General features: G+C 39.2%; 3 protein-coding genes across 7 annotated transcripts in view; 1 reads left to right on the top strand and 2 right to left on the bottom strand.

Annotated features, from left to right (window-relative positions):
- The window catches only part of fam78ab (family with sequence similarity 78 member Ab), a 20,795-nt gene extending 14,008 nt beyond the window's left edge, over window positions 1-6,787 (top strand). For both annotated transcript variants that reach the window (XM_061927077.1, XM_061927076.1), the window contains exon 3: window positions 5,612-6,787. In XM_061927077.1, the coding sequence (XP_061783061.1) occupies window positions 5,612-6,137 (526 nt within the window). In that variant the 3' untranslated portion in view covers window positions 6,138-6,787. The remainder of the gene's footprint in view (window positions 1-5,611) is intronic.
- Window positions 6,788-40,728: 33,941 nt separating this feature from the next.
- nup214 (nucleoporin 214) lies at window positions 40,729-85,729 on the bottom strand. 3 transcript variants are annotated; one of them, XM_061927463.2, is made up of 36 exons: window positions 85,526-85,729; window positions 80,966-81,158; window positions 76,949-77,103; window positions 76,652-76,850; window positions 75,690-75,760; window positions 75,550-75,613; window positions 75,330-75,433; window positions 73,999-74,105; window positions 73,864-73,930; window positions 73,653-73,776; window positions 68,363-68,521; window positions 67,674-68,055; window positions 67,458-67,591; window positions 67,285-67,373; window positions 65,265-65,348; window positions 65,037-65,186; window positions 61,720-61,878; window positions 61,542-61,645; window positions 61,299-61,478; window positions 61,131-61,222; window positions 59,677-59,760; window positions 59,297-59,605; window positions 59,045-59,212; window positions 56,821-56,929; window positions 56,050-56,119; window positions 51,394-51,463; window positions 51,209-51,293; window positions 51,033-51,085; window positions 49,521-50,963; window positions 49,385-49,449; window positions 49,127-49,298; window positions 48,833-48,985; window positions 46,644-46,812; window positions 44,541-44,686; window positions 44,422-44,455; window positions 40,729-41,375 (listed from the first exon to the last, which is right to left on the bottom strand). In XM_061927463.2, exons 1-36 carry the CDS (start codon window positions 85,565-85,567, stop codon window positions 41,339-41,341), a joined length of 5,826 nt encoding a protein of 1,941 aa, XP_061783447.1. In that variant the 5' UTR covers window positions 85,568-85,729; the 3' UTR covers window positions 40,729-41,338. The 3 variants fall into 3 exon arrangements, with proteins under 3 accessions (XP_061783447.1, XP_061783449.1, XP_061783450.1); XM_061927465.2 differs by having other exon boundaries at window positions 61,131-61,219; XM_061927466.2 differs by lacking the exon at window positions 40,729-41,375 and adding an exon at window positions 41,415-42,911.
- Window positions 85,730-95,540: 9,811 nt separating this feature from the next.
- LOC133574939 (nucleus accumbens-associated protein 2) overlaps window positions 95,541-144,179 on the bottom strand; it is a 124,723-nt gene continuing 76,084 nt past the window's right edge. The window contains exons 1-7 of one of the 2 annotated variants that reach the window (XM_061927303.2): window positions 126,267-126,629; window positions 120,196-120,360; window positions 118,073-118,819; window positions 112,037-112,213; window positions 105,539-105,644; window positions 105,232-105,329; window positions 95,541-100,420 (exon numbers count right to left, since the gene is read on the bottom strand). In XM_061927303.2, the coding sequence (XP_061783287.1) occupies window positions 99,906-100,420; window positions 105,232-105,329; window positions 105,539-105,644; window positions 112,037-112,213; window positions 118,073-118,819; window positions 120,196-120,307 (1,755 nt within the window). In that variant the 5' untranslated portion in view covers window positions 120,308-120,360; window positions 126,267-126,629 and the 3' untranslated portion in view covers window positions 95,541-99,905. Of the gene's footprint in view, window positions 100,421-105,231; window positions 105,330-105,538; window positions 105,645-112,036; window positions 112,214-118,072; window positions 118,820-120,195; window positions 120,361-126,266; window positions 126,630-144,179 lie in introns of those variants that run through there. The other variant, XM_061927301.2, reaches the window with a different exon arrangement.

Raw genomic sequence — 144,179 nt, 5'->3', positions numbered from 1 at the left:
GGCGTCCACAATGTCCATCCGAACATGACATGACAATCGACAATGTCCCCACGTAGAAGGATAAAAACAAAGTAGATGCGGGAAATATCGCTCAAAGGAAGACATGAAACTGTTACAGGAAAATACCAAAAAAAGAGAAAAAGCCACCAAAATGGGAGTGCAAGACAAGAACTAAAACACTACACACAGGAAAACAGCAAAAAGAACTCCAAATAAGTCACAGCGTGATGTGACAGGTGGTGACAGTACACCTACTTTGAGACAAGAGCTATAGTGATGCATGCTTGGTTATGGTTTAAAGTCATATCCAACAATTGCGACAACGACTTTTTACTGTCAACTGAGTTTAGTTTTTTAATGATTTCTGCTAGTGGTGTGCCTCCGCATTTTTTCAACGCAAAAAATGAGCCTTGGCTCAAAAGGGTTGAAAACTGACAGTAGCACTCTGTATGTTAAAGTTAAAGTCCCAATGATTGTCACACACACACTAGGTGTGGTGAAATTTGTCCTCTGCATTTGACCCATCCCCTTGATCACCCCCTGGGAGGTGAGGGGAGCAGTGGGCAGCAGCGGTGCTGCGCCCGGGAATCATTTTTGGTGATTTAACCCCCAATTCCAATGTGTAAATACATTGAAATGTGAAAGAATAATTACTAGAACATGAAATAATTTAAAACAAGTAGAGATTGGAGAGCAATAAAACATTGTTGTGTAAAAATCCAACAGAAATGTAGAATCAACCTATAAAAAAATGTATCAATCAATGATTGCTTATAATATTGTTATAATTGGCATTACAAATGATTAACATGTGGGTGCCCAAAAATAATCAATTCACATTGGAAACACGTTATTTTATTTAAAAAAAAAAAAACGTCTTTTTAAAAAGTGACTATTAATTTTTTTTTTTAAAATAATTAAGTGTTTCAAAAAAAAATATTTAGGCCATATTTGCACTTAAGAAACATAATATTTGAAGAATTGGAATTTATTAAAATCACAATTTGGATGTGAATTGTTTTAGCACCCCATTTTAAAAGGTTATTCTAAAACAACAAAAAAACAATTGCACAAGTTTTTATTTTTATAGTGTAGTGTAGTTATCCCCACACTTAACTGACTGTGTATATATACAGTACAGGCCAAAAGTTTGGACACACCTTATCATTCAATGCGTTTTCTTTATTTTCATGACTATTTACATTGTAGATTGCCATTGAAGGCATCAAAACTATGAATGAACACATGTGGAGTTATGTACTTAACAAAAAAAAGGTGAAATAACTGAAAACATGTTTTATATTCTAGTTTCTTCAAAATAGCCACCCTTTGCTTTGATTACTGCTTTGCACACTCTCGATGAGCTTCAAGCACACCTGTGAAGTGAAAACCATTTCAGGTGACTACCTCTTGAAGCTCATCGAGAGAATGCCAAGAGTGTGCGAAAAAGTAATCAAAGCAAAGGGTGGCTATTTTGAGGAAAATAGAATATACAACATGTTTTCAGTTATTCCACCTTTTTTTGTTAAGTACATAACTCCACATGTGCTCATTCATAGTATTGATGCCTTCAGTGACAATCTACAATGTAAATAGTCATGAAAATAAAGAAAACACATTGACTGAGAAGGTGTGTTCAAACTTTTGGCCTGTACTGTACGTCATATGTCAGCAGACAAGAGTAATTTTTGTAACCTGGATTCTGTTTTGAAAAACTTTGATGTCATTCGTTGCAAGAATCGGTTTAAATCGGATTTTCCATTCTGAATTGAGACCTTAATTGTTGTTTAAATAATTGTTAGGTGAAGCAGCTATTGCTAACATTGAACAAAAAACCAACGACAATAACATGTCATGACTTTGTTCCCTCAGATAGCATCATTCTCTTGTGTTTTGTGTCTTTCATTTTCCTTGTAGCCAAGATGTTATCTTTTTAATATTTGTCCAGTTCCTTGATGTCTTTGAAAAGTTCAAGAACTTTGATGATTCTACAGTTGGAAATCCAAGTTCCCTGAATTTTCCCTGCTTCCTTTAGTCGCATACTTGCTTGGCATGTCAGTTTAGTGTTTTGTCAGCGGAGTCAAAGATCCTCCATAACAGTCTTTCTTTACCATTGTTAGGCCGCCAGCGCCCCCTAGAGGGCTGCCAAAAATGAGCTGTTTTTTCAGCTGTCGTCCATATGGGCTGCAGCGGTACTCAGTTGTAATACACCTTTCCACCACTTGTAGCAGTAATGACAATGTCAAACAAACAGAAGTTTCTTAAGCGCAAAAATTATGATTAAAGTGTATTTTCATTTGCACTTCAATGTTATTGACTGTTAAGTTAAGAAACATATATATTATTATTACTTATTATTTTTGTTAGAATACCGCATAACTGTATGTAAATGTGTTTTTCATCAGTTTTTTAGTCCCTTCTTTTGCAGTATATTAGATACTTATTTTTGTAATATTTAATGTTATTGTGTAATCTTAATACAAAACCAGTGAAGTTGGCACGTTGTGTAAATCATAAATAAAAACAGAATACTATGATTTGCAAATCCTTTTCAACCTATAGTCAATTGAATAGACTGCAAAGACAAGATACTTAACGTTCGAACTGAAAAACTGTTAATTTTTGCAAATACTAGCTCGTTTGGAATTTGATGCCTGCAACGTGTTTAAAAAAAAGCTGGCACAAGTGGCAAAAAAGACTGAGAAAGTTGAGGAATGCTCATTAAACACTTATTTGGAACATCCCACATGTGAACAGGCTAATTGGGAACAGGTGGGTGCCATGGTTGGGTATAAAAGCAGCTTCCATGAAACGCTCAGTCATTCACAAACAAGGATGGGGCGAGGGTCGCCGTTTTGTGAACAAATGCGTGAGCAAATTGTCGAACAGTTTAAGAACAACATTTCTCAACCAGCTATTGCAAGGAATTTAGGGATTTCACCATTAACTGTCCGTAATATCATCAAAAAGTTCAGAAAAAATTGGTCTCCTCAAAGTGTTGTTAAAAGGAAAGGCCATGTAACACAGTGGTAAAAATGCCCCTGTGCCAATTTGTTTGCAAAGTGTTGCTGCCATTAAATTCTAAGTTAATGATTATTTGTAGGGATGTCCGATAATGGCTCTTTTGCCGATATCCGATACTCCGATATTGTCCAACTCTTAATTACCGATTCCGATATCAACCGATACCGATATATACAGTCGTGGAATTAACACATTATTATGCCTAATTTTGTTGTGATGCCCTGCTGGATGCATTAAACAATGTAACAAGGTTTTCCAAAATAAATCAACTAAAAAAAAATGCCAACATGGCACTGCCATATTTATTATTGAAGTCACAAAGTGCATTATTTTTTTTAACATGCCTCAAAACAGCAGCTTGGAATTTGGGACATGCTCTCCCTGAGAGAGCATGAGGAGGTTGAGGTGGGGGGGTGGGGGGAGTAGCAGGGGGGTATATTGTAGCGTCCCGGAAGAGTTAGTGCTGCAAGGGGTTCTGGGTATTTGTTCTGTTTTGTTTATGTTGTGTTACGGTGCTGATGTTCTCCCGAAATGTGTTTGTCATTCTTGTCTGGTGTGGGTTCACAGTGTGGCGCATATTTGTAACAGTGTTAAAGTTGTTTGTACGGCCACCCTCAGTGTGACCTGTATGGCTGTTGACCAAGTATGCTTTGCATTGACTTGTGTGTGTGAAAAGCTGTAGATATTATGTGATTGGGCCGGCACGCAAAGGCAGTGCCTTTAAGGTTTATTGGCGCTCTGTACTTCTCCCTACGTCTGTGTACACAGCTGCGTTTTAAAAAGTCATAAATTTTATTTTTTGAAACCGATACCGATAATTTCCGATATCACATTTTAAAGCATTTATCAGCCGATTATATCGGACATCTGTAATTATTTGCCAAAAAAAAAATTAAGTTTCTCTGATCGAACATTAAATATCTTGTCTTTGCAGTCTATTCAATTGAATATAGGTTGAAAAGGATTAGCAAATCATTGTATTGGGTTTTTATTTACGATTTACACAACGTGCCAACTTCACTGGTTTTGGGTTTTGTATTTGAGGGGGCCCCGGTCCCCTCTGGAGTGGAAAAGTTGGGCCCTGAGGTCAAAAAGGTTAAAGGGGAACATTATCACCAGACCTATGTAAGCGTCAATATATACCTTGATGTTGCAGAAAAAAGACCATATATTTTTTTAACCAATTTCCGAACTCTAAATGGGTGAATTTTGGCGAATTAAACGCCTTTCTGATATTCGCTCTCGGAGCGATGACGTCACAATGTGATGTCGCATCGGGAAGCAATCCGCCATTTTCTCAAACACTGAGTCAAATCAGCTCTGTTATTTTCTGTTTTTTCGACTGTTTTCCGTACCTTGGAGACATCATGCCTCGTCGGTGTGTTGTCGGAGGGTGTAACAACACGAACAGGGACGGATTCAAGTTGCACCAGTGGCCCAAAGATGCGAAAGTGGCAAGAAATTGGACGTTTGTTCCGCACACTTTACCGACGAAAGCTATGCTACGACAGAGATGGCAAGAATGTGTGGATATCCTGCGACACTCAAAGCAGATGCATTTCCAACGATAAAGTCAAAGAAATCTGCCGCCAGACCCCCATTGAATCTGCCGGAGTGTGTGAGCAATTCAGGGACAAAGGGCCTCGCTAGCACGGCAAGCAATGGTGGCAGTTTGTTCCCGCAGACGAGCGAGCTAAACCCCCTGGATGTCTTGGCTCACACCGTCCCGAAGATGATCAAGAGAAGAATATCGACCCTAGCTTCCCTGGCCTGCTGACATGAGGTTATGTCTCCAGAATATATTAATTGATGAAAATTGGGCTGTCTGCACTCTCAAAGTGTATGTTGTTGCCAAATGTATTTCATATGCTGTAAACCTAGTTCATAGTTGTTAGTTTCCTTTAATGCCAAACAAACACATACCAATCGTTGGTTAGAAGGCGATCGCCGAATTCGTCCTCGCTTTCTCCCGTGTCGCTGGCTGTCGTGTCGTTTTCGTCGGTTTCGCTTGCATACGGTCAAACCGATATGGCTCAATAGCTTCAGTTTCTTCTTCAATTTTGTTTTCGCTACCTGCCTCCACACTACAACCATCCGTTTCAATACATGCGTAATCTGTTGAATCGCTTAAGCCGCTGAAATCCGAGTCTGAATCCGAGCTAATGTCGCTATAGCTTGCTGTTCTTTCAGCCATGTTTGTTTGTGTTGGCATCACTATGTGACGTCACAGGAAAATGGACGGGTGGTTAAAATCAGGCACTTTGAAGCTTTTTTTTTAGGGATATTGCGTGATGGGTAACATTTTGAAAAAAACTTCGAAAAATATAATAAGCCACTGGGAACTGATTTTTAATGGTTTTAACAATTCTGAAATTGTGATTATGTTCCCCTTTAAGAACTTTTGCTCTATATGATGAAAACGCTCCAAAGTTTTGAACTGAACTCTCGGGGTGTAGTGATGAATAAACTTGTTCTAATGCATCAACGTCTCAGACGTTACATTTGGAATAAAGTAGCTCAGGTAAATAATCAAGGAAGGAATTGGAGTTACATTTTTGGTGTAAATCCACATCTTTGTCTTTTTCAGGTCCAGTTGGGAGCTCCCTGATCTCCGCGATGGAAAGATCCAGGCCATCAGCGACTCAGACGGTGTCAACTACCCCTGGTACGGGAACACCACGGAGACCTGCACCATCGTAGGTCCCACCAAGAAGGACAGCAAGTTCACCGTGAGCATGAATGACAATTTCTACCCGAGCGTCACCTGGGGCGTGCCGGTCAGCGACAGCAACGCGCCTCAGCTCAGCGGCATCCGCCGAGACCAGAGCTTCACCACCTGGCTGGTGGCCATCAACCAGGCCACCTCGGAAACCGTCGTGCTGCAGACCATCCGCTGGAGGATGCGGCTTCACATCCAGGTGGACCCGGAGAAGCCTCTGGGTGAAAGGGCGACTCTGACCCAGCCGGTCGCCCAAGAACAGCCGCAGATTTTAGGCAAAAACGAGCCCATCCCGTCCAACGCCATGGTCAAGCCCAACGCCAACGATGCGCAGTTGCTCATGTGGCGGCCCGACGTCGGGGACCCTGTGTTGGTCATCCCACCTAAATACTGACCGCACACTTTCCATGCTGGGACGTCATTTTTTTTTTTATGTTAAAAACCGACACCAGCTGTGATGACTTTAGGGACGAAACAAAAAAACACAACCATTCTACCTTGAATCGGGGTCGGGTCTCACTGTGCGAAATGAAGTCACTGACTTCAATTTGGGTTTGTGTGGATTTCTATTATTTCAGTCACCACGACTGAGCGTTGATTTTTTTTTGTTTTTATTCATAAGCTGCGAGTGTCCACTTTTGTATTTGCGTGTCAGTGTGCGGATCCTTTTTGTTTATTTTTTAAGCCTATCACAAGATGTTCAAATCCATGCTGCCTTACATTTACACCGCTCTCTCTACTCCGAAACCCTTGAGCCTTAAACTAAGTGCAATGCAGTGTTTTTGTTTGCCCCCCTACCCCGTCCGTGTCTTCCTTGCATTTTTTTTTGGTGCCGCATTTGTGGGTCCGGAACAGAAACTTGTGTAAAAGGGAAGAAAGTTGAAGCTTCTACAACTTAAAAAAAGAAAGTTAGTGTTTAACACGCTGAACTGTCATGTAAAAAAAGAACGAGGACATTCCATGGGCCAAACGGCTTTGTGGCGCCCCCTATTGGTTGTGGTCAATTAGTTGTGCTTGATCGCGCTTTTTAAATTTTACACACACCTTGTTTGTCAAATTCCATTGTGATTGGCCTTAACACCTTTAATAAGGACAACGGATTCGATTTCTAAAGCTGAAAACCCATTATTCGTTCACGGTGGTAACACAGCAAGAACAAGACGTTGAAACAACGTTGAGAACTTGTTGATTTACGTCCTGACGTTGAGCACTGAAACCTAACGTTGGAACAACATGCTTTTTGACGACGTTTAATCAATATTGGGTTCTGACGTTGATTTGACCATTGAATTTTGGTCATTTACCAACCAATATTCTACAACACAAACACAACGTTGAAACAACATGCTTTTTGACGTTTATTCGATGTCGGGTTGTGACGTTGATTTGACCGTTGAAATTTGTGGGTCCAACGTTTGACAACGTTTTTCTCAATTTACAAAAACTTTGTGGGTCCAACGTTTGACGTTTTTCTCAATTTACAAATACAACTATTTTGCAATGTTTTAATTAATTAAAACAAATTATTTAATTAGCGCCTACCTCCGACCACCACCAAACTTTCATACACCGTGACGAGGATGGCGGAAGACGGAATCGAACCAGGAACCCTTAAGTTTCCGCCCCTTTAAATGAATAGGCGTGGCGCAGTGGAAGAATGGCCGTGCGCGACGTGCGCGACCCGAGGGTCCCTGGTTCAATCCCCACCTAGTACCAACCTCGTCATGTCCGTTGTGTCCTGAGCAAGACACTTCACCCTTGCTCCTGATGGGTGCTGGTTAGCGCCTTGCATGGCAGCTCCCTCCATCAGTGTGTGAATGTGTGTGTGAATGGGTAAATGTGGAAGTAGTGTCAAAGCGCTTTGAGTACCTTGAAGGTAGAAAAGCGCTATACAAGTACAACCCATTTATCATTTATTTATCATTTATTTTTCTTTGTTAAAGTTTCACCCTGTAGTGATTGGTCATGTTTGCCAAACAATCTTGCTAACCATTTTGTAAACATTAGGGGTGTGGGAAAAAATCGATTCGAATTCAAATCGCGATTCTCACATTGTGCGATTCAGAATCGATTCTCATTTTTAAAAAATCAAAAAAAAAATTTTTTTTTTTTTTTAATTAATCAATCCAACAAAACAATACACATCAATACCATAACAATGCAATCCAATTCCAAAACCAAACCCGACCCAGCAACACTCAGAACTGCAATAAACAGAGCAATTGAGGGGAGACACAAACACGACACAGAACAGACCAAAAGTAGTGAAACAAAAATGAATATTATCAACAACAGTATCAATATTAGTTACAATTTCAACATAGCAGTGATTAAAAATCCCTCATTGACATTATCATTAGACATTTATAAAAAAATTTAACAAAAATGAACAATAGTGTCACAGTGGCTTACACTTGCATCGCATCTCATAAGCTTGACAACACACTGTGTCCAATATTTTCACAAAGATAAAATAAGTCATATTTTGGTTCATTTAATAGTTAAAACAAATTTACATTATTGCAATCAGTTGATAAAACATTGTCCTTTACAATTATAAAAGCTTTTTACAAAAATCTACTACTCCGCTTGCATGTCAGCAGACTGGGGTAGATCCTGCTGGAATCCTATGTATTGAATGAATAGAGAATCCTTTTGAATCGGGAAAATATCGTTTTTGAATCGAGAATCGTGTTGAATTGGAAAAAAAACAAACGATTTTGAATCGAATCGTGACCCCAAGAATCGATATTGGATCGAATCGTGGGACACGCAAAGATTCATAGCCCTAGTAAACATCCATCCATCCAATCCATTTTCTACCGCTTGTCCCTTTTGGGGTCGCGGGGGGTGCTGAAGCCTATCTCAGCTGCATGTGTTCGTCAAATTTCGTGGTGATTCGCCTTAAAGGGGAACTGCAATTTTGCCTATCGTTCACAATCATTATGAAAGACATGACGACGAATGGATTTTTTTTTTTTTAATGCATTCAAACTTGTAAATACATAGAATAGAATAGAATAGAAAGTACTTTATTGATCCCTGGGGGAAATTCAGCACCACAGTTCGCTCACAATAGACAATAATAATAATAAATAATATAATATATATTATATATTATAATATATAATATATGAATAATATAAATATATTTACATATATTCTACATTTAAGTGCAGTCACTATAGTCAATAAAGTCCACTTACAGCGGAACCGACGGGAGGTCCTCTAGTTCCCCCATAAAAACCAATAAATAAACATTCAAAAAGCGCCAGCAACACCCCATTTACATTCCGTGACTTGAATATGAACCAAGTATTAGTGATATTGTTATTATAAGCGCTAACACAGACAAACTATTTATAGCGGTGACGTGATCACTACTGTGTGTCCCTATGTTTACATCATCGAGTGGTTTGCTGTTTCCTCGCTTCCCTGCTCCCTGGAAGTTTATTGTAGATCATAAATCATGCCTCTCACATGGACAGAAGAAGTCTGAGTAGGTATTACGACAAGTTGGTACACTTTGACAGCCCGAAAAGGACCCGAAAATGGCGACAAAAAGACCCCCCATCCACCTCGTTTTTTGGTGAGGATTATCAATCAATCAATTAAAGTTTATTTATATAACCCTTGATCACAAGTGTCTCAAAGGGCTGCACTAGTCACAACGACATCCTCGGCTCAGATCCCCTTATGTATCATTCTTTATCTAAATGGGAATATATGAACATCCTAACAGTCTGCATTCTAATGACAGCAGACATTGCACAGTAAGTGATGTTTTATTATGTTTGTTCTCTCTCAAAAAGTCTGCAGTGAGCAGAAATCAGTGATGAAGAATTAAAAAAAAAAAGCAAAAGTGATGCGCTTTTGAAATTAATGTGCCGCATATTCTTAAAATGATCAAAATACGTAAATATTAAATGTTATTATGAATGTGCCTGTTACTACATTACATATATACTTATATCATGTATATAAAACCTTAATGGAGGTGTTTAGATGTTTTTTTAAGGGCTTTATAGGCAGAATAGCACTGCTCCCATAGGCTCCATTGTAAGCAGAATTTCTATCACATTTATTTAATATTTAGAATGCAAAAAAACAACAACAACAACAACAACATCAGTCTTGTCTTTCATAATGATTGTGAAATATAGGCAAAATTTAAAAAAAAAGTGCAGTTCCCCTTTAACACCTTCAGTTAGTTAGAAAATGTAAAACCAGTGGGAAATTTGGGGTCTTAATACCAGCACAAGCACATCACCATGGGGGGGATTTTTATTCCTAAAAATGTCACCTGAAGTGTGCAGCGGTTCAAGACGAGAAGCGTTAGCTTCCACAACAAATCCATCTTGCGAAGATGAAAAATTAAGATTAAGGGTCCAACCCTTGATTTCAGCATCAAGATAATGACATTGTGGGCGACCAGAAACTTGAGGGTTCCTGGTTTGAATTCAGCTTCCGCCATCTGTGTCGTCGGGCCACCCACACCGGTGTAAATGTAGCTTAATGTATTTAATGTCGTCTCAATGTAAGGCGCTTTGAGTCAGTAGAGAAAAAGCGCTATGTAAATAAAATCTACTTCACATAGTAAGAATAAAAGGGGCTCGTCTCCATTACAAGCACAAAATAACCCTTTGGCAACTTGAACGACTTAAAAAGAGGACTCAAGTCTTCTTTTGTGTGACAAAAGTGGACAGAAAAAGTTGTAATTTAATTGTTCGTGTTTAACCCCTCAAAGTAACAAAACAAGCCATTCTCATCTCGTTTTTAAATTGCTGCTGAGCATTTCAACACTCCTCTCTTTGGAGAAGGACTATGCAAATGTAGTGGAGCAAAAAAGACAAGAAAAGCAGGCAAAGAGTACACTCAAATACAGCCGGGATGGTCGCCATACCATCCCACACACTTACAAGTAAGGTGGAGCAGATGGCGTCCATAAAGTATGTGGAATTTGCAAGGAAGGAATCATCAGTAGTGACCAGGGAATAGTGAATAATGTCCCGACAAACCACTGGTGTTGCAAGCTCAACTTAAATAGTGCTAGGCAGAACAATAAAACAATCCCACACTGCAAAAAGTCAGTGTTCAAAAACAAGAAAAAAAACCACAAAAATTAGGGGTATTTTACTTGAACTGAGCAAAATTATCTGCCAATAGAACAAGAAAATTTAAAGTTAAAGTTTAAAGCTAACCTCAATGAACCCCAAAATACCTTAAAATAAGTATATTCTCACTAATAACAAGTGCACTTTTCTTGGTAGAAAAAAAAACGAGACCTTTTTGCTCAATATGTTGAAAAATATTCTTAAATTACCGGATTATAAGTCGCACCTGCCGAAAATGCATAATAAAGAAGAAAAAAAACATATATAAGTCGCAATGGAGCCCGGCCAAACTATGAAAAAAACTGCGACTTATAGTCCGAAAAATACGGTAAGTAAATGCTAGTGCCATTATCTTGACATAATGATATGCACTCGGTCGGCATCATGATTTTTTTTTTTCATGCTCGAAGTAAGAAATTATTACTTTAAAAAAGTAGTTTTATACTTGTGAGTGTTGATGACACAGCTTTGCAACAGTTGATATTCTAGTTTCAAGCATGTTTTACTCAATATAAGTCATCAAATCTCAGCAACAAGCCGTAATATCTTACTGAGATCATTTAGGACCCAAACCCTTAAAACAAGTACCGTATTTTTCGGAGTATAAGTCGCACCGGCCGAAAATGCATAATAAAGAAGGAAAAAAACATATATAAGTCGCACTGGAGTATAAATCGCATTTTTGGGGGAAATTTATTTGATAAAACCCAACACCAAAAATAGACATTTGAAAGGCAATTTAAAATAAATAAAGAATAGTGAACAACAGGCTGAATAAGTGTACGTTATATGAGGCATAAATAACCAACTGAGAACATGCCTGGTATGTTAACGTAACATTATGGTAAGAGTCATTCAAATAACTATAACATATAGAACATGCTATACGTTTACCAAACAATCAGTCACTCCTAATCGCTAAATCCCATGAAATCTTATACGTCTAGTCTCTTACGTGAATGAGCTAAATATTATTATTTGATATTTTACGGTAATGTGTTAATAATTTCACTCATAAGTCGCTCCTGAGTATAAGTCGCACCCCCGGCCAAACTATGAAAAAAAACTGCGACTTATAGTCCGAAAAATACGGTAAAACACTCTAACATAAAATCTGCTTAGTGAGAAGAATTATCTTATCAGACAGAAAATAAGCAAATATCACCCTTATTTGAGATATTTAATCTTACTTAGATTTCAGTTTTTGCAGTGCAATAAGTGATAGGTGAGTATGTTGAGTTAAAACAAATAAAACAGTCAAAATAGAGAAAGAGACTCAGGCTGCGGATGAGAGTTTAAGAAAAGAAGGGCTGGCGGGGAGACTCCTGACATAATTAGATCACTTGGACGCCCCTCAAGGACTGAACCGTGCCAAGCCAAGCTTGTGTGTGAAAGGTCTCAGCCGAAGGGGTCGCCCGGCCGGGTTAGTTAGGCTTGCAAAGGTTAGTTGAGGCTGCGCGGGATTGTCGCATTTCTAAAGGCCGGCATTGTTCTGTCTAAACAGGACTGATACAGAAGGAAGGGGACCAAGTTTCCTGGTCCTATGGAGTTGGAGCGCCCATAGAGGTGGGATGACACATGTGAGGAATCAGGTGTCAAACACATCGGGGCCACGGAAGCACTCACATGGGTCAAGTCACGATATTTTTGCGGCAGAGGCAATTTATGCAAATTCAGCAAATTATGCTTGGCCTTGCACATTTTTAGCCAATGGAATCTGCCCGAGCAGCGCTCGAATGCAACGCGGTGGTCCTCACACTTTTTTTCTTCCACGAAGGACCACCTCAGAAAAAACCTGGCTTTCCAAGTATCAGCATTAAAATATAGTAGTAGCGCAGTAGGCCTAAGTGTGCATTAAAAACACGGCAGAGGTTTTATCGCCTAAGTACACATTAAACACAGTTTGAACAGTAACACTGTGTTTGCATATAGGAAAATAAAAAAACTGTAGTGATTCTTTGGCGTACCGCTAGATGAAGCCCGCATACCATCCCACGGTTTGACAGTTACTGGTCTAACCCAGTGTTTTTCAACCACTGTGCCGCGCGTGAGATACAGTCTGGTGTGCCGTGGGAGATTATCTAATTTCACCTATTTTGGTTAAAAATATTTTTGCAAACCAGTAATTATAGTTTGCAAATGATGTGTTGTTGTTGAGTGTCTGTGCTGTGTAGAGCTCGGCAGAGTACCCGTGTAATACTCTTCCATATCAGTAGATGGCAGCCGATAGCTAATTGCTTTGTAGATGTCGGAAACAGCGGGAGGCAGGGTGCAGGTAAAAAGGTGTCTAATGCTTAAACCAAAAATAAACAAAAAGTGAGTGCCCCTAAAAAAAAAGGCATTGAAGTTTAGGGAAGGCTATGCGGAACGAAACTAAAGCTGAACTGGCTACAAAGTAAACAGAATGCTGGACGACAGCAAAGACTTACTGTGGAGCAAAGACGGCATCCACAATGTACATCCGAACATGACATGACAATCAACAATGTCCCCACAAAGAAGGATAAAAACAACTGAAATATTCTTGATTGCTAAAACAAAGTAGATGCGGGAAATATCGCTCAAAAGAAGACATGAAACTGCAACAGTAAAATACCAAAAAAAAGAGAAAAAGCCACCAAAATAGGAGCGCAAGACAAGAACTAAAACACTACAAACAGAAAAACAGCAAAAAACTCCAAATAAGTCACGGCGTGATGTGACAGGTCGTGACAGTACACCTACTTTGAGACAAGAGCTATAGTGATGCATGCTTGGTTATGGTTTAAAGTCATATCCAACAATTGTGACAACGAATTTTTACTGTCAACTGAGTTTCGTTTTTTAATGATTTCTGCTGGTGGTGTGCCTCTGGATTTTTTCAATGACAAAAATGCGCCTTGGCTCAAAAAAGGTTGAAAAACACTGCTGTAACCAATCAAACGTCTCCCTGTCTGCATCTCGGGAGAGTGGGGCGACAACTTTTTTTTTAAATGTTGCAGCAAAATCCGACATTTGATGCGGGGGTTTGAAGTAGAAAACATGCAAAAACTTAAAATAGCTTCACAAAACACAACTGCGGGGAAAACAACGTCCTTACGGAGAAAACACACCTCGTTAAATCGGTAACTCTATAAGAAAGTTATTTTTTCTGGGCATCCTTATGCATTTCTATATCCCTCTCACACCTGGTACCACTTGTAGACCTTACTTCCTGGTAGCATGCTCACTATGGAGGCCCAAATGGGACATAATTAAATCAATGTTCGGAATAATTACTTACATGTGTCATTAACCTCTTAAGGCCCAAGCTGTTTGTTTACATGTTTTTTATTTTATTTCTCTCTCCTATTTGGGCTTATTGGACCCTATTTAGAATAAAAACTAAAAATTATCTTTTTATATGATGTACTTAGTCCATAAGTACACAAACGTGTACTTAATGTGTAGTGTCATGCAAATTTTTATTTTTACTTTTTTTTTCTTCCAAATTCCACTGTATGTTATACTTTTCTGTCACTTCACCAGATGGCAGTATAAGTGTCCATATGTCGGCATAAGACCCCAATTCAGTAGTGTACGCAATTTTGGAAATAAGAGCTAAAAGGTGCTGTCCACGCATGTGGCCACTAAGGCCTTTGGAGGTTACGTAATCAAATCATGAAAACAATTTAATCGATATTTAAGTAAATCGTAAAATAAATAAATCACAAAATAATACAATTAATAATTAAATCAGGGGTGTCAAAGTCAAGGAATGAATTATCTATGGCCCACGGGATGATATTTGATTAATATTAGAACCGGCCCGCAAGCCACAGACACCTGCTGCTGTTTTGCACGCACCAATACTCCATTAGTGTTGTCGCTAGGAATTTTCTAAATGGGGTCCCAGGCACCCCATTAAGTCATAAAAATGGGGTCCCACAGTACATTTTTTGGGTCTCACTTTTTTTGTAAGCGTTTTGAAAACAAATGATAAATGTATGCATTATCCTGTTATATCTCACATTCTATGTTGTGTTTTGGAAAAAGGTTGACATAAACGTTAATTCATTTAAAAAAATAATTTAAAAAATGTATGCATATTTAAATGTATTCAGTTATGAACCATTAATTCACTTTCCTCTTTCCTTCATGGATCTAAACTTTACCACTGCCGGTATTTTTTTTCTCTATTTTTAATGTAATATTTTCAGAATGTGTTTGTTCTATTTTTGGCCAAAGTAAGTCAAAGAAAACAATATGAAGTTGTCTTTATTATTTTAGTTTTAATGCCATGATTTTAATAGTCCGGCCCGCGTGTGCACAGATTTGTGGCCCCTGAGCTAAAATGAGTTTGACACCCCTGAATTAAATGATTACATTTAATTTGAATAATGAATTAATATGATAATAAATTAATGACATATAATAACAAACGTATGCATTTCAATCTAATAAAAAATCATTTAGACTTAGACTTCCTTTTATTGTCATTCAAATTTGAACTGTACAGTACAGATAAGAACGAAATTTCATTGCATTAGCTCGTGGTAGTGCAGGATAAAAGAGCAATAAGGTGCAGATATAAATAAATAGATTAATGTACAGATAAATATATTGCACTTTTGCATATGCATCCACATTTATGGATGTATGTTATATTGTCTTTATATTCCAGCCAGTTAATCCGTTTTTGGGGGGGAATTGAGGAGATTATTATGATGCGTTCAAGAGTAGGGCTGCAGCTAACGATTATTTTTCTATCGATTAATCTATAGATTATTTTTTCGATTAATCGGTTAATCTATAGATTATTTTTTTCGATTAATCTATAGATTATTTTTCCTTTTACCGATTATTTTTTTTATTTAAAATGAAGAGGAAAAAATAAATGTAGGCCAGTTTTTTCAAAAGGCATGGCTTTTATTTACAAAAAAAAAAGTATGGCCACTATGTCAACATTGACAACAACATGACAAAATATTCTGTAACAATGTAAACATTTAAAACTTTTAACATTTAACAAAATTAAAAGTAGCTTATTTGCTTTTTAATGTGCAAATATAAAAGTAAACATCCAGTGCAAATCTTAATATTCTGGAATAGTATAAGCATTTAAAAAGTAAAAGTATTGCTTATTTTGCTTTAAAATGTGCAAAAATAAAGATAAACATCCAATACAAAAAAGTGCAAAACGGAAATATTCTGTAACAAGTGTAAACATTTCAACAAAAGTAAAAGTATTGCTTATTTGCTAAAATGTGCAAAAATAAAGCTAAACATCCAATACAAAAAAGTGTACAGTGTAAACATTTCAACAAAAGTAAAAGTATTGCTTATTTTGCTTAATAACACAACAATGATAGTATGATTAAAGTGAAAGTTAATTGTTGGTTTGTACATAGTATATGTAACTGTTAATGTTGTAAAAGGTATTTGCATAACTAATTAACGTTAGCGTTTGTGACACGTCTTGTGCCGTGGGGTTCTTTCAGGACCGACAGACTGAACGCCAGACGGCTTTGCCAGGTTTACAATCTTTTAATTTTACACAAAGTATTTTCTCTTCCAACTCTTTTCTCTTTCTTTCCTCGCTTTTCAGCTCCTCTTCCTCGCTCGCTCGTCGTCCCCTGTCTCTTGCGGCGTCGCTCCCGGCGCGCCCCGCCTCGCCGCTCGCTCGCCGCCGCCGCCTCTCCACAGCGTTAAAGAGGAGCGCGTCTTTGTAAACACTGAACAGGCACGCCAAACGCGCCTCTCAGAGCAAACGGTGCTTTAGTTTATGAATTTACAACGCAGATACAAATGACACATTCATGTTTTTGTGTAATAATGACAACGTATACGCACGCGGACGAATGACTTGTTGATGGTGATGGCAAGAACGCTGTCGGGGGTTTTCTTTTCAAATGTTCGTTCATAGCCGTTGTGCTGCTATGATAGGCCATTTCCGCTCGACACAGTGTGCATACAACAACATTATTAGGCCGTTTATTGAAATACTCCCACACTTTTGACGACTTTTGGCGTGCTTTTTTCCCCTCGCTCGCATCGTCTGCTTTGCGCTCCGCCATGACAGTAGTGTGATGTAAATATGCGACGCGCCGACGCACAAAAACGGCGTCGACGTATTTACGTAACCGATGACGTCGACTACGTCGACGCGTCGTTTCAGCCTTATTCAAGAGTCTTATGGCCTGAGGGAAGAAGCTGTTACAGAGCCTGGAGGTTCTGCTACGGAGCCTGCGGAACCTCTTTCTAGAGTCCAGCAGTGAAAACAGTCCTTGAATGACACATTTAAGTAATTATTTGAAGATATATTTATTTATTTAATTTTGTCCCACTTGGCATTCCGAAAAGTAACTTTCGGTTTCATCGTACATTCTTCGTTTTCCACGTATTGCATGTGTTTTGGCTTTTTTTTTTTGGTGTTCCCGACGTTGCACCGCGTTCGTCCCTGTGGGCCACCGCAAATGTTATGGCGTTCAATTCCCCCCCCAAAAAAGAGCCTGCATTACAGTTGTTATCGGTCAACATTGAGATACATGAATCTAGACCAGACCAGGGCAAATTAAGGTCCGGGGGCCACATGCGGCCCGTTAAGCTTTTCAATATGGCCCGCCGGACATTCCCAAATAATTTTTTTAGATCTTTAAGATCAGGGGTCTCGGACACGCGGCCCGCGGGCCAATTGCGGCCCGCGAGACGTTATCTTGCGGCCTGCACCTTAATATGAAAATGTAATGTTAGTGCGGCCCGCGAGTTTTATATGAATGGCGCTTGACAACCCTCCCGATTTTTCCGGGAGCCTCCCGAATTTCAGGGCAACCATTCTCTCGAATGTCTGCCGATTTTCACCCTAACAACAATATTAAGGGCGTGCCGTGGTAGCACTGCCTTTAGCGCCCTCTACAACCTGTACAAACAGCGTTCCGGCCCAGTCACATGTATTTGGCTTCTGTAAACACACGTAAGTGACTGCAAGACATACTTGGTCAACAGCCATACAGGTCACACTGAGGGTGGCCGTATAAACAACTTTATCACTGTTACAAATATGCGCCACACTGTGAACCCACACCAGGGGTCGGCAACCCAAAATATTGAAGGAGCCATATTGGACCAACAATACAAAAACAAATCTGTCTGGAGCCGCAAAATACTAAAAACCATATTACATACAGATAGTGTGTCATGAGATATAAAGTATATTAAGATGACTTAAAGGAAACTAAATGACCTCAAATATACCTACACATGAGGCATAATGATGCAATATGTACATATGGCTAGCCTAAATAGCATGTTAGCATCGATTAGCTTGCAGTCATGCATTGACCAAATATGTCTGATTAGCACTCCACACAAGTCAATAACGTCAACAAAACTCACCTTTGTGCATTCATACACAACGTTAAAGGTTCGGTGGACAAAATGAGACAGAAAAAGAAGTGGCACAAAACACGTCCTAGAAAGTCGGAGAAAGTTATACAAGTAAACAAACTACGGTGAGTTCAAGGACCGCCAAAATTAGTAGGACAAAACGGCGCTCGCCAAATACTCGAATCAGTGAAGCATGTTTAATATAAACAGTGTGCTTTATAATAATTAGGGAGGCTCGTGTCATGTTTGTCGTCCTACAGAAACCATGTTAACACAAAAAATACATATTTTTTTCCCCTCATCTTTTTCCATCTTTCATACATTTTTGAAAAAGATCCAGAGAGCCACTAGGGGGGCGCTAAAGAAGAGCCACGGGTTGCCGACCCCCGACCCACACCAAACAAGAATGACAAACACATTTCGGGAGAACATCTGCACCGTAACACAACATAAACACAACAGAACAAATACCCAGAATCCCATGCAGCCCTAACTCTTCCGGGCTACAATATACATCCCCGCTACCACCAAACCCAGCCCCCTCCCCAACCCTGTCCCCCATACATCAACCCACCCTGCGTGTGTTGGTTGAGGTGGGTTTGGTGGTAGCGGGGGTGTATATTGTAGCCCGGAAGAGTTAGGGCTGCAAGGTGTTCTGGGTATTTGTTCTGTTGTGTTTATGTTGTGTTACGGTGCGGATGTTCTCCCGAAATGTGTTTGTCATTCTTGTTTGGTGTGGGTTCACATTGTGGCGCATATTTGTGACAGTGTTAAACTTGTTTATACGGCCACCCTCAGTGTGACCTGTATGGCTTTTGACCAAGTATGTCTTGCAGTCACTTACGTGTGTCTGCAGAAGCCTCATACAACATGTGACTGGGCCGGCACGCTGTTTGTTTGGTGAAAAAGCTGACGCGACGACAGGTTGTAGAGGACGCTAAAGGCAGTGCTATCACGGCACACCCTTAATATTGTTGTCCGGGTGAAAATTGGGACAAATTCGGAAGAATGGTTGCCCTGAAATTCGTGGGTCTCCCGGAAATATCGTGAGGGTTTTGGCAAGTATGTTGCTAGGGCGGGAAAGCCATTCAAAGAAGGTGAATTCATTAAAAAGTGCATGTTAGATTTTTTTAAAGAAATCTTTTCTTGCGACCCAGCCTCACCCAGTTTCTGCATCCAGTGGCCCCCAGGTAAATTGAGTTTGAGACCCCTGTTTAAGATGGAAACTAGCTGCCATTATCATGTGCAGTGATGTTTTCTAATGACCGCAAGTCTTCAACTACGCAAAGTATTTCAATGGTTGGAATCTGCGCTTATGGATGATATACCGGTTACTATGGTAATCGAATTAGTTACTATGGTCATCTAATTAGGTACTATGGTAATCTACAGGTATGTCACAGCAGCTCAGACGAGGCACGACGCAGTGTGGGCGGGAAGCGTTTCCACAGATGCGGAAGGAGATTTTCACAACAAAGTTCTAAAGCTTAGTGATATATCAGATATATCAGATTGTAGGTGGGTTTATTTTGTACCTTTCGCGTTCATATTTCACTGTTTGTTGCATTTTTGTTGCGTTTCACTTGATTGACCGAAAGGGGGTGTGACGTTCATATGTTGTCAATATTCAGTGTTTTATCGTTCATAGAACAATTTAAAATTACATTCCGTTTTTTCAGGCGGTCTGTCACAACGTTTTTAGCATTCAATCAGACATTATTGTGAGGTTTTGTATAAGTGTTCCTAAAAATAGATATACCGGCCCCCAGACACATTTTTTTCTCTAAATGTGGCCCCCCGAGTCAAAATAATTGCCCAGGCCTGATCTAGACAGATGAAGTATTTCATTGACATGTGTCCCCCAAGACTTGAGTTTGACACCAATCTCCTCTCCGACTCTGTTGTGTTGAAAGCGATTGTCGTTGTCAGACGAGGGCTAACCGGGGGAGGGTGGGGGTTAGCGAGTGTCACGTTTTGAGTGGCACTAAATAAAGATTAGTGAGATGGGAGCTCGTTTTCCGAACAAAAGTGACGCGTGCGCCGCAATGGGGGCTGGGACTACACTCCTGTGAGTGTGCAGCAATCAAAGAGACTCCATGCAATATAATCAAACCTTAACATATGTGTGTGTGTGTGTGTGTGTGTGTGTGTGTGTGTGTGTGTGTGTGTGTGTGTGTGTGTGCGTGCGTGCGTGAGAGTTAATACCCCATTGAAGGGATTTAGGCCGGGATGAGGAGTTTGACTGACAGGCTTCTACTCTTGTCCAGTCATCATGCTTTCTCGGCCACACACACACACACACACACACACACACACACACACACACACACATTCTGGTTATTATTTGGAATGGGGACCAAGTTTTTGATTTCCACAGGTTGTGGAGGCATAAAAAAAAAAAGGTAAAAATGGCCACTGCCCAGTTAGCTGATACATGTCTTTAAATCTCTGGATTGATGAAGTAATGTGCTGGTCATTCTTACTGGGGACCTTGGGGAAAAACAGTTAAAGGGGAACATTATCACAATTTCAAAAGGGTTAAAACCATTAAAAATCAGTTCCCAGTGGCTTATTTTATTTTTCGAAGTTTTTTTCAAAATTTTACCCATCACGCAATATCCCTAAAAAAAGCTTCAAAGTGCCTAATTTTAACCATCGTTATATACACCCGTCCATTTTCCTGTGACGTCACATAGTGATGCCAATACAAACAAACATGGCGCATAGAACAGCAAGCTATAGCGACATTAGATCGGATTCAGACTCGGATTTCAGCGGCTTAAGCGATTCAACAGATTACGAATGTATTGAAACGGATGGTTGTAGTGTGGAGGCAGGTAGCGAAAACAAAATTGAAGAATAAACTGAAGCTATTGAGCCATATCAGTTTGAACCGTTTGCAAGCGAAACCGACGAAAGCCAAGACATCCAGGGGGTTTAGCTCGCTCGTCTGCGGGAACAAACTGCCGCCATTGCTTGCCGTGCTACCGAGGTCCTTTGTCCCTGAATTGCTCACACACTCCGGCAGATTCAATGGGGGTCTGGCGGCAGATTTCTTTGACTTTATCGTTGGAAATGCATCTGCTTTGAGTGTCGCAGGATATCCACACATTCTTGCCATCTCTGTCGTAGCATAGCTTTCGTCGGTAAAGTGTGCGGAACAAACGTCCAATTTTTTGCCACTTTCGCATCTTTGGTCCACTGGTGCAACTTGAATCCGTCCCTGTTCGTGTTGTTACACCCTCCGACAACACACCGACGAGGCATGATGTCTCCAAGGTACGGAAAACAGTCGAAAAAACGGAAAATAACAGAGCTGATTTGACTCGGTGTTTGAGAAAATGGCGGATTGCTTCCCGATGTGACGTCACACCGAGAGCAAATATTAGAAAGGCGTTTAATTCGCCAAAATTCACCCATTTAGAGTTCGGAAATCGGTTAAAAAAATATATGGTCTTTTTTCTGCAACATCAAGGTATATATTGACGCTTACATAGGTCTGGTGATAATGTTCCCCTTTAATATGGTTCATGGGGACCAAATTTAAATAATTTTGCATAATTCACACAAATTTGTACTACTACTGAGGACCATTTAAAAAATAAAAATAAAAAGTCCAAATTAAATATGACATGAACCTCAGAATACATCACTACAGCTGTCCTCTTTTAGGAAGTTTCACCACTTAAATGTTCAAGCAAATCCTGCATCTTCTGTGACATTACTGAAAACTGCTATTTAGCAGTCATGAAGTTGTCTGCAACTCCAACTACCATATATAGAAGGATGGAACATTCTGAATGTGAATCATACTTTAAGGCAGTGGTTCTTAACCTTGTTGGAGGTACCGAACCCCACCAGTTTCATATGCGCATTCACAAAACCCTTCTTTAGTGAAAAATAAAATGTTGCTTTTTTTTCAAATTCAAGACAAAGTTATATGTTTTTGGTAACACTTTAGTATGGGGAACATATTCTAAGTAACAAAGACTTAATGTAGAGTTATTTGGTTAGGATTAGGGTTAGAGCAGTGGTTCTTAACCTTGTTGGAGGTACCGAACCCCACCAGTTTCATATGCGCATTCACCGAACCCTTCTTTAGTGAAAAATAAAATGTTTTTTTTTTCAAATTCAAGAAAAAGTTATGTTTTTTTACTGGTGCACAAAATGAACCGTGCATGAACATCACCTTGTTCAAAGAACAAAACCAACACAGTGTGAATAAACTCACAACAAATTACACACATTACCATGAATTGATTAACGTGGACCCCGACTTAAAGGGGAACATTATCACAATTTCAGAAGGGTTAAAACCATTAAAAATCAGTTCCCAGTGGCTTATTTTATTTTTCGAAGTTTTTTTCAAAATTTTACCCATCACGCAATATCCCTAAAAAAAGCTTCAAAGTGCCTGATTTTAACCATCGTTATATACACCCGTCCATTTTCCTGTGACGTCACATAGTGATGCCAGTACAAACAAACATGGCGGATAGAACAGCAAGCTATAGCGACATTAGCTCGGATTTCAGCGGCTTAAGCGAAATTGAAGAAGAAACTAAAGCTATTGAGCCATATCGGTTTGAACCGTATGCAAGCGAAACCGACGAAAACGACACGACAGCCAGCGACACGGGAGAAAGCGAGGACAAATTCGGCGATCGGCTTCTAACCAACGATTGGTATGTGTTTGTTTTTAAGTGTTGTAATGTTTTTAAGCTAAATTATTGGTAAACACAGTTTATGTATAATAATTTACGTAAAACCGTGAGTAATGAATAAAGTTTTCATCAATTAATATATTCTGTAGACATACCCTCATCCGCTCTCTTTTCCTGAAAGCTGATCTGTCCAGTTTTGGAGTTGATGTCAGCAGGCCAGGGAAGCTAGGGTCGATATTCTTCTCTTGATCATCTTCGGTGGCATAAGGGACGGTGTGAGCCAAGACATCCAGGGGGTTTAGCTCGCTCGTCTGCGGGAACAAACTGCCGCCATTGCTTGCCGTGCTACCGAGGTCCTTTGTCCCTGAATTGCTCACACACTCCGGCAGATTCAATGGGGGTCTGGCGGCAGATTTCTTTGACTTTAATCGTTGGAAATGCATCTGCTTTGAGTGTCGCAGGATATCCACACATTCTTGCCATCTCTGTTGTAGCATAGCTTTCGTCGGTAAAGTGTGCGGAACAAACGTCCAATTTTTTGCCACTTTCGCATCTTTGGGCCACTGGTGCAACTTGAATCCGTCCCTGTTCGTGTTGTTACACCCTCCGACAACACACCGACGAGGCATGATGTCTCCAAGGTACGGAAAACAGTCGAAAAAACGGAAAATAACAGAGCTGATTTGACTTTTTTTTACTGATGCATAAAATGAACCGTGCATAAACATCACCTTGTTCAAAGAACAAAACCAACACAGTGCATAAACTCACAACAAATTACACACCTGCAAATCAGTGTGACTTCTGCTGTTGCCGTATCCGTAATACGCCGATAGGGAGAAGTTTTTATTTACACGATGAGTCGGGTGTGTTTTGACCTGCGCCGAACCCCTGAGCCCGACTCACCGAACCCCTAGGGCAGCTAGGGCAGTGGTTCGATAGAACCCTAGGGGTTCGGTGAGTCGGCCTCAGGGGTTCGGTATGTCCCCATACCGTCAGAGGTCCCCTAAAGGTGACTGTGTAAACAGAGCGATGTCCCCATTAAGTCAGCATTGCCAGAACACACACACACACACACACACACACACACACACACACACACACACACAGACACACACACACACATTCCCATATTGGCGGCGGGAAGGTTACGTCCTTGTCATAAAACGGGGACACACACATCGACGGCCTAAAGGGCCGTTGTGTGTGTGTGTGTGTGTGTGTGTGTGTGCGTGTGTGTGTGTGTGTGTGTGTGTGTGTGTGTGTGTGTGTGTGTGTGTTATCTGATGGTGTTGTCACCCTGCCAAGCCATTCATCAAGTCAGGGCCGCACGTGAGCGATCCGGACGACCTAAAAACACGCACTCACATGCCAGCGGCGGCGGGGTTTAAACGTGGCGTTATCTGAGAGGACCGTCAGAGACGCTACCGGTGCTTTTGTCAATGAGCTGCGGAAAAACTACTGGTTGCCAAATGGATCGCGGCCAAAAGCGTTTTGTGGGTTTGGAAGGCAAACAACCCAACAAAGGCCTATTTTTATTTTGACATGATCACAAGTTGTAACTGAATATACATGACACTTATTTGTATTTCATCTCGCTTAGGGCTCCGTGAAAAAAATGTTTTTCCACACAAGTGACCATCCTCTCCTTAAGTGTTGTCATATTTTATACCAGTGGGCTTTAAAGTGACCCTCCCTACAGTTATGGGGTCTCCCTGACTCCACCAAACACTGACTTTCTGCTCACCAATCAATTTTGCCTGAGCTGAAATTAGCATAGCAGGTTTGAAAAAAAAAAAGTTTTTCTTTATTTTTCTCAAGCTGCCCCACATCTTACTTTGGTAACCCTTTATAATAAGTACACACTATAAAGCATTAATCATCATTTGCAAATCATGTTTCTGACATGAATACACAGTTATATGTTAACAATTTGTTAGCCAATTGTAAATTATGTATATATATATATATATATATATATATATATATATATATATATATATATATATATATATATATATATATATATATATATCCATCCATTTTCTACCGCTTATTCCCTTTTGGGGTCGCGGGGGGCGCTGGAGCCTATCTCAGCTACAATCGGGCGGAAGGCAGGGTACACCCTGGACAAGTCGCCACCTCATCGCAGGGCCAACACAGATAGACAGACAACATTCACACTCACATTCACACACTAGGGCCAATTTAGTGTTGCCAATCAACCTATATATGTGTGTGTAAAGTAGAAATAATGTATATAGAAAGTCTAAATCAGTGTTTCTTAACACTTTGTTGGGCCACAAATATCTTGTTTCTCAGCTGTGCTACGTTGTAATACACTTTTCCACCACTTGGGGCAGTAATGGCACATAGCAAACAAATAGAATTTTGGAGCTAAAGTCAGAGAAGTTTCTTAAGTGCAAAAATTATGATTAAAGTGGTGAATCTGTATTTTCATTTGCATTTAAATTTTACATATTTATTTTATTTCAACACTGTGTAATTGTATGTTTATATTTTTCCACCAGTCCCATCTTTTTGCAGTATATTTGATTTGTATTTGATTGGCGCAACATCATTTGACAAGGTTGTAAACTGTGAGTAGGTTATATAAAATTATTAATACGATTAAAATCAAGAGTACGATTACGAAGCTCCTCTGTAGTGGAAAAGTTGGGCCCCCCGAGGTCAAAAAGGTTAAGAACCCCTGGTCTAAATAGTCTAACAAACTGTTGACAATACCTAAATGAATGGTGTGTCAATGATATAATACTTGCTGAATCAACCATTTAAGTACTAAAATGCAAGCGTTAAGCATTGTATAAATGAGCTTAATAATGAGTAAAAAATGTATAACTGTGCTTATAAACAGCATGTCAATGAGTATTCATGTTGAAAATATGATTTATAAATAATGACATTTACTAAAGGCTCTATTAATGCGAAGTGAATTTTATATACACTATATTGCCAAAAGTATTTGGCCACCTGCCTTGACTCACATATGAACTTGAAGTGCCATCCCATTCCTAACCCGTAGGGTTAAATATGATATCAGTCCACCTTTTGCAGCTAATACAGCTTCAACTCTTCTGGGAAGGCTGTCCACAAGGTTGCAGAGTGTGTTTATAGGAATTTTCCACCATTCTTCCAAAAGCGCATTGGTGAGGTCACACACTGATGTTGGTCGAGAAGGCCTGTCCGTTCTAATTCATCCCAAAGGTGTTCTATCGGGTTCAGGTCAGGACTCTGTGCAGGCCAGTCAAGTTCATCCACACCAGACTCTGTCATCCATGTCTTTATGAACCTTGCTTTGTGCACTGGTGCACAGTCAAGTTGGAAGAGGAAGGGGGCTCGTTGCAAACTGTTCCCACAAGGTTGGGAGCATGGGATTGTCCAAAATGTTTTGGAACGTTCCTTTCACTGGAACTAAGGGCCCTGAAAAACAACCCCTCCACCAAATTTCACACTCAGCACAATGCAGTCCGAAACGTACCGTTCTCCTGGCAACCTCCAAACCCAGGCTCGTCCGTCTGAAATTTCACGACTGGATTTGGTTGCACAGGTGGCATCCTATGACAGTTCCATGCTGGAAATCACTGAGAGGGGCCCATTCTTTCATAAATGTTTGTATAAACAGTCTCCATGCCTAAGTGCTTGATTTTATACACCTGTGGCCGGGCAAAGTGATTAGGACACCTGATTCTGATCATTTGGATGGGTGGCCAAATACTTTTGGCAATATAGTGTATATTGCTTTCTTTCTAGAAACCCACTATCATTTCGAGCAGTGTGGGTGGCAGTGGGAGCAAGGTGGGTTGAATGTCTTACCCTAGGACACAATGGCAGCGATTAGAATGGCGGAAGCTAGATTCGAACTAGGAACCCTCCAGTTTTTGGCCCTACCAATGAGCCATGCCGTCCCAAATAATGCTTATAGTGTGTACTTCTAAAGAGTTACTTTCACTTGTTGTAGTCAATAAAAAAGAAAGAAAGGTCCCTTGATTATTTCTATCTTTTATAGAGCGTATTTCTTATTTTGTTGGCTTTGGTTTGGAAAAAAAATGCAGCTTTACGTTTTCAACCCATACTTGAAAAGGTTGTGATGATTATTATGCAAAACTGTGAAAATGCACAAGTGTCCTCCGGAGGGCGACTCAATGTACAAATAACACATTTTTCATGAATGAATAAATGCTACAAATATGAGGATGTCTTTGATGGTGTTTGACAAAACTACTCCTAATGGAAAACCCTCCAAAGCCCGAGGGCCCCTACCACAGCGCACGCCACGCAGGGGCCGACTTCTATAGTGTTGGGATGATAAGATGTCGGCGCTCTATTTATATCTCCTCTTTGTTGCACGCCAGAAAGGGTGGAAGAAAAAAAAGCGAGCCGTTAAAAGGGAGGACAAATAGAGCGAAATAATTCTCGGACCATTGCAAACCCCGAGCAATATGCTAAAGTGATTTTAGCATATTAAGGCGGGCAGAACCAATTATTATTGGCAGGATTTTGGATCTACCTCTTGCATTGCACCACTTTTGATTGATTGTGTAATGATGCATTGTGGGAAAATGAATCCAAAATGTACAAACCCCGTTTCCATATGAGTTGGGAAATTGTGTTAGATGTAAATATAAACGGAATACAATGATTTGCAACCCATTTTCAGTTGAATATGCTACAAAGACAACATATTTGATGTTCAAACTGATAAACATATTTTTTTTTGCAAATAATCATTAACTTTAGAATTTGATGCCAGCAACACGTGACAAAGAAGTTGGGAAAGGTGGCAATAAATACTGATAAAGTTGAGGAATGCTCATCAAACACTTATTTGGAACATCCCACAGGTGAACAGGCAAATTGGGAACAGGTGGGTGCCATGATTGGGTATAAAAGTAGATTCCATGAAATGCTCAGTCATTTAACAAACAAGGATGGGGCGAGGGTCACCACTTTGTCAACAAATGCGTGAGCAAATTGTTGAACAGTTTAAGAAAAACCTTTCTCAACCAGCTATTGCAAGGAATTTAGGGATTTCACCACCTACGGTCCGTAATATCATCAAAGGGTTCAGAGAATCTGGAGAAATCACTGCACGTAAGCAGCTAAGCCCGTGACCTTCGATCCCTCAGGCGGTACTGCATCAACAAGCGACATCAGTGTGTAAAGGATATCACCACATGGGCTCAGGAACACTTCAGACACCCACTGTCAGTAACTACAGTTGGTCGCTACATCTGTAAGTGCAAGTTAAAACTCTCCTATGCAGGGCAAAAACCGTTTATCAACAACACCCAGAAACGCCGTCGGCTTCGCTGGGCCTGAGCTCATCTAAGATGGACTGATGCAAAGTGGAAAAGTGTTCTGTGGTCTGACGAGTCCACATTTCAAATTGTTTTTGGAAACTGTGGACGTCGTGTCCTCCGGACCAAAGAGGAAAAGAACCATCTGGATTGTTATAGACGCAAAGTTGAAAAGCCAGCATCTGTGATGGTATGGGGGTGTATTAGTGCCCAAGACATGGGTAACTTACACATCTGTGAAGGCACCATTAATGCTCAAAGGTACACACAGGTTTTGGAGCAACATATGTTGCCATCCAAGCAACGTTACCATGGACGCCCCTGCTTATTTCAGCAAGACAATGCCAAGCCACGTGTTACATCAACGTGGCTTCATAGTAAAAGAGTGCGGGTACTAGACTGGCCTGCCTGTAGTCCAGACCTGTCTCCCATTGAAAATGTGTGGTGCATTATGAAGCCTAAAATACCACAACGGAGACCCCCGGACTGTTGAACAACTTAAGCTGTACATCAAGCAAGAATGGGAAAGAATTCCACCTTAGAAGCTTAAAAAATGTGTCTCCTTAGTTCCCAAACATTTACTGAGTGTTGTTAAAAGGAAAGGCCATGTAACACAGTGGTGAACATGCCCTTTCCCAACTACTTTGGCACGTGTTGCAGCCATGAAATTCTAAGCTAATTATTATTTGCAAAAAAAAAATTAAATTTATGAGTTTGAACATCAAATATCTTGTCTTTGTAGTGCATTCAATTGAATATGGGTTGAAAAGGATTTGCAAATCATTGTATTCCGTTTATATTTACATCTAACACAATTTCCCAACTCATATGGAAACGGGGTTTGTATATAATACTTGCAAATGACACTCAGAAGTGTAAGAAAGCAAGATAACTGGACATCACAGTTATAAACTGGGTGTTAAATATTAAACCTAAAAAAATATTTTATTATTAAAAATGTATTAACATAGGAATGCTCACAAAGTACTGGTACCAAAGGGAGGGTATAATACATACCAAATTAGTTAGCAATGGTATCGCGGCCGATCTTATTAAAAAAATGCACATAAAACGAAAGCAAAAGATGCTAATGAGATCGTGACGGGTGCAAAGTTAGTTGTTCTACTCATGTTGTGTCCGTGACTTCATAAACAAAACCATAACGGCGCCACAGCAGGTCCAAGTACTGAAACAATCATTGAGATGTAACCTTCGAGATGCTAAAACATTTGAGTGCCTGGCTCAGCTCTGCAGCCTGGACTCTGGATGCTATCCTGGGCACATTCCTGAGCGGAGCATTCTCACTTATATTAGTCGTGCTCAGACTTGGCCCCCACTGCGCACCTGTCACTGATATTGATGCAAAATAATCACCGGTCCACTATCTCTGGCACCAGACTCCACTATTAATACCACAATGGTGCCAATGTCACCGCAGCTCTGTAATGATACTATTTGTCACCTAAGCACATGTTTGTTCTTTTTCTATTGTAATGGACACGTCCTACTGCCTACTTTTTTTTGTTTTTCAGCCTTGCTTTGAGTATGTTTTTTTACATCAATCAATCGGACAGTAGTAAGCTTGGGATTATTGCTCTAGTTGCCTGCTAACTATTAGCAGTAATATATTGTTTTACCTGAACATCTTAGTATTGCACAAGGTACACTATATTGCCAAAAGTATTTGGCCACCTGCCTTGACTCACATATGAATTTGAAGTGCCATCCCATTCCTAACCCATAGGGTTCAATATGATGTCCGTCCAACTTTTGCAGCTATTACAGCTTCAACTCTTCTGGGAAGGCTGTCCACAAGGTTGCCGAGTGTGTTTATAGGTATTTCCCACTATTCTTCCAAAAGCGCATTGGTGAGGTCACCAAGAAGGCCTGGCTCTCAGTCTCCGTTCTAATTCATCCCAAAGGTGTTCTATCGGGTTCAGGTCAGGACTCAGTGCAGGCCAGTCAAGTTCATCCACACCAGACTCTGTCATCCATGTCTTTATGGACCTTGCTTTTGTCATGTTGGAAGAGGAAGGGGCCCGCTCCAAACTGTTCCCACAAGGTTGGGAGCATGAAAATGCCCAAAATGTTTTGGTAATAATAATAGATTTTATTTGTAAAAAGCACTTTACATTGAGCAAACAACCTGAAAGTGCTACAGTGTATTAAAAAAATAAAAAGATAATAAATAAAATTTAAAAAAACTAGAACAGCCTAATAGCCAGAACTGGCACGCATAAATCTAAAAAAAGGCTTCTTTTTTTTTTTTTTAAAGAAAGGTTTTTAAGCCTTTTTTAAAATCATCCACAGTCTGTGGTGCCCTCAGGTGGTCAGGGAGAGTGTTCCACAGACTGAGAGCGGCGGAGCAGAAAGCCTGGTCTCCCATTGTTCGTAGTTTTGTCCTCGGAGGTTGGAGGAGGTTAGCCTGTCCTGGAGCATTCAAAGTTCCTTTCACTGGAACTAAGGGGCCAAGCCCAACTCCTGGAAAACAACCCCACACCATAATTCCTCAGTTTACATGGCCTACCACTTCATGGCTGAGTTGCTGCTGTTCCATACCTGCCAACTTTTGAAATCAGAAAAACCTAGTAGCCAGGGTCCAGGGGCCGCAGGCCCCGGTAGGTCCAGGACAAAGTCCTGGTGGGGGGTTCCTTCGCCCCCTGACGCAAAATGATTATTAGCATTCAGACAGGTTAAAATGTTGCTAAAACCATCACTTTTCTATCAGTCACAGTGACTTTTCAAAACAAAAATATTACAGCAAAAATCATATGGGTTGATTGACATGTTTATTCTGTAAGCTAACTTCAATAGTTTGAAATTATTTTGACAGTACCAGTTATACTGTCAACCTTTCACAAGACTTCAATTTGTTAATTGAAAGTATAAACAGTATAAACACTTTTTACAGTAAATAAATGGTAAAACAGTACTAAACAATTCCATTAAAAAAAAATTGGTGTCATTATTAACTAATTCCTCCGTGTCCGATCGAAAAATCTTGTCTGCACAAGGTGCAATTCGCGTAGTTTTCACCCTTTTTTGGAACGGATAATTATTCCCGGATAGGCTTTTGAATATTCTTCACGGAATGACTGCAGTTTTCTTTTCGGTTTAAGACTCGCATGCGATTTTTCTCCGGCTGATTCCATGATCGTTTGCTGGTTTGGAAACAATGGCCTCGTGCTTGGCAGCGGTGCTATAAATAGCCTCGCCCATGGCATTCGGAATGGCTCGATAGGAAGTTACGGGAAGCAGTGTCGATTGTCATTGTTGTTACGCGATTTCATGAATAAAACTTAAAAAAAATAAAATAAATTTAATTAATGAAAAACCGTATTTTTTATCACTGCAACTGTAACCCGGAATAGGTTGATGAAAACCGTACTAATTACGGGAAAACCGGAGTAGTTGGCAGGTATGCTGTTCCCAAACTCTTCCATTTTCTTATAATAAAGTCGACAGTTGACTTTGGAATATTTAGGAGCGAGGAAATTTCACAACTGATGGCATCCTATGACAGTTCCACGCTGGAAATCACTGAGAGCGGCCCATTCTTTCACAAATGTTTGTATAAACAGTCTCCATGCCTAAGCGCTTGATTTTATACACCTGTGGCCGGGCCAAGTGATTAGGACACCTGATTCTGATCATTTGGATGGGTGGCCAAATACTTTTGGCAATAAAGTGTACCTTTGGGACCACGTTTAAAATAAAAACGCAAATAAACATTTATATAATTACAATTGTGGATGATGAATGTTAGCATTTAAGATAGCTAGCGATTAGCGCGCTAGTTGCCAGCCAGCCATATATTGTATTATTAGTAGAGATGTCCGATAAAATCGGCCGATAAATGCGTTAAAATGTAATATCGGAAATTATCGGTATCGTTTTTTTTTTGTTTTTTTTTAATTAAATCAACATAAAAAACACAAGATACACTTACAATTAGTGCACCAACCCAAAAAACCTCCCTCCCCCATTTACACCCATTCACACAAAAGGGTTGTTTCTTTCTGTTATTAATATTCTGGTTCCTACATTATATATCAATATATATCAATACAGTCTGCAAGGGATACAGTCCGTAAGCACACATGATTGTGCGTGCTGCTGGTCCACTAATAGTACTAACCTTTAACAGTTAATTTTACTCATTTTCATTAATTACTAGTTTCTATGTAACTGTTTTTATATTGTTTTACTTTCTTTTTTATTCAAAAAAATGTTTTTAATTTATCTTATTTTATTTTATAACAATTTTTTAAGAGTACCTTATCTTCACCATACCTGGTTGTCCAAATTAGGCATAATAATGTGTTAATTCCACGACTGTATATATCGGTTGATATCGGTATCGGTAATTAAAGAGTTGGACAATATCGGAATATTGGCAAAAAGCCATTATTGGACATCCCTAATTATTAGTATTGCACAATAACAAGGGACCTTTCGGACCAGGTTTGAAATAAAAACATGAGTTAATCTTTATATTATGTTCATGTTAGCATTTAAGAGAATTAGGGATTAATGCTTTAGTTCCCAGCCAGCAATTAACATGCTAGTGGCCAACTATTAGCGGCGATATATTAGTATTGCACAATAACAAGGCACCTATAAAAAAAACAAAAAACATGAGTATATACATCAGGCAACACCAATCTGGCGCCCTAGGCAAGATTTTAGGTGGCGCGCCCCCCCCCCTCACAAGAAACCGAATAGCTTTATCTTTGACCTTTTTTTTTTTTTTTTTTACTTACAACTATACCTAATATATAAAGGGGTGGACAAGTGATTATTACCTGCAGGGCAAACATTAGCTAACCAGAAGGCAATAACAATGTAAACAAAAAACACCTGCTTAAAAGATCTAATACCTGAGGAATGTAAGGTGGGAGTACAGTAATTACCTAACGTTACATTATTATTTTCCATAACAATTTAGCCCTCCTCCACAATATTAACCCGACGTTAAAACAGAACTAGCTCTGATTGATTAGCAATTGCCGAATCATGTAACATTAGCTTAATGCTAACAAGCCAGGTTACTATCACATTCTGTAACAGACAAATAATTTCATGTAGGCTAACGTTACCTACCTGCTACCTCTGTCTTTTCTCGTTTCTACTCCTCTTCTTTTCTCTTTTTTCTTCCTTGGGCACCTAACAGTTTTGGCCGTTTTGACATCTTGTGTTGATTTTTTGATGTGGTGACGTCCAAAAAGAGTCATGATACGGTAAGGGAGAGGGGGGGGCGTAATGTTGTAACAAATAATATTTCTATTAAATAGGCTTTACTTTGCATTTTAATTAACGTGGGATTATTTTTTTGTATTTAGAAATAATAGTACCAACTTTCTTTCTTTTTTTTTTTTTTTCTCCAACATTTGTGGCACTGGCGTGGCGCCCCCTGATGGACGGCGCCCTTAGCATTTGCCTATACGGCCTATGCCACGGGCCGGCCCTGATATACATACTTGCCAACCTTGAGACCTCCGAATTCGGGAGATTGGGGGGGTTAAGGGGGAAGAGTACATATAGAATTCACTGAAATTAAAGTATTTCTTATATATATAGTACAGTAAACAGTAATGAAAACAGTTGTTCTACTAACTGTACTGTACTTGCTGCTTACTTAAAAAAAACTAACACTTACCTTTCACTATTTGAGTACTGGCGAGCGATGTCTGAATCCGGGAACATATCCTTCACGGATTTGTTGAAAACATCCGCAAATGAGAACGGAATGTTGCTTGCAAGGTGGCCCATAATACTGGGCTATGACCAGCCTTGTGCTTCTCTGACCGACTATATCCATTGGGCCACCGTGTTATGGGTTATAGATAAACTTATGGATAACGGAGACATATATAATAGTCTCCTTTTCAGGTGAGAGACGACGCTAAAGGCACGTGTGCCTTTAAGGCACGCCCCCAATATTGTTTGTCCGGCTGGAAATTTTGGATATTACAACTTGCCGTAGTTTTGAGGTGTTGTGTGTGTCAGTGTATGAACATGCCGGCTGGAATAAACACACGCTGAGAAATAGTTCCGTGCCTGCCTACTTTATGGGTTATAGATATGTGTAATATTCTTAGGTATTTCGATATCCGAGCGGTCCCTGAAGTATACACGAATATGATTGGTCCAAGGAACGAGGAACTTCCTGTTTTAGTGTTGCCTGAAATATGATGTGTTATTCCCAGGAGTCGTGAATAAAAGTACAGTTAGCAGCACGACGTGTGTTGGCTCAACTTATTTCCACAATACGGAACAAGACACTATGGATAACGGAGACATATATAATAATCTCCTTTTCAGGTGAGAAAGTACGTTAAAGGCAGTGCCTTTAAGGCACGCCCCCAATATTGGTCTCCGTCTGGAAATCGGGAGAAATTCGGGAGAATGGTTGTACCGGGAGATTTTCGGGAGATGCACTGAAATTCGGGCGCCTCCCGGAAAATTCGGGAGGGTTGGCAAGTATGATCATTTAAAGGAGCTGTTTGCAACATTTACACTGATGCCAAGGCCATACTTGCCAACCCTCCCGATTTTCCCGGGAGACTCACGAATTTCAGTGCCCCTCCCGAAAATCTCCCGGGGCAACCATTCTCCTGAATTTCTCCAGATTTCCACCCGGACAATAATATTGGGGGCGTGCCTTAAAGGCACTGCCTTTAGAGTCCTCTCTCACCTGAAACCTTCACCCCTTAATAGCCGCATGCTGTCCAGGCATCCGTTTTTCCTCCATATAAACAGCGTGCCGGCCCAGTCACATAATAATGTAGCGTTGGACAGGTTTAACAATGGTCTTTACTCGAAGATGTCAAGAAATGCTGACACGTTGGATGATCTTTTAACTGGTTTAATGATAACTTTAATTTCAAACACACACACACAAGTGAATGCAAGACATACTTGGTCAACAGCCATACAGGTCACACGGAGGGTGGCCGTATAAACAACTTTAACACTGTTACAAATATGCGCCACACTGTGAACCCACACCAAACAAGAATGACAAACACATTTCGGGAGAACATCCGCACCATAACACAACATAAACACAACAGAACAAATACCCAGAACCCCTTGCAGCTTTAACTCTTCCGGGACGCTACAATAACATCTACGGCTTTTGGAGCTCAGTGCACAACTGCACACACAACAAGAAGGAGACGAAGCAGAAGAATGAAGAAGAGACATGGCGACGACGCTTGCAAGTTCCAAAATGATTGGAAAAAATAATTTAATTTCATCCAGGACAGCTCGAAGGGGAAGGGGTATGCTGCCTGCACCTCAACCCCACCCCATCTCCCGAATTCGGAGGTCTCAAGGTTGGCAAGTATGGCCAAGAGGGTTCAGGTCAGGACTGTGCAGGCCAGTCACGGCCAACGTTCCAATGTATTCTACACAGTCTATCCCGCCCTCTCACGGCTTCTCGTACGTAATTAGGTATGTACGTAACACCTGCACACGCATTAGCTTTAGGTGTTGTTAGCTAATAATAGCTATTTGGATAGCTAGCGTTAGCAGTCATTGAATGTATATTTTATCATAACCACAACATGACTGCAAATTGTTCGTTGCTTCTCTCAGACTGCCGCCGTAAACACCAATCATTTAAAAATCGGGCCGATAAATTATTTTTATTACAAAATAATATAGTGAATTGTCAAACAAATGTGTTCTGTTAAACCACTAACGGTAACATAAGATAGCCAGAGGTGTTCTTGTTCTATTTTTTGCTTTGAAAAATGTTACTGTGAGGGAAGTAACATGAAGGTGTTCTGTTTCTTTGATGTATTGTAATCCACAGAAAATAATTTGTCTTGACCCGAGAGCTACAAAGCGGAGAGGAAGCAGGACCTGACTCCCCTCCAGGGGACCTTTTCTTTGAACTGTTTTACGACCTTTTCTTTGAACGGTTTGTAATCAAAGGCGATGGCTGTTTACGACCCCAATCCCTTAGAAACAGCTGTTGCCATGTAATCAGGGAAAAGTCCAAATAAAAGAGGAGGCGTACAATCTTTCGTCAGAGCGTAGTGACACGGTACAAGGGTACAGATGTACGAGTTTCTTATTCTGTCTCTGTTTGATTCCTTGCTTCTTGTCTTGTTTAATAGATGTCATCAGTGTTCGAACCTGACAGGGACACAACGCGCAATTGTCGGTGGTCAAATTGCTAAACTGCCTAGCGACTAATTTTCGTTTACCTGAAGTTCTAATGTTGACTAAAGGAGTCAACTGCAGCCCTTTATGAGTGTCAGCGCTGTAAAAACAAAGAATGCGCACCTGAGTGAGAAATTTAGTGGAGATGCTGAAAAAAATCAGGTGTTCCGAAGCAGAAATCTGCAAGAAAAAGCAGTTTCCTAACCCAAAGAGACTCATGGACGCTAACGTGTTTTGCTCCAACTAAGATATTTTTAACTCACGTTTGTCTTCTGCTGTAAAGCTTTTGCAAAATGTATGAATGAATGTTTGTCTATTCATCCTTTAGATGAAGAAATAAAAATAAAAGAGTCCAATCTGGTTATTACATGATCGATGACAAGACTAGAAGCTTTTTTTCTCAGTCACTCATTGGTATGCAAAGCAAGCGTCACTCTGCTGCAGACAGTTGATGTCAAGTCGCATGCAAAATGTGCTGAATAGTGTGTGGAGATTAAAAGTGGGTCGCATTAAAATGAAAATTGAAAGCTCATTTTTGAAGCATCTGGATAAGGCGGCGCGGCGGTAAACCCTGCGAGTCTGTGAGCGAGAGCAGAGGAACCTCGGAGAGGAGGCGACGAGATAATTAGCTGCCAGATTTGGATGGCCTTGGTTGGAACTCCAATGCAGTTCACCTTGTTAACACCTTCTTTTTCTCTTTTATAAACTTGAGCATTTCTTTGTAGTATCACCTGATTGTGACTTTTTGTATTATTTGGGAGTGAAACATTTGAAGAGATATTCATAGCGGATACTAAAACTGAACTGAATAGAGATGAAGAACAAAGCAGAAGTAAAAAATGTGTTAGCACCAACAATGAGAAGAGTTGCTAGGCCAGAGGTCCTCAACCTTTTTGACTCAGATGCCACACTGGGTTAAAATACTTTGGCGGGGGCCGGCTATCTGTATGCATGTGTGTATATATATAAAATGTTGCATACATACACACAATATACACTATACTGCCAAAAGTATTTGGCCACCTGCTTTGACTCACATATGAACTTGAAGTGCCATCCCATTCCTAACCCATAGGGTTCAATATGATGTCGGTCCACCTTTTGCAGCTAATACAGCTTCAACTCTTCGGGGAAGGCTGTCCACAAGGTTGCGGAGTGTGTTTATAGGATATTTTCGACCATTCTTCCAAAAGCGCATTGGTGAGGTCACACACTGATGTTGTGTCGAGAAGGCCTGGCTCTCAAGTCTCCGTTCTAATTCATCCCAAAGGTGTTCTATCGGGTTCAGGTTAGGACTCTGTGCAGGCCAGTCAAGTTCATCCACACCAGACTCTGTCTTTATGGACCTTGCTTTGTGCACTGGTGCACAGTCATGTTGGAAGAGGAAGGGGCCCGCTCCAAACTGTTCCCACAAGGTTGGGAGCATGGGATTGTCCAAAATGTTTGGGAACGTTCCTTTCACTGGAACTAAGGGGCCAAGCCAAACTCCTGAAAAACAACCCCACATCATAATTCCTCCTCCACCAAATTTCCACACTCGGCACAATGCAGTCCAAAATGTAGCGTTCTCCTGGCAACCTCCAAACCCAGACTCGTCCATCAGATTGCCAGATGGAAAAGCGTGATTCATCACTCCAGGGAACGCATCTCCACTGCTCTAGAGTCCAGTGGCGACATGCTTTACACCACTGCATCCCACGCTTTGCATTGGACTTGGTGATGTATGGCTTAGATGCAGCTGCTCGGCCATGGAAACCCATTCCATGACCCTCTCTGCGTACTGTACGTGGGCTAATCGGAAGGTCACTTTAAGTGTGGAGCTCTGTAACAACTGACTGTGCAGAAAGTGGGCGACTTCTTGGCACTATGTGCTTCAGCATCCGCTGACCCATCTCGGTCAGTTTACGTGGCCTACCACTTGGTGGCTGAGTTGCTGTTGTTCCTAAGTTTCCTTTTTTTTTTAATAATAAAGCCGACAGTTGACTTCGGAATATTTAGGGGAGAGGAAATTTCACGACTGGATTTGTAGCACAGGTGGCATCCTATGACAGTTCCACGCTGGAAATCACTGAGAGCGGCCCATTCTTTCACAAATGTTTGTAGAAACAGTCTCTATGCCTAAATGCTTGATTGTATACACCTGTGGCCGGGCCAAGTGATTAGGACACCTGATTCTGATCATATAGATGGGTGGCCAAATACCTTTGGCAATACAGTGTATATTATATATGCATATATATTTTTATGTTTATCTTTGTAAAACTTTTGATGTGTCTAAGATTACTTTTAGAAATTTTTTTTTGGTTTGCTGTATTTCTGTTGGTTTGAATTTAGGGATTACATTTCGATTGTTAAAACTGCAAAGCACCTTGCGACTCGCTCTGTAAAAGGCACTATACACAAAGTTGTTTTGTTAATAATCTTTTAATGTTCTTACAACTTGACCAAGTAAAGTAAACCAAAATGAAACTAATTTGCAAAGATCTGTTTAAAGTTGATTATATTTGTTTGTATTTTGTTATTAAGGGACAGTGGGATATAGCACATTGGCTAAAATCGATGAAGCTAGTGACATTGAACAGATGGTAATGTTTATGTCATGACCAACTTTGGCGTGGAAGTGTTCATCCCATGATTTGGGAGCACGCAAAGAAAGAATGAAGAGGCGCTAATCGTCGCTCGCCGGCGGAACTGGTGTGGGCTATGAGGAGTGTAATGGGGGGGGTTTTGGCTGGTGTGGACAGACCTATTTTTATCTGCAGTCATTATTATGACAGCTGTCATCCTCACAAGTGTCTGTGAGACTTTCCTGCATTTTCCATCACGACAAAGTTGCGGATTAAGGCGGAGATTACTTTGCTTTCGTTTGAGGCATTATGCAAATAGAATTTGTCATACATGCAAAGTGGGTGCAGAAAATCTCCTAAACTCATCCACTTTACAGACTGCAGTGCAAGTACTGTACAAGAGACAAAACGTGTCCGGTGTTAATGATGGACACGCCAATATAAACTGATTCATGGTCATTCATTTCATTGTATGCTTGGTTGGCTCCAGTCTATTTGTGTCAGGTTTTGAAGTGTCGGGGTATTTAAACTTTTTGGGCAGGTGGCAAATTCCGGTCACATAATAACCCCGACGACATTCCTGAGTCAAGACCTCGGCTATGCATTTTGGTGGGATGGTGGGGGTGGGTGTGGATGCAAGACGTCCCAGACAGAGTGACAGTGACAGACAAAAGTAGCACAACTACCGTATTTTTCGGACTATAAGTCGCAGTTTTTTTTCATAGTTTGGCCGATGGTGCGACTTATACTCAGGAGCGACTTATGTGTGAAATCATTAACACATTACCGTAAAATATCAAATATTATTTAGCTCATTCACGTAAGAGACTAGACGTATAAGATTTCATGGGATTTAGCGATTAGGAGTGACAGATTGTTTGGTAAACATATAGCATGTTCTATATGTTATAGTTATTTGAATGACTCTTACCATAATGTTACGTTAACATACCAGGCACGTTCTCAGTTGGTTATTTATGCCTCATATAACATACACTTATTCAGCCTGTTCACTATTCTTTATTTATTTTAAATTGCCTTTCAAATGTCTATTCTTGGTGTTGGGTTTTATCAAATACATTTCCCCCAAAAATGCGACTTATATGTTTTTTCCCTTCTTTATTATGCATTTTCGGCCGGTGCGACTTATACTCTGAAAAATACTGTAGTTTTGTAAAATGAAGAAGAAAAAGTGTGGGGGAAAAAAATATCAGGACTCTCAGACTCCTAATTAAAGCTAGGCAAGCAAGTAGTATAATAAAGGATAACATTAAATTAATAACTAAGCACTAATAAATAACTATTAACCTTCTGTGGACGTTTGATTACAATTATCCTCAAAGCCAAAAAGGCTTAAGTTTTTGTAGGGCGTAGTCATTTTGGATTTTTTTATTTTTTTTTAATAAATCAAGATTTCTCAAAAAACTTTTGTTTTAAACAAAAATATCAAACGTATTAAAAGAAATGTTTGAAACTATTTGATCAGATAATGTCACAGGTTTGAATTAGTAAAATTTCTCGTTGTGAAACGTTAACTTAAATGTATTGAAAACTGTGACAATTTAATCAAAAGGCCTTCAAATGGTTAAAAAAAACAACATATGGTGTTTTGGTTTATAGCAGAAATTCTGAGAAATTTGAGCAGCAAAGTAAAAAAATTAAAAAAAAGAACCCAAAAGGTTTTTTTCCCTTTCAAAAATTAAGGATGCATATGTCCTGTTTGGCTTTGGGGTATTATGGAATAATTGCCAATGTATTGTATACACCTGTGGAAGAATTGGTCATCAAAAACGCCACAAAAAACAAAAATATAGACTTCATTAAATGTATTATATTAAGATGTATTGGATAGTTTGAACACATTTATTTCCATGTAAAAATATACAGTATAACAAAGTCATTTTTACAAGAAAATTTAAATATATTTTGGTTGTTTTTTTATCCAAAATCTTCTGAACCAATGCTCAAAGACACGTTTGACAGCTTTAATTCCAAATGTTTATGCCTAAACTTTGCCAATATTCTTACTTGCTTTCCTAACATGTTTTTATTCTCATAACTAAAATGAAAAATACCATCAAATTTGTTTGTCATCTATTAGGCAAAGTATTTGGACTATACATAAGTGGATGGTGCTTGCCTTAAATTAATGGCAACAATGTCCAAAATATTTAAATGTGCAAACAGAGGTAAAAATACATAAAAAATAATAAATGAAAACTTGTTTTCTGCACATTACTTTTTTTGGCTCGTTTGAAAGTATTGCCTTGATCAATGAACAATACATGTAAAACTTGTTTTGGATGTCCCTTTTGTCTCCATTATTTATTCTACCCTCTATTAGAAGCATTTAAAAAAAAAAGCTTGAGAACAGAAAGTCAAGCAGCATGTTGCTTGAGATGCGTCAGTAAAATTAGCTTCTCCAACTGGCAAATGTTTGGGAACTTGATCTGAAAGAAATGAAACAGCAGACAAAGGTTTTGTCAAATCAAGATGTCAAACAGGAGTATTATGTCAAATAGGTGTAATGTCATGTTTTGTCTCCATAATATTGATGTATGTAGACTAACCCCAAGTTAAAAGTATTTTCTTGTCATTTTAACAAATAAGTAGTTGATGTAGTTATGTGTAACTGTGACAAACAAGTTCTATCAAGAGAAATGTTCCCAGTTTTCTGGAAAAATAAGCAGAATTGTCTTACAGCACATAACATCTTGCATGTATTGATTGTATAGTTTATGAAAGGGCAATAATGACGCTTAATTTGCAGAATCACTTCATTCGTAACTGATACAAGCCTACAATAAACATTCCTTTTGTATTGTTTTGTTTTACATTGAGGTGATGGTGGCCTGCAAATGAGCACAAAACTAAAAATAGCTGTCGAGAGGGCGAGAATTATTATTATTTGTGTCAGTTGTGCACACTTCAGAGTGCATTCCAGCAGAACACACCCCGGGGATCATGGCGACCATGTGACAGCAAACATAAGAGGCAGACCAGATAAAGCAAAATCTTGTGTATGATAAGGCTTTTAAAACATTTTTTTATAATACAGTAATCCCTCGTTTATCGTTCCAGACATAACCGCAATAAATTAATTTCCACATAGTAGGAATCATTACTTATAACCCTAATATTTACATAGCTACAAAATAAAAACAAATGGTTTGCTACATGTTTTAATGTTATGAGAGACTTCTGGACGTTTAGTCAACTTTACAATCTTTTCATCCAAAATAATTATGCTGCCTGAGGCAGAGCCAATCAGTGGTCACAATACTAAACAGCGTGATCTGATTGGTTGTTCTCATTTAGTGGCCAATACTACCATAGAATTGATATTCATAGTTCATTAAGCCATGTTTATGCTTGACAATGCTTAATTTAAGGCAAAATTGTTGTAGAATATCTTCCAAAAATACAACCCCTAGCAAAATTATGGAATCCCCAGACCTGAAGGATGTTCAGTCAGTTGTTAAATTTTTGAAGAAAAAGGCAAGTAACAGACATGACACAAAAGTACGGCCATTTCAAATGGCAACTTTCTGGCTTGAAGAAACACTAAAAGAAATCAAGATTATGAATTGTGGGAGTCAGTAACAACATGGGAAGTTTGTAAAAGGTAAGCATACTGGTAGGCCTGGGAAAACATCAAAGTGTCAAGAAGGAAAACCTAAAGCAGTTTGTCTTGAAAACAAAAAATGCCCAGCAAAACAAATGAAGAACACATGGGTGGAAATTGGTGTCGTCTGTGACTAAACTTTTAAGGAGAAGGGATTTAAATACAGTAAAGCTAAACGAAAACAGTCATTAACACTTAGACATAAAAAACAAGGTTCCAATGGACCAAGGAAAAGCAATCATGGTCTACAGATGGCTGGATGAAAGTCATATTCAGTGATGAATCGCAAGTCTGCATTGGACAAGGTGATGCTGGAATTTTTGTTTGGTGCCGTTCCAGTGAAATTTATGAAGACGACTGCCTGAAGAAAACACGCACATTTTCACCGTCATTGATTATATGGGGCTGCATGTCAGGTAATGGCATTGGAAAGATGGACGTCATTACATCTTTAATAAATACACAAGTTTACAGAAACATTTTGGACACTTCTTATTCCATCAATCGAAAGGGTGAGGATGATGACGTAATTTTTCAAGATGATGATGCATCTTGCAAAAGAGCAAAAAAAAAACTTTCCTTGAAGAAACACACAAAGTCAATGCATGACCTGTAAATAGTCCGAATCTCAATTCAATTGAAAATCCGTGGTGGAAACTATAGAAAATGGTCCATGGCAAGACTCAAAGCTGATCTGACAACAGCAATCACAGAAACTTGGAGCAAGTTTGATGAAGAGTACTGTTTGTGTCAATCGTCAATGCCTCAGAGACTGCAAGCTGTTATAAAAAACAGAGGTGGTGCAACAAAGTACTAGTAGTGTGTTGCAGTGTTTGTTGTCAGTTTTTTCATGATTCCATATTTCTTTTGTAAGAGTCGAGTGATTTCATAATTTTTTTACTCTGCTTGATCTATAAATGAAATGGCTACTTACTACAACCATTTAAATTCTTGATTTCTTTGTGTTTCTCAAAGCTAGACCGTTGCTATTTCAAAGAACTACGGTTTTGTGTATTTTTTTGGTCTTTTTAATACAAAATTAAACATCTGAATGAACATCATCCAAGACTGGTGATTCCATAATTTCCAGGGTTTAAACATTAAAAAATGCGACATGGCTAAGCCGCAATATTTGAAGTACGATGTGGCAAAGGGAAGACTGTAGTTTCATTACAATTCCCATATTATAATATTTTAGCAATTTTAAATAAGTCAGAGAGATCACAAAATAGTGTATTGGAAGTATGTTATGCTGGAATTTAGGGATCTTAAAAGTGCTGTTCGTGAACACAAAGGACAACACGTTGTTTTGTGTATCTGTAGCTTTAATGCTAATGAGCTATTTTTGTCCACACCTGTCTCCAACAGAATATGTCGCTCCAAGAAGCACTATTGTGCACCTCATCCAGTTTTTACAGAAATACTGTAACAACTTTGTCCAATGTAATAGATGCTGTATAGGACATAAGGAGTGGGACAGGAGGACACAAATGCTAGCAACACTAGCGTAGCTACAGGTATGTGAGCAACAATCCAAACATTAAACACCCATTTTAACAGCAACATTGTGCTACATTAGCCTATTTTCTGAAGAAATCCAAATGATCAAAGCTTTACTTTGAGTCAAAGCTTTATTTTGAGATGTGTGGTGAAGCCTGGTATTTATTCATTTATTTTTATCAAGCTGTACTCCAGATGGCATACACACTGGGTGGGCTCATCTAGTTAGGGAGGCGGTATCATGTGCATGATGATAGATTTTCTTACGTCTGATATTCATAAAAAGACTCCAGAGACACATATTACGGTTTCAAAATCCTTAAAATTTAAATTTTGCATAATAGGGGATTTTAAAACACAATAGAACTTACTGGTTTGTGGAGCCAAAGGTGTTTCCTGAAAACCCTAGAAACACAAAGACAGTGTTATATGATGGTGGCAATGAGTAGGGAAAACAATGGGAAGATGATGCAAAGAGTATCTGAAGTACCTCCAGTTTGAGGCTGCTGTCCAAAGCCAGAGAAGCTGCTGGGCTGACCTCCAAAACCAGGGCCCTGCTGGGTCAGGCTCCCAAATGATGGCGTGCTCTGGTTCGCTAGAGCTCCAAAGGATGGTCCTGAAGGTGGCGATGCGAAACTAAGGCATTTAAGAGAGAAGAGAAAAGGGTAAAACAGTGATTCTGAATACAGAAAATGTTGTAATCCCCGATTAAAAGTTTTTACCCTTTAACTACCACTGCTACAGTACTGTTCTCAATACAAACAGTGCCAATAACATAAGTTATTTTTATACAATTTCAAAAATCAAAAACTGCTTGGTGAAAAAGGGGCTTTAAAGTAAAGAGGTTGACATGATAAATCTTCCAAACCTGGATTAAAGCCACCATTTACTCGAGATAATGATTCAACATATATTCAGCTCTTTTTCAAAAACAATACTTGCATAGCAGAAGGTGTCAGATGGTGCAAGTGAGTAGCATGGCGGAGGGATTTGGGGAAATGAGGGTTTAAAAAGGTAATCCCTTCCGTAGGATCCGTGCCCGGCAACTCATCAGCCGACGCATCCGCCTATATGCAAAACCCAGGGAGTGGGAACGGAAGTGAGACGATTTAATCTGCACCGAGCTTGATCCTGCAGTGAGATTATCAGAGGGGAATAATCTAGACCAGCACAAATTGGGCTGCTGGGATGTCATTGCATGCCAATGTTGCATTGGACCATTCTTGTGAAAAAACAGGCGAGGAAAACTTGAAATGCATAGATGTTGACAACCACACTATCCCACTGGACATTTTTGTGGATTGTTGTATGTGTTCCGAACTAGTGGCCAAGAGTGTTTTATTTGCTAAACTACAGACAATACCACGTGTTTTATCGAAGACATTTTTCATATTAATTCGCAATAATTCATTCATACGAGACAATATCTTACTTGATTGGCACAAAAGGTATTTTTATAATAATGAATCAAATGTAGTATATTCATAATATTATATTTGTCTCCCAAATAAATCATGATAAATAATTCAATTAAAATGTATCAAAAATATTTCAATATCATTATGTTCAAATTGTATGTGTAAAAATGTGTCTGAATACATCAAAATTATATATTAGGGATAAGGCTTTTATTGGCACAAAAACACATTTTTATAATAATTAAATAACTGTCTATATTATTATATTTTTCCCACAAAACTGATAATACATTCAAATAAAATGTATTTCAATCAATTTATGCATCATAATGTAGAATTAATTGTATTTGTACAGTATGGGTCTGAAATACATTACGAACAAAGCCTTCATACATTTATTATTTAAAATAAACAGTAATGTACCGTACATACTATTTGTAACTAATGTATTTAAAATATATTTTTCCCCACAACTAAAAACGGGTAGTTAGTTAAAATATGTTTAAATTAGGGTCAAAAATAACAAGTGAACTCATGTGATTAATCACAAAAAAATGTATCATGTATATACACAGAATAATCACGCAATTTATTTAGACCGTACATGGTCCTTTACCTTAAACGCGGATGGTTACCTGAAAGGTGGGATGGGTTGCTCTGTGGTCAGTGATCAGGCATAAGTCAGTGAAAAGATTGGTCTGTTCGCTGGACTTAAAATAAAACTGTTACCAACTTTTTAGTAAATAAATGGGGTGGGTATGAATGCAAGTAAAACTATGAAAACATTTTCTTTGAAGATACACTGACAATAGAATTGCCTTTGTGTCTGAATATTGAAATCTTTATTAATTTAAATTTTGCAAGTGAGTAAGTGATTAATACAAATTCATAAGTGTCATTAAAATCTGAGTTAAAAAAATATTTGACAGCACTAATTTGATTAATAAATTCTAAATTTTATTACAAAATTAATGAAACACATGTAATCTAATGACAGTGATTTTTTCCCCTAAGTGGAAAATAAAGTTTATTTGAGATCAGGAATTATCATTGAGGCATGTAGTCTTTTAGAGCACAGGGCACTGTTTGATTAAATATGTTATTCCTATAAGCAGGAGCATTAATGTACAATTTAAGTGTTGTTGTTGAGTCAATTTATTCTTAGTTCCCCTTACCCAAATCCACCCATGTTGGAAGCCGCTGTTCCCTCTCCAAACACTTTCCCGGCTGAGGAGCCCATGGCGTTGCTATAGGAGGGAGGAGCGCCAAATGGCGTGGCGGCACCAAATGGGGATGCACCAAAAGCAGGTTGGCTCCCAAACACTGGTGAACTGCCAAAACCACCTAAATTAGGAGGCAGATACAGGACGATGTTGGTTATATGATACAGACCACAAAAGAGACTGGGATGGATTTAAAAGACAGTGGATGTTCATATTGGAATTACACACTACATTACAACTTTCAGCCTGTGTTTAATATGGTAACAACAAACTGTGGCAGCCTCATGCCAGGATGTGAACGGCATAAAGCGACTCGCGGCGTGAAATGTGGGAGTCATGGGAGCTGACGGGGTGTGCTGAAATTACAGCGCGCCTACCAGCATGCCCCAGTAAATAATTGATTGCTCTAATGTAACAAGATTACATTGCCTGCGCGTAGGAGAGCGATAGGGCGTTAGTGTGCGGGGGTTACGATCTAATATCCCGCTGAAAAGGAGGGAGAGACTTGGAGGGCTGTTACTAACAATGCTGCTTGAGAGATAAAAACATTGAAAGATAGGAGCCCATATTAAATGACGATATTAGTGTCCTTAAAAAAGGCTACACAAGCGAGCATATATGCTTGAAGCTAAAAAAGTGTACATTCAAGAAAACTGCTGAAGTGGAAGCATGCATGCAATGAAAAAAGTAAATGTTAATGTCCGTCAAAATTGCACAAATACAGAAATATAGCAATTAATTTTATGGCTACTTAGCATAAACAAATATTTTGTTCTTTTCCATATTTGACAAACGAAAACAAAGCCATTATGGTGATTACTAGAGGTGGGAATCTTTCGGTACCTCACGATTTGATTACAACTCAGGGGCTACAATTTGATTATCAATAGACTTTCTACATTTTAAAATGTTATATTGTTAATATATGCTATGTTAATATTATATGTTTTAAATGTATTACATTCAATTATTAATAATATTATATGTCAGCAAGACTCCTACTTTGGCTACTGACGTATGCTGTATTGCGTCATTTCCGATTTTTGGATGTTAGTGCGTACAGCACAGCCCATATACGTACATAAATATATGTATACATATTTACTGTATATACACATACATATATGTACATTCATACAATATACACATACATACATATTCAGTACAGGCCAACATTTTGGACACACCTACTCATTCAATGCGTTTTCTTTATTTTCATGACGATTTACATTGTACCGGTAGATTGTCACTGAAGGCATCAAAACTATGAATGAACACATGTGGAGTTATTATGTACTTAACAAAAAAGGTGAAATAACTGAAAACATGTTTTATATTCTAGTTTCTTCAAAATAGCCACCCTTTGCTCTGATTACGGTTTTGCACACTCATGGCATTCTCTCGATGAGCTTCAAGCACACCTGTGAAGTGAAAACCATTTCAGGTGACTACCGCTTGCGCTGGCGGAGGGAGCGGGGGGGCCTTACACGATGGCATTGTGTGTGTGTGGACAGGGATAAGGTTAGGTGGGTTACACCCTGTATAACCTTAGCTGGCTTAGTGTAGAGGCAGCCTAAGGTGTTAAAAGCAGCTCTGGTGGTGTGGAAAGATCTTAATGTTTTTTTATGTGGAAAGTCACTCCCTAAAATTATTAACAATCGTTACCAAGATGTGCACAGATCTCTTTGCCTCACCCTCAAAGTGTAATGTGTTGGACAAAAAGTATACTGCATATGCAAAAAGACTGAATAATGTGATACCCAACACCAGCTTGACTAGAGCATCAGAATCACCCTCTTCATGTTGCGGTGGGGTGAGGAGATAAGAACAATTGCTGATAAAAGGGGAGGAAATGTCAAGAGCTGGTGATTAGTAAGTTGGTAGATGGATGGCTATGCATTTTAAAAACAGTTTACTCACAAAAATGGCACTTGCACTAAACTTTGGGCATTTATGCCACAGAAAAAACTAATGTATGCACGTATTTATTATCTATCCATCCATCCATTTTCTACCCCTTTGTCCCTTTCAGGGTCGCGGGAGTATCAGAGGTAATTTAATTGTAGTCAAAAAAGTATGAACTCTGATGTCTACTTCAATGTCAGGATAAGGTGTACAAAGGCTGAGTTACGACACCCTACCTGGTTTTGTTGGAGAGGCGAAGGAGCCAAAGCCCTGCGATGCAACAGTCCCTCCACCTGTGCTGAATGTTCCGCTTGGTTTCTGCTCTCCAAAGGAGGACTGTGCGAATCCAACGGTTTTGGCAGCAGTACTACCAAAGAGACTATTGGCACCTACAGGAAGACAAGTAGTTAATTGTACAGTGGAACGCCCCAAAAGTCATACAAACCAGGTTGAAGACAGATCAACTGTCTTTTTTATTTGGCTTCTAAATACAATTTTGGATGCTGCAGTCTCTTGACAATTTTGCCTACCTGTCTGTGCAGGCTGACCGAACCCTCCAGGGGACCCAGTGGGACCGAATGGATTTTTGTTGGCAGCCTCTTCAGTCGGTTTTCCTCCCAGGCCGCTGAAGAGTCCACTACTGGGTGACGCTGCATTGGTAGAACTTGAACCAAACAGACCTCCGCTTGCCGACTGCTGAGGCTAAGAGAGAAGTACCGGTACTCAACATGCAGCATAGCTCAAAAATTGCTAACCTTTTTGTGTTAACTAAGCAAGGAAACCATTACCCGTCCAAATACGTTGGCGGTGCTGGATTGCTGGCCAAATCCAGACGATGGGGAGGATCCAAAGGCTGTAGAACAAAAAACGGGTTTGGAAATGAAGGAATCCTTAAAAGTGAATCAAACTGAGAAAAGCACCAACCTGACTGCTGAACAAAGCTGAACCCTGCAGATGAAGATGTGGTGGTGTTGCTCCCAAAAAGCGCCCCTTGTCCAAATCCAGAGCTTTGTCCGAATGCAGAGGTTGTGCTCTGTCCGAACAGCCCTGCACCACTGCCACTGGACGTCTGGGCGTTCGCGTTGAAGGAGAAGGAACTCGCATTGTTAGCAGTGGATGCCCCGAAAAGACCGCCTCCTGTGGTGGCGCTGCTAGGGCTCGCTCCAAATGCAGATTGTCCAAAGGAGAAGCCGCCGGCTGTTACGGTGCTACTAGCAGGCTGGCCAAAGCCGACTGACTGGCCAAAAACAGATTTGCCAAACCCACTTTCAGCTGATGCACCAAATGCAGACGAGCCGAACCCTGTGGGAGGTTGTGCTGAGGGGGCAGTGGAGGCTGAAGGGGATGCGGCAGGTTGCCCAAACACAGTGCTAGCAGCAGGGGCAGTAGGAGCAGCGGTGGTGGTGACTGTTGAGACGTTCGGAACAGAAAAAGCAGGAGTGGCGGTCGCAGGGACAGCAGCAGGGACAGCCACGACCGCAGGAGAGCTGCTTTCTGTCATTGCAGGGTTAGAGAAGATGGAGCCAGGCCTCTCAGAAGTGGACACCTGGAAGGCGGGCGGGGACTCTTGCTGGACTGGAACTACCGGAACAGCTGTGGTCACAGCAGCAGCACCCGTGGCATCTACAGGGACGTCTGCAGTGCTAACTGGAACTGGTGGCTCAATAGCTGTCACTGGAACAGGAACACTTGTGGCCAAAGCCTGTACTCGAATGGCGGTAGCATCCAATGTAGGTTTTGCAGGTTCTAAGGATGCAGCACCCTCAGTAGGAAGTTCAGTAGCAGGATCCTTTACAAGTTCTGAGGGGGGCTCTGAAGCTTGTGCAGCTGGTTTAGGGTCTTCGTTTGGCTCCGTGGGGGCTGCAAGGAGACTGCTGAAAGACGTGTGTAAACCTGAGGCGGGTGTGTTTGACGTTGTAATACAGAAGGTCAGCTTAGAGGTCGTCTCGGGAGGTTTGAACGAACTCCCTTGCCCTTTGGACAAGTCGGTTCCAAGAGAATCTCCCGCAGACTTTCGATCTCCGGCAAAGCCAAACTGAGCCGCTCCTTTGCCGATTCCAGCGCCGGCAAAACTAAAAGCAGTGTTGGCAGTGGAGGGTTTGTTGGAGGGCTCGACACCTTCTTCTCCTTGGCCGACACGTAGTCCGGAGAAACTGCCTAAAGTTTCGCCTCCTGTTGTTTTAGGGGTTTGGGGGTCTATCCTGGCAGGGGTAACAGCTGGTATGTGTGCTTCCGCTGTGGATTTTGGAGGCTCTGCAGCCGGAACAGTAGCAACAACAGAGGGGGGAAATTTTGAGGGCTCCTCTCCGATCTGACCAAACATCATCTTGCCATTTCCACCAAAGGAGAACTCACTCACATCCTTCACTAAAGAGTCATAAAAGGAAATCAGTGCATATCATAAACACAATAACAATAAGGTGTGAAGCCCTTTACCTTGTGGTAATATAGCTCCTGGTGTGAGTGAAGTGAAACTAAAGTTTGAGGGGCTGCAAAAGAAGAATAACTTCATAGTCATGATGACATTTTGTTTTTGTTGCAAATAATACTTAAAATAAAAATCCTAATTTTATAGGATCTTAGGTGTAGCACATATTTCCAAGTTGACTTACGTTGACGAGAAGGAGAAAGCTTTGCCGATACTTGATTCAGCTGAGCTCGCAGGACCAACAGAGGTGTCAGCTTTGGCAGGCTGACCTAAAGGGCAAAGTAAAATCAATCAATTCTTATAACACCAGGTCAAAACTTGTTTATTATCAAAAATAGGCATAAGAGCTGTTCAACACTTTAGACTTACCAAACATGAATCCTGCTTGGGGAGCGCTTGAGCATTCAGTGGAAGTTTTCTGCACACCTTGGGGTGGATTCTGCAGACAAGGTTTTAACAATGACCACTGATGTTGCTAGGTATCTAATACATTATTATATTATTATGTGTCCTGTGTCCCTGACACATTAAAATCTGAGAGGATGTTGACAACTCCCTTTCCATGCATCTCAGGGATGCACCACTTTTTCCCCATGAAAACAAACATTTTGTGTTCAAAATCACAGGAACTATAAGCTGCAACCATTCGTTGACATTGCCTACAAAAATCGTGAATACAATTTGCCGCCAACAAATCCATTTGTTGCAAACGCGTCAAAGAAATAATAACTTACTCAATTTGCAGAGCAGAATTGTCTTTTTATGGCAGTACGACAGTATGTCAGTATTGCAAAAACATTTAAAGCTGAGGCACGTCAGACATCTGGAGAATGCAATCTCCGACTCTACTCAACAAGATAGTCAGCTTGACAGTTAGAAAGGTAACAGACGGACTTGTGTGGAAAAATAGCTTTAACTATAATTTTGACCAAAGGCGACCATATTCCTGTGTAGGCCTGCAACGATGAGTAGACATTGTCAACAAATGTCGACAATAAATGGCAGTACGTCTGTGATACACGATCATTTTAAAGCGGAGACATGATGTCGGACATCTGGAGGGAGGACGCGGACCCAACCTCGGTAAGAGTACCGTTAGCTTCTACCTTGCTATCCAGCTAACAAGAGTGATACGAAGTTGTGTGAAAAATAACATTTTAGCCAAAGTCAGCCAGCTAAACTTTGTCTCCATCAATTCAAATATGTTTTAAAGCAGCGTCAATTTGAAATGCCGTTAAAAAAAGGCACTTTATCAAACGTGAACCGCGTGCAGACACACAGACAGGCACCAATGTGGAGGCATCATAAGATGAAACATACAATCTATTTAATAGCCAACATTTTAAGAATTGATCAAATATAGAATTCTACACATTGAGTCTGTTAGTGCTAAAACTGCCACAGAGTCATTCAATAGTCAACATACCAGTGTGCAACTTTCTAAACATCCCAAAATACTTTTCTTTTTGAGAAAGTTAGATTTTGTGTTTTGTTGTTTGTTTTCATTGCTGCTATTTTAACTGTTGTTTTAATACATAAACAAGGTAAACATTTTTTTAGCACTTTGTCTTTCCTTTCTTTTAAATGAACATTTTAATAGTAATTTTAATTTTTGTAACAGCTGAATGAGCAGCAGTTATAGAGTATAAATAAATATTCATGAATTAATTACCGGTAGTCATCTTTATTTGGAAGCAGATGCCTAAAATAAGCTCCATTTAGGAATTGATGGAAAAATTAGAGCCATTAAATATGTGTACGCTTTATTATCCGATTAGTCAACAAATAGTTAAGATAATCGTTGACTAATCGACTATCAAAATAATTGTTAGTTGCAGCCCAAACAGTCCAGTTGCAATCAATTGAATGCTCTGAGATGACAATGACCGGGATGAATGACAACATTCATAGACTTGCAGCCCTATACCTGTGTAGTTTTCTAAACACATCATCACAAAAAGTTTTTTGTTTTTTTTTGGAGGAAGCTATATAGATTTGGTGCCATTTTGGTTTTATTGCTGCAATTTTGACTGCCCTTTATTTACATAAAGAAATAGTATGTTCTTGTTTTTATCAGCACTCTGTCTGCCCTTGCTTTAAAATGGACATAAGTTTATTGGTTATTTCATAAAGAGCAGCATAGTTAGTTATTTCTGATTAAAGGAGTAATTTTTATCATTAACACATGCCTAAAAATACATCATGCTGAATTTAAAAGCTGGTGGCTAAATTACAGACACTAAAGAGGAGTAAGTTTCATAATCCAATAGTAGACTAATCGTTTAAACAGTCTATCAACTATCAAAATGGTTATTAGTTGCAACCTTGTTATCATCAGACCAGACAATAGCCGTTTCAACTTTCTGAAGGTCTGCTTAGCAAAGATAGCATGTCGCGATACAGCGTACAAGTTAGTTAAGCCGCAAAACAAAACCACTGATTAGTCACCACGGATTTCATTTAAACAATTATCGATACGAATATCATAGGGTTCCACTGATGAATTGGGGACCAATTGAATTTCCCAGGTACCCAATCGAATTACTACTGGTTATCAAATACGTTGAAAACGTCAACATCGCTGAATGACATTTCATGAGATCAAGTCATATGGTGGACACCTTGGTTATGGTAATGTCACATGAATATAAATGACGTAGTAGCGCCCCCTAAGGGTTGTGCTCAAAATGCTTTGGAAGACATGCCAACAATAATAATAATAATACAGATATCCTCAAAGTTTTACAATCATTTGATAAATGATAATTGGCCTATTAGTTGATAATAGAGGTGAAACAACAGAAACATTTATCGTAACCAAACTTATCACGGTTGTCATATCGCGGTATTGTTGAATGTGCTCAAAAAGTACTTATACACACACTGAAATCTTTTGACCAGGTATTTTTTTTAATTAAACCAACTACTTTGCAGGTTTTGTGTTTCTCATACTCTATTGATAGTGTTTTATTCTTAGTATTTTATCCGTTTTAATGGTTATGCTCTATTGATAGGGTTTTATTCTTAGTATTTTGTGCTCTATAAATAAAGTTGATTTGATTTGATTTTACCTGTTTTAATAGTTAAGCTATTTATTGTTTTAAATATTGTTTTGTACTTAATTAAGTTAAGAATTATATAAAAACAAAAGAAGTGTGTTAAAAATACATCCATCGATCCATTTTCTACCGCTTGTTCCTTTTGGGGTTGCTGGAGCCTATCTCAGCTGCATTCCGGCGTTAGGCGGGGTACACCCTGGACAAGTCGCCATCTCATCGCAGGGCCAACACAGATAGACAGACAATATTCACACTCACGTTCACACACTAGTGCCAATTTTAGTGTTGCCAATCAACCTATTCCCAGGTGCATGTCTTTGGAGGTGGGAGGAAGCCGATGCATTCTTATTTCTGGCAGGCGTTGTGACAGCAGATATACCGTGTGTATATATATATATATATATATATATATATATATATATATATATATATATACATACACATACATACATACATACATACATACATACATACATACATACATACATACATACATACATATATATATATACCGTATTTTTCGGAGTATAAGTCGCACCTACCGAAAATGCATTATAAAAAAGGAAAAAAAACATAATTCGCACTGGAGCCCGGCCAAACTATGAAAAAAAACTGCGACTTATAGTTCGAAAAATACGGTATATATATATATATGTATATACTTATATATAAAATAATCCGTTCATGAATGAGTATATCCGTTTGGCCACCGTGTTCAATGGAGGAGTCTGATCTACAAAATGTGCAGGCAGCATACCCCTTCCCCTTCGAGCTGTCCTGGATGAACTGAAATTATTTTTTCCAATAATTTTGGAAATCGCAAGCGTACTTCTTCTTCTTACTCGTCGTCGCCATGTCTCTTCGTCGTTCTTCTGCTTCGTCTCTGTTATGTTTGTGGACATTACTACTTGCCGTAGTTTTGAAGCAATGCATGATGGGAATCCGGATGTTGTGTGTCAGTGTATTAACGTGCCGGCTGGAATAAACACACGCTGAGAAATAGCTCCGTGCCTGCCTACTTCATGGGTTATAGATAAACCTATGGATAACGGAGACATATATAATAGTCTCCTTTTCAGGTGAGAGGGGATGCTAAAGGCAGTGCCTTTAAGGCACGCCCCCAATATTGTTGCCCGGGTGGAAATCGGGAGAAATTCGGAAGAATGATTGCCCCGGGAGATTTTCGGGAGGGGCACTGAAATTCGGGAGTCTAACGGGAAAATCGGGAGGGCTGGCAAGTATGATATATACACACACACATGTATATGTACATCCACATATATACTAATAACCGCATGCTGCCTTGGTGTCTACAGGAGAGGTTCAAACCCTGGGAGAGTCCCTTTGACCTCAGAGATTTATCTGTCTTTCAGAAAGCAAACATAAGAACTAGTTTAAAAGGTAGATGTGTTTCTGTCAGGGGGGTTCATCTGTGGAACAGCTTGGCCTTAAAATGTTCCAGTTCCATTCACACCTTTAAAACCAATGTCTTAGAAAAATATATCGCTCTTGAATCAACACCAGTTGTTAATACTATGTTAAATGTTTATTACAAAACTAAATGTGGGACATAAATAATAATGGATGTATAAGTGTTTCTATATAGCATATTATTAGTACAAATGTTTAACCAACACGTATACAGGGATATTTCTCAACTGTTTGTCTATGTCTTAACTGTGTAAATATTTGAACAGTGTTTATGTTGTGTAGAAGGTGTATTTATAATATGTTGTGTAAAGGGAATTTCACATTTCTATGAAGCTCAAAATCACAGCCCGATGTCTCCTGGTTTTACTCCATCTTGTATTTGAGATTGTTTATATGGTTAGGCAAAATAAGTGCTCAACTTCAGCCTAAACCCTTTCTGCCTGCAAAATTGTAAATTTATGAACTCATGGATGTAAAACTGTTTATTTCCTTGACTACTGACCGAAAAAATTTACAAAAAATATATTGTTCTCACTCGTTTGTGCTGGTTGGAAACAGAAGTGGGAACCTGCAGAGTCACAGATGCTGCGTCTGGTATTGGTGAGCTGTGAAAGAGAAGAAACGTCTTAGAGAATCTCAAGTTTTCTTCTATCTGTGCAATTACGATCCTGCATGGAATAGTATATTTTATTATCAAAATAGGAATAACATGGGTTTTGGTCAATTATATGTTCAGTATAATAGATTAAAGAGGGGACTGTGTTCATGCTAAACCTGGTCACACTATACATTTTTTCTCATTTGCCATCATGAGCAACTCTAAATTTGGGGCAAGCACCAACGAGGGTAATGACTCGACAGAATATTGAGCACAAAAAGGTGAGCACAGGCCTCGGGAGGAATATATAAAAGGTCTGGGCTAAAAATGTATATTTTACATTGGAAAACACAGTCATAGACATCCTACAATGTATATTATACGCAAATATGGGATGCTGTCAGTTCCAAGCCATGGCCAATGTTAAGGGAGACTGTCTACTCTATCAGGCATGCATCCAAATAGATAGAAGGCATGATGCAGCACGATGAATATTACATAACAGGCTTCAAGCCCTGAAGAGAGCTCTGCCAACTGTATGTTTATGTATTAAAGAAAGGCAATGAAGGGGCAAGTCTATGGTGACGAGAGAACATTGTCCACATTCCTCATAATCGATAATGGGCTATTTGCTGAAAGAGCACACAAAGATCACATGCAAGCTGCTTCAATGCAATGTTTTTTTGTTTTTTTTAAAACAGAGAATACCTGATAACTGGAGTAGAAATTGGACCCCCCCTGTCTTTCAGTTCCTGAACGTTGACCACCTGAGGGACGATTTTCAAGGTTGACTCGGTCAAGGAAGTGCTGACGACAGCTGCAGCACAAACACAACAAATGTAGCAGGAGTCAATGTGAAGATACGTAAAAGCATACAAACAATTATTAATAATAATTTGACAATAGAGATACTGAGGCTAAATGCTTGCCATGAAAGGGTCTCTGGTTAATTTTGTCTCAGGAACTGTCCCCACCTGGTGACTACAGCAGGTATTGCAACATCTTAAAACAGTTCTTCAATATCAATATTCAACATCGTTCTCTGCAGTGGACTGGGGATTTCACGGTATGAAAATTTCTTATTTTGATAAAAACTATCACGGTTATTATTATTTTGAAAAGTGCTTAAGAATTTTTAAAAGTTTACTGAAATATTTTAACCAAGTTGTATTTAAAAAAAAATACCCAACACATTCAAAATGATTTCCTTTGTACAAGAACCATTACGGCAGATAAGAACACTAGTTGGACCTCAAGTAGAAATTGAATGTGCATATGAAAACAACACAGGCATTATAAACAAAGTAATATGGCAGAAACAATAATAACATAGTAAGGAAAAACAAATATGAAAATTGTGCAAGATAACATCTTGTGGACATAAGAGATAAACAAATAAAAACAAATGTAAGAATTTTGCAAGATGGCACTTTTGTCCATATAAATAAAAATAGTGTTCATATATGAGATCTGGTCTTATACATAGGGTTGTACGATTATGGCCAAATTAATAATTAAGATAATTTTTTTATCAGTACCGGTAGTGAAATCACGATTATTAATCAGGATTATTCATTATGTTAGGTAAAACTGTGTTGGGTCGAGGTGTGAACGTCACCCTTTTCACATTACATGATGCCTTTATCTCTATGTTTATAGTTTAATAAAGAGAAGTCTTTTTTCAAGTTATGCACATTTACATGTTAATGTACATGCTGTATTGGGACAAATCTATTAAGAGTTTGAGCAGAAATGTCGTATAGGAATTAACTATACACCATAAAGCATTAACAAAGTGCTATGTCACATTAATGTTTTTACAAAGTAACTTTGTGAAATGAACAAATCCACAACATGTAAAAACATGGTGTATACTTCTTGATATCAATATAAAACAAGGCCGTTAGGCCAATGAAGATAACGTCTAATAAACAAGCGTTATTCTTCAACAACACAGTGTGTTTCAGTGCAACAGTTTAGCCAACAAAAATAAACAGGAGTGACACCTCTCACTTCGAATACACAATCTTCCCAGCCTGCGTTCAATTAGAAAAGATGACAAAACATTTGATCTGGTATTGATGTTATTGGAACACTGAAAAAATTGCTAACTAAATAAAGGACGAGTGAACATCACAATAAACAAACGGCACGACTTCATAAACAAGTTGTGGCAACGTTCCCGACACATCGCCTTTTTCCTCACGTCATTAACTCTCAAACACAGCAGGACACTGTGTTAAGAAAATTAAAGCAACATCGGCATACAACGGTATACTTTTAGCGTAGGACAAATGCGTCTGTCTCCAATATTGTCCACTCCTGTAGTTATCTAAAAGCAGCAGTGCGGTCTTGAACGTACACCGAGACTCCACGGAAATTAAGCGAGGGGAAAGGAAGTTAAACGCAAGAGTAATTCTACGAAGCCAAGTCTGTGTAGTTGCTTTCCGCCATGTTTCAAGCCAAGCGTTAATGCGCATGCGCTACTGTGATTCTGTTTCCAGGAGGTAAGCGGTGTTGCCTAAAATGCATTAAATGAGGGTTTTTCGGTAATTAAAATTTTTTAACGGTATTACTAACCTTCTGAAATGTTACCGCGGTTTATCATTATACCATTTAGTGACCGTTACATCCCAACAGTGGACATTATTGTTTTGCACAACAGGGCTATTATCCCTGCTCTGCCCTTCATACTGCCCACGCACACCACACATAAAAAAAAAAATCAAAATATATTTATATACATTTTATTCTTATTAATCTTGGTTATATCATCTTGCACTGTTGTTATTGCTAAGGATGAGAGACGTAATTTTGTGTATGCAACATACGGAAAATGATAATCCTTGACATTGATCATTTTCAAACCTAACTACACAATATTTTGTTATTTAAGTGTTCGTAGGTTATAAAAGAGCATGTTTTGTCTTACCCGTCTTCTGATTGGCCATCAGCCTGCGCATGGCAGCGGTGGCTGCGGCTTGCTGGGCCGGGATGGTGACAGGTACAGTCCTCTCGACCGGGGGGGCGCCGTGTTTGACTGTTTTTGTGGCAAGAGCGGTGCTGTCAGCTCCACTGAGGATGATCTTATTGGTTGGAACTGAAATTATAGGGTTAAAATATAGATTTTAAGCACTTTTAAAAAAAAATATACATGTGGACCCGCAGTGTTAAATTGACTTACCAGGGCTGGGAATCGGGCTAAGTCTGAAGCCCATGCCTGGCACAGCCTGTATTTTGCTTAAAGGTGTAGACTGGATGGAGCCGAAGCCCGGCTGGATGGATGTGGTCCTGACTACGGTAGGATGGCGAGGGAATGCAGGGGTGGCGGCAGCCATGGGGAGGCGCTCTGGCTGCAGTTCTTCCTCTTCCTTCACCTCCAAGCGAGGCAGGTGAGGAGGCTCCATTGACGGCGACAGGGAAGATGTGGAGCTCATGTCATCCAAATCCTCATAGTATTTTGGCGACAGGAAGGCAGAGCGAGACAAATTGGCTTGAGGAAAGTAAAGTAAGGTGAGTTAGAGTCATCAATAAGGTTTAGTACATATTTTTTTTTAGCAGTACCTGGTGCAGTTGATCGAACAGGAGGCATGTGGCCCTTGGAGAGGAAATTGCGCAGCTGAGACTGTTTTACTGGTGATATCTTGACTGGAAGATAAAATGCATATTGTCCTTTGTCAATTACCGTATAGAACATATACAGTAAATGCTTTATTTAATGCCTTTGATCAATTAATTGCCAATTCTCCTAGGGTTTCTGCACAAAAGCAAACCACAGCCGGAGTTTACTAATTACACTGAAAAAATTAATTGTTCATCAGACCCAGGGAAAAAAGCTGGCGTTTACATGGCTGTCTCGTACACAAGCACACGTCGGGAGTGCATGCACAATTGCAAAAGCCGTCCCGGAGATGCAATTACCGGTACTATAACTAATTTGCAGTCATGTTGTTGTGATTTACTATACATTCAATGATAGCTGACAACTAACTTTTCTTACGTAGGCTGTAGTTATGTGCTCAAAACCGGAACACCTCTAAAAATCAGTGCCCTCCAGGCAGCGGCCAAAGGTTGCAAACAGTCACTTTAAGAGCTGTGGCTGTAAGCAACCTCCTGAATTAGTTTTGTTCAATTCCACTAGTAATCAGTAGTTGCATTTGAAGTATCATTAGTAGTCAGCATCAAGAACCTTTATATACGTCTGCATGCACTTTAAAATGTTGGTTGCTCTTCGCAATGTAACGATAAATGGTATTTATAACCGCGGTAAAACTCCTGACGGTTTGTACTAATGTTTTATAATAAAATCATCGAAGAACCGTGATTATCGACTGCACTTTGATAAACTAACGGACTGACTGCCACTAGCTTAATTTCAATTAATTTAAATTTATTTGGGATAGCCCCTTAAATTCAGCATCTAATTTTTAAGGCGGTCCCTAAATGCTAACATGAATACAACAGACATTAACGTCTTTCCCTATTAAGAAAGGAAATACCCTAATCTAAACCAATATGCAGTAAACACCTTAATGTTTGAGCAACTAAGATATTCAATTGTGTACATTGAACCTAAAAGCTGTGCTTCGAACAGAGTGATCAATCTATACACAGAGAAATACAATGCAAAGAAGTTTTTACTGTGAGTTCAAGGACCGCTGAACAGACTACGACCCCACAACGCCCACCAGAACACTATCAGTGAGGCATACAAAACAATACATGCAAAATAGTGAGCTTTCTAAAATTTCTACAAATCTTTTTACAATGACTTTATCAGTAACATTAATGCTGTGCAATGTGCAAATTAACTGTTAATGAATTATATTTTCCTTTCCACTTTCTCATGCACTCTACATCAATAGAGTGAAAAATGACATGTTTTTGATGATGAACCTTCTCATTTTGGCAACTGACCGCTTCTCTACAATTTTCCACCTGCTTCCAATTATCCCCACTGGCAGTAAACTGACAACCCAGCTATAATGACAACATTTATGGTATACAAATCTTAATACCTGGAGATGGGCTTTTGGCCTTAGAAGGGGTGGTGTCCAGTTTGGCCTTCAAGAGGGCCTCCCTTAAGCTGTTGAGCTCCTTTTCCATACTGCTGAAAGACAAAAACAACTTTAAAGCACCAATTCGACAGTTTTGTCCCACATCCTTTTACCTTAACCAACACCTACCCTGCTGATGTTGCTGCAGTAGAGTTATGACTTGCATTGGGAGTGTCCATCTTGTTATAGAGGTGCAAGGAGGTCAGCTCACTGACCAGCTGGTCCAGTCTGTTCTTCTGCTGGTTGATGATGTACAGATTGTTGGCCAAAGTGTTGAACAAACCTTCACGCCCGGGCACCACCATGTGCCTATAAACACACAAATTAATTCAAAAGACTATACAGAGCTCGCTCAAGTAGGGTTGTACATACTTCTTTTTCTTCTTTCTCTCCAAGCTCTTCTCCCATTCCACATCCAGAACACAGTTGACATCCTCCACGGCAAACGTAACATACTGATAAAGCCTACGAATCTCCTATACAGTAAGTAAAATGGTCAGCGTTGCAGAGCAATGTTTTATTTACCCAGGATGACTAGTGGGTGATTTACCTTGAGCTGCTCCTCACTACGCGGGTCCAGAGGTCTTTTGTAGAGCAGTTGTCTGTAATTGCGTTGCCTGGTGATCTCAGTCTGGGACCTGGCTTCTTCCGCTCCAGCAAAGCCCTCCAGCATGGTGGTCTTCATGGCGCCAATGTCGCCATGCAGAGACTGGAAAAGATGCATTAGCAATCAAGAGCATTTTCAAACAGCATCTAAGACAAGGGAACTGCCCTGTTTGGGGATAATTTTGCCTATCATTCACAATCCTTATGTAAGACAAGAACACATGTTTTTCTTTTTTCTATGCATTCTAACTTATAAATAATTGTTAGCAATAGTCACCTATCAATAGCGCTTTACTCCGCTTATAAATCGCTCTAAAAAACCTGCAAAAACCACCATCGTTTTATATACATGCTGTACATGTAATTTAAGTGTAACATTTAATATTTACATATTTTGCTAATTTTAAGCTTACAGCGGCGTATTAACTTCAAACACATCACAACGTTCCCTTTTACCTTCAACAACAACAACTACTAATCATGACAGACTTCATGAGAGCCATCAAGACTACTTTGGCACAAATGATGATCCAGGACTTTATTTTTGGAGCCCGACTATAAGAAGGATGCGCTCTGAGTTTTGGAAGCTGCGTGCTATACAAATGCAGCTCTTGTGAAACATTAAGGGCCTGATTTACTAAAAGTTTGTGTGTACTAAAACACGTGCAGACTTGATAGCACACGCAAAGCTGATCGACTGAACATGTGCACCTTGCCTCTGGCAGCTGGTGGCTTGGGCAGTGGGGCGGCGGCTTCTCCAACCACGGCAGGCGCACAGCCCCGCTTTGAACTCCAACTAGACTGACGCAGCCCTCAGAGCCAATCCTTGTCCTTAAGTTATGGATGTTTCTTGCTGACTTCCCTTACCGGCTTTTTTCTACCATGCCATAGGCTGTTCACCTACGAGACCTACTGGGATTTGAGCCCAATAGCGCTGGTGTACAGCCTGTGTTACATCGTACAATAATAATCATTATAGAAATAGAACAAAACATTATAATTAAAAAAAATAAGCCCGATTGTAGCTGAGATAGGCTCCAGCGCCCCCCGCGACCCCAAAGGGAATAAGCGGTAGAAAAAGGATGGATGGAAGTTAATATCAATTACCAATAACACAGATTTTTTTAAATGCATGTAAACTTTGCTTTTTTCATAGAAAATATGTGCATCATTGATGGTCATGCAAATTACATAATGACATCATATAGACTACGCCCCTACTGCCCAAGCGGCGATTGCTCTAAGACTGGGAAATTCAGCTTCCTCTAAAATAATACAAAAGTGGTCAAATATGTACTTTTGTGTTTACATTTTATTGACTAAATAGGTAGTAGAATGCGTTCAACATTTGTTCAGAATCAGCTACTTTAGCGGCAGCTGACGTGACTTTCTACTCATTAATTCGGAGCATAGAGTGAGTTGTTCCACTGCATCCAAACGAGACAGTCATTGGATAAATGCTGCTCAGCTTTGTCCCACCCATGAAAGTAGAGCATCTTTAGAAGTGAAAGTAGTGTGGGCGTGGCTTCGGCTAGCCAGGACGTTGGTTGATTGAATGATCTGTCTAAGGCTAAAACCCTTCTTGATTGACAGCACTGAGCGAATTAGAATCTTGAAATATAAACCACTGCATTTTTCAATTTTATTCCATTATCCCTGCTGTAATGCAACATTTTACATTTTTGTAAGTTACAACATTTTTCTTTGTAAAATCTTTATATCTTTTATCTGTTATTAGAGACTATACTCATGTTTAGACAATAGCTGAATATTAGCTTACCCCACTTGACCAGCAGCCGCAACTGGTGTACAGTCTGTGTTACATCGTACAATAATAATGATTATAGAAATAGAACAAAACATTATAATAAAAAAAAAAAAAAAAAAAAAGTTAATATCAATTACCAATAACACAGATTTTTTGAAATGCTTTTTTCATAGAAAATATGTGCATCATTGATGGTCATGCAAATTACATAATGACATCATATAGACTACGCCCCTACTGCCACAAGTTTATTGGCAAACCGGGGGAAACCCAGAAAGGGATTGTGAATAATATGCAAAATAAAAAATAAAAAAGTGTAATTCCCCTGTAAACAGGGTTAAATTGGGGGCCCTAAGCAATTTTTTTTGAAATGTTGTAAAATTAGCTTTTTTCATAGAAAACATCTGCATCATTGATGGTCATGCAAATTACATAATGACATCATATAGACTACGCCCCTACTGCCACAAGTATATTGGCAAACTGGGGGAAACCCAGAAAGGGATTGTGAATAATAAAGAATAAAAAATAAAAAATAAAAACGTGTAATTCCCCTGTAAACAGGGCTAAATTGGGGCCCTAAGCAATTTTTTTGAAGCCCCCTTTATTACACTTTTTTGATTTATTTATGTGAAACATTTTTTATACTTTTTAAATCCAACTTGAATTTAACTTGATGCGGGTTTTGGACTAAAACTAATTTACGGGAAATAAATTGTTCAACTTTTTTTGGTGCAAAACTACAGAGCCCCTAAAGGGACATGGATGTTTTGCGAGATCTCGCAATACTTTTTGCGAGATCTCGCAAAAGGTTTTTTTCTTATGTCAGTGAACCGGAAGTAAAACAGACAGCGATAGTGAAACGGAAGTGAAACAGACACAGCGATGGAGGAGTGGGAGCATGCTGGAGCCCACCCATCATCTGTGCTCTGTTGTGGGACCATAATACAATTTGATGTCTTTATGTTAGGCCAATACTAAAAAATAAATCAATAAACTTCTCCCACGGATGATGGGTAGGCTCCTCTATCACTTTGTTTGTTTTACTTCCGGTTCACTGACATAGGAAAAAAAACATTCGCCAGATCTCGCAAAACATTTTTTTCCCTCCATGTCCCTTTAGGGGCTCCGTACAAAACAAGATTTTTAACAGCATTAAAACAAATGTAGAAACCTTCCTAACTTGACTCTGACCGGGATTCAAACCCTGCATCACTTGTCTTTCAAGACAAGACCCAAAGCAGGAGCCAGTGGGACACAATTAGTAAATTTGACATTAGGTTCTTAACAGTGATGGGAGTAGGAAACGGCTAAGAAAACGTTTGTGTAAATTTCATAAAAGAGGCACCCTGTCATTCATTATTTTACATTTTACATGAGCATATTTCAGCGCTTGATCTGCGGTCCGGCACCATGTAAGAACCGTCATTAAAAAAAGTACAGATTTGGCATTGGTTTCGGGTTATATGTAAACAACACACAACAGGTGTTACCTCTGTTGTTTCTTTGATCTCCAGGCTGAAAATGTTAAGCTCTTCTGACTCAGTCCTCAGCTCCTTCATCTCCTCGTTGGTTCCGACTTTGAAGTCCGCTGTCGAGCTTCGCGTTTTTAAATCCTCTAGCTCCTTTTGGAAGTGTGAAATCTGAACGCATTGAAAAAGACATGCTTACACCAAAGTCCTTGTTGATAAGTTCTCTAATCACAGTCAAATGGAGCTAACCTCCTCCAGTATGCCCGTCATAATGGGATCGGACTCTTTCTTTGGCTGAGCCTGTTTCTCCACGACCTTCACGCCAACAGCCGCCTGTAACAGGAAGTGATAAAGTACCTCAATTTAATGCTATATTACAACTCAATAGTGTGCAGACGCTGAAAGGTACCGGTACAACAAGTGTGTGAAGTCATAAAAGCTACCCCAAGGGGCAGTATTTCACAAGAGAAAAGTTATTATAGCGCAAAGTACAGGTACAATACTTTTGGGATAAAATATACATAATTAAATACCCTAAAACAGGGGTATTAAAAGTAAATTGTTTGGGGGACACATTTCTAAAAAGCTAAGGACAGGGGAACGGACTTCACTATCAGTCTTATTTTGTATAGTCATGATAACCAGCGTCCTCCACAGTAGACATTTAATTTTGGCCCATGTATTTTGTCAGTTACAGGAGCGATCTGCTGGTTTTCAGGACCTTCTGCAATAAAGCTAGTCAAAGGTAATTTCTATGGCAGCACTTAAATTTTCTTAACAATCTCCTTCAAAAATGTGCGTCTCACAAGTTTTTGGAACTGAACTCACGTGCGACCAGTTGAATAGCCAAAATTAGAAATGGGCAGCCTCCTGCAATAACGTTATATACTACAATACATTATTTGGAATCTAAATTACAACAGAACCATTTCAAAATATGTTCCATCTACACTTCTGTTAAAATATAATAAAAACTTTTGAGTATCCTTCTGTGGTTTAATACTGTACATTAGTTTTGGGCGATAGTACAAACTTGGGTATAGATCAAATAAATACCAAGTAGTTCCAACTTCCAGGAACAGTACTGTTCATATCAATGCTGATACTGACATTTGAAATAGTCAAGCTCATTAAAAGATTGTATTTTTGATCAGACAAAAACGCAAGATGCAATTTTGTTGTTTGTTTTTACAATTTCCTACTGTTGGCTCCGTTTTAAATCTTTTGGCGTTTACTCTGTGTCCAATAACTTATTTCAACGAGTTTGTTAACAATGGGAAAATATTTTTTGATAGTAAAAAATATTTATCTAACCACTGTAGTACCGTCCATATAATGATATATTTGTATTGACCGGCCCACCTTTATCTACATTCAAGAGCTCTAGCATGCGGTTATCTTATCCTCCTATGGTGTATAGTGTAGCATGTTTAGTTCGTTATTCCTCCTCTTGGGATGATACTTGTAAAAAACATACTTTTATTTGAAGCAATGTAGGCGAGGATTGGGCTGTGCACTATGGAGGGATGTTCGCTGCTAGCAAGAATAGTACATGGCGTTGAGGACGCATTCTTTCACTTGACAATGTCAAGTTTGCAGGACACAGCTGGAATGTGTCATCAGCATGCATCATCACGATATAACGGTACTATTCAAAGCTGTATTGTCGGCTAAATTTCTATCGTCTATGATGCTCCACCCCAGCTAGCCCAAATGATTAAAAAGAGGTCCGAAGATGAACCTCTAGGAACTCTATTGCTCAATAGTTGAACAAATGACTACTGACTACATATGTAGTGAAAAAGCTACAGCAACACCTTAGTTACATAAATTCCATTCCGCAGAAAATGTCTACCTGCAAAAAAGGAGAAGACTTAAAGGGGTGCCTTGAAGAACGCCTCAGTTATGTAGATTACAAGTTTGGACCCCAGTTTTCAATGTTTGCTAGCAGGGATAACATGTCCATACAAAGATCTGCCAATGTGTTTAAGTTACTCTGTACAACAGGGGCACTCCAATATATTTAGAAATGTGTTGCAAAAAAGTGTCTTCCAAGTTTTGAACTGAATTCTGTGGCCAGTCAAATAGTCCTGCCATAAAACTTTATTAACAGAGCAGTGGTAAGAGTAAACAACACTTTAAACATGTTGCCTTATGCCAGGTACTATAGAGATGAAACTTTATAGGATATTGTAATCACAGTAAATTGTAGCCTCATATACAATACAGAAATTAAACTAAGGTAATTACTAATAACATAAAATTGGACCTGGGGAGTTTGGATGCGGCCTTGATGAGCTGGTCCTGGTTTTTGGACCGCTGGAGTTGGTGTGGTGCTTTGGATAGGACGCACAGGAGCTGGAATTAAAATTAGGGAAAAACAGATCACAATCCAGGCGATGAGAAGTGGAACTTCTTGATGAAAACAGGAATTGTGCTTACTTGACACTGCCGCAGGCTTGGCAGTGGCTAAGGCGAGGGCAGGGACGCTTTGGCTGATGCTGCCATTTTTGGGTAAGGACGTCGTGAAGGAGAAAGATGGTGTGGATGCTGCTGCAGCCTCTAGAGCTGAAAATCTTTGAAAAGGTAGAAGCAGCTGTTAAAATCCATACCTCTCAATATAGCGTATGCACCAAGGTATTCGAGAAAGAGTCTTACTTGTCATTCAAATTTTGTTTGACCGTCGGTAACGAGGGAGTCACAAGGCTTGGTGGTGTCGGGGTTGTGACCTTATTTGAAGGGGTGCTAAAAGAAAACGCAGAAGGGGCCGAGGGAGTGTCGGAGGGAGGCTTGGCGGAAAAAGAGGAGCCTGAGGCCCCGGAGCCGAAAGGTGCAGTTGACCCGAGGGAGAAGGCGGGAGGAGCAGAGTTGCTGCTGGCGGAGGGTATAGCAAAAGAGAAGCCTGAGGATACGGAGGTGGTGGCAGTGGGCAGAATGCTGAAAGAGGGAGCAGATGAAGTCGCAGCAATGTTTGAGAAGGCGGGCAGGGCAGAGGGGACGACGGGGGCAGCAGTTTTGGGGGGCTGGGCTGTTAAAGCACCTACAAAAAAAAGACAATGTTAATTGTTAAGGGTTTTAATTTGCCAGGGTTACATTCAAGACAGTGCTGCGTGTTGCTATGCCTCGCTGAACGCAGGGGGAAAAAAAGGGACGCAATACTGCGCTCCCAGTATTCAAGAAAATACGCAATAGGTACTTGTTGAGGCACATCACATAATCAGTGAACACTATTGCATGTATTTTGAGTCCTTTAGCAAGTCTACAGTTAAGTTACTTTACAAGGCTTGCTATTCAGCTATCAAGAGCCGCACTGTGGAACTCTCAACTGGTTTACTTAGCTTACTCACCTGGCTTGGGGAGTCTCTCGCCCTCAGCTGTGAGGGCGGCGCAAGGTGAAATCAGCTGCTTGACCCCGGCGTTGTGGTTAAGCAGCGCAAAAGGGCAGAGCACTCCTTCGGTGGACAGCATGAGCAACGTGGGAGCCGACGGCAACGTTTTGTCATCGCCTTGATAAAAAGACAATAGTAAAAACTATGATGAAAATCAAAGACACACGACTTACTATAGCGAATTTTGCCCTGTTGTAGTCAAAAAGGTCATGTACACATTTGTACTGAACTATAACAACATTTTAATGATAGCATATTTTTGTCCATGATCAAATATTGTACAAAGTAGGTTTTGATGTGTTTACTATTGCTGTGAATCCTACCTAAATCTTTTAATTGTATAACTAAATAAGACAAAATCAATATTAGGAATACCTCTTATTAGTGTACTGGATCTTACTTGGGTGTGCAGCCATACCTAACGTGGAGAGTGAGTAAAATGAATGATAACTGGAACCCACTACATGTTTATATACAGCATCTGGTCTGATTTACAGCTTCATCTCAAGTAAGGAACTGTAGTTGGAAAACTAGGTCGAGAGTTAAAGGGCAAACATGGAGGATCTCATCAGCATTCTGCAGCAGGAACGTCTGGGCTTTTTGTTTGTTGTTGTTCTCAAGCTTGTTTTGAGCACTTTCTCCTTCCTTGCTCGCTCTCTTCCTCCCTCTGCTGTCTCGTTGCCAATTGGATTTTGATCAAAACGGCAATCACGTCAAGTGTGCTGCACAAATTGCGGGTTCTTTTCAAGATGGGACGAGACAGGGTACGTGAATGTCTGGCGCGCTCGCGTGCGCACACACACACACAAAAAGTGTGCTGAGACAGAAGCTTATTATTATTCTCTGGGCGAGCTCGGTTGAGCACTGCAGTTAATGCTGCGTGCACAAAAAGCAACCTGATAAATGTCTGCTCTCAATCATCATTGAGAGTATGTTGAACATGCAAAGCTTTTGTGGCGCAAGCACAAACAAGGCGCAACTTTAAGCCCAAATATCTCTTCAGATCAAATACATGTACCAACATTTTGGCCTCTAGAAAGTTAATCTTTTTATTTTTGATTGACAGGTACTCCTCAAACGATACAGGACCCTCCAAAGACCTCAATTGAGTGAGCTTAAATAGATGCACTTGCATTTACACCTTTGTCATTAAAGCTGGTGTTTTATAGTTTTTACTCATAGCAGTGGTCAAGGTATTTTTACACATTCAATGTTAAAATCATACTCAAAAGTTTGTGTAGATGTAGAAAACGTTTTTATAATGGCAACAGTTTGACCACAGCATTGATCCGAATATAAGACAACATGGTTTATATTAAAGTTAAAGTACCAATAATTGTCACACACATACACACACTAGGTGTGGTGTAATTAACCTCTGCATTTGACCCATCCCCTTGTTCACCACCTGGGAGGTGAGGGGAGCAGTGAGCAACAGCGGTGGCTGCGCCCGGGAATCATTTTGGTGATTTAACCCCCAATTCCAACCCTTGATGCCGAGTACCAAGCAGGGAGGTAATGTCTCCCATTTTTATAGTCTTTGGTATGACTCGGCCGGGGTTTGAACTGACAACCTACCGATCTCACGGCTTACACACTAACCACAAAGCCACTGAGAAGGTGGCCTTGTGGATTTAAAAGGTCATTTGCATGACAATTTTACTTTACTTTTTTTTTTTCCATACAGTAAATCAAATCAACTTTATTTATAAAGCACATTTAAAAAAAAAAATCATTTCATTCAAAATATTTTCTTATTTCTGAATAATTCAGTATCATTGATCACCATTATATTATAGTGCTTTACTACTATACTATTTTGACTTAAATTCACATTTAAAAAACACTTCCTTATGGTCTAGATAATATGTTTTGGATAAGCTTTGGTGTAAATTGTGCATAAATGCTGCTCCACAGTCACCTTTATAACCCATTTTTTTGTTGAGTCTTTGCAAGATGCTCAATTTTGGAGGCGTTGGTGGATTGCAAATGAAACCACACTCCACCCTCTCCAAAAGTATCATAATTTATCTTTTGAAAATGTACGCTATACATTGGGTAGGGAAAGTATTCAGACCCCTTTAAAGTTTTCACTTTGTTTCATTGCAGCCATTTGCTAAAATTAAAAAAGTTCATTGTATTTCTCATTAATTACTCAGCACCCCATCCTGACAGAAAAAACAGAAATGTATCATTTTTTGCAAATTTATCAAAAAAGAAAAACTTAAATATCACATGGTCATAGGTATTCAGCCCAATTATTTTGAACCTTCTTGAGATGGTTCTGCTCCATCATTGGAGTCCAGCTGTGTTAAATGCAGAGAATAATTTCGCCACACCTAGTGTGTGTGAGACAATCATTGGTACTTGAACTTTTTTTTTTCTCCTTAGTGCAAGTCATATGAAAGCCCGCATGGAGGTGCCAAAAAAAACACAAAGGACTCCCAGACTACAGGAAGATTCTCTGGTCTGATGACCCAAAGATTGATTTTTTTTGGCTTAATTTCTAAGCGGTCTGTGTGGAGAAAACCAGGCACTGCCTATTACCTGCCCAATACAATCCCAACAGTGAAACATGGTAGTGGCAGAATCATGCTATGGGGTGTTTTTCAGCTGCAGGGACAGGACGACTGGTTGCATATGAAGAAAAGATTAATGTGGCCAAATACAGAGATATCCTGGAAGAAAACTGTTTCCAGAGTGCTCAGGGCCAAAGGTTCACCTTCCAACAAGACACTGACTCTAAGCACACAGCTCAAATAAAGGAGTGTTTTCGGAACAACTCTGTGACCATTCTTGTCTGGCCCAGCCAGAGCCCTGACCTACACCCAACTGAGCATCTCTTGAGAGACCTGAAAATGGCTGTCCACCAACGTTTACCATGCAACCTGACAGACTCAAGAGGATCTGCAAAGAATGGCAGAGGATCCTCAAATCCAGGTGTGAAAAACTTGTTGCATTATTCCAAAGAATACTCATGTCTGTACTAGCTCAAAAGGGTGCTTCTAGTCAATAGTGATCAAATGAATACTTATGATCATGTGATATTTCAGTTTGTCTTTTTTAATAATGGCTGCAATGTAACAAACACTGAAAAATTTAAAGGGGTGAATACTTTCTGTACCCACGGTTTATCCTAAGTGACTCATCACTGCTATTTTTTTCTCCAAAACACGGTCGTAAATAAACTTCGTAAACATTTTATAGATTCACCCGGTCACAACATTAAATACAAATGCACACTCGGCGATCGATTCAGAATGTGCATAACAAAATATTATTTTAGCAGAGTTTATGTAATTTCTTGTCGCACATCGGTGTTATGTCCATGCCAAGATTAGATTAAATTAACACTTTATTCTGCCTTTTTTGTGCTTTCTCATATACTGAAGCAGATGGGGGGAGCTATCTGCTCTGGCTGAGCGCTTTACTTAATGTCCAAATAAGTGCTTAAACTTCGCTCGGACGTCACAACGTAGCCAGACTGCAAAACCCTGCGAACAGAGGGATCCAAAACTGCACGCAAGCTCACGTCAAAATGCATAAACCTTATGATATGATGCTGTGAAATTGTTTTACCAGAGTATCCAACATTGTAACACCATTTATAAGTCGGAAAAGACGAAATTCATCATAGGTTTCTTTAAAGTTTGCATCAGAATTTCTTCTTGGATTGTTTTCTTCAAATCTTTGACACACTTTTCGTCTGTGTCGCAAATACTGCAGGGTATCTCCTTAATGTATTTGACCGTGGCAGTGCGTCAGAGACATATTAGCCGCCACACCTTAAAAATGAGGGTTTTTACTTGGAAAAAAAAAGAAAAGAAATTAATATAATGTATTCAGAGTTTCTACAGGTATCAGCAAATTGAAATGATTTTTAACGGCACTTAAAAAAATGTAATGCCCATATCCTACCGCATATTGTTATTACCGGTATATATAATCAAAAGCTTACCGGTACAATTGTCTGTATATACACAATTGTAAGCATTTGACAATTATAATCTTGAATCGTGGAAAAGTTTACATAACCTGTTGCTCTTTAGTTAATTAGAATTGGCACGCAATAATTTATTTTTCTGTAGTGGCAGCAGAAAATAGTAGTGGTGACACCAGAAGTGGCTTTGTTGGTCATCCATCCATCCATTTTCTACCGCTTGGACATTGTATGTAATGCTTTTTAATGCCATTTAAGGGCTTAATTTTCGCAAAATCCATTTAATGACTTTTGCTGCTTTTTAATGCCCTGCGGAAACCCTGGTATTGTAGCGTCCAGAAGAAGACAAAGTCTGACCCTCTTTTTAGGTTTTATTGACAATTTTATGCTAACAACGGGCCCAATTCCAACACTTATTTCCTCTGTACACACGTCTGTCTCCGTGTCTAACTCCTAGACACACAACACTTCATCATTATCCGCCAACACGTTGTGTTCACAGGCCATGGGAAAAATGAAAATCATAACACAAGGACATACACATTAACACCAGCAGGTAGTTATAATATGAATGGATGTATATAGTTTATTATTTGCGCATTATTGGGTAGTGATGTACCAAAAATTTGATCACCGAAACAACGCTGGCGAAACTGTATTTTTTGATAACATAAGCCATACGCACAGGGTTTTCTCAGAGGCAGCACGTCCGCGATGAAGGCGTACATTAATATATTCGAGATATATCCGCTGAGAGCGATCTTCAAAATTTAAGAGAAAGGTTAGCAGCAGCGCAAAGCAAGCGTGATGTCAGGCTCTCTATAGCTCGCTTTTTGTCGCAGACATGTAGCGACATTAAAGAGTCTCTAAAGACTAATCACAAAGTACATTGTACAATACGTAGCAACAATTGAAAAATAGCGCAATACAATATTACGTAAGAAAAAATATATGTCAATACTATAATTAAAATTAACATATTTGTTTTTTAATGTCTGTACACGTGTTTTGCCTTTTTAAATAAAATGTATGCATCACAGTAAATAATATGATGACATCATCTGGGCGACGCCCCCAACGCTACAGGTACCTTTGGCAATCTTGGGGAAACTACATTTATTCAACATATAACAAAACTGGCTCATATATACATCAACCAAGGCCTTGAACTTTTAATTATCCAAGCTGCAAAATATCAGCACAAAAGATTCAACCATGGGCTCAAGGAGATCTTTTCCACTCTTTGTGAGAAGAATCACAACTCGAAAACCAACGAGCCAGAACGGTAGTAAAACCAACTTGACTTACTGATGCGAATCTGCTGTTGATTGGTGTAGTCAATTGCTAAGCCGAGGGGCAGCGTGTCTTCATCGTTCTCAGTTACGGGTAGCTCCGCCCTCCCAGCGTCCTCCAGGATCCACAGCTCCCAGATCTAAAATGGCAAAAATTGTCTTAATGACTATAACGCGTATCTTTACAGATGTCACCAATAATTACAAATGGAAACTTCATGAAGCACCTTCTCGTCTTGTCTGGCGATGACACTGACTTCGATGGAAGCGGCGGATGCGGCCAAAACAAGATTCCTGCGTGAAGTAAACCACATGGAATCAAAAAATGTCAAGCGTGTGATGTGTGTCGTGATGATTCTCACCAGTCCTCGACGTGGCTGAGGAAGTAGTGATGCTGTCGCTTTGTGCAGCAGCCGAACACTGTGTCGCTGAAGTTCAGGTACTTTGTTTCCACCTTTTCGTCCTTCTTCTGGAAAACAAACATTTATTGTTACTATTAACGAGGGGCATTACTTATTTTTATTTTGGTGATTTCACTAAATAAGGCATGTCCTTCCACTAAATCGCACTGAAAAACAATCACTTAAAAAGTACCACACTACCATCATACTGTGTAGAAATGTACAGTTGCAGTCCCGAGAAAGAACATTTTGAAAATCAAGACTACATTTACTGCAACTGAGTCCATTTCTACACTATATTTTACCTTTAAAGTTATTCTCAGCGACCAACCTATTTTGGCTGTCTTTTTGACATTTACATGTTCCATGTAATGTACCACAGAACGTTTAGTTTTTTAGTAGATAATTTACTCACAATATTATCATTGAAAACGTAATTTAAAATTATATAACATGCATGCAAAGAACTCCCGTTTGTCAACTCTACACTGTAGCCATGCCCCTTGGGTAATATACTTCCGGTGTTGTAATCTTTGTTACAATCTGTCACATCAAAAATATACCTTCTCGCTGGCTGCAAATAAATACTCTGAAAATAGAACTGGTTCGGAACTAACAGAGTTCGGATTGTACTCATCCAAATATGATTAGCAGCAAAGTAGACAGCCACCAACATTGTGGCTCGGACAGCGAATAGAGGCGACGCCAAGTAAGTTACCTAGATGGTTCGCTAACTCGCGAGCTTGTTTCAGTGTCCCTGATCATCTCCCCGTCCTACAACCTAGTGCGGCATTTAGGCAAGAGGAACAGCAAGTACCTGCGGCTGAGGAGCACTCAACAAATTTTCGTTCGATCGTATTTTTATTGATATTTCATTAGAAAAACTCAGTAAAATTGTGGGCTCCGCATTTTTGTGTATATTTCACATGCCTGTATATTGTAGTTATGTATTACGAAATATATTTTTATGTTTCCCATACTAAAAATAATAAAAGGGTACACTACCGGTACTTCTAAAGTCCCCTGATACTTTTACATGTTAAGCATGCAGTAAAATGTACCTTAAAAAAGTAAGACCGTCAAAAAGAAAACGTATCTAAAAACAAACAAAAAAAAACCAATTAAGGCTAAATGCTGAATTACGGTAACGCAACAATGTCAAATTAATGTTGCTATTTGGTGTTTTTCTACATCAAAAGTAATTCTGTGGAAAAAAGGTCAATAAAACAAGTAACTAGTATTTTTAAGTAATACTGTATAGATATGTTCACACATAATGAGTAGCTACGCACAGGGATGGTGATCAACACGAGCTCAGGTGGGGTCTCTGAAGAGCCGTCGGCAGCGGCGTAGACCACACCGAAAGAATACGTCCTCAGCCAAAGCAGGTCAAGAACTGCAACAGTAAATAGATGCAGTAAACGCTTTAAAATGAACACATACAGTAGGACAATAATTAGTACATAATAAGCAGATAAAGGAATGCAGAACACCTCATAGGACTGTACTTACCTTTGACAGGGTCATCAGAAGTGTAGAAGTGTGGACATGGAATCACTTTTTTCTCCTCCAGTGCCTTTTTTAATCAACATAAGAAAAGTCAGTCATTACACAGGTTCTATTTATTATCAGACTGCATTATTTTCACTTACTGGGGTATACTGGCTGACAGTGCCATTCATTTTCCCTACGGCAACTTGTTTTCCTTTAGGGCTCCAGCAAACTTCAAAAGTACAAATGCAGCACATGACAGATAATTAGCAGGGAAGTCACTTACTCCACATATTGTTTCTAAAGGACCCTTGCAACCAAAAGAGTGCACTGTTGATTCAGTCGACTGATTTGATGGCTAAAAACGAGCCCCCTCCAATTAGCCTGCCAGCCACTGCAGGAACATTACTGTGACATTAAATTAAGGACAAAATTAATAAAAAATGTATGAATTAAGTAATTCAATTCCAAATAGAATACAAACAAATGTTTACTTTTTTCTTTTTATAAAATAAAGATCTACTCTATTAGGTCAAGTTCATTTTTCCCCATGCTCGTTCAGGGAAACTTTCATATTTTTCAGTATTTAAGAAAATATTATAAATACATATGTTTGTAACAGGATCCAATAAATTCAAAGCATTTTGAAAGAAATAAGTATATACCGTAGTCTATTAGCAACACATCATTATTGTATTTTTTGCTTTCAAAATTAAAATATGGTGTAAAGTTGTTAATAGTAATAATTAGTGATTGGCGATATGGCCTCAGAACAATTTTTTAAAATATATATTGCATACTATATATGCAATACTAGTTGACCATGTTAGCTGCTACATGCTAACTAGTTGCACTGTGTGATGCTAACAGGCCATTCCAAAAAAAGTGCAGTTCCCCTTTACATGATCAATTAATTCATGTTCTATGTCATTTATTCAGATTCAACTATATGACAGTGTGTTGGCTCAATGTTTATGTATATTTAAAGACATTTATACATCTGTGGAAAATGTATATTAATATATGGTCTTAAAAATATATAAAAAAACAACCAAACAAGACCCCTGAATTAACGCATTGCATTATCTACCATTCCAAATTAATATGAGAATTCTTCACTCACGGCACGTGACACCGCTGGAAGCGGGTAGTTGGGCCTGTGTGTTGACGCTGTTGGTTACGTCCAAGATGGACATGCTGCCATCAGACAGACAGACGGCCAACATAGAAGCCTGAGCAGGATTCCACTTCAGGTCCTGCACTAAGGACTCCGGGGACACAGCCGGCTGCCATGATGCAAACGCTGACTTCTGTGGTCGAGCCTGTAAACACCGCCGAACAACTAACGTTCATATTCTGACTGACGTTTTCTACAGTACAGATACAGTAGAGTGGCATAGAGCTTGAAGAAAGTACTTACCTGGTTCACAAAGGTGCGGACGTCATAGAAGATGATGGACAAAGCCGTGTCCGTAGCGATACCGCACACTGACAAGGTAAGCTCATCACAACTGAAAGCCAAGTGGTGCAAATTCATCTCCACGGTTACCTCCGCCAGCGCTTCAATTCCTTCAACTAAGACGAGACGGGACAATCATGACACAAAGACAGGAACGTAAAAAACAATCAAACTCCATACTATGTGGGCAAAGAGAAGAATGTAAAAAACAAATATGCTCCATACTATGTAGGGCTGGGCCGATAAACCGATATCAATATACATCGCGATAAGACACAATCGATATCAATAAAAAATGTGTTTCATAAAACGCTACATAAATATGTATTTTTTCGGTCAGAATAAACCACAAGTTATGAAGCAAGGTTGGTTGCATGAACAAAGGCACTCATGCTCTAGTAACCGAACAAAACGGAGAGTGATCACTGAGCAATGGGAGGGACACGCTAACAGCCAATCAGGTAACAGTATCAACTATCATTTTGGTTACGCCATCTTGCTGCCTACGTGCTGCAGAAAGTGAATAAATAGTCGATAAAACAGGTAAAGTCACCTCGATAGTTTGGTAGTTTTGGGGATTTTTTAAGAAAACGTGACACTAGTCCTCACCTCTTTTCTTTTCAACACTCATCCGTTCCTTATTCGGTTATACACAAATACAAAAGTGAAACTAAAGTTAGGCCGGGGCCGATAACAAATTTTGCGTGACCCGAATGCAGCTGAGATAGGCTGCAGCACCCCCGCAAGGGACGAGCGGTAGAAATGGATGGATGGATGGATATATTGACCTACAAATGATTGCCGATAAACAATATTATTGCCAAATTAACCATTTATTTAACGATAATATATAATAATGCATGTATATCCTTTCAAATGCCATAAACTTGGTTTTCTCGTGTATTCTAACGTAGTTGAAATTAAAATGTTTAAATCTCCAAGTAAATAAAACACACAAATAACATTACAATATAATTTGTCTGTTTGCAAGATTTTGCACTTACATAATAAAATTAATTATTACTTAATTAATAAACTATCTAGAGGGGATGGGCGGTACAAATATACACAATCATAATGATAAATAAAATAGCTAAATAAAGTATTGACAACCAAAGTTGCACTTCAATGTTTAACATGATGGGCAGAGGTAGAGTTGTACATTACTTAACTGACACCAAGTTACAACATTTTTAAACAAAAGTGCAAAGTAACAATATAAACACTACAGTTTAAACAGATATATTAAAAGGCTAATGGACAACAAAATTAAGTTTGGCCGATTCCGAGTGAGGACCATCGGCATGACAACATAAAAGAACTTTTAAAAAATGCTAATTTTATAACAGCATTTAATGGCAGCATGTCTTAGGCAATGTATTTCTAAGAGAGCACACTATTTTGTTTACAAGAACTGAGTGCGGAGTGAGTTTGGACTGTCAACTGGTTGTACAAACCCCGTTTCCATATGAGTTGGGAAATTGTGTTAGATGTAAATATAAACGGAATACAATGATTTGCAAATCCTTTTCAACCCATATTCAATTGAATGCACTACAAAGACAAGATATTTGATGTTCAAACTCAAACTTTTTTTTTTTTTTTGTAAATAATAATTACCTTAGAATTTCATGGCTGCAACACGTTGGGAAAGGGCATGTTCACCCCTGTGTTACATGGCCTTTCTTTTTAACAACACTCAAACGATTGGGAACTGAGGAAACTAATTGTTGAAGCTTTGAAAGTGGAATTCTTTCCCATTCTTGTTTTATGTAGAGCTTCAGTCGTTCAACAGTCCGGGGTCTACGCCGTCGTATTTTACGCTTCATAATGCGCCACACATTTTTGATGGGAGACAGGTCTGGACTGCAGGCGGTCCAGGAAAGTACTCGCACTCTTTTTTTTACGAAGCCACGCTGTTGTAACACGTGCTGAATGTGGCTTGGCATTGTCTTGCTGAAATAAGCAGGGGCTTCCATGAAAAAGACGGCGCTTAGATGGCAGCATATGTTGTTCCAAAACCTGTATGTACCTTTCAGCATTAATGGTGCCTTCACAGATGTGTAAGTTACCCGTGCCTTGGGCACTAATGCACCCCCATACCATCACAGATGCTGGCTTTTGAACTTTGCGTCGATAACAGTCTGGATGGTTCGCTTCCCCTTTGGTCCGGATGACACGATGTCGAATATTTCCAAAAACAATTTGAAATGTGGACTCGCAGACCACAGAACACTTTTCCACTTTGCATCAGTCCATCTTAGATGATCTCGGGCCCAGAGAAGCCGGCGGCGTTTCTGGATGTTGTTGATAAATGGCTTTCGCTTTGCATAGTAGAGCTTTAACTTGCACTTACAGATGTAGTGACCAACTGTATTTAGTGACAGTGGTTTTCTGAAGTGTTTCTGAGCCCATGTGGTGATATCCTTTAGAGATTGATGTCGGTTTTTGATACAGTGCCGTCTGAGGGATCGAAGGTCACGGTCATTTAATGTTGGTTTCCGGCCATGCCGCTTACGTGGAGTGATTTCTCCAGATTCTCTGAACCTTTTGATGATATTATGGACCGTAGATGTTGAAATCCCTAAATTTCTTGCAATTGCACTTTGAGAAACGTTGTTCTTAAACTGTTTGACTATTTGCTCACGCAGTTGTGAACAAAGGGGTGTACCTCGCCCCATCCTTTCTTGTGAAAGACTGAGCATTTTTGGGAAGCTGTTTTTATACCCAATCATGGCACCCACCTGTTCCCAATTAGCCTGCACACCTGTGGGATGTTCCAAATAAGTGTTTGATGAGCATTCCTCAACTTTCTCAGTATTTATTGCCACCTTTCCCAACTTCTTTGTCACGTGTTGCTGGCATCAAATTTTAAAGTTAATGATTATTTGCACAAACAAAAATGTTTATCAGTTTGAACATCAAATATGTTGTCTTTGTAGCATATTCAACTGAGTATGGGTTGAAAATGATTTGCAAATCATTGTATTCCGTGTATATTTACATCTCACACAATTTCCCAACTCATATAGAAACGGGGTTTGTATTTCAAGTGGGCAAACTGGCTCCTTCGGAGTTGATCTCATTTTGTTCCAAAGGTTTAAACTGAAATATTCCCACATTGGTGCGGTGGCCTTTGGTTTAGTGTTCATTTTGTCCATGTTAGCTAAAACATGCTAACTAGTTGCACTGTGCGATGCTAACGGGCCAGTGGCCCTGCACAAAGAGTCAGACACTTAATGAGGATAAGATAATTCACCCCCTTCTTTTCATTCCGCGATGGTACATTTAGCCGCTAAAAGCGACGGAAAGCGTGAATGCTTTTGAAGCATGCAGATAGCGATTCATTGACGCTGGAAAACTTACTGACTTTGATTTTCATTTATCGTCGGTTAATTGACTTATTGAATATCGGCCCAGGCCTAACTAAAGTGCAAGACTGTATAAATCAAATACATTACACAATATTAAAAATGTGGTACTTCAAACTAATAGTAGTTTGGTCCAAAAATATTTAAATAATAATTACTGCATAACATAAATTAATTTCCATACTTAAATAAGAACAACAGACCAAATTAAATGTTACAGAGCCGTTACTTCCTGGCGTAAAAAAATAGTTCTTCTCGGGTTGCTCTGTTTAGATTTTCACACGTTGCACAGTTTTGTGACATTTTATTCAGCATTTCTTACATATTTCTTATTTTTTCATCCTAATTTAAAGAGGTTATTCTTAAGCATTTTATGTGATTTTAGAATTCGGTTTACATTTATTGAATGTTTTCTATGGATGTGTTGACATTTCCTTTCTGCTTTAAAAGTTGAGTAGATTATAATCAGATTAAGGTTATATTTAGAATAAAATGTTTTACATTTAATATATTTTGTCCTAGTCATTTTCAGTAGGTCATAAAAAATACAAATAAATATCGATATTGACCGCTTTCAGTCATGTCGTCCATACTGTATTGTCCATACCTATTTTGTTAGCGCTGCGCTCCTGTTTATCAGCGATGATGTCCTGTGTGCGGTAAACTTTGAAGGTTCTCCCCATCCCGGCGACCATTAAGCCATATTTGTTTGAGACACACAGCAAACTTGTCCTTTCCTTTGGCATTTCTTCGGAAGGTTGGAAAATTTTTGCTTTCCTCATTTCTCGAAACTGAAAATCCTGAAAAGAAAGAAGAAAATAAGATGCATTAACTACATACACCTAGATGTGTGATGGTATTTAGTCAATAGTCACAGGTGAGCTGGAGCCTATCCCAGCTGACTTTATTTAGGCCAGATGCTGGTTACACCTGAGATGGGACGCCAGCCAGTCCTTTATTCAGGACCATCTTTCGTGCAAAAGTCTGTCCGCATCAACAATGCGATTATGATCGGGCTAACCACAGACCGAATGAAAATATGCTTAGTTGTTCAAACTGTGTCTTAGTGTATGAACGTTATCCCCCTCATTGTGTGGACGGCAGCACATTCATTGTGGGTGGGTCGATCATTCTCCGTGCTCATTCAGTCAGTAGGGCAGTCCTGTCGTTAGCTACTATGCTAATTGCTTCTGTGTGTGCTTTTAAGAAAGGTTTTTTTTAATCCTTTTTACAGCTGTTTCACTAATTTTGCTACTTAGCACAATAAGTTCACCTACTGATATGGAAGAATATTACACGGTTACTCTGCCGACCTCTAGACAGCACCGACACTCAACAACACATAATTTGCAGACTATAATTACTCATTTGCAAAAAATATTTTTAACCCAAAATAGGTGAAATTAGATAATCTCCCACGGCACACCAGACTGTATCTCACAGTGGTTGAAAAACACTGATTTAGAGGCAGAATGGATATCTCCCATTACCAGCACTGCTAGCTACCTAGAACGAGCAGACTACTACAAATAAGAATGCAAAAAAAAAAACATGTGTTCTTGTCTCTCATAAGGATTGTGAACATAGGCAAAATTCCAGAAAAAGTGCAGTTCTCCTTTAATGACGTATTTCCCTTGTGTTTTAATGATGCCTTTATGTTTTCATGCTAACTTTTTACACTTACTTTTGTGGGCTTTATGTATCTGCGCTGCAACCACATAATTCCAAATTGTGGGATAAATAAAGTATTCGCTCCGTTATTACCGCTGCCAAGAGGTTATGTATTAGAACAGTGTTTTTCAACCACACATTTTTTTTTAGCAGCATTTAAATAATAACTAATGAGAACATACGGTTTTGAAATGGTCTTCTTTTAATATCGCCACGTTAACGGTTGGATTATCACATGTAACCTGTCAAACCTGCTCTCTTATAGCGAGTTTCATTTGTATAAACTATTGAAATAGATACATTCCTTTAATCCAGTGTTTTTCAACCACTGTGCCGCGGTACACTAGTGTGCCGTGGGAGATGATCTAAATTCACCTATTTGGGTTAAAAATATTTTTTGCAAACCGGTAATTCTAGTCTGCAAATGATGTGTTGTTGTTGAGTATCACTGCTGTCTAGAGCTCGGCAGAGTAACCATGTAATACTCTTCCATATCAGTAGGTGGCAGCCGGTAGCTAATTGTTTTGTAGATGTCGGAAACAGCGGGAGGCAGCGTGCAGGCAAAAAGGTTTCTAATGCTTAAACCAAAAATAAACAAAAGGTGAGTGTCCCTAAGAAAAGGCATTGAAGCTTAGGGAAGGCTATGCAGAACGAAACTAAAACTAAACTGGCTACAAAGTAAAGAAAAACAGAATGGTGGACGACAGCAAAGACTTACTGTGGAGCAAAGACGGCGTCCACAATGTACATCCGAACATGACATGACAATCAACAATGTTAAGTTAAAGTTAAAGCACCAATGACTGTCACACACACACTAGGTGTGGCGAAATGTCCCCACAAAGAAGGATAAAAACAACTGAAACATTCTTGATTGCTAAAACAAAGTAGATGCGGGAAATATCGCTCAAAGGAAGACATGAAACTGCTACAGGACAATACCAAAAAAAGAGAGAAAAAGACACCAAAATAGGAGCGCAAGACAAGAGCTATAACACTACACACAGGAAAACAGCAAAAAAGTCAAAATAAGTCCCGGCGTGATGTGACAGGTCGTGACAGTACACCTACTTTGAGACAAGAGCTATAGTGATGATGCATGGTTGGTTATGGCTTAAAGTCGTATACAACAATTGTGACTTTTTACTGTCGTTTTTAATGATTTCTGCTGGTGGTGTGCCTCCGGATTTTTTCAACGCAAAAAATGTGCCTTTGGTCAAAAAAGGTTGAAAAACACTGCTCTACTGGTATTTGTCTTCTGATTTTTGCAAACGGTGGGTCAAAATTTGGGAAAAATTAGCCTGTCCCTAACAGCCATACAGCAAATCTGATCCCATTTGGAAAGAAATACATTCCGCTTATAGAGTGAAGTGACAAATTAATAAGATCTAAATGGGTGGATGGTAGTCAGATGGATCAGCTAATATGGTACAAGTGTCAACTTAAGACAGTAAACCGTTTAAAACTTGCCCAAAAATGTGCACCAAACTACAATAAAAAAGAATAGATGTTTCAAAGCAGTTTGATGACAAATTCAAGTAAGGTCTCTTTTCTCTCCCTCCCTATCTGACAGGTCGTGACAGTACACCTACTTTGAGACAAGAGCTATAGTGATGCATGCTTGGTTATGGTTTAAAGGCCTACTGAAACCCACTACTACCGACCACGCAGTCTGATAGTTTATATATCAATGATGAAATCTTAACATTGCAGAACATGCCAATACGGCCGGGTTAGCTTACTAAAGTGCAATTTTAAATTTTGCGCGAAATATCCTGCTGAAAATGTCTCGGTATGATGACGCCTGCGCGTGACGTCACGGATTGTAGAGGACATTTTTGGCCAGCTATTAAGTCGTCTGTTTTCATCGCAAAATTCCACAGTATTCTGGACATCTGTGTTGGTGAATCTTTTGCAATTTGTTCAATGAACAATGGAGACAGCAAAGAAGAAAGCTGTAGGTGGGAAGCGGTGTAATGCGGGCAGCTGCAGCAACACAAACACAGCCGGTGTTTCATTGTTTACATTCCCGAAAGATGACAGTCAAGCTTTACCATTGGCCTGTGGAGAACTGGGACAACAGAGACTCTTACCAGGAGGACTTTGAGTTGGATACGCAGACACGGTACCGTGAGTACGCATGCAGCTGCGGCTTCCAAACATTTGATCGCTTGCCCGTACGTGCGTGCCGCTATGTGCATGTCACGTACGTAACTTTGGGGAAATATATGTGCTGTATGAACTTTGGGGAGGTGAACGGTACTTTGGGCTGTGGGATTGAGTGTGTTGTGCAGGTGTTTGAGTTGTATTGGCGGGTTATATGGACGGGAGGGGGGAGGTGTTTGTTATGCAGGATTAATTTGTGGCATAAGCCTGGTTGTGTTGTGGCTAATAGAGTATATATAGTCTTGTGTTTATTTACTGTTTTAGTCATTCCCAGCTGAATATCAGGTCCCACCCGCCTCTCACAGCATCTTCCCTATCTGAATCGCTCCCACTGCCCTCTAGTCCTTCACTCTCCTCATCCACAAATATTTCATCCTCGCTCAAATTAATGGGGAAATTGTCGCTTTCTCGGTCCGAATCGCTCTCGCTGCTGGTGGCTATGATTGTAAACAATATGCGGAGCTCCACAACCGGTGACGTCACGCGCATATCTGCTACTTCCAGTACAGGCAAGGCTTTTTTATCAGCGACCAAAAGTTGCGAAATTTATCGTCGATGTTCTCTACTAAATCCTTTCAGCAAATATATGGCAATATCGCGAAATGATCAAGTATAACACATAGAATGGACCTGCTATACCCGTTTAAATAAGAACATCGCATTTCAGTAGGCCTTTAAAGTCATATCCAACAATTGCGACCTCGACTTTTTACTGTCAACTGAGTTTCATTTTTTAATGATTTCTGCTAGTGGTGTGCCTCCGGATATTTTCAATGAAAAAAATGTGCCTCGGCTCAAAAAGGTTGGAAAAAAACACTATTAGAAGGCGTCGGTTTGTCAGTTCGTTACTCGTTAGCGACTTAATTCAAAAAGTTACGAGTGGATTTTTATTAACTTTCAGAAAATGTCACACATGGGATAAGAACATCAGCGTTTAGATTCAGGATTTTTCAAAGGACTCGGAACTATTGAGAGATTTGCTTTTCGTGTACTACATTAGTAATTCTATGAAGTTGAATATGTTAATAATTTGGCATAGCTTGTGCGAAAGTGTAACGTAATATCGGATTCAACTGTCAACATTAAACACATTGAAGCTATTAGCCACTTTAGCATTAGTAGCCAGCTAGTTAGAACTTAAAACAACAACTACATTAAAACTCTACCTTACGGAGTTAGTTACTATAAACATGGTTCGGCAACAGTTAGTTAACTAACAGCTAAACTAGTCGTTTAAGCGGTTACCGTTTAAAATGAGTCCTTAAAGGCTGTAAGTGTTAGCACACTACAGCTAACCACGCTAGCCAGCGTACAGCTCAAAATAGCTTACCTTCATCTCCCTTTCAGGGGGAGAATCGGTGTCGTCGCTCATTTTGACGCACACAAATGTCCACTTTGTTATTCTAGAACAACTCGTGTCCTAGGAAAATAAATAAACTTTTAGTCCCCGTCTGAGGTAAATGTCACGACGCCGTGCCGCATTGGTGAGTGCGGACGACTACTAGCATGACAGTTAAAAACACACCGCGCGGTTTTCGGAACACTGACGTCATAGTTTACGCAGGCTGGCCAATCGATGCCAGATATGCTTTTATTCAAAAAGCCCTCCCGTCCATAGATATTGGGAGGCAGATGTGGACAGCGAGCTTGAGATAGTAGGGGCAAAGCATATACATCTTATAAGGGTACACCATGAATTGATTAACGTGGACCCCGACTTGAACACGTTGAAAAACTTATTCGGGTTTTACCATTTAGTGGTCAATTGTACGGAATATGTACTGTACTGTGCAATCTACTAATACAAGTCTCAATCAATCAATCTTTCAATCAAACGCAGCATCGAGCGCTACTGCCTACCGGCGCTGACGAGACGCGGGGCCGCCATCTTGGAGTGGTGATCCGCTCCACTCAGTGCAATTCATTTGGCAGGAGCAATGAACTGTCAGCGCGTTTAAGTCATCTTACCTCACTGAATACCACTGATTTTCACGCGTTTTTTTGTCATACGTGTAGCTATGATAAAGGACACACGTTTTTATGTAACTTAGACCCTGGTTTAAATGTAACTTAGATATTGGGTTTCACTATGTAAAGCGCTTTGAGTCACTTGAGAAAAAGCGCTATATAAATGTAATTCACTTCACTTCACTTTTGGCGTGTTTTATTATTCATAGTTTGCTTAACAGTAATAGAATATGCTTATATGCTATAAGTCAGTGGTCCCCAACCCTTTTGTCCCATGGACCGGGTGGGTGGGGGGGTATGGTATTTTTTATATATTTTTTTGTCATAAACAAATACAATCATGTGTGCTTACGGACTGTATTGATCTATATTGATATATAATGTAGGAACCAAAACATTAATAACAGAAAGAAACAACCCTTTTGTGTGAATGAGTGTGAATGGGAGAGGGAGGTTTTTTGGGTTAGTGCACTAATTGTAAGTGTATCTTGTGTTTTTTATGTTGATTAATTTTTTTTTTACATTTCTTGTGCGGCCCGGTACCAATCGATCCACGAACCGGTACCGGTCCCCAACCCAGTGGTTGGGGACCACTGCTATAAGTGACCAGACGGCCGAGATCCAAACTGGGTATATAATCCCAGAGAAGGGGGAAAAAAACGGTCAGCTATTTTTAAATTCAAGAAACAATATGATTAGGTTATATATACATGCGTATATCCTACATAAACGATGTATGAATACATTAGATATCTATATATTTTAGGGACCTATAGACTGTATCTCCGTTGCTGCAGCAGCAGAGAGTTTATTCTGTCTTCACACTTTGTATTGATATTTTGTATTACATTCTTCAGAGTGGGCCGAAATTTAAAACTGAACAAAGCCGCGGGCCAAGGTTGAACATATTAACCTTTTAATAGGGACCCAAACAAGTTTTGCATTGAATATTGAACAAGCAAGGCTTATATAACTTTATAGTGACACGCAAAATCGAGTTTCAAATAATAATAATAATAATTAAAAAATATCAATGGCACATCAAATCCAATTTAAATAAAAATGGAATGCCTCGTTTCTATTTGCAGCCTTCTGAGGTAAATATTAACATTAACTTTTTCCACAGGCTAATAAATTTGAAAATAAAATAACAATGAATTAACCAACCATTCAGGACTTTAAACTGCTTAGTTTGCAACACACTGATCTAATCTGATGTGTCCAAGCCAGATACCTGCCATCTTTTCTTGGATGCTAGTTCATTCATGTCGGGGCTCAGGCTTTGAGCTGAGGCAACCTTCATTATCGAACGAGGGTGTTCATCAGTCAGTATATCTCATAGTCCACCCGGACCACAGTCTTGGGGGCGTGCCCAAAGGCACTGCCTTTAACGTCCTCTACGAGCTGTCTTCACACGTGCCGGCCCAGTCACAAGTTACGTGCGGCTTCTGTACGCACACACACGTGAATGCAACGCATACTTGGTTAACAGCGATACAGGTAACACTGAGCGTGTATATACACCCCATCCCCTTCCGTGCGTCGGTTGAGGTGGGCGGGGTTGGGGGGGGGGGGGGGGGGGTGTATATTGCAGCCCGGAAGAGTTAGGGCTGCATGGGATTCTGGGTATTTGTTCTATTGTGTTTATGTTGTGTTACGGTGCGGATGTTCTCCCGAAATGTGTTTGTCATTCGTGTTTGGTGTCGGTTCACAGTGTGGCGTATATTTCTAACAGTGTTAAAGTTGTTTATAAGGCCACCCTCAGTGTAACCTGTATCGCTGTTGATCAAGTATGCATTGCATTCACTTGTGTGCAGAAGCTGCACATATTATGTGACTGGGCCAGCACTTGTTGGACTGGGTGAAAAGCTGGGAGTCTCGCGGGAGGGTTGGCAAGTATGAGAATTTGCGGTGTTACCGCGGCACCACCGCTGTAAATAATCGGCGGGCCAGCTCTAGTGTTAATTTGATATCGCTTCAAGGGCCAAGTGAAATTACACGGCGGGCCAGAGTTTGACACCCATGGTTTAAGGGGTTATCCGGTTTAGTGTAGACTTGGCCTTAGAGAGGTACACGTTTTTCACACATGACCAAAAGCAAGGAGTACCTCTTAATTAGTCCCTAGCACAGCTTCACAATCTAAGCAAAACATGGGAATTTGAAACTCTGAGAGACTCATTAGTGAGAGACGGGATTGTTTGTGGTACAGTGGATGATGTACTCAGAGAAAGACTGCTTGGAGGAACTGCCCCCACATAAGGTTAAGTGTGTCAGGATATGCAGAGCAGCTGAAACCACCAGAGCACGGTAAAAGCTGACAGCTTAGTTGCCAGAATTTTTGTGTTGAACTTACATTGGTTTTTACAACATTGTATTGATAATGGCTTATTTTTTTAATTCTGGCAATTTAGTTGCCCGTTTTTCTACCATAAAAACAAATGTACAGTCTTTCCATTTACAGTAATACATCGTTAAAAACAACCGTAGATTTTTTTTTTCATAACATTTTTAGTGATAACATTTAGCGTCAGACATTCCTATCCATTACATCATATTTACATACATCATATATCTGTTGTCTGCCCTAAATGTCAAAACATTTTTTGTTTGTATCCCAACGATGCCACCCCCCAAAAAGAAAGAAACAGCAGGAAATCACAAAATAATAATATTTACATATACATCAATTAAATAAAGAAAAAAGAAATAAAGCGACAAACGGTAGAAAATGGATGGATAATAGTACATTATTATTAATAATCAGATATAAAATAAAATAATATAAACATATATATATATATATACATATATATATATATATATATATATACATATATATATATATATATATATACATATATATGTATGTATATATATATATATACATATATATGTACAGTATATATATGTATACATACATTTATATATATATATATATATATAGGGAGTAATCCTTTTTTTTTTAGATTTTACAGTCAAAAACTGGCAGCTCAGTCAACAGAATTTTAACGCAAAAAAACTAATTACAGTAATATGCTGTACAGAACAACGTAAAATGTATTGTCATTTTTATTAATTCGATGTGTAAAGTTAAGTATTTTTATTTAGACAAAAAAATGTTTGGAAAGTATGATAATATACTGTAGTATTTGTTGCAATATTGGATACTATTAAAGTTTAAAAGGCATGCAATTTCAAGCAGTAGATATATTTTTTCTGTCAAAATGAAAACAATCTATTACACTGAGTGAGAAAATATTAAGTACTTTATTGACACGTATCATTTCCAGGTGTTTGCGGGCCAGATAAAATGATGTCGCGGGCCAGATCTGGCCCCCGGGCCTTGAGTTTGACATCTGTGCTCTAGACCTAAGAGACACGTTCAGCCACCTAAGAGGCTGATTGAGAGTTGTTAAGGACTCAAGTCCTTAAGTTGCTGAAAAAAAAGCAACATGAGCCTTTGAAAAAAATGTTTTGACATGATTATGTTTGTTGTGACGCTTTGAGATTTTGCACTTAATTATTTCTTTGTTGAAATAAAATTCTATGAAGAGAAAAGTTGTTTTCAAATGTGGTTACAATGCTAAGAAATGAAAAGTTAAAGCTAAAAAAATCAGTATTTATTGCCACCTTTCCCAACTTCTTTGTCACGTGTTGCTGGCATTAAATTCTAAAGTGAATGATTATTTGCAAAAAAAACATCAAATATGTTGTCTTTGTAGCACATTCAACTGAATATGGGTTGAAAATGATTTGCAAATCATTGTATTCCATTTATATTTACATCTAACACAATTTCCCAACTCATTTGGAAACGGGGTTTGTATATACGTATATATATACACACATATGTGTGTATATATATATACACACATATATAGTTATACACATATATATACATACATATGTGTATATATATACATGCATTTGTGTATATATACACATATATATAGTTATACACATATATATATATATATACATGTGTGTATATATATATATATGTAGTTATACACATATTTATATACACATATGTGTGTATATATACACATATATATATATATTTTTTTTAAGTATATTTTATACGAATTTTGCACCAAATTAAGCATGAAAATGTCTATCACTAAACTAAAAATGTCAACTACAATATTGCTCAAACCAATAGTTCAGTATCGTGGCCCAGGGGCGTCACTAGCTTTTAAGGACAGGGGGGGCTTAGCCCCCAGGAGATGCACAGGATGCGAGCGAACGTTACGCACGAGCACAAAACTTCACAAAACGGCTAACAAAGACTTGGAAATTATTCATTGTTGTTATTATTTTTTTTAAATGCATGGGACGAAATGAAATGCTCCCCGGGACGATGGCTTTTAACCATTTTTTTTCTTTTTCTTTTTATGTATTTATTCATTTTACATTTTATATTAAATGTCTTGGTTTTTCCTCCCTCTGAAAATCCTATGAAAGCCATCCTATAATAATACATCAGCTATTAATGTAACAATACAATAAAACAAATATATTTAATGATGTTTTTTTAATTATTTTAACAATAGGCTAATGTACATTACTTTATATAGATTCTACAAGAAACACAAAACTTAAAAACTAAATTATTTACAATTGCACACACAAGGTTTCGTGCAGCTTCACTCATTGTAAAGGAAGATAGTGTGCTTCGTACACCTGCAGGACCGCAAGCAAGGTCGCAGAGAAAATGCGGAATGGAATTTGAGTGATGTGGGCATTTTCTATATGAACAAGTGGAATGGATTGGATACTGACGCACTAAAGGGGCTCTCTACCTTACGCTACGAAGTGAGGGGAAACTGAGTGAATAATAACAGGTTATATGATTATTTATTTAAACTCATATTCGGGCCACTTTATAATGAATATTTGTAAAAAAAATAAATAAAAAAAATATATATATAACACCAAAATTATTTAGGGGGGCTTAAGAATATTTTAGGGGGGCTTGAGCCCCCCTAAAATAGGCCTAACAACGCCAATGTCGTGGCCACTGATTGGCTCAGCCTCAGCCAGCATTACTGTATTAGATTCAAAGAATGTAACGTTGACTAAATGTCATTTCATGAATTGAGGACTCTCATAATGTTGAAAAATGTATTCAGAAAGCCGTAAATAGTTTTTGTATGCTCTATGCAAATATTCATGCATGGAACCAATTAAAGAGGGACACATATATAAAGTATTTATGTGTAAATGATGCTCAAGTCAGAAGGCGCATAAACATTTTAATAGTTTTTCATTTCAAAACAAAGCAACACTGAGGATTGTCCCATCCAAGATGAGGTACAACCTTGCTAATGAAGATCAAAAATGGAGCTTGCATGATTTTAAAGTCTTGCTTCTTTTAAGGACCGTTCTCCAGCCTAGTCCACGCTTAGCTTTTTTTTTTTTTTTTTAAAGAGTCTTGGTCCGAATCAGTAGGACAGCTCTGCTCACAAAGCACCAAGGAAATGAGTCCAAATATCATTTTTTTGTCGTTCATCCACATTTACGACCAACGGGTCCTTTTTCCCCCCCCCGATGAGCGATGGGAGGATGACTAAGCAAAGAAGCGAGAGCACAGCAGTTCACGTCACGTCTCCTCCCTCCAAAGTGCATCCTGATTGTCAGCGCTCTGAACACATGGCTTTAAATAAAGGTGCCTCGTTTTTTGTTAGGGTTTTTTTTTTTTTTTTTTTTGCCATTACATGACACTCTTGTGTTTTCTCTCTCTAAATCACTCTAAAGTGCTGGTTCAAGGACACATTCAAACTTTTTAGTGCATTTCTTTCTATAGGTTCAAATGCACAACAAGGGAGTTTATATAGTCTATTTCCGCTCTTCTTGCTGCCGCACAAAAAAACATTCAATAAAAGGCCAGAGTGTTTTCCAAACAATGACAAGCCAGCCTGCTGCGTGAGTTCACAGTCTGCAGTTACATGAACACCAGGTGCATAAAAAAGGTCAAGAGGTTTCATCGGGTTGGGTCTGAATGGCATGCATTTGTATGGTACAAGCGCCTCTTTGCATATAGAAAACACACCTTTACACTAAGTGGAGGATGCAGCAATGGCCCAATGAAGCAAGCAAGTTCTTTTTTTTTTTTCAATGAACATCTGAATGTAAAGGGACTTCTTCCCTCCCCCCCGGACAAGGGATGATTTCAAACCAATGAAACACAGCACAACTTTCAGTCGGTAAAAGTTTGTCATGACATTCTCAAGAGTTAACTGACAAAGGATAAAAAGAAATAATGGCCTGAAACGGGTGTGATAAAAAAACAAACTTACTTTTCTAAGTATTTTGCACTAGGATACACTTAAGGATTTATTTATGGAGTTAGTCAATAGCTTGCCAGTGACATTCACTTTTTAATAAGAGCAGCACATCCCAAATAATGAGCCAACAAATGTAATATTTGACTAATCTAAATAGTGCATTTATTGAAGTTGTTGCATGTCCATCTGGATTTTGTTGTAGGTTTGACTCGTATTGTGATTAGTTTTCAACATATTTGGGACAAAGTATTAATTTGCCTGAAGTTCATTCATGCTTGCACTTGGTGCACGGCTCTAAGACCATGCAATGGTTTTGGATGAATGCAGGTGAATTTATCAGAAATTATGGATATTCTTTAAAAAAAAAAAAATAACAGAAAGACGAACAATAATTGGACATTTAATTAATATAAATAATACAAAAAAATACATTTTTAAATCAGAATTTTCGGCGGTTATTTTTAAATTCGATTTTTGGGGGGTTGTTTTTTTTCCTTTTTCAGTCTTAAAACTTAATTAAATATTAACATACTTAAAAAAAACAACCCTGAAAGTGTTTAGAGCAGAGTCCCCAAACTTTTTGACTTGCGGGCCACATTGGGTTAAAATAATTTGGCCGAGTGCAGGGCTTATATATATATATATATATATATATATATATATATATATATATATACACATACACATATATATACATATATATATATATATATACACATACACATATATATACATATATATATATATACATATATATATATATATATATACACACATATATATATATATACATCTATACACACACACATATATATATATATATATATATATATATATATATATATATATATATATATATATATATATATATATATATATATATACATATACACACAACTGGGACTTCCCGCGGGCCATAGTTTGGGGACCCCTGATTCAGAGAATATTCATTATAATTCACAATTAATTCCACATTCGCAACCCTATATTTGAGCCATGTACATATTTATGTACAAGTAAGTGTACTCTGGTGCTATAGTGGAAACATCACTTTTGAAGAATTAACGACCAGCTATGAAATAAATCGAGTGATTTAGACAAGCAATATACTGACTTTTGAAAATGGCAGCTATGACCTAATAAGATAAAACACTACCTTGTTTTGGAGGTTAGTTTCAGTATAATTACAGCTTCAATAAAAACAAGGAAAAACAGACTGCATTTAATTCAGTCGTACAGTCGTGGTGCGCATGGTTTTACAGCTAATACTTCCACACAGTCATAGTTTAAGGCACAGCTTCACCACAGTGGAGCATATCCATATCTTCTTGACACCTTTTTCCTTAATAAGTCCTTTATCTTACTGGGTTTTAAAGTCTAATAAAATATATTGCTGTGCATCAGTTGCCCTAACTAACATTGGTGGTGATTTGATGTACAGTGCTAAGTTGAAATATTAACTCAAGTAGTGGCTCAACTGCAGAGATCACCAGGCAGATGTCAATGCCTCAAAAGAGCTGGTTACTAATCGTTTCCTTGCTGTTACTGAGTGTGCACTTGCAGCACGGGCATAAGACCATGCCTGTGCACACTTTCCCCCCAACCCTTCATTTGGAAAGATGCGTTAATTTGCCTTAAATGTACAAATATTTGCACATGCTGCACAGCTCCAGACAATGCTGACGTCCATTTGACCAACTTAGTGGTTTCTCTTCAACACTTCATTTGGAGAGCGCTGGCATTCATACGTTCACTTGAAGTTTATTCAAGTTTGCCGCAATGGCCGTGAGATATACTTAATGTATTTTTTTTTTTTACGTTTTAACCAACTTTATGGCTTCCTTTTAACCGTTTATTGAGGAAGAGGTTTGAGTTTGCACTTGCTGCATGGCCATAAGACCACACCTATGCGCACTTTGTCAGTCAACTATTTATAACCTTTTATTTGATGGAAATCATTTGTTTGAAGTTCATACACGTTTCGCTTTCTGTACGACCAAATTTAGTCATTTTTTTATTACCTATTAACCTTTTATTTGATGGAAATCATTTGTTTGAGGTTTATTCATGTTTGAACTTGCTGCATGGCCATAAAACCAAGCTGATATGTATTTTTGCTTAATGTTTAGTCCACTTGGTATTGTCAAGTAAACCCTTCACTTAAAGGCCTACTGAAACCCACTACTACCGACCACGCAGTCTGATAGTTTATATCAATGATGAAATCTTAACATTGCCACACATGCCAATACGGCTTGGTTAGCTTACTTAAGTGCAATTTAAAATTTTGCGCGACATATCCTGCTGAAAACGTCTCGGTATGATGACGCCTGCGCGTAACGTCACGGATTGTAGAAGGACATTTTGGGACAGCATGGTGGCCAGCTATTAAGTCGTCTGTTTTCATCGCAAAATTCCACAGTATTCTGGACATCTGTGTTGGTGAATCTTTTGCAATTTGTTCAATGAACAATGGAGACAGCAAAGAAGAAAGCTGTAGGTGGGAAGCGGTGTATTGCGGCAGGTGTTAACGCACCCCTTGACTGTTTTGCCGGATAACACAGCCGGTGTTTCATTGTTTACGTTCCCGGAAGATGACAGTCAAGCTTTACCATTGGCCTGTGGAGAACTGGGACAACAGAGACTCTTACCAGGAGGACTTTGAGTTGGATGCGCATACGCGGTACCGTGAGTACGCATGCAGCTGCGGCTTCCAAACATTTGATCGCTTGCCCGTACGTGCGTGCCGCTATGTGCATGTCACGTACGTAATGGGAACTTTGGGGAAATATATGTGCTGTATGAACTTTGGGGAGGTGAACAGTACTTTGGGCTGTGGGATTGATTGTGTTGTTCAGGTGTTTGAGTTGTATTGGCGGGTTATATGGACGGGAGGGGGGAGGTGTTTGTTATGCGGGATTAATTTGTGGCATATTAAATATAAGCCTGGTTGTGTTGTGGCTAATAGAGTATATATATGTCTTGTGTTTATTTACTGTTTTAGTCATTCCCAGCTGAATATCAGGTCCCACCCGCCTCTCACAGCATCTTCCCTATCTGAATCGCTCCCACTGCCCTCTAGTCCTTCACTCTCACTTTCCTCATCCACAAATCTTTCATCCTCGCTCAAATAAATGGGGAAATCGTCGCTTTCTCGGTCCAAATCGCTCTCGCCGCTGGTGGCCATGATTGTAAACAATGTGCAGATGTGAGGAGCTCCACAACCTGTGACGTCACGCTACTCGTCTGCTACTTCCGGTACAGGCAAGGCTTTTTTATCAGCGACCAAAAGTTGTGAACTTTATCGTCGATGTTCTCTACTAAATCCTTTCAGCAAAAATATGGCAATATCGCGAAATGATCAAGTATGACACATTTAATGGATCTGCTATCCCCGTTTAAATAAGAAAATCGCATTTCAGTAGGCCTTTAAGGAAATGCCCTAAAATGGCTTAATTGTATTCCCTTGTACACATGCTGCACAGCCATAAGACCTTGTCAAGGAGTATTTTGTTTAATCGACATAGTGAATTCTTGTAAACCCTTTTAGGGAGAAGATTAAGACCGCACCGATGTGCACTTTGTTAGTTGTATTTGTTCAAACTAACCCTTTATTTGATTGATGCCCTAATATGTTTGAATTGTATTTTATTTTGAACTTGCTGCACGGCCACAAGAATGTGTATTTTGTTTGTCTTATGTCTAATCTACACATGGTTTTATTTTTAAATTTGCACTTGCTGCATGGCCATGAGACCTCCCCTACAGTATGTGCATTTTGTTAGCAATAGTTAATCAACTGTTAAGCTTTTATTTATTGGAAATCATCCATTTGTTTTAAGTTTATTCATGTTTGCAGTTGCTGCACGGCCATACTGTAAGACCATGCCAATGTGCATTATGTGTTATACAAACTTTTCAAACCTCTATTTAGGGAGAAACGATTTGTTGAAGCAGACAACTCACCAAGTGTCGAATTTAGGCTGCTAGAAAGAGGCCACTATTTGAGAAAATACATGTAATTTTAGTATGAGAATGATTTAAAAAAAAAGAATAAAGAAAAAGAAAGTGCTAAAAGCCGGCAGATTAGACTCATTCAGATTTCTATTCATTTCAGGGGAAAGGCTAATGTAACCCCTATTGGAAGACCTTTTAGAAACATTTAAAAAACAAAATAAAGCCAAAACATGTCTACATCTGACCACTTTGCCAAAGCAGCGCTAAGGTTTACATTCATCCTGGGATCTCAGCCATTCTGTTCTATTATAGCCCTGTTCCAAGTGACCCAAGCAAACAAAAGAACATTGTAAACATCACCAAGTGCAATTACAACCCTGTACACCTTTGTGCAGGACCTTCTTAAAGCTTCTTCTAGAACCTCGGGAATGGCACATTTTTAGACTAAACACATATGTGTCGGGGTTTTGTCTTTGATCGTTTTTGTTCTTCTGCCAATCTTGATCAATGAAAACAATGATTATTTAACATTAATCAGGAAGAAATTGGTAGGGAGAAAAATAATAAAAGCACACAAGCAAGACAGGTAAATAAAAAAAGTTTCAAATCCATATTGGACACTGCCCCCATTACTAAAACAATAGGACCACATATCAATTCAAATGTATACATTACCTGGGACAACATATAGGACACTTTCAGTTTCAAATTCAGTCGCTTCTTTTGAAAAATTTATAATTTCTCCTTTTCGAGTGCAAATACAAGAAGCCAGTTGAACTGTGTAATATGCTTCTATTCAATAATTTACCCACCCTCCCCTCTGGAACAATACAAAATAACAGGATGAAAGAAAGACCATGTGGATGTAAACCACATTAAGGGACAACTGAAGGGCTTCTTGGAAAAAAATCAAGGCGCTGTGCGTCTTACCGGGGACGCGACAGTCGTCTCCGGGTGACACCCAGGTCAGTTCCAACACACTGAGGTAAGATCCCAGTAAAAAAAAACTAATTAATAACAACTTAAAACAGTCATTTGATGTATTAATCACAGTTCTCTGTGGATGCTTTGATGTTAATGAGTAACTGTTCATCATTTGTAGCCACGCATGCAATATAACATTGAGTGCTTGTTCTTCTTCAGGATTTTTAACCCCAAGACAAGATTATTGTACTTTAAAAGCATTGTTGCATTGCATGGATATTTTTTTTTATTTTTATGCATCGGCTAGCATCTACACTGCATGTACGCGTGTGTGGGTTTGTGTAGTTGGAAATGGCGGTCCGAGGCAGACACAGGCATCACAGGTCACAGGGAATAAAAAAAACAACAACTGCAGATGACTACAGTGTATCCCATGGGGTATGCTCCAATTGTTATACTGCATATGTACAGTATACTACAAAGGAGTATGAGAGTCACACCAATTTGGTTTACAAAAATGTGAAAAAAAAGTGTTTTAAGTTATTAGAATAAAGTCATAAGATTGCACTACATTTATAAGTCGGAAAAAAAGTCAGGTCATTTTATGTCAAAATTTCCACACGAACCAAAACCTAACATTCATTAGTGTGGCCAAAAACAAAAATGTAACTACTACTTTCGATTGTAAATGTATCATAAGGAGACAACGTCAAAAAATCCTATGATTGCAAATTTTTTGGAAAAAATAAATACTGATTTTTCTTTTTCTTTATTTTTATTAGGTAGTAACTTTAAAAAAAAAAACTCGCAAAATTATATTTTTGTTTAGGAAAAAAAATACAGCTTAGATAAAAATATTAATGCTGTCAAATGAATCAATTTCTTAATCAGATTTTTAAATCTGGATTAATCATGATTAATCACAGTTGCTACAAAAGCGTTGCTTAACTTATTTGTGGTATTTTGTTGACAACATTGCTGCAGGTTCACCAGCGATGAAGAACTAGTAGCATCCTTGCTAGCGGCTGCTATTTTAAAATGGTTGTGCTGCGTTTATATGTTATTATTGCGACAAATATATGTGATTAATCACATGAAATAACCCCTTCAATTTGACAGCCCCAAATAATATATAAAAAAATTGAAGCAGTCAAAAATAATGAGTTAACTCGTGATTGATCCAAAACTTAAAAAAATGGCATTTATCATAAATAATTGCAGATTAATCACACAATTTATTTTGAGCACACATGCTCTTTTACGTTAGCATGTTGGTTAATTTAAAAGTGGCGTGAGTTGAGATGAGTTAGGAGACTCCAACTGTGTGCTTGCTGCCAAATTTCACTCCAAAATAATTCCAGACAGTACTTCAGATAAAATGGTTAGCAGGTTTTGAGCAAATAAATGACATATTTAAGTAAAACATTTAAAAAAATGTTTGCATGTGACATTCTGACAACATTTTTTTTTCCATTTGTCAAAAATATTGGGGTGGTTTTTTTTTAGGTTAATTCAAACTATGTAAGCAAGTCATTTACTGTGATTAATCATGATTAATGCAAATCGAAAAGTGTGATCAATCGGATTTAAAAAAATAAACAGTTGACAGCACTTTAAAAAACGTTCGCTCTCAAACTTTTGCAACTTTTTTATTCCTCGAAAAAGTACTCAGAATATAATTTAGTTTTTCTCGTAATGTTGTGACTTTATTTTTGTTGTACAATAATTTTTTTGTGTTTATAATGTGACCACATAACTCTTTTGTAGTATATCTACTGTAAACTTAGTCACCATTTTATCATAATTAAATAAAATAAAAGAACATTTTGGCCCATGTGGAGATTTTAGATATTGTTACAATAACACTGAATATGAAGGCGTGACATAGACAACTGTCACTTGTGTTTTGCGAACAAAAAACATCGAGAACGGACGAATGTGTCCTCCAGTAGGATGCAGTAAGCTGTTAAATACGCTCAGGAGGCAAATAATGTTTCTCTGCTTGATGCTAATGTGTACTATTTGAAATGTAATATATTCAAATATACATTAGCGTATTTGTCATCACCAATCACCAAAATGATTCCTGAGCGCGGCCCACTGCTGCTCACTGCTCCCCTCACCTCCCAGGGGGTGGAACAAGGGGATGGGTCAAATGCAGAGGATAATTTCACCACACCTAGTGTGTGTGTGTGACTATCAGTGGTATTTTAACTTTAACTTTAATTAGCATCAATGACGTATATTCCAAAGAAATAATGAATTGGGGATACATTTGGACAGACAAGAGAATTGCCTTTGTGTCCAAAAAGTAGCGAATTGGGTGAGATTCAATTCGGTCAACACTGCGAGCGACTATCTGGATGCCATGCCTATGTTTGCTTGGACCGCTTTGTACGTGTATCGTTACGTGTACACATTCACCTCAGTGTGACCAATTCCTGTGGTGTCAGATCACAAGCTTCTTGCACTGGATATTTTCTCTGGAGGAAGCACAGTGGAGGAGAGTGGCTGCGGAGGATTTGCGACAAGCAAAAAGGTTAAAAGCGAACTTCACGACGTGAGCGCCAACATTCACTGTCCGTTCACCCTCAGGCCTTGTCCGAAACCTTCCTGCTCGGACGAGGCGTCGCCGCAAGCGCCCGCCTCAGCGGGCGCCGCCAGTGATCCGTTGACGGTCCCTAAACCGGCTTCATCTTCATCCTCATCCTGCTCCTCCTGAGCTCCACCCCCTGCGGCTTCCGCCTCCGCTCCGGCCGTCGCCGAGCCTGGGCTTCCGTCGGCCAGCGGTGGATGAGTCCTCAGAGGGTCCTTACGGTCGGGATACAGCCTCTGCTCAAAGGTCTTGAAGTCGGGCTCGAAGGGGAGGGGAACCCCTTGTTGGGGGATAGCGCCGAGGCCCAGCCCCAGACCCGCGGGGGCGCCAGCCATTGCCATGCCGGCGCGGTACACCTCCATGCCGTCAGGCAGCATGGACTTGATCTTGGGCAGCCATCGCTTGCGGACGCGCCGTGCGTTTGTACACATGTCAGCAGCAATCACATTCATTTCACTCTCCTTGAAGTTGGGGTTGAAATTCTGACAGTAGACTGCAAAAGAGAAGGCACAACAAAGCTGCTATTTCATTCAGTACAATTTCAAAAATTTCACAATTATAGTCTAACGCAGTGTTTTTCACCCACTGTGCCGCGGCCCACTAGTGTACCGTGAGATACAGTCTGGTGTGCCGTGGGAGATTATCTAATTTCACCTAATTGGGTTAAAAATATCTTTTGCAAACCAGTAATTATAGTCTGCAAATTATGTGTTGTTGTTGAGTTTCTGTGCTGTGTAGAGCTCGGCAGAGTAAGCGTGTAATACTCTTCAATATCAGTAGGTGGCAGCCGGTAGCTAATTGCTTTGTAAATGTCGGAAACAGCGGGAGGCAGTGTGCAGGTAAAAAGGTGTCTAATGCTTAAACCATAAATAAACAAAAGGTGAGTGCCCCTAAGAAAAGGCATTGAAGCTTAGGGAAGGCTATGCAGAATGAAACTAAAACTGAACTGGCTACAAAGTAAACAAAAACAGAAGGCTGGACGACAGCAAAGACTTACTGTGGAGCAGAGACAGCGTCCACAATGTACATCCGAACATGACATGATAATCAACAATGTCCCCACAAAGAAGGATGAAAACAACTGAAATATTCTTGATTGCTAAAACAAAGTAGATGCGGGAAATATCTCTCAAAGGAAGACATGAAACTGCTACAGGAAAATACCAAAAAAAGAGAAAAAGCCACCAAAATAGGAGCGCAAGACAAGAGCTAAAACACTACACGCAGAAAAACAGCAAAAAACTCCAAATAAGTCACGGCGTGATGTGACAGGTGGTGACAGTACACCTACTTTGAGACAAGAGCTATAGTGATGCATGCTTGGTTATGGTTTGAAGTCATATCCAACAATTGCAACCACGATTTTTTATTGTCAACCAAGTTTCGTTTTTTTTTTATGATTTCTGCTGGTTGTGTGCGTCCGGATTTTTTCAATGTGCCTTGGCTCAAAAAAGGTTGAAAAACACTGGTCTAAACAAAGCCTACTCAGAACAACAAAATTATATTTAAAAAAACATTAACATTTCTTCATATTTTAATGTCAAGGTGCCAAATTCTTTTTAATTTTTTTTTTTACCTAATATTTTCTATTGTCTTTTTTATAAAGTGCAGGGATAAATATCTTTATACTAAGAATCTTTAAAAAAAAAAAGACATGCAGTGGTACCTCAACTTAAGATGGCTTCAAATTAAGATTGTTTTGAGATAGGAGCTGCGTCTCAGCTAATTGTTATGCTGTAAGTTGCAAGCAAGAATTATTGTTATAAGCATCCCCACCATTAGTTGGCGTAGCTAATGCCATGGTGGTGAACCCCGAAAGATCCGCCCAAAACATTTGATCTTATTTGCTAGCATTAGCTTAAAGCTAGTGATCGACAACTTGGCGAAGCAGTACAAGCGTAGCAATGCTAGTCTGCACCATATTGAAGCGGAATGAGTCTAACGCCAGCCACCAATGTCAAAATAATAACTTATAGGTGGACAGTTATCCATGATAATACGGAAAAGCTGCTGATAGTGTGTTTGACGGTGTTGCAGCTGGAAGGAGATATCGCACGAGTCCACTCTCCAAGGTAGATGCTGTACATAATTATTTAATTAATTTCAATAGAAGACATTATTTTGAGATACAAGTGTTTTGAGTTAAGAGCTCCGTCACAGAACCCATCCATCCATCCATTTCCTACCGCTTAATCCCTTCGGGACCAAATAAGCTATAATAATTTTATGCAATGTTTGTCATATATTCTCATATTTTATTTTGATTGAAATATTTCATTTAAATTACTTTACAAAGTTAAACCAACTGATGAAAATGTAACTAGAGCGGTACCTCGGGATACGAGTGCCTAAGTCCTTAAACTACGGCCCGCGGGCCGAATACAGCCCGCCAGCGTCCAAAATCCGGCCTGCAGGACTACTAAAACTAAAAAAACTAAAAAAAATTAAAATGTTTTAAATATTATTTTTTTAAATCTGTCCTTTCTAATCCATTTTCTGCTGCTTGTTACTATCGGTGTCTAATCATATTGTCTAAAAATACATTTTCCCATCGATAACGTGAGTCAGTGTCAGGCAAGCGCACGGCAAGTGTGCACTCTTTCAGTCATATAGTGTGCGAGGAATATATATATATATATATATATATATATATATATATATATATATATATATATATGTATATGTATATATACATATACATATACATACATATATATATATATATATATATATATATATATATATGTATATATACATATACATACATACATATATATATATATATATATATATATATATATATATATATATGTATATATACATATACATACATACATATATATATATATATATATATATATATATATATATATATATATGTGTATATGTATATATACATATACATACATATATATATATATGTCCATCCATCTATTTCCTACTGCTTGTCCCTTTTGGGGTCGCGGTGGGTGCTGGAGCCTACCTCAGCTGCATTCGGGTGGTAGGCGGGGTAAGTTAAAGTTAAAGTACCAATGATTGTCACACACACACTAGGTGTGGTGAAATGTGTCCTCTGCATTTGACCCATCCCCTTGTTCACCCCCTGGGAGGTGAGGGGAGCAGTGAGCAGCAGCGGTGCCGTGCTCAGGAATCATTTTTGGTGATTTAACCCCCAATTCCAACCCTTGATGCTGAGTGCCAAGCAGGGAGGTAATTTGTTCCCATTTTTTAAAGTCTTTGGTATGACTCGGCCGGGGTTTGAACTCACAACCTACCGATCTCAGGGCGGACACTCTAACCACTAGGCCACTGAGTAGGTACACCCTGGACTATATATATGTATACAGTTAGGCCCATAAATATTTGGACATTGACACAATCTTCAGTATTCCAGCTCTGTACAACACCGCAATGGATTTGAAATAAAACAATCAAGATGTGCTTTAAGTGCAGACTTTGAGCTTTAATTTGAGGATATTTACATCCAAATCAGGTGAACGGTGTAGGAATTACAACACATTTTATAAGTGCCTTCCACCTTTTAAGGGACCAAAAGTAATTGGACAAACTAACAATCATAAATTAAATTGTCACTTTTTAATACTTTGTTGCAAATCATTTGCAGTCAATGACAGCCTGAAGTGTGGAACCCATAGACATCACCAGACACTGGGTTTGGTCCCTGGTGGTGGTCTGCCAGGCCTCTGCTGCACCTGTCTTCACTTCCTGCTTGTTCTTTGGGCATTTTCCCTTCAGTTTTTGTCATCAGCAAGTGAATTACATGCTCAATCAGATTCAGGTCAGGTGATTGACTTGGCCATTGCAGAACATTCCACTTCTTTGCCTTAAAAAACTCTTTGGTTGCTTTCACAGTATGCTTTGGGTCATTGCCCATCTGCATTGTGAAGCGCCATCCAATGAGTTTTGTAGCATTTGGCTGAATATGAGCAGATAATATTGCCCGAAACACTTCGGAATTCATTCTGCTGCTTTTGTCAGCTGTCACATCATCAATAAATATAAGAGATCCAGTTCCACTGGCAGCCATGCATGCCACTACCACCACCATGCTTCACTGATGAGGTGGTATGCTTTGGATCTTGAGCAATTCCTTCCCTTCTCCATACTCTTCTCTTTCCATCATTCTGCTACAAGTTAATCTTTGTCTATTTTCTCTGGTGAAGTCTTCTCTTAATTGTTGACTTGGACACAGATACACCTACCTCCTGGAGAGTTTTCTTCATCTGGCCAACTGTTGTGAAGGGCTTTTTCTTGACAAGGGAAAGGATTTGTCTGTCATCCACCACACTTGTTTTCCGTGGTCTTCCAGGTCTTTTGGTGTTGCTGAGCTCAGCAGTGCGTTCTCTCTTTTTAAGAATGTACCAAACAGTTGATTTGGCCACACCTAATGTTTTTGCTATCTCGCTGATGGCTTTGTTTTGATTTTTCAGCCTAATAATGGCATGCTTCACTGATAGTGTGACAGCTCTTTGGACTTCATATTGAGAGATGACCTCCCCAGATTCTAAATTAATATACCACACTTGAAATTACATCTAGACCTTTTATCTGCTCTTTGTAAATTAAATAAATACATTTAAAAAAAGGGAATAACACACACCTGGCCATGGAACAGCTGAGTAGCCAATTGTCCAATTACTTTTGGTCCCTTAAAAGCTGGAAGGCATATATAAAATGTGTTGTAATTCCTACACCGTTCACCTGATTTGGATGTAAATACCCTCAAATTAAAGCTCAAAGTCTGCACTTAACGCACATCTTGATTGTTTCATTTCAAATCCATTGTGGTGTTGTACAGAGCTGGAATACTGAAAATTGTGTCAATGTCCAAATATTTATGGACCTATATATATATATATATATATATATATACAGCCCGGCCCCGGGCAAAATTGTCTTAACCTATTGCAGGCCCCCGAGTCAAAAAGTTTGGGGACCCCTGGTCTAAGCTTACCAGTGTTTCAGGATAAGAGCCTTCCCCACTGCTAGTTGGTGTAGTGAATACCATAGTAAACTCGCAATCTCTCTATCATAAATGTTATTAATGATCATATTTTTATTTAATTTCGACACAAAAATCCTTAAAAACTATATATATTAAAAACAAAAAAAATGTATTACTAAAATATTTGTATTCAGTTATTTATTTCCATTTTAAATAGGAATACAAATAATGGTAATCATACTACTAGTGTTTTAATATTATTATTATGTGGAAACAAATCTACTTCCAATTGTATTCTATTTTTCAATTTGTGTGTGTATTTCAGGGAATTCACTTACGTTTGACAGCGTTGAGGACCCTGCTGTCCAGGGGTTTCCTACTGGGGTCGCTGGTGGAGGAGCGGATACCCGTCCCACAGCTGTTGGCTAAAGTGTTTCTGCAATGTGGGCAAATCGACACCAGGGGGCAAAGTCAGCAAGAGGACAGATCACCAAGCAAACTCAAACACATGAGGACACACTGCAAACCGCATTGCACAATGTGGCCACAGATGGAGTGTGAAAGTGGCTTTTGTGACAACAGCAAGAGTGTTGGGAATCACAAAAGACTCTTAGAGATTCATACAAAGCGTTGTGCGTGCCTCACCTATCAAAGAATGTTGCTAGGAGACGACGCAGCAAAACTTTGTGTTTGATGCCGGCGCAGAGGTGACAGTTCATGAGTTGTCCTCGAGTCATGAACACCTGTGTACCTGTGTGGAAAAAAGGTGGGGGGAAAGAGAAATAAAACATTTGATTAATCTGGCTCTGTTGTGCTCTTCTTCTGTCCAAATCATCCACCCATCCATTTTCTATCGTTTATCCCTTTCGGGGTCGCGGGGTGTGCTGGAGCCTATCTCAGCTGCATTCGGGCGTAAGGCGGGGTACACCCTAGACAAGTCGCCACCTCATCGCAGGGCCAACACAGATAGACAGACAACATTCACACTCACATTCACACACTAGGGCCAATTTAGTGTTGCCAATCAACCTATCCCCAGGTGCATGTTTTCAGCGGTGGGAGGAAGGCGGAGTATCCGCAGGGAACCCACGCAGTCACAGGGAGAACATGCAAACTCCACACAGAAAGATCCTGAGCCCGGGATTGAACTCAGGACTACGCAGGACCTTCGTATTGTGAGGCACATGCACTAACCCCTGTTCCACCGTATTATTATTTGTAAAATAAAATAGTAAAAAAAATGGAATGAGATACTTAGTCACCAATAATACAAAGCTGACAATATCTGTTTTCAATATTTTTAAGTAATAAAATATCAATATGGCCCCCGCATACTTTGACTTTTCAGTGTGCGGCCCTTGATTGAAAAAGTTTGGAAACCCCTGAACTAAAGTATCGAAAATATCAATATTTTGAATAGAGGATTGACATTAGAGCCTAAAGCATACTTGCCAACCCTCCCGGATTTTACGGGAGACTCCCGAAATTCAGCGCCTCTCCCGAAAACCTCCCGGGACAAATTTTCTCCCGAAAATCTCCCGAAATTCAGGCGGACTCAGGTCCATAAGGACCTGAGTCCGCTAACCCACAATATAACCAGCATACCTGCCCAATCACGTTATAACTGTAGAATGATGGAGGGCCAGTTCTCGGTTTCTTTTGTGGGTTTATTGTTAGGCAGTTTCATTAACTTCCTCCCAGCACGGCAACAACACACAACAACAGCAGTCACGTTTTTGTATACCGTAAAGCAGTTCGTCTGCCGTAAACAGCAATGTTGTGACACTCTTAAACAGGACAATACTGCCATCTAGTGTTATGTGTGTGTATATGTGTAAATAAATGAACACTGAAATTCAAGTATTTATATATATATATATATATATATATATATATATATATATATATATATATATATACACATATATATATTACAATTAATATATATATATACATATAATAAAATAAATATATATATATATATATACATATACATATATATGAAATACTTGACTTGGTGAATTCTACCTGTAAATATACTCCTCCCCTTTTAGCCACGCCCCCCTTCTACCACGCCCACCCCCACACCTCTCGAAATCGGAGGTCTCAAGGTTGGCAAGTATGGCCTAAAGAGATGGTATCAATATTTAAGTATGGATCCACAGATCATTATGGATTACTAAAATAATCAATAGCTGCAGCCCTACGCGCTGAAACAATATAAAGTTAAAGTTAAAGTACCAATGATTGTCACACACACACTAGGTGTGGCGAAATTATTCTCTGCATTTGACCCATCACCCTTGATCACCCTCTGGGAGGTGAGGGGAGCAGTGGGCAGCAGCGTTGGCAGCGCCCAGGAATAATTTTTGGTGATTTAACCCCCAATTCCAACCCTTGATGCTGAATGTCAAGCAGGGAGGTAATGGGTCCCATTTTTATAGTCTTTGGTATGACTCGGCCGAGGTTTGAACTCACAACCTACTGATCTCAGGGCGGACACTCTAACCACTAGGCCACTGATTTCAAGACGGATACAGAATATAGGCGGCAGATGACAGGAAGTTTTTACGCCAACTTACTTCGTACTCCTCTTTGAAGCTGTAGCTGTCGGATGTTTATCAAATCAGACAAATAATATTCCCTAAATTAACGTGTTTTGCATTTTTAATTAAGAATAGAAAAGAATGTGTAAATCCCTCAGAAATTAATGCTGGCGATGCCAACACAGAGCACAGATGGCGAGGAAACAAAAGAAGGACCATAAATCTTATATCATATCAATAGTAAGGCAGAGTGGAAACTCTAAAGTCAATGAACCACCGCTTATTCAAGCAATACAAATGCACATTTAAACATTCATAAAATGTAAAAATAAAATAAAAAGAGAATTTAACCAATGTAGACTAGAATGGCACTAGGTTGACAATTGTCTTTTTAAAAAAAAACATGTACAGATACCGTAAATTCCAGACTATAAGCCGCTACTTTTTTCGTGCCCTTTGAATCCTGCAGCTTATAAAACAGAGTGGCTAATTTATGGATTTTTCTTTGCTGACCTCAATAATAAAAATAATTGTATATACTGTATGTATACAAAAAAAGCAAAAACACTAACAGGGTGTTTTATTGTTTGTGCTATGGCGCTATCTTTTGGACGAATTAGCTCATTGGTAGTGCTTTTATCCCCCAACCGTAGTGCTTTTCAGTCTTCTAGCCATCCACAGCGTTTTTACTTGTATGGATTCTTCATTCATCACTCCAAGCAACGTTTGCAAGTTTTACAGTATAACTAAAACTGTTTATACTTACTAAACCGTCCCATGTGTAATGTCTGTAGGAGTGCTTTCATGCATAGTTCATAATGTAATGACGCTAGCGTTTATAGCATTAGCCAATATGCGAACACGTTTACGAGTGTCTGCGTTAGTATTATTAACTTATAACAGCATTATTTTTGTATCGTTTCAGTTTCACAAATTCCTCAGTAAATTCACCCAAGATGTCACCGTGGAGTTATTGAGTCTGTTTAGCTGATTGGAGAGCTAGCTTCCGCAGTTGGTGGGTCCATGACGATGACTTCTGTTTTCTTTGATCAGCCGTTTTACTGCCATGTGAAAGGCACCGTTTGGAAACAATTAAGGTATAAACATTTAAAGAATCTTACTGTGTAAATAACTTGTGTCGCAATGTATGCATCTGCGGCTTATAGTCTGGTGCAGATAATATATGGAAAAATTATTGGTATTATGGTACATGCTTTTCACTGGTGAGCAGCCAAGACAAAAAAAAACCTCAAAAACAAAGCAGTGTGAATGCTCGATTAGGCTTTAAAAGTTGCATTTTCATTTTGACTGTCAACATTGAAACTTAGGCAAAAAGCATTGGTGTGAATTGCTTGCCACACAGTGAAGACAATAAAATTCATTAGGTTGCTCAAATGAAGCGTGGTAAAAGCAGCTGTTTTTGGAATTTGTCATTATACAAAAATCATGATTTTGTCTCATGATAATTAAAAAAATAATAACATTTTATCATGCTTTTTGAGCCTTTTAATTCTGCCTAAACAATCTGCGAAGAGCATCTCATATTATTTTTGTAATGTGATAATATCAACAATTGCTATAATCAATTTCTAATAATCTTTTTTCACTAAATTGAGTTTGGAATCATTATTTTTTAAATAACAAACAATGTAATGGACTGCATCAAAACGTCACTATGTATGTTAACGCGCATGTTTCCCATCAATGAACCGCAGCTCTCCTGTGCAGACGGCACTCATGCAGTCCTCAAATATTGCTCATCCAAATATATTTCAAGATGTCATTCCTACATTGAAATGTGTTATTTATAAAATATGTATTCCTTCCATTTTTCAACTCTACGTAACAAACAGGTAATAAAATCAAAGACATTTGACAGATTATTTTAATGGGAAAACTATTAGAAAAAAAGGGAATGAAGGCAGAACTAAATTTGAATGTTTAATTGCACTGAGTTGACAAATACATAAGTTATTGCATCTTAACACAAAATGAGCAAGGAACATTGACTTGCTGTTTAGGTTCCATCTTTAGGCCAGCCTACTTCACATGTGATACATATATGTGAATTCATATATATATAATGTGATTAAAACCAAAATAAATATTGCTTAAATCATGTATAAACGCAGATTAATCATGCAATTTATTTTGATTGACTGCACATGCTTCTCTACCTCAAATGCGGATGGTTACCTGAAAGGCGCAGCAGGTTGTTGTACGGTCAGTGATCAGGCCAATGCAAACATGAGTAAGGAGAGACTGACTGGTGTGCTCACTGGCAATTTTTTCTTCAAAATACACACTGACTGGAATTTAGATACAACTGTGCATTCAATTAAAAAATTTAAAAACATTTTTGTGTATGAATTCGCTCACTGGTAGTGCTCTTTTTTCCCAACCGGAGTGCTGTTCAGTCTTCTAGCCATCCACAGCGTTTCTAATTGTATGGATTCTTCCTTCATCACTCCAAGCAACGTTTGTAAGTTTTACAGTATAGCTAAAACTGTTAATACTTATTACCGTATTTTTCGGAGTATAAGTCGCACCGGCCGAAAATGCATAATAAAGAAGGAAAAAAACATATACACGTCGCACTCGAGTATAAGTCGCATTTTTTGGGGAAATTTATTTGATAAAAGCCAACACCAAGAATAGACATTTGAAAGGCAATTTAAAATAGATAAAGAATAGTGAACAACAGGCTGAATAAGTGTACGTTATATGAGGCATAAATAACCAACTGAGAACGTGCCTGGTATGTTAACGTAACATATTATGGTAAGAGTCATTCAAATAACTATAACATATAGAACATGCTATACGTTTACCAAACAATCTGTCACTCCTGATCGCTAAATCCAATGAAATCTTCCTCGTTGTCGCTCCTGGTATGCGCCGCTAGCGTCCATTTTCACTACGTCCAGCTTGTAATCTGCAGTATATGATTTCCTTTTCGGTGCCATTTTTGTTCAGTCCTTCTCAGTTTTTATAAGTTACCGCCAATGTTCATGTGATCCATTTTAATAGCTACGGCAGTAGCATATAGCAGTTAGCATCCCATGACCCACAATGCACTTCTGCCATGACCCGTCCCCACCAAATTCTTATTGGTTGACGTGCGAGTGACGATTGCTGCCATTTGCTTCGTCTCTTACGCGAATGAGATAAATAATATTATTTGATATTTTACGGTAATGTGTTAATAATTTCACACATAAGTCGTTCCGGAGTATAAGTCGCAACCACGGCCAAACTATGAAAAAAACTGCGACTTATAGTCCGAAAAATACGGTAAATCGTCTCATGAGTGATGTCTGTAGGAGTGTTTGCATGCATTTCAAAACATTCTGACAATAAAATTGCATTTGTGTCAAAATAATGTGAGTCTTTTTTTAAAGTTTATTTGATTTATGCAAGCAAGTAATTTACGGCATTTAGTCAAAATTGGGATTAAAGTGGGATTAACCTGATTTAAAAAGACAGCACTAATATTAACACTGTATATGAATATATGTGATAACCACCCTCTAATAGAATGTGATAAATGGAACTCCTTGCTCGCATTAAGGCTAACAACTGTGTTGAGCTAGTCAGTTAGCTAATATCAATCTCAACTATTTACACTTTTTAAGGGTAAAAATGTTTTGGGTTATGAAAACCTTGCGTAAAAGCCCCCCCCCTTCCAAAAAAATACTGAAGAATGAAATATTTAGTATTTGACATGAAAAACACAGAAAGTCCTCTCACCTCAAGTTCAACTAGCTCACTCCAGAGAAGACTTTGCAGCTGAGCAATTTTGTACATTTTCACAATAATTTGAGAGACAGCGCCTTCTCGTGACAAGAAATAACAAGTGGGAGAACCAACCCGTGTGCCAACTCAACCCCTACTCACTTTTGTATCATATTGATAGTTATATTACCGTATTTTTCGGACTATAAGTCGCAGTTTTTTTCATAGTTTGGCCGGGGGTGCGACTTATACTCAGGAGCGACTTATGTGTGAAATTATTAACACATTACCGTAAAATATCAAATAATATTATTTAACTCATTCACATAAGAGACTAGACGTATAAGATTTCATGGGATTTAGCGATTAGGAGTGACAGATTGTTTGGTAAACGTATAGCATGTTCTATATGTTATAGTTATTTGAATGACTCTTACCATAATATGTTACGTTAACATACCAGGCACGTTCTCAGTTGGTTATTTATGCGTCATATAACGTACACTTATTCAGCTTGTTGTTCACTATTCTTTATTTATTTTAAATTGCCTTTCAAATGTCTATTATTGGGTTTTATCAAATAAATTTCCCCAAAAAATGCGACTGTGTGACTTGTATGTTTTTTTCCTTCTTTATTATGCATTTTTGGCCGGTGTGACTTATACTCCGGAGCGACTTATACTCCGAAAAATACGGTACAGACTTTTGGATGTGTTTGCGATGCTTTATTTCACCTCATGTTATTCACCCACGATGAGCAGAGAGTGATTTTGCTCAGTTACCCTAAGATTGCCTACCTTTATCTTCTTTGATTGTGTCACACTGTATTTGTATCAGTACATTCACAATGTGTAGTGCCTACCAGCAACCAGTTCCAACTTCTCCCCGGGGTCGCCCTCAGTGTAGAGCTTAGGGTGGCAGCGGTAGCCTATCTGGCTGATCAGGCTGGCGGGCAGCGCCACCAGGTCTCGACGGATCAGCACGCAGTTGCGGTTCTCCAAGGCCAGTGGCACTCCCGCCATGTCGGGCTTGTCCGGGACTGTGGAGAGTGATGGGAATAAGCTGAGACTAAGTTTTCGATATTGATACACAAACATCAGAGAACATCACAATGTATCGCACAAAGCATCTTTGAGTATTTCTCAATAGTTTTGTTCCGAATTTTGTTCATCGTGCAGATATTGTTTAATCACAAACTGAAAGTGCACTGCTGACATCACATGGACAAAGATAAGACCTTCTGGAGGAAAGTTCTGTGGTCAGATGAACCAAAAATTGAGCTGTTTGGCCACAATACCCAGCAATATGTCTGGAGGAGAAAAGGTGAGGCCTTTAATCCCAGGAACACCATCCTATCATCAAGCATGGTGGTGGTAGTATTATGCTCTGGGCCTGTTTTGCTGCCAATAGAACTGGTGCTTTACAGAGAGTAAATGGGACAATGAAGGAGGAGGATTAGCTACAAAATCTTCAGGACAACCTAAAATCATCAGTCCAGAGGTTGGGTCCTTCTTCATTGTTCCATTTACTCTCTGTAAAGCACCAGTTCCATTGGCAGCAAAACAGGCCCAGAGCATGATACTACCACCACCATGCTTGATGATAGGATGGTGTTCCTGGGATTAAAGGCCTCACCTTTTCTCCTCCAAACTCATTGTTGGGTATTGTGGCCAAACAGCTCAATTTTTGTTTCATCTGACCACAGAACTTTCCTCCAGAAGGTCTTATCTTAGCTCCAAATTCTTCAGGACAACCTAAAATCATCAGCCCAGAGGTTGGGTCTTGGGCGCAGTTGGGTGTTCCAACAGGACAATGACCCCCAAACACACGTCAAAAGTGGTAAAGGAATGGCTAAATCAGGCTAGAATTAGGGTTTTAGAATGGCCTTTCCAAAGTCCTGACTTAAACGTGTGGACAATGCTGAAGAAACAAGTCCATGTCAGAAAACCAACAAATTTAGCTGAACTGCACCAATTTTGTCAAGAGGAGTGGTCAAAAATTCAACCAGAAGCTTGTGGATGGCTACCAAAAGCGCCTTATTGCAGCGAAACCTGCCAAGGGACATGTAACCAAATATTAACATTGCTGTATGTATACTTTTGACCCAGCAGATTTGGTCACATTTTCAGTAGACCCATAATAAATTCATAAAAGAACCAAAACTTCATGAATGTTTTTGTGACCAACAAGTATGTGCTCCAATCACTCTATCACAAAAAAAAAAAAGAGTTGTAGAAATTATTGGAAACTCAAGACAGTGTATGTAAACTTTTGACCACGACTGTATAATTTATTGATGTGAGGATGAATGAATGTTCTTAACTCCTGTTTCAAAGCAAGTGTTGTACTAATAAGCACAATAATACTGCCCTAATTTTGGATGCACAAATGGAGGTGGCCCTGTTTTTAAAAGACATAAAGGTAGGAATGTGGAAATCAGTCAAATCCTCATGTTCATGTAAACATGTGGTCGAAAAAACAAGAACATCAAAAGCAGCAGTGGTATCCAGAGTGCTCTGTTGGTTACAATGCATCCTCCCAACATACACACACACAGCAGCTTTTTTCAAGACATGTCACGTCCATGATTTATGAAAGGTTAAATAATGTAAATGTAATGAAACGGATGTGCATGTAGCTTTTTTCGCTCTGCGCGCACAGTGCATAACATGTCTGAACAAGGAGCAAATATGACATTCCAAAAAAGCTGACGTTTGCGGTTATGTAGACGTTAAGTAAATATTTCTGCAAGTCATGATGAGTTTTACTTTGAAATTTGGCCAGACATCAAATGAATTTCCTCTGTCGGCGAGCGCCAAAGTCGAGCAGAGAAAATATTGCACCCACCAAAAGCCCACACAGAGTGTACATGCGAGACCAATGTGTCTTAATGCCGTCTGATGAAGTAAATTGTTTATTCTAACCTACAGATGACTCCACATACGGTGGCCAATCAAATCATATTAAAACAGCACTAAAGTTAACAGCTGCAGCTCATTTGGTTTTGAATAAAAATTAAATAGACATTAAGCTGTTGTTGACACAGGCTTTCAGATAGCTAACAGAGTTTGAAACGGCTTATGTTTACGATTCGGCAGCTAACAAGCTAAAAGACAGATTCCCGAGCGCGGTCACTGCTGCTGCTCACTGCTCCCCTCACCTCCCAGGGGGTGGAACAAGGGAATGGGTCAAATGCAGAGAGTAATGTCACCACACCTAATGTGTGTGTGTGACTATTAGTGGTACTTTAACTTTAACAGTGGCTAACAAATAGTCCAGAGGTATAACAATTTTAATGGATGATCCGCCTCAGGCCTTAGCACAGTTAACATTGGCTATCAGGTAGCTAAAAGGGGCTTAAACAGGCTATTATTAAACAGCTACTATTAGTGGCTAACAGGTTTCTAATATAACTATGCTAACCACATATGTTCAAAGTCTCAGGCTTGAATGTACCAATATTTAACAATGGCTAACAACTAACTAAAAGAGGTCTGGCTATAGGAGAGCTAACAGAGGCTTAAACATAGCTCATACAGGGTTTAATACAGGCATAATCAAATATAATTTAATGCCCATAGTTTATACACTATATTTCCAAACGTATTTGGCCACCCATCCAAATGATCAGAATTAGGTGTCCTAATCACATGGCCTGGCCACAGGTGTATAAAATCAAGCACTTAAGCATGGAGACTGTCTCTACAAACATTTGTGAAAGAATGGGCCGATCTCAGGAGCTCAGTGATTTCCAGCGTGGAACTGTCATAGGATGCCACCTGTGCAACAAATCCAGTTGTGAAATCTCTTCACTCCTCAATAGTCCGTCCGGGTTTGGAGGTTACCAGGAGAACGGTACATTTCGGACTGCATTGTGCCGAATGTTATATTTGGTGGAGGAGGAATTATGGTGTGGGGTTGTTTTTCAGAAGTTGGGCTTGGCCCCTTAGTTCCAGTGAAAGGAACTATGAATGCTCCAGGATACAAAAACATTTTGGGCAATTCCATGCTCCCAACCTTGTGGGAACAGTTTAGGCCTCTTCCTCTTCCAACATGACTATGCACCAGTGCACAAAGCAAGGTTCATAAAGACATGGATGACAGAGTCTGGTGTGGATGAACTTGACTGGCCTGCACAGAGTCCTGACCTGAACCCGATAGAACACCTTTGGGATGAATTAGAACGGAGACTGAGAGCCAGGCCTTCTCGACCAACATCAGTGTGTGACCTCACCAATGCGTTTTTGGAAGAATGGTCGGAAATTCCTATAAACACACTCCGCAACCTTGTGGACAGCCTTCCCAGAAGAGTTGAAGCTGTAATAGCGGCAATAGGTGGACCGACATCATGTTGAACCCTATGGGTTAGGAGTGGGATGGCACTTCAAGTTCATATGTGAGTCAAGGCAGGTGGCCAAATACTTTTGGCAATATAGTGTATAGTCAAAAGCTTACATGTCTGTATAGATACAATTATAAGCATTGGACGATGATAATCTTGAACAGTTGAAAAGTTTACACTAATTTACTCTCTTGCGAATTAGAATTAAAGTGCATATGAATAAGAATTAACATTAAAGTGTCACTTTAGATGCCAATGTTTACTTCAGCCACTACTACACACAGGAAAACACGTGGAAGAGAATTGCAAGTAGGTCCTTCCTGCGTGTACCGAAAAACAAAGATTGTGGATTCATGTAATTCCACTGTCGAATAAACTCAGGGGCTGAGAGATCACTGAATTAGCTAATCATCATAATATACCAAGAAGTCATTTTTAAAATTGTATCTCTTTAAAACATCCTGTAATAATGCATATCCTCTAAAATATACCTTATAATAGTCACAAACTGGAGGATACCCTTTTTAATCAGGATACAATTTTAGGAAATAATTAAAAAGGTTTTTATGGTATAATAAATGAACATCACACTAGGAATGCAAATGTGTTTGGAAATGGATGACTGATTTAAACATTTTAGACATGTCATAGAATGATAGTTGGAAAATACCAATAAGTCCTTTAGATGCATTAAAAATCAGCTCAGTCAATTTAACATCTTGAATTGTATTTTACATCCTCAGTTGTTTAAAATGGGTACATCAGATAGCAAGTTACTGTATGTATAAAGTGTCAGGCAGCTGAAGGAACTCTTATTCAGTTACTATAGGAATGTCAGTGAATAAAAGAGTGCGGCCTGTTGTAAGAATTGCCTTGGTTGTCCATCGTAGGTCACGTGAGGTGCGTCACAAGAGTTGTTAATGTTAGTAAAGTGAGCTCATGTGTGTTGAACTGGAGACGACTCACATAAAGGAGTCGTGTATGAAACAAAGCTCAGCTTCCTCATTAACATGACATGGTGTCAGAGTTAAGGGCTACACGCCTACAGTCACCAAATAATGGCAAAGTGTGGGACCCCAAAGCTGTCTGATTTTGCCGTTCCAGCGCAGTGTTTGCTATAGAGGCAAAGCTTTTCACGCTTTCAGACCTTACAAGACCTCTTATATCCAGTTTAAAAGCCAAAGAAAAGAAACAGACAGCTGTTGCAATTTATCGATAATGGCAAATTTATTGAGTTAATTCTCATTTATTGTACGATTAATTGACTATCGGCCCAGTTAAATTCTTTGTATAACATTTTTTAATGCCTCTAGACATTGAATGTAATGCCTTTGGTATTTAAGGCCGTAATTTTCCCAAAATCCATTTAATCTCTTTTTAATGCTATTTAATGACCCTTGGAAATACTGCCATAGTGACTACCAAATAGCATTCCATTTACATCGGTAGTTGGAAGTTGGGAGCTGGGAATGATGTCGCAGCGAAGTTAAGAGCGTTCCAGTTACCAACTCGGCAACATCCACAAAAGCTATTATTGTGCTTGCCTTAGCTGAATATAAACAATTTTTGGACAAATATGCGGACCTTCTGAAACCTTCAAAGACGATAGATGAAGAGTAAACACATAAACCACATAAAAACAAGGTCATTTACACTACATTAACATTACCACATATATAGACATCCAACAACGTATTGTATACGGCTGATTTAGTGCTCAACAATCTAGTCAGAAGTGCTAATAACGGACATGACAGGAGCTTCTCATATTGATTACTCTCAGAGCAGCCTTTTATGAAAGCCAACAAGGGTGTTGAAGACTTTCCAAATTTCCGCGTAGGCAATCCGAACTCGGGGCAGGGGAGAAGAGGGTCGCTCCAATTTAAACTTGCGACTAGGAACTCAGAAATTCAGACTTCCCAGTCCAAATAGAATGCAGCATTACACAGCTACATGTAACAGTGCCTAACAGACCCCAAACAAAGACAATACAATGCTAACCGATGTTCATAGTCTCAGGCTTTAATGCCATCAATGGCTTTTGGAGAGCTAAAATGAGCCTAAACATAGCTAACATTTGCCACCAAAGGGCCTTTACAACATTATTGGTGGCTACCAGAGGTACAATAATGCTAACGGATGTACAACATACTAGACAATGGCTACCAGCTAGTTAAAATATGCTTAAACCTAATTAACGGTAGCAATCGAATAGCTAACGAGGGCTTAAACATAGCTAGCAGGCTTTGCTGAAAGAGGTAAAACAAAGCCAACGCAATAACCAGTTCGATAAGAGAAAACCCTGCAATTCATATTTATCAGACAACTTATAAAAGCGTACTAAAAGTTGCTACCTAAAAGTTACCAGAGGCTACAACACAGGGCTCCAACAAGAAATATGATCTCAATATAAATTATGATGCAATAATATAATGCTGCAAGTTTGAGATGATAATTTCCAATAAATAAGCAGTAGTTGGGCGCACAAATGATTAAAAACTGATTTTAACCCAAACATTTTTCTAGAGGAAACTAGGTAGAGGTGATAATACTCACTTCCAAAGGGGTTAGCTGAACGTCCGTAGATGTGACTGTAGCCGTCCTCTGTGATCCCGTCATAAGGCTCCTCCTCAAACTCTTCATCTTCATTTTGGTATGATGTTGGACTGTCAGTAGTTGGTAGACTGGATTCACCAGGACTTGACCTTTCACCTCCCGGCCCTCCAGCCCCCAGTAGGTGGTAAGGGGGCACGCCAGGTATGGTGGTCCCTCCAGCCGTCGTGTAGAACAACGAACTGGCCCTCGCCAACCGACTCCCCAGCTCTGATGATGAGATCTTGCTATGCGTTGATGGTAGTGTGAGCGGCGTGGGCTCACCCCCCTCTAGTTTAATCTTCCGGGGTGGCATGAGTAGAGACGGAGACCAGCCGGGGTTGGCCAAAAGGGCGGCCACCGCCAAGCCACTGCCATTATTGCAAGGACTCTGCGGCTCGGATCCCGTCTCTTCTAAGGAGCCTGCCGTTTGTGAGTCACAGTGGGGCGAGTTGGCCTTGAACATCAGGTCCATGCCTCTTTCCACTATGTGCTGGATTTGAAGGTAGCCCGCCGTGTACATGACCACCAGCTGTTCGCTGGCCGCCATGGTTAGCTTCCCCGTGTAGCAGAAGGAGAGGATCTGCTCGAAGCAGGCTGGTGTGACCGAGGAGGGCAGCTCGAACTGGGTCTTGGTGGAGGTGCTGAAGAGATCGCGGAAGTAGAGGCTGCTGGCAGCCAGGACAGCCCTGTGGGCTTTGAAAGCCTGGCCTGGTTAGAAACAAAGAACACAGAAGCCCCAGCAAGGGAGTTCAAGTAACAATAATAAATAATTGTTAAGAATCTGGTCGATTGCACAGAATCCTTCGTTGCTTAACAAGTGTGGGAACTACTGCTGGGACAATTTTGTGGTATTGCTGCAAGACTGTACAAAATGTATCCAACAGGGCGTGTAGATTTTCTGTGAACAGGATTGAACCGATTATTAATTAGTCAAGTAATAGATTAGGAATTTGGTTGCTCACAAGGCAATGACTGTTGATTAATTGCGTCCTGATTTAGTTTAGACTAGTTTGCTGTCTGAAGGACAAAATGACACAATATTATTTAAGCGCAGAATACAGTCGAACATGCAAAGTTGTCATTGCTAAAAAAGAGATGGTCATGATGCAGTAGACTACACAACATGGCAGAAACCAGCAGAGGTGGGGCTGATACAGTCAAAAAAACGTGGTGTCAACCATTGGGAAGTTGGCATTATTTGATTAAAAAAGAGAGTTGGAAAACTTTAAAGGCAACGCTTTCAAAGTCCTACAATTTGCCTTTGAAGTCACACAAAAACTTGAACTGGGCATAATGATTTGATCAGTTGTTAGTTGATAAATCCATCCATCCATTTTCTACCGCTTGTCCCTTGTGTGTTGAAATAATTTAGGAGTGCACGATTCGGCTGCAACAAGCAGTGGCGCTATTCATTCAGTCTGAAATAGTTTGCCATCTAAAGATCAACAACAGGACGTCAGCGATTCGAATTCAACACTATTTGATCGGGAAACGCAGTGAAAAAGTTCTGAAGTACCGGTAGTACAATTTGGAGTTCAAATCGCAAAAAACCTGGAAATTGTCTTGCGAAATGAAAGATGACAATCATTTTATTACATTATAGTTACAAATTGCTCGAATGGTTTGCTAATTGCGTCTCGAAGCAATTGTGGTGACTAGTTTGCTGTCCAAAAAAGCTATGGTGAGTTAACCTCATCTAATAGTACAGCGTAAACTTCAAAGCCAAACACTTTTTAAAATCATATAGTTTGGAGCTCAAGTTATACCAAAAAAAGATCAAACCAATGGATTAAGAAATTGGTAGATTACACGTAATTGTTGATTAATCGCGCCTTAATTTAATTAAAGTAAAATTGTGTGCACTGCTTGGCTGCAACCAGCGGCGCTGTTGTTTTAACAAGTTTTTTACTCTTAATGAAAACAGAACGTCAGGTATTAGAAGTTGAGCTGATCGAAACAGGAGTTCAGAACCTTCAGACAGGTATTCTCCCACCCCTTTAAAAATAATATTTCAAAAAATAAGTCATTAACCCCATGTCTGGCCAATCGGTAAAACATTCTCAGTCTTTTCCGGTTGAACACACCTTTGACCAGGATGGAGACATCACAGTAGTGTCCCAACAAGCGCTGCTCGTTAAGGGAGCCCAGAACCGTGGCTCCAAAGTTTGGGATCTCTACGTGGAGCAACTGCGACATATTGGACCAGGAGACTTCTGCTATGGATTGCAGAAAGTGCCAGTGAGAAGAGTCTGTAAAAAAAATAACAACAGAACAATAAATTACGAGCAGGAAGATATGACGAAGTCAATGCGATGAAGCAATAGACAAGGATAGGGACAGAAAATGCAAGAAAGGTGAAAACAAACTGCAAACGAACGGATTACGCAAATCTTAAGAAAGAGATACAATGGATGTGTGAAAGAGAGATAGATATGCAGTCAAAAGGAAAGAAAGAGGGCCGAAGTCAGTCCACTAAATATAGAGCCTCGCTGAGTGTATATGAGGCCAGCATGAAATACGTTACTGCATCAACTCCGAGGAAGCGTGGCCTCATTCCGAGTATTACCCCTTAATGGATCGCCCACACTGCATAAATCAGCATCAACAATAACAACAACAACTTGTCTTTGGAGAGGAATTGCAGTGGAACATCTGAGGTTGAACACAATTTGTATTGGAGGTCAACTTGTTTGGATTTGAAGTAGAAGATATTTGGAATAGACAAGCATCGGAACAAACGCCTGTGTCTACCACGGGCGTAACAACTGATCGATAAATCTATTTATATTCCTTAATTTCAAGTATATTGATCTGTGCTCCGCAAGTTTGCCTTCCAAGAGCTAGGTATCAATCAAAAAATGCTTTCGATCGATTACCCTTTAAAAAGGAAAGTATTGCAGGTAAGAACGGCCGACTTTATATGAAGTTTAACACTTGAAATAATAAAGCTTTTTAACGTTAAGTCTATTTTTCCGTCTGTGGCATCCATCCATCCATTTTCTACCGCTGGTCCCTTATGGGGTCGTGGTGGTGCTGGAGCCTATCCCAGCTGCACACCGGCAGAGGGCGGGGTACACCCTAGACAAGTCGCCACTTCATCGCAGAGCCAACACAGATAGACAGACAACATTCACACTCACATTCACACTCTAGGGCCAATTTAGTGTTGCCCATCAGCCTATCCCCGGGTGCATGTCTTTGGAGGTGGGAGGAAGCAGGAGAACCCGGAAGAACCCACAAAGTCACGTGGAGAACATGCAAACTCCACACAGAAAGATCCCGAGCCCAGGTCATCAAAACAAGAATGACGCCTTTAAGAGATGGTGCTGTTGTGTGTGACGTGTGTGAGAGATGCTGTGTGAAAGGTTTCGCGCAAGAGTGTGGGTGTCTGTGTGTTGAGTGTCTAAACAAGAGTTGTGGCGAACAGCAGCTCTTGTACATGTGTGTTTCCACTCCCTGAGTTTGTTACCGCTTGTTAAGAAGGCGTCTGAGAGTGTGTCCTTCCAGCTACAACTACAGCATGATTTGCAAATCATGCAACACAACACAATGATAAAGCCGCAACACAACTTTAAACCACAAAAGACGCGGCCGACACAATGGAAGTGGAAGTGACAGTGGGGCAAGTTACCGCGACACACCGACTCCCGGAGCACAAGAAGAGGTAATTCCATGAGAGAGAAAGAAATGGAGGCTATACAAATTAGGAAGCCAGGGACCAACACCATCAACAGGAATGAGAGGGCATACATGCTTCCGCATGGGATGCTGTTTGTCCTTGGCGATGCTGTATGGCCCACTACCAATTAGCAGGTAAATCTACTCTTAAATAGTGGGTTGCTGTACTTTTATTTAAAGTTGGTTGAACGTTGAAAATGTGAGCAAAAAGAATTTCCTCCTGTTAATTCAACCTTAAGTGTTGGTTGCACTCAATGTTCCCTCTAATTGTTCATGTGTGTGAGCAAACACAAAAACTCCCTGAGCATTCAGTGGAGCACATGTGAGCAACATCACACGTGGCAATACCAGCAGCACACCTGTCTCAAACCAATCTTTTATAATAACACTCAAATGAGAGGAGTCCTTTTCATGAGATTATTTTGTAATATTAGTGATTTGGCCCACTTGTAATGAAAATAAAAGAAATCTTGTTTTTCATAAGCTATGGATTAGTATTGTACAATATGTCTGGGTGGGGGTCCTGCTTTGGAAATCATTTGTACCCCTTTCAGAGATCACATTTAGTTCCCCTTAAACATCCTCATGTTGCACATTGAAATGTAAGCATAGGATGAAGTGTACATTCCTGTAACTTTCTGTAGTAACAGCATTCCATGATTAATATAAATAAATTAACATTAATAATAAATGACAGTAAGACTGAGGAGTCATAGTGTAACTTTGTGTGGTGTTTGAGTTGTCCGACTTTTTGTGTGGCCATAAACGCACCAGTGGCTTAGTGGTATGCGTGTTGGTGACAGATGACACGTTGGTTTTGGCCTGGTCTGTACGGCAGAAAATGACTAGTTTTTCGAGATAGAAGTTTTTTACTCATGTTTTTGGTGTGGTTATGGCCAAATATAAACAGTTTTGCTCAATAAAGCGATCGATATAATTCCTGTCCTCGAAGCATCTCGATAGACGTCACAATAATTGAATTCAATTAAACGGTGTTGACGAACACCGTTAGACCCGCTTGTTGTCACTGTCACTCAGAGTTGCGTTGCAAAATTACACAGAATAAATGTGTTTCTTTTGTTTAGAATTCAGATGGGATTTGATTTGGTGCGCGGCATATATTTGTTGTGCGCAGAGGACGCTTGAGCAGTGCGCAATTGCGCAGGCGCGCACCTTAGAGGGAACGTTGGTTGCACTTTATTCAAATACGATGTGAATGCATTGGCCATTAATTGTTATTTACTTGCTTGTTTGTATCCATAATTCATTCATACCTAATTCCTTTACAAAAAATAACAGTAATATAGGAAGCTTACCCTGCAGAGTCCAGTATCCAGTATTTTATCCAGTATTTATTTCACAGTAACTAACACTGGTTAATTTCTTTGTTGCTAAAAAGTTTCTGAATGAAATCATTTAAAAAAAAAATTAGATCGTCCCAGAATCGTATTGGCAATCACAAATATCAAATCAAATGGAATAGTTGTTAAAACTATTCGTTACACCTCTAGTGATTACGGCAAACATCGAAATCACTATTAATTGAACCCACTACCTGAATTTCGGTTAATACTTGATTATCTTACTCTCAACACTACTTTACTTTTTGGTCAACGTCAACCTTATTGTAGCCCAAATGTGAACAAACGACTGAATTTCTTTTGGGTACAAGCTGCTTTTGAGTTTTCCCTATTTCTGTGTAGCGGACTGGATGGGACAGTGTCACATGGCTGCTACTTTTTCAGGCAGCTGTGACACTTTGTGACACCTGGATTCCTGTTTTGTAACTTCACAACTAGTTGTGTATTTTAAATGTATTCAGAGATTTAAAAGCGAAAAGAATGAAATAATCAATATGGCAGAATTATGTCGGTTAAAAGCTCTAAATTTCGGTTACAATATTTTTTTAATTAATTGCCCAGACCTACCAGTGTTAATAAATCAGTAATCATGACACATTAGATTTATATACTGTAAGTCTTCAGAGATAGGACTTTTAGAGATTTTCTAAAGATGTATGTCAAACTGTATGAATTTGGGGTTGAACTGTATACATTACTTTGATAAGGGCCGTGTGTCATGCCCAATTTTCCCAGATTGGTTCGATTTCAATTCATAAGGTTCTGAATCGATTAATCACGACTCGATTCATTTCAATAAATTTTGATATACACCTAAATATTGAAAATGTCAAAAAAACTCTAGACAGTATGAACGTGCTTCAAAATCTCAAAAGTGCAATTTTGAAATAAGAAAGGCATTGCAAGTGAAAGTGTTTTTGTATTGCAACATTCCATCACTGCATTAAGGTATTGTTTCTTCAAGTGCAAAATAACATCAATGAATATGTAAGCAATTCTTCTGGGAGTCTTATTTTGTTAGCAAAGTTGATATTTCTTCTTCTACTTTGTCAATTGATACACAGGAACTCTAGAGCTCTGACAAAGGCTGCTGTACGCTGAGGGAATTCGAAAGGTCCAAAAGAGTTTTGTCCCTTATCGATGTCTCGGCAGGACAAGTCGCTGCTCGTAGGTTTTGGTGTATTGTGCAATTCTGAAAGAGATGTTCCACCGTTATAAAGGCAGTACCACAGGGGCACATTGCAGAGTCTTTTGTAAAGATGTGAAGTCTGAGCCTTGAATGTCCAGTCTAATCTAGTCTAAAGATGGTTACTTGGTCTGGTCTGGAGAGGAGGGAGTGAGAGAGCATACTACTTGTTGTAGTTTGGATCCTCCCATAGCCATTGTTTCTTCTGTCTGTTCTTGATAGTCTTTGCTTCTTCATAAGTAATGTTTTGATCTTCTTAAGGCTGTTTTCCTTCCTCTTTTGTTAGCTGATCAGCTTCTTCATTGCCTTTCATATTACAGTATGGTAGTATCCACTGAATGATGGTGCTTTCAGTGGCTGCTTGCAGGCTGCCATGGCAGACACAAGAGGGTTGAGTTCTTGATTTTGAGGATTTTGCACAGCCTGTATTACGAACAGAGCATCAGAGAAGATGACAACTTTGGAGTGTGTTGCTTCTTTGTTCTCCAATACTGTTTTGGCTGCTGTCTGTAGTGCTTCTGACTCATCTTTGTAATTGCTAAAGTTTTTCAGTCCAGCACAGTCAATATCAATATCGATATCGTGGCATAATCAATATTGCTAAACATTTTAAGTTAACAACCCAAAATTGATCAAATAAGTTTCTTTACCCAGCCCTATTTTGTACTTACTTTTAACAAATTATGAATTTATTCAGGCCAAAACCCCATTACCGTGTTCTGAATATATTGATGATTTTTTGTCAGGGGTGCAGGATAAATATGTTAAGGATATTTATTGGGCAAATATGCCGAATTATGATGCCACACAAATTCCACATCAAAAAGCAGCTCGTATAGGCAAAAACAATGCTACAATGATGCTGGATTACATGTACTGTGCTGTAGGTGGGTTAGTGGGAGCAAATCAAAAACGCTCCTTTTCCGTCTTTAGTGCCATGCTAAGCCTTAGTTCATTGTAAACAAACATGGCGTCTTCACTGTTTCAGAGGAAGTCTTTTCGCGTGCTGCTTGGGCTAAATGTTCTTCAAACAATTCGCGAGGAGGGAAAAAAACATCTCGCTTGAATGCATCAAACCTAATCAGCCACCTGAAACGTGTGTTTTGAAATCCGTGGTAGATGCCTGCACTGCTAAAGAAGCTGCCCCAATGTCACCGGCAAAGAAAGGCTTGGGCTTGTTCCTGTGCTGTGGCATTTGAAAAGTGCAAAAAGTTTGCCAGAGATTGACCTGATAGTTGAAGTTATTGGCTTCTGTCAGGTCTTTCTTTCCTCCAGGTGTGCACAAACTACAGATAAATCTAAAAACCGATTAAAAAAAAAAAAAGAAACACATTATTGGTTGTCGGTCTTGAGAAGCAAGAAGTTATCTGTCTCGTCCTGAACAAAACAAAGCATCCCTTGTTTTTGTGTGCCTTAAAATGTGTGTTTATCCCCCCCAAAGTTTTCTGTGAGGATTCCAGGTTTTCCGAAGATTTAGGTCGAACTGAGTGACGAAAGGGGGCGTTCGTATTGAGAGGTTCCACTCTGTATTTCATTTAGAGCTGTTCCTCCAAGCATATTTGTAACCAGTCTCCTTCAGATGAACTTTGTAGCATTGTTTCCCCTTCACACATACTGTACACACACACACACATATATACCAGTTTCATTATTGAGCAATGCTGCAGAACAGTTTCCAGGAATACAGACTGAAAAAAAAAATGTCACCGCCTCTCTCACATACTCCCTCTCTTTCCCACTTCATATACACACACACACATGCACTCTGGCTTACTTACATAAAACTATGCATGCCTAAACACACACACACACACACACACACACACACACACACACACACACACACACACACACACACACACACACACACACACACTAGAGTCTGCATAGGGAAATGACTGTGTATTCTGGCACGTAAGCACTTACTCACCTGGGGAAAGCAGCACATAACAGTCTCTCTCTCGCCCTCTTTTTTCTTCTTCTTGTGCTCTCTCATGCACTATTGCAGAAGAAGGTGCTCAGACAGTCTTCGCAGTCAATCTAAGGGCGGCAGACAAACCGGCGACGTGAAGCCTGAAGTGGAGTTTGATGTGCGGCAACGTTCCTTAAAGTCTCAATAAAAAAAGACAGCATTCTCTCCGCGGCGTGACTGACTTTCCCGTGTCTTCCATATCCTGCGAAGCTCCATTGTGTCCGTTCGCTGTCAGTTGTAGCGCTGCCTCAAAGACTCCCTCTGCCTGCCTGTCATTATCTCTCTGTTCCTCTCCCATCTCCCCCAACCTCCTCTAGCGAGGATCGGATTCAACAAGTGCCAGTGCAGAGAGAGAGAGAGAGAGAGAGAGAGAGAGAGAGAGAGAGAGAGAGAGACAGAGAGAGAGAGAGAGAGAGAGAGAGAGAGAGAGAGAGAGAAAAAGAATGTGTGATAGAGCGAGCTGTGTGAATCAATGATGAAAGGAGTGGGAGGTTTACTTGTGTGTGTGTGTGTGTGTGTGTCTCCGATCAATGCAGTATCTATACGTCGCAGGGAGTGGGAGGGAGAGAAAAACACAGGCTACAGTTACAGACAGACAGAAAGTGGGCAGAGCTGGAGAGAATCAAGAGGGGAGGAGGAGGAGGAGGTGTGGGGACGAAAGGAGGGGGCGGGTGGCGGGGTATCGCAGAGACAGACTGAGAAAGTCATTTGAGGACAGTACGAGCCGAGAAAGACAATTAGATTGAGGCAACTTGGGCCACTCGGCCTCCTGGATGAGGTGAGCGTCCGCACGGGATCCTCACATGACCGCTCACGGTACCGCAATACCAAACAACTGTCAATATTATTGTTTGTATCAACAGGGAAGTTCAGACCGGGTATTATGGTATCAGAGGTGGGTAGTAACCAGTGTTGGGTTAGTTACTGAAAACCAGTAAGTAGTTAGTTACTAGTTACTTTATTTCAAAAGTAACTCAGTTACTAACTCAGTTACTTACACAAAAAAGTAATGCGTTACTGTGAAAAATAACTATTTAGTTACTTATTAAAAAAATAAAAATAAATTAAGGCTCCCATTAATGCCCTTTTAGCCTTCATTTCATTACTGTTATTGCACTGGAGAATAATACAATCTGTTGATAAACTTGACATGCATTTGCATCACTGAACTCTGAACAAAGACAAAGATATGTTTCAAAAGGTCAATTTATTTAGGGCCAGAACAAATTGACAAAACTATTTTAAATAGCTGCAACAAAACATACATAAGTAACAAACCGTATAATAACAACATAGCTGTAAACCTGGCTTCACCCAAGGAAGGCACACATGACGTGATTATATGTCATGTCACTATATACAGCACACATACTGCTTTACACACAAAGCCTAACCAGGCGTTTTTTTTCTCTCAAGGAATTGTGAAATAAAATTATGTCTTCAGTGAAGCCCAGAACACTCTACACATTTCCCAAGTTTTAGTTTAGAGAAAAGGAAAGATTGGCCTGGACCACTAGGATCCCTCTTTATGTTTGTGAACTTTATAGTCTATACATTTAGAGTGATGTGATAATCAAACACTCTAGAAGTCTAGAATGAAAGAGCAACAGTATATAAGAGAATTGACAGAGTGTGTACCTTCAGTGCTGAATGATGAGCCAAGGCAGAGTTTGGAGTGTCTTCTTTAGCTCGCTTTCCATGTTTATGTACTCACTGTCCACTGTGTCCAGTTACTTGGAAAATGCCCGATATAATGCTAATTAGCTTTGAAGTGCTGTTTTGGGCAGGAGATGGGATCTTTGATCCAAGAAACAACTTACATTTAATTAAAATTTTAACTAAAACTTTTCTTTGTGTTCGACAAAAGAAAAGTAGTGAGAATATCTCCATGTTAAGAAACTCTGCTTCGGCTCCGCCATGATGTTAGTAAACAGAGACACGCCCCCCGCCCCCACACACACACACACACAGCGCGTCTCTTGTGACACAGGAAGAATCAGAAGGACGACACCGCAGCTCTCCAATAAAACAAGATCTTCTCAGTTTCAAGCCGATACTATATAAAAAATATCGTAAAATAACGCAGTAACACATCATGTAGTAACGCTAAATGAGTTACTGAATATGAAAAATAACGCGTTAGACTACTAGTTACCGCTGAAAATAACGGCGTTACAGTAACGCGTTACTTTGTAAAGCGTTAGTCCCAACACTGGTAGTAACACACTACATTTACTTCGGTAACTTTTTGGATGAACTTTACTTTTCAGAGTAGTTTTGATGTAACCTGACTCTCGCCAGATTCTTGTAGTTCGCTGAGCTCCACACAAGGATCTGGGACTTTTCAATAGGAGATCTATTTCAGAAGGCGGGGCCTTGTAAAAAAAAATCATTGTTTGTGATTGGATAAACCACTTGTCCTTTATCTTGAATGACGTGCTACTTCAACCACTCACATCGAAATCAACCCGTGACGCATTTGAGAGCGACGCTGCGAAATCCAAAACAGAACAGCCGACATATTGGATAACGACAGAGGGAAAAGTTAATAAATGCCTTCAAAACCGTTCTCTGTTCATCTTTTAAAGAATTAATATTCGATAGATTCGACAAAACAGTTGCAATAGCAGAATCAATGTCAGCACATGACTCCTCGCTGCGTGCCGCCATTGTTGTCTGAATCAAACAGTCGTTTCGGCGCTACGTCACATCTATAAAATCCCGCCCGGCGATCCTGATTGGTTCATTAATTTTTGTTATCTTGAAGGAGTTTGCAATGCCCTCGAGCCCAGATCCTTGTGTGAAGCTCAGCGAACTACAAGGATCTGGCGGGAGCCAGGTTAGTTTTGCTGCACCATACTTGTTACTTTTGTGTATTTTTGTGAAGAAACAACGCAACTTATACTCAGTTACATTCCAATTCATTCCAATCGCTACATTTATCCATAACATAGGTCTTCAAAAGGAGTTCCAGGCCATATGTATTTATTGTTCTGTTGTCTCCGGCTTGTCCTTGTCCTCTCTCTCCAAGTGGTCAGGACAATGGAGGGCAGAAGTAGCAAGCGAGGACAAATCGCTCTTCTATCACCTCTAACGCGCCCTTGTCTCTGTCCTCCCTCTGCCTCACTCTTTTACTTCTCATTTATGTGGATATGGATTACGTGGTTCTTCCGTGTCACTCACTTTGCTCTTCTACCGTCTGTCTCCACATTTTGTTGCCAAGTTTACCGGATGGAATGCACAGAGTATGTGAGATTGCTTAACTCGTATGCAATTGGTCAGTGTGGTTGCCTGATCTGATAAGCCAGTACAAATCGCCACCTCATCGCAGGGCCAACACTGATAGACAACATTCACACTCACATTCACCCACTAGGGCCAATTTAGTGTTGCCAATCAACCAATCCCCAGGTGCATGTCTTTGGAGGTGGGAGGAAGCCGGAGAACCCGGGAGGGAACCCACGCAGTCACGGGGAGAACATGCAAACTCCACACAGAAGGATCCTGAGCCCTGGATCGAACCCAGAACCTTCGTATTGTGAGGCACACAACGCCTGTGCCACCCCCGTCAAAACTTAAAATACATAATTATTTGACTATAGGTCCATGTCCTTATAGAACGTTGCTAGATGCAGACTCGGACCACAATTTGGCACATGTCAATACAATTTGATGAACATGGCTGCCCGCCATCAAAGAAATTGTATTAGCAAGGAGAAGGGGAGCACTATGCGACTGACTGCCCGTAAGTCATCGAACAATTTGTCTAATAATTACACATGTATTCCAACATGACTTCCAAACCAACCCATGAGGGGCGCCACAAAAGTTATTTTCGTTTATGTGCGTAAACAAAAAAATGGGGAAAAAAGTGACTTTTTTTGTGTTTGCTAAATCTTTTGCAAAATGTAAACATTGAAGGGGATCATTATCACAATTTCAGAAGGGTTAAAACCATTAAAAATCAGTTCCAAGTGGCTTATTTTATTTTTCGAAGTTTTTTTCAAAATTTTACCCATCACGCAATATCCTTAAAAAAAGCTTCAAAGTGCCTAATTTTAACCATCGTTATATACACCCGTCCATTTTCCTGTGACGTCACATAGTGAACACAACAACACAAACAAACATGGCGCATAGAACAGCAAGCTATAGCGACATTAGCTCGGATTCAGACTCGGATTTCAGCGGCTTAAGCGATTCAACAGATTACACATGTATTGAAACGGATGGTTGTAGTGTGGAGGCAGGTAGCGAAAACGAAATTGAAGAAGAAACTGAAGCTATTGAGCCATATCGGTTTGAACCGTATGCAAGCGAAACCAACGAAAACGACACGACAGCCAGCGACACGGAAGAAAGCGAGGACTAATTCGGTGATCGCCTTCTAACCAACGATTGGTATGTGTTTGTTTGGCATTAGAGGAAACTAACAACTATGAACTAGGTTTACGGCATATGAAATACATTTGGCAACAACATGCACTTTGAGAGTGCAGACAGCCCAATTTTCATCAATTAATATATTCTGTAGACATATCCTCATCCGCTATCTTTTCCTGAAAGCTGATCTGTCCAGTTTTGGAGTTGATGTCAGCAGGCCAGGGAAGCTAGGGTCGATATTCTTCTCTTGATCACCTTCGGTGGCATAAGGGACGGTGTGAGCCAAGACATCCAAGGGGTTTAGCTCGCTCATCTGCGGGAACAAACTGCCGCCATTGCTTGCCGTGCTACCGAGGTCCTTTGTCCCTGAATTTCTCACACACTCAATGGGGGTCTGGCGGCAGATTTCTTTGACTTTATCGTTGGAAATGCATCTGCTTTGAGTGTCGCAGGATATCCACACATTCTTGCCATCTCTGTCGTAGCATAGCTTTCGTCGGTAAAGTGTGTGGAACAAACGTCCAATTTCTTGCCACTTTCGCATCTTTGGGCCACTGGTGCAACTTGAATCCGTCCCTGTTCGTGTTGTTACACCCTCCGACAACACACCGACGAGGCATGATGTCTCCAAGGTACGGAAAACAGTCGAAAAAAACGGAAAATAACAGAGCTGATTTGACACGGTGTTTGAGAAAATGGCGGATTGCTTCCCGATGTGACGTCACAACGTGACTTCATCGCTCTGAGAGCGAATAATAGAAAGGCGTTTAATTCGCTAAAATTCACCCATTTAGAGTTCGGAAATCGGTTAAAAAAATATATGGTCTTTTTTCTGCAACATCAAGGTATATATTACATAGGTCTGGTGATAATGTTCCCCTTTAAACTCCTAATAAAGAATATATTAAAAAAGTATAAAGAAAAAAAAAGGTTTTGTTTCATATTTCGGATGTAAGTAAACAGGGTCAAAAATATTTGCAACAGACAGTAGTGGTAGAGACTGCTTCCCAAGTAAATCCCAATAGGGACAGGCTAACAACAATCAAAATGAAGAAGACAATGTCCAACAAATCTGTGTGATCTTCTATGGCCTGGACCCAATTTTTTTCAGAATTATTAAAGAAGTTTTGGATACCTAGGCGCAATTGTCATATCCTCAATTGTCTTGTAAACTGTTAACAATATTGAAAAACTATTAGTTCGTGCAGGGGTCTCAAACCTTCATTACTATGAGAGCTACTTTACAAAAAAAGTCAGCTACTTGGGTTTTATTTATGTGACTGACAACATTTGAAATGTACTTCATTTCCAAAGCAGATCTCCACTCAAACTGTGCGGCTATTGCCTTAAATGCTGTTTTGTGGTAATTTGTCAATAAATAAAGGCCTTATATCTTAATGAGGCCCTGCGATGAGGTGGCGACTTGTCCAGGGTGTACCCCGCCTTCCGCCCGATTGTAGCTGAGATAGGCTCCAGCGCCCCCCCGCCACCCCAAAAGGGAATAAGCGGTAGAAAATGGATATCTTAATGAAACGGTTATAAAAATACTAACAGTTTAATTATTCTTTGACCCTTAAGTAAACTACTCAACCGGTTGGCAAGCTACTGGTAGTTCATGAGCTACCCGTTGGAGACACCTTCCCTAGTGTAATATTGTCCATAAGAAAAACAGACAATAGATGTGAGCTGCTGCTTTAAAAAAGATTAATTCTGAAAGTCATTAATTTTGCCAGACTTCGCTCATGTAGGAGGCAATAAACCACAATAGGTACTGGCTAACAACTGTCAACAAACGAAGGAAGGAGAATACAACATCCATCAATTTTCCCAATTTTCAAATTCAATCAGTCCAATCGTTAATACCAGGTTTTTAGTTTCGTTATGAAACACACAAACGCAATTATCACATCCTCAATCGTTAAAATGAAACTAACAATATTGTGCGAATGTCTACTATTGTCCGTACTGTAGGAAATACAAACAAAACATTTGATTTGCGGTTCCCCTTCAGTCTTAAAGGTGGTGATAAACTACAATAGAGACTGGTTGCCAAATGCCAAACAAATGTAGGTGAAGACATAATCCACCAAATTAACAAATGAGCCATACCCCAACTACACAAAGCTTTGTTAAAATGTTTTTTGATTTTCGCAATGAAACTTACAAATGCAGGCACAGCCCTAACATCATCTAGTGCAGGGGTCACCAACCTTTTTGAAACCAAGAGCTACTTCTTGGGTACTGATTAATGCAAAGGGCTACTAGTTTGATACACACTTAAATAAATTGCCAGAAATAGCCAATTTGCTCAATTTACCTTTAACTCTATGTTATACTGACCTTTGAACTATACTAGGTCAGAGTTCATTTATATTAAACACAAAAAACACTTTACATTTTAAGTGTTTATATATATATATATATATATATATATATATATATATATATATATATATATATATATTGTCATTTGTAAGTTACATGTAAGTGTGGTTTGAACAAGAATAGCTAAATAAATAAATCTATATATATATATATATATATATATTTAAAAAAAAGGGTATTTCTGTCTGTCATTCCGTCGTACATTTTTTTTCCTTTTACGCAAGGTTTTTTTGTAGAGAATAAATGATGAAAAAAACACTTAATTGAACGGTTTAAAAGAGAAGAAAACACGAAAAAAATGAAAATTAAATTTTGAAACATAGTTTATCTTCAATTTCGACTCTTTAAAATTCAAAATTCAACCGAAAAAAAGAAGGGAAAAACTAGCTAATTCGAATCTTTTTGAAAAAATAAAAAAAAAGAATTCATGGGGAACATCATTAGAAATGTTTACTCATTAAGACTAATTTTAGAATTTTGATGACATGTTTTAAATAGGTTATAATCTAATCTGCACTTTGTTAGAATATATAACAAATTGGACCAAGCTATATTTCTAACAAAGACAAATCATTATTTCTTCTAGATTTTCCAGAACTAAAATTTTAAAAGAAATTCAAAAGACTTTGAAATAAGATTTAAATTTGATTCTACAGATTTTCTAGATTTGCCAGAATATTTTTTTTAAAATTTTAATCATAATAAGTTTGAAGGAATATTTCACAAATATTCTTCGTCGAAAAAACAGAAGCTAAAATGAAGAATAAGTTAAAATGCATTTATTATTCTTTACAATAAAAAAAATACATTTACTTGAACATTGATTTAAATTGTCAGGAAAGAGGAAGGAATTTAAAAGGTAAAAAGGTATATGTGTTTAAAAATCCTAAAATAATTTTTAAGGTTGTATTTTTTCTCTAAAATTGTCTTTCTGAAAAATATAAGAAGCAAAGTAAAAAAAAAAAAAGAATTTATTTAAACAAGTGAAGACCAAGTCTTTAAAATATTTTCTTGGATTTTCAAATTCTATTTGAGTTTTGTCTCTCTTAGAATTAAAAATGTCGAGCAAAGCGAGACCAGCTTGCTAGTAAATAAATACAATTTTAAAAATAGAGGCAGCTTACTGGTAAGTGCTGCTATTTGAGGTATTTTTAGAACAGGCCAGCGGGCTACTCATCTGGTCCCTATGGGCTACCTGGTGCCCACGGGCACCACGTTGGTGACCACTAATCTAGTGAAACTATTGAAAACAAAATGGATTATGTTCACGTGTAACAATGACCATGACATAGATAGACCATGACATACAATATAGGGCCAGGTACTATACTTTCTTTTACCTAAACCGCCACATTTCAAAAGTAATCTGTCTTGACAGCCATCTGTTCTGTTTTTTTGTACCTAAGTAGTGCACGCAGGACCAAATACTTAGTCAACTTGTACAGTCATTGGTGATGACTTGAGCCATTAGTAAAGAGTCAAAGTCCCCACCAGGGACTTTGACTTGGGGAGAGCGGTTGGGAGAGTGACCGTGCCAGCAACCTGAGGGTTACTGGTTCGATCCCCAGCTTCTACCAACCAAGTCACGTCCGTTGTGTCCTTGAGCAAGACACTTCACCCTTGCTCCTGGGTTGTGGTTAGGGCCTTGCATGGCAGCTCCCGCCATCAGTGTGTGAATGAGTGAATGTGGAAATAGTGTCAAAGCGCTTTGAGTACCTTGAAGGTAGAAAAGCGCTATACAAGTATAACCCATTTATAATTTACCATATTTTAGTCTGTCTACTCATTGTTTCCATCTATTTTCTACTGCTTGTCCCTTTAGGGGTCGCGGAGGGTGCTGGAGCCTATCTCAGCTGCATTCGGGCGGAAGGCGGGGTACACCCTGGACAAGTCGCCACCTCATGGCAGCTCATTGTTTCCTGTGTCCCTAAACCCATACTATCAGAGGTGAAGACAGAATTCGCCAAGCATGCCAAATTTGATATGAAAAACGGGACAGTAAATATGAATTGCTGTGACAGTTGTAAATTGTGGTCACCTCCAGTCCTGTAGGTCAGTGTTTTTCAACTAGTGTGCCGTGAGATACAGTCTGGTGTGCCGTGGGAGATGATCTAATTTCACCTATTTGAGGTAAAACATATTTTTTGCAAACCAGTAATTATAGTCTGCAAATGATGTGTTGTTGTTGAGTGTCGGTGCTGTCTAGAGCTCGGCAGAGTAACCGTGTAATACTCTTCCATATCAGTAGGTGAGGGCTGGTAGCAAATTGCTTTGTAGCTGTCGGAAACAGCGGAAGGCAGTGTGCAGGTAAAAAGGTATTTAATGCTTAAACCAAAAATAAACAAAAGGTAAGTGCCCCTAAGAAAAGGCATTGAAGCTTAGGGAAGGCTATGCAAAACGAAATTAAAACTGAACTGGCTACAAAGTAAACAAAAACAGAATGCTGGACGACAGCAAAGACTTACTGTGGAGCAAAGATGGCGTCCACAATGGACATCCGAACTGGACATGACAATCGACAATGTCCCCATAAAGAAGGATTAAAACAAAGTAGATGCGGGAAATATCGCTCAAAAGGAAGACATGAAACTGCTACAGGAAAATACCAAAAAAACAGAAGAAGCCACCAAAATAGGAGCGCAAGACAAGAACTAAAACACTACACACAGGAAAACAGCAAAAAACTCCAAATAAGTCACGGCGTGATGTGACAGGTTGTGACAGTACACCTACTTTGAGACAAGAGCTATTTTGATACATGCTTGGTTATGGTTTAAAGTCATATCCAACAATTGTGACAACGACTTTTTACTGTCAACTGAGTTTCGTTTTTTAATGATTTCTGCCGGTGGTGTGCCTCCGCATTTTTTCAACGCAAAAATGTGCCTTGGCTCAAAAAAGGTTGAAAAACACTGCTGTAGGTGTCCACAAATCACAATCGACTTGTTGCCTAATATAAAACCAATGAAGTTGGCCATATGTCCCATAACATATCGACATAACACAACCCATTTGGCATGGGTATTCAAAATCAAAATCACATCTTCAATGTTCCCAACAGAATAGTGATATAAGCTTACCAATGTGACATAACCTGCAAAGGCCAACACAACAAAGGCCTGAGACATTATAAATCATCAAGATATAAAATCGTGCAACTTCTGAAAACCCTGGAGGGAAGGAGTCAGGAGGGAAGGAGTTACTTAATTTTGCTGAAGCAAAGTTTAACTTTTTTTTGCAAAAGACACAATACTCCTTTGAATTACATAAATGAGCAACCCTGTCCGAAGTGTGGCATTTGGGCCATTTTAAGCCCGCAGCTTGTTTTCCTTGGCCAATAATGTAGACATAAAATTAAGGCTTTTAATTCCATCTTTCAATTTTTTTTTTAGAAATGGCGCCGTGGGTGGTAAAAGTTTGGACACTCCTGGATTAGAGGCAATATTGAAACATTTTTGCAGCACATGGGCCATTTAATCAAGGGTAGAAAATGTAATCTGGAAGTAGCTCCAAAGTTCTGACCATTTTTGTAATACAATAGTTTTTGTTTTGTTTGGCTTTACTCTTGAGTAAGTGTTGCGTGTTTACTATGAATCATGCAAAAGACCTTTTTACCAAACACCTACACGCTGTAAACAAGCAAGAATTAAGCTTGTATTTCTGCACAAATTAATCACCAGTGTAAATTAAGAAGTTACGCCTCAGTTGCTGGCTTTTTCTGCTGTTGTCAACAGGTTTTTGATGCGAGGGGGCGGTGGGCAGGAGAACAGATGTCGCATGTCCAGAGTTAGCGAAGGAAAGACAATACCAGACGATTAGTTAATTAACAATTCATTAACAAGTAATTAATTCATACACTTGTGCAAGCTAATGATACCATACATGATGGAACATTCTGAGATTTTGAGAGAGACATCTAAGACTTACCGTATTTTTCGGACTACAAGTCGCAGTTTTTTTTCATAGTTTGTACGACTTATACTCAGGAGCGACTTATGTGTGAAATTATTAACACATTACCGTAAAATATCAAATAATATTATTTAGCTCATTCACGTGAGAGACTAGACGTATAAGATTTCATGGGATTTAGCGATTAGGAGTGACAGATAGTTTGGTAAACGTTTAGCATGTTCTATATGTTATAGTTATTTGAATGACTCTTACCATAATATGTTACGTTAACATACCAGGCACGTTCTCAGTTGGTTATTTATGCGTCATATAACGTACACTTATTCAGCCTGTTGTTCACTATTCTTTATATATTTTAAATTGCCTTTCAAATGTCTATTCTTGGTGTTGGGTTTTATCAAATACATTTCCCCCAAAAATGCGACTTATACTCCAGTGCGACTTATATATGATTTTTCCCTTCTTTATTATGCATTTTCGGCCGGTGCGACTTATACTTCCGAGCGACTTATACTCCGAAAAATACGGTACATATTTCTTCAGTCTTCCAGAACCTGAAAGTCAGAGTCCAAACTAACTCACGATATTTCATGTGAGCAAGCATCAAATGTCTAACTCGGGACAATTACGTTGCTTTGTCTTTTTGTGTCTATTTTGCGGCTTTTCCTGAAAAGAGCAGCTTCAAGGAAATAAACACAGTAAATACTGTGTTTCCTACAAAGAACCATTTGTGTTTTGCATTTCAGCACAATATTTCTGACATTTGTAATTCAAAAAATGTAACAAATCTCCCCTACGGAGGACGGTGTGTCTCAGAAGGAGATACAAAATATACAGGGTCACATTATCGGTTGTATTATTGAAATTAAGGAAGACTATTTTTTGGTAATTAAGGGGAAAACTGCACTTTTTCTTCTTCTTAATTTTGCCCAACAGCGAGAATCCTAATGTGAGACGAGAACAGACGTCTTCTTCTTTTCTGTGCGCTCCGGATAGCAAAAAGCGGAAGGTGGCTAACAATGCAGATGATAGGGATTCCGCCTGTGTCACTACACCAGAAAAGTAGTTCCACTGTGGTAGCTCCTACAATAATACTGACTATGTTTCCATGAACTAAACTAGACTATTTCTCAAATAGTTCGTTTTTTTGTAATTTCACACCTACATTTACACTTTCTAATGCGACTATTGGTCATACGCCGTGTGCCTCCCGTACACTGGAGGGCGCTTATTTCCTTTTAGCGTAGATAAATGCATTGCTTTTCTGGTTGACCTATGTCACACCAAAACAAGGCATCTTTTCGGCTGCTCACTAGTCAACAGCGCAGTTCTTGTTGTACCCGATTACAAATATTACATCTCTAATGGCAATGCTGATGTTAAATAGCAGTCAGTGTCAACAAATTATCCGAGATTGTGCCACAAATATGACACTATAGTGTCAAGTTTGTAACATGTTTCAGAGACCTCCATGGTAGTATTTTAGCAAGGAGGTCTCGGATATGTTGGATGCGAGTCTGAAGCAAAGATTGGTGGGAGAGAGTCGTTTTATAGGAATTTTTGGACAGGGAATGGACAGAAAACTTTCGAACGTTTCAAAGTTCACTCAATAAGCTCTGTGGATTGATGGTTGATGGAAGGAGTTTGAAGTCCGAAGGAACAGACTGAGTGCCCCGATACCGTTTTGAGTGCGAGTTGCTATTGTTCTGGACAAGCTTGTGAGTTGTGCCGAATCCAGAGTCATTGCTAATCAGTCTGGGGTGCACAAATGCACTGTGAAGAGGTTTGTTTACGCATTCTTCTTTGTCTTTAATATTCCTGCTTTATTGTTTTCCATGATCTCATTTGTATTTGTTTTTGGAGTCCGAACAATTATACAGCAACCTTCTTAAAAATGTATTTTTTTCTCTCCCATCGATGGACTTCAAAATTATTCATTCTTTTAATTTGTGAACAATTATACAGTCTTATCATTATTTCAGTTGTTGCTATGTTTTGACTGAATGGGATCCGCTTCCAGGTTATATTGCCCGTTGATGCCCGATACAAAGGGTCACCTCCAGTACCCACACCCACTCAAGAGATCTGGTTTTCAATCGCATAATTTAGGTGTGTTAGTCCAACTTTTCAAAAGCCAAACACGATCACCATCACGATTTACCATGAATTGATTAACGTGGACCCCGACTTAAACAAGTTGAAAAACTTATTCTGGTGTTACCATTTAGTGGTGAACTGTACGGAATATGTACAATCTACTAATAAAAGTTTCAATCAATCAATCAATCAATCAGATTAAGGTGTTTCCATGGGTTGTAGAATGCTTATTTTGAACGGAACTATTTGAGAAATCAGATTAATTTAGAGCATGTAAATGTAGTCAACTTCACTACAGCTTGGTAAATATGCAGGTAATGGCATTTAACGGACCGTTTTTTAGGTGTGTTTTTAAGGTGAAACAGGTGAATCCCGCCCTACCTGCATTGAAAACGCCATTGTGCTAGCAGTTTTTAACTTTCTAGAACGCACAGGAAAGGGAAACACGTGTTTTTATCCCATAGAAATTGATGGGAAAAATCCTCACCAAAAGTGCAGTTTTTTCTTTGAACTACTTTTTTCACTTGAATAACATTTAAATAAGCATGTAAATTAAATGAGATTACACCACAGATTAGGTCACAGTTATTAGTCAAACCAGAATTTGTGAATGTTATGTCTTAAAACTGGACAAGAATGTTTTTTTTTACTTTTTACATTTGAGTGACAATTACAAAATGTTAAAAAAAAAAATTGTACCTATACATAAGTTAATTAAATTAAGACGTTTCTGATGTTTTATGTATAAGGGGGTGCTAAAAAAATTGATTCACTTGTGAACCGCAAATCTTATTTGTTCTGATTCGACTCATTTTCAAGAATCTATTAAAAAAAAAAAAAAAATTTTTTTTTATATTTATTCATTAATAAACTGTAGGCAATTTTCACGCTTAATTGTCGAGTGTATATCTCATAGTCAGCAGGCAAGAAGAGCTTTTTTACCCCTTTGTGAAAAGTTTTATCATAATCTTTACACCAAATAATATATTAAGAGAATCAAATCTTCCCCCCAAGAATCTGAATCAAATTGTGAGTGGTTGCAAAACTCACTATTGGTAAAGCATTTGGTTAACTTATATTTGGACTCATGTGACAGTTAGGAATGTCAAAATGTTATATAAAACTGACACTTTGACACTTGAACACATTATTTTCCTTATTTTCTCGGGGTGTAAAGGTATCGAAGATACCGGTATTGCGGTTTCAAAATCATCACAATAATGTTGTGACGTTAGGACTGCACGATTATGGCCAAAATAATAATCACAATTATTTTCATCAATAATGAAATCACGATTATTGAAAGTTAATTAAAACAAATTTTATGGCAGTTTCTATTTCAAACAAACAGTATGTGAACTTGGCTTTCATTTCAAAATGAAACTATAAAAATGTTTTCATTAATAATAATATAAAATGTAAAAAAGACAAAGGGCTAACTAAAATAAATATGCCCTTGCAGAGTGCAATCATACAGTTCAAACAAATGAAAACAATTAGATTATGAACGAAAGCCACATACAAAGTGACATATTCATTCTACTGCTCAAAGTATTTGTCTTTGGCCAAATACAACATGATATGATGATGACAAACATGACCCGTTATTTTGGCGTGTCTTGGAGAGGTGTATACATATGGGGTCCCATGGTTCACGGTTGATGTTACGGTTGTCTATATTTTGGGCACCCTCGCTTTTGTAGCTGTTTGTTGGGGTTTTGCAGCCGAGCCTGTTTTTTTAATTGTTAATATCACCGATGATCACCCTCATTTAAACGTAGCTGCCAAATTCGAGATCACGATTAAAATTAGATTAATTGTGCAGTCCTACATGACGTCTGATGGTATGAAATATAGATGTCCGATAATATCGGACTGCCGATATTATCGGCCGATAAATGCTTTAAAATGTATTATCGGAAATGATCGGTTTCAAAATTATCGGTATCGGTTTCAAAAAGTAAAATTTATGACTTTTTAAAACGCCGCTGTGTACACGGACGTAGGGCGAAGTACAGAGCGCCAATAAACGTTAAAGGCACTGTCTTTGCGTGCCGGCCCAGTCACATAATATCTACGGCTTTTCACACACAAACACACACACACACACACACACACAAGTGAATGCAAGGCATACTTGGTCAACAGCCATACAGCTCACACTTATGGTGGCCGTATAAACAACTTTAACACTGCTACAAATATGCGCCACAATGTGAACCCACACCGAACAAGAATGACAAACACATTTCGGGAGAACATCCGCACCATAACACAACATAAACACAACAGAACAAATACCCAGAACCCCTTGCAGCACAAACTCTTCCGGGACGCTACAATATACACCCCCCGCTACATCCTACCCCCCCCACCCCACCCACCTCAACTTCCTCATGCTCTCTCAGGGAGGGCATGTCCCAAATTCCAAGCTGCTGTTTTGAGGCATGTTAAAATAAATAATGCACTTTGTGACTTCAATAATAAATATGGCAGCGCCTTGTTGGCATTTTTTTCCATAACTTGAGTTGATTTATTTTGGAAAACCTTGTTACATTGTTTAATGCATCCAGCGGGGCATCACAACAAAATTAGGCATAATAATGTGTTAATTCCACGACTGTATATATATTGGTATCGGTTGATATCGGTATCGGTAATTAAGAGTTGGACAATATCGGAATATCGGGTATTGGCAAAAAAGCCATTATCGGACATCTCTAGTATGAAACAAAAACTTAGTGAGTGTAGTTTTTTTTGGCGCTTTTGCTTTGGCCCGTCTAAAAATGAACTACATCTCCCATAATCCTCTGCGCAGCACAAGACCAAAGGGCGTGTGCGAAAGGTGGTGGAGTGGAACACAGTAAGAGATCAGAGTAAATAATAGGAATTTTTTTTATGGACATTTCCTGATCATTTCACCAAAGTCCATCAATAACATTTTGAGTTATGTTGCTTATGCCGCTTTCCAGTTACCTCCAAAGTTGGAATTCGGAGCTGGGAATGACGTCACTGTCGAGTTTTGAGCGTTCCAGTTGCGATAAGATCGACACATCCACGAAAGCTATTTTTGCGCTTGCCTTGTCCGAATATAAACAACTTATGGGAAAATATGCACTCTTTCTGCAACCTTCAAACACGGTGGATGAAGAGGAAACATAGTGATGTACAGCGTATATACCACATGAAATAAATGCAGTTTACACTACAGTGATGTTATCATATATAAACTTCAACAATACATTGTATGTGGCTGATTTACTGCAACAAAAACTAATCAGAAGTGGTAATAATGGATATTATAGAAGCGCATAGAGCAGGCATCTTTGAAACAAACTTGAGGGTGGTGAGAATTCTCCGACTTTCCGAGTCGGAAATTCGACCAAGAGGGGCACCATAACAAACAGACAAACAAACTCCCTGTGATAATTTCGTTTCGAGAGATTTTGATATCTTAACATCCCTATTTTCGAGGTAAAATAGTTTTTGAAACACAAACGAATAAGAAATTGAAGGTTTTGCCTTAGATCAGGGGTCGGCAACCCAACATGTTGAAGGAGCCATATTGGACCAAAAATACAAAAAACAAATCTGTCTGGAGCCGCAAAAAGTTAAAAGCCTTATGTAAGTTTTATAATGAAGGCAACACATTAAGTTAGTGTCTCAGCGGGTGAGATAACTCCTGGAAATTACTGGCTTAAAACTGCCAAAGGTATAGATGTGTGTACCCAAGTTAAAGGAAGGACAGGTTGTCTTCTTCTAATGGATGTATTACAATCTTTGCAAGCTGGGTAACGTTTGCTGTAGTCTGGAACAATATGGCACACAATCCGATATGCAGCCAATATTACATACAGATAAAGTGTCATGAGACATGCAAATATAAATTAAATACACAGAGGACAACGGTAAAGGAAATTAAATGAACTCAAATATACGTACAAACGAGGCATAATGATGCAATATGTACACACAGCTAGCTAAATAGCATGTTAGCATGGATTGTTAGCACTCCAGGCAAGTCAATAACATCAACAAAGCTCACCTTTGTGCATTCACGCACGGCATAAAACGTTTGGTGGACAAAATGAGACAAAGATGGAGTGGCATAAAACACGTCTTTCTGTGGCAGCGACGGAGAAAGTTGTACACATAAATAACCAACTACGGTGAGTTCAAGGACCGCCAAAATGAGTACGACAAAACGGCACTGGCCAAATACTGTCATCAGTGAAGCATAAACACAAACATATTCAACACTAGGCTTTCTAACAATTAGGAAGGTTTGTGTTATGTTTGTCCTCCTACTGAAACATTATTAAAACAAATTTATTTTCCCCCCATCTTTTTCCATTTTTGAAAAATCTCCAGAGAGCCACTAGGGCGGTGATAAAGAGCCGCAAGTGGCTTGAGAGCCGCGGGTTGCTGACCCCCTCCTTAGAGTGGGCCATGCATTCATTATACCGTACTTCTATCGTTCGGCACTAAAGTCACAACCAAGTGTTTTACTGTTTTTACGTGTTCGTTTAAGATTGGATGACTTCTTTTGCATCTACCTGACATTGAAAATGTTAAACCGCAATTGAAGCTTAATAAAGTTAGACAGAGTGTTTAATCATGATCACAACTTAGTGTATAAGTGCCTACCTTATTTTTACACTTCAGTGTTTTATTTTTTAATAAGGTTAACGGATTTATTGTTGCTGTGACTTTATGTGTTTTGTTCTTACGTCTTGCAGTTAGGAAATTGTTAACACTAATGTGACATCCAAGAGGGTTCAAATGTAACTTAAAACAGTGCAATGTTGGTGACAGATTGACCCCAGAACAGGTTGTGTCTGTTTTCATGATCTCTAATGGGGGAAAGTGCTTGTAAACAAGAACAAATCAGTGTGTCAAGCAGGGGTCTCAACCTCTCAAATATTGTGTGGCCCTCTACCAAACTTCGTATTTGAGTATAATTGCGGCTAATAGTTAAATATATTATGGCAATCTTGAATGGCACTAGTGTTGTCCCAATACTAATATTTTGGTACCGGTACCAAAATTATTTCGATACTTTTTTTAAATAAAGGGCACCACAAAAAATTG

The sequence above is a fragment of the Nerophis lumbriciformis genome, linkage group LG32 (assembly GCF_033978685.3).
Source record: "Nerophis lumbriciformis linkage group LG32, RoL_Nlum_v2.1, whole genome shotgun sequence".
NCBI lineage: Eukaryota > Metazoa > Chordata > Actinopteri > Syngnathiformes > Syngnathidae > Nerophis > Nerophis lumbriciformis.
The sequence above is the reverse complement of the archived record's forward strand: the minus strand, read 5'-3'. Positions and strand labels throughout refer to the sequence as shown.

What these genes read in the sequence shown, in the direction of transcription:
- nup214 (XM_061927463.2), bottom strand. Translation starts at nt 85,567, where the DNA reads ATGAGCGACGACACCGATTCTCCCCCTGAAAGGGAGATGAAG. An exon ending in TCGTGTTGATCACCATCCCT is followed by an intron (nt 74,106 to 75,329) that starts GTGCGTAGCTAC and finishes TTTGTTTTCCAG; the next exon opens with AAGAAGGACGAAAAGGTGGA. An exon ending in ATTTCTACTCCAGTTATCAG is followed by an intron (nt 56,120 to 56,820) that starts GTATTCTCTGTT and finishes TCTCTTTCACAG; the next exon opens with CTCACCAATACCAGACGCAG.